The sequence below is a fragment of the Phoenix dactylifera genome, chromosome 2, assembly GCF_051530095.1.
Source record: "Phoenix dactylifera cultivar Ajwa chromosome 2, Ajwa_hap1_PhDact_Kaust_v1.1, whole genome shotgun sequence".
Classification (NCBI taxonomy): Eukaryota; Viridiplantae; Streptophyta; class Magnoliopsida; order Arecales; family Arecaceae; genus Phoenix; species Phoenix dactylifera.
Genome location: NC_143191.1, coordinates 51709747 through 51853925, shown reverse-complemented (window position 1 = coordinate 51853925; position 144179 = coordinate 51709747). Strand labels below are relative to the sequence as shown.

General features: G+C 38.4%; 11 protein-coding genes and 1 pseudogene across 24 annotated transcripts in view; 7 read left to right on the top strand and 5 right to left on the bottom strand.

Annotated features, from left to right (window-relative positions):
- The window catches only part of LOC103699306 (uncharacterized), a 10542-nt pseudogene extending 2417 nt beyond the window's left edge, over window positions 1–8125 (top strand). The window contains exons 3-9 of the transcript XR_015975804.2: window positions 524–667; window positions 990–1060; window positions 1181–1252; window positions 5693–5886; window positions 7282–7614; window positions 7723–7806; window positions 7895–8125. The product of XR_015975804.2 is annotated as an uncharacterized LOC103699306 (transcript). The remainder of the gene's footprint in view (window positions 1–523; window positions 668–989; window positions 1061–1180; window positions 1253–5692; window positions 5887–7281; window positions 7615–7722; window positions 7807–7894) is intronic.
- A 9391-nt stretch (window positions 8126–17516) lies between these two features.
- LOC103699147 (acyl-CoA-binding domain-containing protein 6-like) lies at window positions 17517–33003 on the top strand. Of its 5 annotated transcripts, none has more exons than XM_039121977.3 (7): window positions 17517–17916; window positions 18355–18425; window positions 23796–23859; window positions 23935–24006; window positions 28018–28221; window positions 28316–28393; window positions 28719–30363. In XM_039121977.3, exons 1-7 carry the CDS (start codon window positions 17755–17757, stop codon window positions 28815–28817), a joined length of 750 nt encoding a protein of 249 aa, XP_038977905.1. In that variant the 5' UTR covers window positions 17517–17754; the 3' UTR covers window positions 28818–30363. The 5 variants fall into 5 exon arrangements, with proteins under 5 accessions (XP_038977905.1, XP_088573008.1, XP_038977906.1 ...); XM_088716882.2 differs by lacking the exon at window positions 28719–30363 and adding an exon at window positions 32840–33003 and having other exon boundaries at window positions 17518–17916; XM_039121978.3 differs by lacking the exon at window positions 28719–30363 and adding an exon at window positions 28503–28660 and having other exon boundaries at window positions 17518–17916.
- Window positions 33004–33012: 9 nt separating this feature from the next.
- LOC148714903 (uncharacterized) lies at window positions 33013–34660 on the bottom strand. The gene has a single exon (XM_088716883.2). The coding sequence runs from the start codon at window positions 33921–33923 to the stop codon at window positions 33396–33398; it is 528 nt and encodes a 175-aa protein (XP_088573009.1). The 5' UTR covers window positions 33924–34660; the 3' UTR covers window positions 33013–33395.
- A 4551-nt stretch (window positions 34661–39211) lies between these two features.
- LOC148714902 (uncharacterized) lies at window positions 39212–39745 on the top strand. The gene has a single exon (XM_088714728.2). It carries the CDS (start codon window positions 39212–39214, stop codon window positions 39743–39745), a length of 534 nt encoding a protein of 177 aa, XP_088570854.2.
- A 9889-nt stretch (window positions 39746–49634) lies between these two features.
- On the bottom strand, window positions 49635–62585 carry LOC103699309 (uncharacterized). The gene is made up of 2 exons (XM_089929168.1): window positions 62448–62585; window positions 49635–50628 (listed from the first exon to the last, which is right to left on the bottom strand). Exon 2 carries the CDS (start codon window positions 50605–50607, stop codon window positions 50080–50082), a length of 528 nt encoding a protein of 175 aa, XP_089785294.1. The 5' UTR covers window positions 50608–50628; window positions 62448–62585; the 3' UTR covers window positions 49635–50079.
- On the top strand, window positions 56664–57197 carry LOC120108385 (uncharacterized). The gene has a single exon (XM_039121971.3). The coding sequence runs from the start codon at window positions 56664–56666 to the stop codon at window positions 57195–57197; it is 534 nt and encodes a 177-aa protein (XP_038977899.3).
- Window positions 62586–62659: 74 nt separating the features above from the next.
- LOC149768393 (zinc finger protein GAI-ASSOCIATED FACTOR 1-like) lies at window positions 62660–63235 on the top strand. The gene has a single exon (XM_089928411.1). The coding sequence runs from the start codon at window positions 62660–62662 to the stop codon at window positions 63233–63235; it is 576 nt and encodes a 191-aa protein (XP_089784537.1).
- Window positions 63236–68051: 4816 nt separating this feature from the next.
- On the bottom strand, window positions 68052–86457 carry LOC120108389 (uncharacterized). 2 transcript variants are annotated; one of them, XM_089929166.1, is made up of 2 exons: window positions 86189–86457; window positions 68052–68983 (listed from the first exon to the last, which is right to left on the bottom strand). In XM_089929166.1, the coding sequence occupies exon 2, from the start codon at window positions 68960–68962 to the stop codon at window positions 68435–68437; it is 528 nt and encodes a 175-aa protein (XP_089785292.1). In that variant the 5' UTR covers window positions 68963–68983; window positions 86189–86457; the 3' UTR covers window positions 68052–68434. The 2 variants fall into 2 exon arrangements, with proteins under 2 accessions (XP_089785292.1, XP_089785293.1); XM_089929167.1 differs by lacking the exon at window positions 86189–86457 and adding an exon at window positions 80783–81735.
- Window positions 74998–75531, top strand: LOC148714900 (uncharacterized). Its single transcript, XM_088714726.2, has one exon. The coding sequence runs from the start codon at window positions 74998–75000 to the stop codon at window positions 75529–75531; it is 534 nt and encodes a 177-aa protein (XP_088570852.2).
- Window positions 86458–88232: 1775 nt separating the features above from the next.
- On the bottom strand, window positions 88233–93858 carry LOC103724028 (protein indeterminate-domain 7-like). Its single transcript, XM_088716878.2, has 3 exons — window positions 92558–93858; window positions 91183–91579; window positions 88233–89342 (listed from the first exon to the last, which is right to left on the bottom strand). The coding sequence occupies exons 1-3, from the start codon at window positions 92739–92741 to the stop codon at window positions 88379–88381; spliced, it is 1545 nt and encodes a 514-aa protein (XP_088573004.2). The 5' UTR covers window positions 92742–93858; the 3' UTR covers window positions 88233–88378.
- Window positions 93859–99997: 6139 nt separating this feature from the next.
- Window positions 99998–117033, bottom strand: LOC103724027 (uncharacterized). 5 transcript variants are annotated; one of them, XR_016399548.1, is made up of 5 exons: window positions 116866–117031; window positions 116608–116714; window positions 109822–110770; window positions 101911–104016; window positions 99998–100761 (listed from the first exon to the last, which is right to left on the bottom strand). XR_016399548.1 is itself a non-coding variant. In XM_017846860.5 (4 exons), exons 3-4 carry the CDS (start codon window positions 110713–110715, stop codon window positions 102160–102162), a joined length of 2751 nt encoding a protein of 916 aa, XP_017702349.3. In that variant the 5' UTR covers window positions 110716–110770; window positions 116608–116714; window positions 116866–117033; the 3' UTR covers window positions 101474–102159. The 5 variants fall into 5 exon arrangements, 4 of the variants coding, with proteins under 4 accessions (XP_017702349.3, XP_017702350.3, XP_088573002.2 ...); XM_017846860.5 differs by lacking the exon at window positions 99998–100761 and having other exon boundaries at window positions 101474–104016; window positions 116866–117033; XM_017846861.5 differs by lacking the exon at window positions 99998–100761 and having other exon boundaries at window positions 101474–104016; window positions 116612–116714; window positions 116866–117033.
- Window positions 117034–122999: 5966 nt separating this feature from the next.
- SNF4 (sucrose nonfermenting-like protein) lies at window positions 123000–142591 on the top strand. 4 transcript variants are annotated; one of them, XM_008815147.6, is made up of 14 exons: window positions 123000–123215; window positions 123412–124062; window positions 129581–129668; window positions 130118–130303; window positions 133925–134059; window positions 134166–134225; window positions 135811–135900; window positions 136449–136583; window positions 137593–137737; window positions 137857–138030; window positions 140417–140480; window positions 140576–140645; window positions 142053–142170; window positions 142245–142591. In XM_008815147.6, the coding sequence occupies exons 2-14, from the start codon at window positions 123938–123940 to the stop codon at window positions 142334–142336; spliced, it is 1482 nt and encodes a 493-aa protein (XP_008813369.1). In that variant the 5' UTR covers window positions 123000–123215; window positions 123412–123937; the 3' UTR covers window positions 142337–142591. The 4 variants fall into 4 exon arrangements, with proteins under 4 accessions (XP_008813369.1, XP_008813368.1, XP_008813370.1 ...); XM_008815146.5 differs by having other exon boundaries at window positions 123022–123308; XM_008815148.5 differs by having other exon boundaries at window positions 123036–123308; window positions 133952–134059.
- The last annotated feature ends 1588 nt before the right edge of the window (window positions 142592–144179 follow it).

Here is a 144179-nt window from a genome sequence, read left to right as displayed (position 1 = left end):
TAGAAGTTTGCAAGGCAGGGGGAGGGTGCTTAAGTTATATAAAGAGACAAATTTCGTGGCTTTTCTCTAGTATAAGTATGAGTAGGTGAAAAAGAAGGTATAAAAGACATGACAGTCAACATAATTTGTTGTATTGGGCCATAAGAATGCAAGTATTTTCCTTTGAATGAGAATAAACTTCTCATTTATTTATGTCATGGCCCATGATGTCTTTTGTTCTTGTAAAATGCTTTTTAAGTATAAATTTCTAATATGAATAAATATTAAGAACGAATATGCATGTTCACCTTTACTCAATCTGCACTTCAACTGGTTATTCTTTTTTATTCTTTATGTTCATCCTTCTAACGAAAACTATCTTCTTCAGTTTACTTCTGTAACAACTCATGACTATATTCATGTACTATGGTTCTAAATATGGAAGAGTTTTTCAGAGTCTTTTGCGGTTCCTTAGTTGTTTATGATATATCTATAGCTTATGTAATAATATTGGATTTGTGAATTCTTTATATTACTTATACAGGGAGCTTTACAAAAACAACATTCAAGGGACAATCCCAGCTGAACTTGGTAATCTAAAGAGCCTGATTAGCTTGGACTTGTATAACAACAACATTTCAGGGATTATACCTCCAACACTGGGCAAACTGAAGGCTTTGGTATTCTTGTGAGTTCATGTTATCTTTTTTCCTTCCCATATTATACTTTTTCCTCAGAATAATTTACATGGATTATTCTCAACTGAATACAACCTGTTATTGGTGTTTTCTATATGGGCATCAATCACATCACATCACGTCATTCGGGTATCAAACTTTCAAACTATCATAACCAGTTGGATTCTGTTATAGATTCTCTGACAAAGTTACTATTTTATAAGTTGAGGGCAGAAAATAGTAGGGCAATATTAAGGCTGTTTTTTTCTCTTCTGAGTCCTTTTGGTCTTTGTATTCCTGTGTTATTGCTGATTTTATTGTTTGCTTATGCAGACGGCTCAATAACAACCATTAACCGGACCAATCCCAAGGGAACTTGTTGGAATTTCTAGTCTCAAAGTTATGTAAGTTTGGCAGTATCGGCTTTCACCTATCTTTGCATCAGTATGGACAAGATTTACTTATTATGAGTCAATTAAATGTAATTTTCTTGGTTTATGAAATGTACTTATTTGTGCTTTCAGAGATGTCTCAAAGAACAACCTTTGTGGGACCATTCCTACCTCTGGACCTTTTGAACACATCCCCTTGAACAAGTAATTCCCAATTTCCTTGACTTTATTTTGATTTCTGTCAAATTATTAGCATCCGCTATTCTGATCTTTAAAGTGTAGAATTCTTGGATATTAAATTTTCTGTGCTCATCCTTGCATCTTAATCTGCCTTGTCATAGTTATGTAGTAGAATTGATTGAGTTCGCTGCCAATAACTGGAGTTTGCAGCTACATAGAATTGCTCCTGGATAGATACGATATAATTGTAGAAGGTACATGAGATTCTTGTGTTTAAGAGGATGTAGCGTGCAAACAATCTGAACAGTTAATGATATCTGATGATATGATTAGATGTTTCATATTAACTAGAAAGAACTTGTTTGCATCTAGAGCTTCTGACATGCTTCCTAAGGCATAGAAATTCATCCTTCGATGCCTCATCAATTAATTAGGTTGCACTTCCATTTTTGCCAAACTTGTTCAGTATTATCAATTGTCTTGTTTTGCAGTTCTCGTGCATTGCTTATGAATATTTTCATTGTCAACAGTCTTTTCTTGGAAGGTTTACTGGAGGTTTTGCAGGATTGCGAGCTTTTAAAAAGTGTCTTAAGTATAGAGACATCTAGAGGGTCGTGGGGCCATAGGCCCTTAGCATATTTGATAGGACTTTTAGTGTTGGAGTGCATTTCGGATGTGTTATGGATGAGATGCATGAGATGAATATGTGATTGGGAACTCCCTTCTGAATCCTTCTTGCTACGAATTCAGAATTCTTATGAAAGAATTATGTAAGAGGATGCATTTGATAGCATTTGCAAGTTTTGCCTGGAGACTGAATTATTCCATAGGACGTCAGAAAATTGGACCATGTGCTTGATAAATTTATTGAGGTGATGGAGTTCTCCATTCCTTTGAAGTAAGATAAAATTTATTGTAGAATTCACTAATTATGATCTCGTATTCTTGTTACAATCTGGGTGATGCTACATATCAGAAAACTAACATGCTATCCTCTTATAGTATGTTTTCCTTAGTAAGAAAGAAGCTGAAATGACCATTATATTATAACATCATACATGTGATATTTGCCCTCCCCCCCCCCCCCCCCCCGCGCCCGGAAAGTTTGGGGTGAAATATTAAGGGCTCTTCTTCCATTACCATGTTTTTTTGTGTTTATTTTGTTAGGAAGAAGCTGAAAGTATGTACATGTTCTTCTGGTTTTGTGACTTAAGCAATAAGCAGTATCCAGGTTGTGAGTAACCTTTTGTGGAAATGTGGGTAAATAGAATAAAGTTATGGATTGAGAAGGTTTATTTAACAGGGGCTCTGGTTTTCTTTGAGTGATTGTATACTGTCATGGAAGTTGTATTATTAATTTTTATACTGTAGCATGGGAAAAAAGTGCGTTTCTTAAGTTCAGCATTAATTTGATCTTATTATGGCTTAAAACCTTTGAACTTTTATGGTTGTATCCATGGTGATAGCTTGATCATATGTAAGAAAGATCCTGGGAGAACTTGACAGTGGGGTGTCCAAATGGGTAGTAGGCCAGTATGGTGGTTGGAAGACCAGAGAAAGCTCAGAAGAAATTTGTGAAAACGAGTATAAAGATGCTAAAGTCGAGTAGCTTTTTTAGCAATAGATTTCAAAGAACCATCTGTAAAGACAACCCAAATTGATGGTATAGGCTTATTGGTTATCATCTTGATTTCTTGTGCTTATAAGTTGTCAGAGATGGTCACATAGGCTCAAAGTACAAAGGATTGTAAACGCTATACAAAACCTGCTAAGAGAGTTTTGAAAAGAGGCCACTTTGCTGAGCAATTACATGTTTTATTTTGTGAAAGTTATGAAGTTTGGTGAAGCTGGGAAGGATTGGAAAAAACTTGAAATTCTAGAAGAAATATAAAGAGCAGGCTTTAAAGAGGTAACATTTTACTGGGCAATTACATGAATTTTTCTATGGCAAAAAGGTTGTGGAATATGATGATCTGGGATTTCCTAGGTGGCAAAAGAAAGTGGTATTAGATCAATACTGACTCATAATGGCATTAGTCGTCATCTCATCCATAGGGAAGTTATGCTAGAGCTTAATATAATTTCAATTGAAAAATTATAGGATTTCTTTGGATAATATGTTTCTAAGGTAGTCAAATCAGGATGCTGATAATATAGTGGTTTCATGGAAGGAAGGAATTTTAAAAGAATTACTACTTCATGGGTGAAGATTTATGCCTGGCTCCTCCGAAAGTCCTATTTTGGAACCTGAACTGAAACAGATTCTATACATGATCTGCTTTAGAGATCATGGTATTACTCTTCTTTTTTGTTTTTGCTCTTCTTTTCTCTTTGTGATAATTTCATTGGTTCTTTTTTCGTGCTTCATTATCATATTTATCTTTTTCGTCATTAGCCATATTGCAGGGACTACTAATTAACTTAGTCTGCATGTTCCTGAAACTCTAAGCTATTTGTTACCTCTTTGTTTGTGTGAATTAGACATTAATTTGTTCTGTCTAGCATCATCAAGCTGTACTCTCAAAGTCCTCTACATTTTTATATTTTTGTTTTCTCATTCTTAGAGGACAGGCCTCGGAGCAATGGTAAGATTGCTCCATTATGACCTGAGTGTCATGGGTTTGAAATACGGAAACAGTCTCTCCACATATGAGCTTAACGTTGCACATATCTGACCCTCTCCATATCCTGTGGTGGCAGGAGCCTTGCATCCTGAGATGTTTTTTTTTTTATTTTTCTTTGTTTTTTCTCTCTTGGAAATGCTCTATAAATCTCCTATTCATCTTCTGATTTCACTGTATAACCACATTTACAATGAGCATGTTTTGAATGTTTACCATCACAAAAATTGTCTGCAACTCTTGACAAGTAGGAAGTACTGTTCTGAGTATTCACCTTTAAGCAGGTGCAAGTTTTGTTCTGTAATAGAATCTGAGCTCGACTGCAAAAATTAAGATTGCATAAACCTGCTGATAGTCTTGATTTTTGTTGTCTACAAAATGCAATAAATAGTTTTATGCACTTCAGTAATAGTAATAGTAATAGTAGTTTCACTCCTGCTAAAAAGTAGTTTTGGTAATGTGCTGATTAGTGTCTGTCTGCTGTCTTATCTTTATTTCTCTCATGATTTTGCCTTTTGTTCTGCAGCTTCGAGAATAATCCTCGGTTGGAAGTAGAGGTGATCACGGGCCTTCTGGCCCGCCCGGCCCGCCCAGCCCGGCCCGAAATTTTTCGGGCTTGGGCATTGAAAAAGAGCCCATTGGTCGGGCCTGGGCAGGAAAAACGGCCCGATCAAAAAAATCGGGCCGGGCCTGGAAACTTTTAAAAATGGCCCGGTTCAGCCCGGCCCGACTATAAAACAGTAAAATATAATATATTAAAAAAATTAAGAAACAAAACTAAAGCCCTAATTCCTAAACCCCCCCTCCCCCTTCCCTCGTTGAGACCCCCCCCTTTCCCTCACTGAGTGCCGCCGCCCCCCTTCCCTCGCCTGAGAGCCCCCCCCTCCCCCTTCCCTCGTTGAGACCCCCCCCCCCCCTTTCCCTCACTGAGTGCCGCCGCCCCCTTCCCTCGCCTGAGAGCCCCCCCCCCTCCCCCTTCCCTCGTTGAGACCCCCCCCTTTCCCTCACTGAGTGCCGCCGCCCCCCTTCCCTCGCCTGAGAGCCCCCCTTCCCTCGCGGAGAACCACCGCCCCCTGTAGCCGGTTTCCGCCGGTTTCCCTGTAGCCGCCGCCTCCTCTCGGTTTCCGCCGGTGTCGTCGCCGCCTCCTCCTCTCGGTGTCCTCCCCCGGACGGCAACCTCCGCGGCTCCGGTCACCGACTCACAGTCGCCGGTAAGATTTTTCTCCTCCTCCTCCTCTTCGAGCTCGATTCCGGATGAATTTTAGAAGCTCGGAAGTAAAGCCCCATATAGCTTCAAGCCCGGATGGAAGAGAGAGAGAGAAAGAGAGAGAGAGAGAGGTGGGGGGAGCGAGAGAGCTCAGAACTCGGAGGTGGGACTCTGGAGCTTCCCCATCGGGCCGGTTTTTTAGGTGGGGGGGAGAGGGAGGTGGCCACGAGTCTTCCCGTGGGTGGACCGGTGGAGACTGGAGAGAAAGAGGGAGGAGGGATTTGGTTGGCTTGATGCCTTGATGCCTTGATCTTTCATCCCGTGACCCAGTCGAAACTCTGAGGAAGAAAGATCGGGGGATTGGAGATGGACGAGGGATCTTTCATCCCTTCTCTTTTTCGGTTTTGGTCTTCGGACTCCTCCCCTCACATTGCTCCAGTTCCACTGTTCCAGGCTTCCAGCTATAGTTCTCCCTTGACCTGAGATGGGCTCCTGATTTTTTTTTTTTTTGCCGGTTGGATGGGGCTTTATTTTTATTATGATAAATGCTACTATCCCAATGGTTTGTTCATTGTTGATAGGATAATTCTTATGAACTAAATTTTTTGTATAATTAGTTGTATAATTTTTTGATAGGCTTATGTCAATGGCAAGCGAAAGTTCACCTATTCCTGTGGCGGATAATGAGCATGAGGATTGTTATGTCAAGGATGGTAAAGCAAAATCAAAGGTATGGATGCACATGGTCAAGCTTCCAACTGAAGATAAGGACATATTGAAAGCACAATGCAAGTATTGCAAGGAGATTTTTTCAGCTGCTTCTAAGAATGGTACGTCTCATATATGGCGCCACTTAAAAAGATGTTCTAAACGTTTTCATCATGACATAAGGAATTACACTATTTCAACTGAAACCACAACTTCTGGAAGCACATCTTTGCATTTGAAAAATCCCAAGTTTGATCAGGAAGAAGTTCGTAGAGCTATTTGTATGTTTATTGTTGCTGGTGCACATCCTTTTAGAACTTGTGAGGAACCTGGTTTTAAATATATGGTATCTGTTATGTGTCCTCAATACAAAACCATGAGTAGGCATACTATTAGGAGAGATGCATTGAAATATTACATGGATGAAATGAAGGTTGTGAAGGAGGAGTTAGCACAAGCACCGGGGAGAATCTGTTTGACTTCTGATAATTAGAAAAATGATTACACACAAGATGAATATATTTGCATCACAGCACATTGGATTGACAATAGTTGGAAGTTGCAAAAAAGAATAATTAGATTTGCAGCCTTAACCCCCCCTTTTGATGGGCTTTCTATTGCTGATGAGGTCGCTTTATGCTTGGCTCAATGGAAAATTGATAGTAAGGTTTTTACCTTGACATTGGATAATGCATCTTATAATAATACCATGGCTATTTCTCTCAAGATTCGTCTTCTTGCAAATAAATCTCTCTTGCATGGTGGTGATTTTTTTCAAATTCGTTGTTGCTGCCATATTATAAATCTTATTGTGCAAGCTGGTCTGAATCTCATTGATGGTGTTGTTTGTAAAATTAGAAATGTGGCCAAGCATTTGAAAAATTCAGTTCCAAAGAAGAAGAAGTTTTATGAAATTGCTGAACAAAGTTTTCATTTGAATACCAGAAAAAGATTGCGTTCTGATTGTTGTGTTAGATGGAATTCTACTTTTATAATGCTGGACCGTGCTATTTATTTCAAGGCAGTTTTAGATCACTGGGGACAGCGTGATAGAGAATTTGGAATCTTTGCACTTTCTGAAGAAGAGTGGAAAAAAATAGCTATTCTTTATAAGTTTTTGAAAGTGTTTTATGATGTGACTAATCAGTTTTCTGCTAGTAAGCATCCAACAGCAAATATTTATTTTAGGGGGGTGTGGGAGATTCATAGAAAATTGATAGAGCCCATATGATTTTATGGTTGATATGGTTAGAGAGATGCAAGTTAAATTTAACAAGTATTGGTCTGAGTATAGTTTGATCTTATCTTGTGCTACATTTTTGGATCCCGTTGCAAGTTAGAGTTAGTTGAATATTGTTATTCTAAACTTTATGGGGAGATTAGTGCAAGGGAGATGGTTCAGAATATTAAGAATACTTTGTATGATTTATTTGAGGAGTATATGCTGCGTTCAACTTCAGTCTTTTCTCCCAAGATTGGAACTTCTAGTGGCAGTGATGTTGGTAACCATGATGCAGATAGTTTTGAAGATTATGAATTATTTTTGAGTAAAAAACAAAAGCATGATCATGGGAAGTCACAATTAGATCTTTACTTGGAGGAGCAAAATCTTGGGCTGCACATCGATTTGGATATTCTAGCATATTGGAGAGATGCCTCAGGTCGTTTTCCCGAGCTTGCATCGATAGCTCGTGATATTTTGGCCATTTCCATATCAACGGTCCCTTCAGAGTCTGCCTTCAGTATGGGTAAAAAGTTGATAAATCCTTGGCGAAACTCACTTTCACCAAAGACAATTCAAGCTATTACATGTTATGAGGATTGGTTGCGAGCAAAGGGCTTCTCATTAGGTAATTCTTTAAATCTTTGCTTGTTCTTCTATTTTTTTCTTTAATATATATTTGAATAAAAACTAATTTTCTATTGTTTCATATTTATTTGTTTTTACATTTTTTTAGGACAATCGGGTGTCTTGGGAGCTAACATGGAAGAATCTAGTGAGGATGAAGATGACGAGGAAGAGATGGAAGAGGGATTACATGGTTTGGTCATTTAGATATTCTATTAATAACTCTAATAATTATTCATGTTCAATCAACAATTGCTAATGTTTCAATTTTGTGTTTGTAGGTTTTGAGAGTTAGAAGATGCAAGGATGTTCTACAATTTTCTATTATGGAAGTGGCTTCAAGAATTATGAACTTTTATGAACTTTTGAATGCACAAAGATGCATGTTTGTTATAATGTTAATGGGACAATGTAATTTGTATTTTGTCTAAGTTTGCAGTTTTTATTGTTAGGTTGTAATTTTCAGCTGGACAACACTATTGGCTTGAAGCTGCAAATTTTTTCTTTTTTAATGTTTGTAGATATATCCAAATTCCAAAGTTTGAAACCACCACCAACACTATCTATTTAAAATAGGCTAGTTATATCCTTAACATTAACCAATTAACCAATTTAGAGAGCCCATTAAGCTGTTGGGCCATTTTTGCCCATTTCTAGATTCCAAAAAAAAAAAATCGGGCCTGTCGGGTCGGGTCGGGCCTGTCGGGCCGGTCGGGTCGGGCCTGTCGGGCCGGGCCTGTCGGGCCGGTCGGGTCGGGCCTGTCGGGCCGGGCCTGGGACCAGATTTATAAGGTTGGGTCGGGCCTGGACAAAAATTTAAGCCCGACAGTCGGGCCGGGTCTGGACACAGCCATCGGGCCTAATTTCTGCTGTAGAGCCCGGCCCGAGCTCGGCCCGGCCCGGGTTCTCTACGCCTCGCCCCGTTTCGATCCCGGATTCGGGCGAGTCACCGAGCGCCAGGTCTTTTACAACCCCACGCAATGCTCGCGAAGAAAGAAAGCGAGAAACCCTCAAAGGTCGCACGGAGGGCTGGCAGAAACCCTCAAAGGTCGCACGGAGGAAAACGCCGGAGAAGGATGTGGCGTTGGCCGGAGCGGGTACAATCGGAGGGGGGGGCTGAGTCAATCGGAGCGGGCACCGAGCTGGGCGCCGAATCAAGCTCCAGGCCAGATGTGGGTGGGCTCAAACCGTTCTCGGGCCGGGTCGATGAGGGGCCCAAAAACAAACTTGCGGGGCGCGCGGGCGGACCGGGCCTCAGCCCACGGAAGCGGTCGAGGAGCCCTACTAAGTTTCCGGCACAGGGACCGGCTCGCTCCGCGGGGCTCTTTCCAGGTTCTACCGAGCCGATGAGGAGGCAGGTGGGGGGTAATCGCCGGAGGAGCAAGAGCTCCCCCCCGCCACTGTCGGCGACACGCGGTAGACCTCCCCGGGCGGAGCTGGTGTGCCGAGATGCCGGTCAACTACCGGTCACCGGGGGAGTGAAGGTTTTGGGCAAGGCGCGGCTGTTCCGGGTGGCATCGGCGGCGGCCTCCTTGTCGGAGTTGGGGGCTGCGGCGGCGGCGGCGTCGGAATTGAGCGGCGGATCGGTGGTGGAGGGGAATGGAACGGCTGGGGGGGCAGCAAGCGTCGGTGCCAGCCACTGTGTGCTCATCCCGTCTGAATCCCCTCAACCGATGAACAGTGTGACAGGCTATTTGGCACAGTGCCATAATGTTACAGCTATGGAGGGGGTTTCAAGGCGACCCGGGGATTCAATTACTGCTTTGGAGGAGGAAGGGCATCAGAGGAGGTCTGAGGTGGCTGGGGAGTCTGGAGCCACAGCGTGCCATTTGGCACAGGTCAACAGTGAAGCTCACAACATGGTTTTGGCCCAGATGATGAATGCTGTTAAGGGAGGACCTACAACTGAGGAGGTGAGCACAGGTGAGGTGATTTTGGAAGATTCTTGTAGGTGTGGTCCCGGGGAGCTAGGCCGCGCCAATTCACCTAGTGATTTATGAAGATTCTACTTTGGAATTGTCGTGGTGCGGGAAAACCTTCCTTTGCCCCGGCTTTTCGCAGGTTGGTGCTTCAGCACAACCCGAACATTTGTGTTTTATTGGAGACTCGGTTATCTGGCAGAAGTTTAGAGAAGGCAAGGAGGGCGGTGCCGAGGTCATGGGGTTTCTACGCAGTGGATTCTCAAGGTCTGTCAGGAGGTATCATTGTCACTTGGGCTCAGAATGATTATGGAATTGACATTTTCAATGTGTGTACTCAAGAGGTAATCTTGGTTATCTCGGAAGGCAACCGGAGGCCATGGGTCTTTGCAGCGGTGTATGCTAGCACAGACTATAGGGAGAGGAGAATTTTGTGGGAGGAGGCATCTCTATTGATCAGCCAGGGCCAACCGATGTTAGTAGCAGAGGACTTCAATTGCATTACCAACTCTCAGGAGAAGATGGGGGGTAAGGCCTTTACCTTTAAAAGGAAAGTCAAGGAATTTCGGGATTTCCTTGACTTGAATGGATTGGTTGACTTGGGCTACTCTGGCCCGAGGTTTACCTGGTGTAATAATCAACAGGGGCAGGCCCGAGTTTGGGAGAGACTGGATAGAGTTTGTGCGACGGCAGGATGGGTTCAGTGCTTTCCAGATTATCACGTTAGACACTTGCCGAGGATTGCATCGGACCATTGTCCATTACTAGTGAGTATGGATACATTTATTCCGGTTCGCCCCCCGTTTAGATTTGAGAAGCTTTGGCTCTGCTACCCTCGGTCGTGGGAGATGGTTAGGGAGGCGTGGAGTATGCCCGTCAGGGAAGATGCCATGTACCGTGTATCCCGGAGGTTGGAGTTGACCTCTAGACGGTTGAGGAGGTGGAACCGTGAGGAGGTGGGGAATATTTTCAGGAGGATTGAGGATTTGGAGGTCATATCCAGTTTACAGTCTCAGGAGGTGCAGAGTGGAGGCTTATCGGAGGGGGAGTTGGGGGAGCTCAGGTCACACTTGGCTCTACATGATTCGCTTTTTAGACAGCAGGAGATTTTTTGGAGACAGAAGTCAAGGGTTCAGTGGATTCAGGAAGGGGATCGGAACACCAGATTCTTTCATCAGTCTACAGTGATTAGGAGGCATCAGAATAGGATCAAAGCTATCAAGGGTGAGGATGGGCAGATGATGGAGGACCCGGACACGATACAGAGGATTTTGGAGAGTTTCTTCAGAGCTAGATGGACAGAGCAGACACGGGTTGGGAGTCTAGTGGATATCCCGAGGCCTCAGATCCAGGTGTCGGAGGAGGAGACTGCTGCATTGATCAGGCCGGTATCAGAGAGGGAGATCAGGGAGTCAATCTGGTCTCTTCAAGGGGATAAGGCTCCAGGGCCGGATGGTTTTCCTCCGGTGTTTTTCAGGAGGTATTGGTCGATTGTGGGACAGGAGGTGACAGAGGCTATTCAGCAGTTTTTTAGTACAGCTATGATGTCGAGGGATTGGCAGAGGACATTTATCACACTGATACCTAAACGACAGGATGCTACTGAGCCGGGGCATTTTCGGCCGATTAGTTTGTGCTCGACTTTGTACAAGGCTACGACGAAGATACTTGCAGTCAGATTGAGGGACATTCTTCCGAGGCTGATCAGTCTGGAGCATGGAGCTTTCTTGGATGGGCGGAGTATTACAGATAATGTGCTTATTGCCCAGGAGTTTATGTTTGATCTTCGTAGGGCCCCGATGAGGAGGAGCCTGATGGGGATTAAGCTTGACATGGAGCGGGCTTATGACAGGATGAGATGTGATTTTTTGCAGCAGTCTTTGCAGGGGTTTGGGTTTCCCGAGATTTGGATTAGTTGGGTGATGGGTTGTGTGCGGTGTCCCTCCTTCGCCATCCTGGTGAACGGCACTCCATCCCGCTTCTTTGAGTCTAGTCGAGGGTTGCCCTCTTTCTCCTTTGCTCTTCACGGTGTGCGCAGATGCGCTCTCCAGGCTTCTTAGACATGCTACATCCACACAGGAGTTAGAGGCCTATAGGCCGGCAGAGGGGGCAGTGTCGATCTCTCATATTCTTTTTGCTGATGATTGTTTATTGTTGGCTCGGTCGACTCCGCAGGCCGCGCAGGTCATCTGTAGGATTCTGCGTGTCTACTGTGCAGTGTCAGGGCAGTGTGTTAATTTGTCCAAATCAGCAATATGTTTCAGTCCGAAGACGAGAGTGGCAGCGAAGCATTCCATTCTGGAGATTTTGGGGGTGGGGGAGCAGGTGGGCATATTGACATACTTGGGGATTCCGATCTCAGGGCAGCGGCTTCGCAGTAGGGACCTTACCTTTTTGGAGCTTAGTATCAGACAGAGACTGGAGGGCTGGCAGAGACTCACACTGTCGACGATGGGGAGGATCACCTTGGTTCGGTCAGTTCTCTCGGCGATTCCGACTTACTTCCTCTCTAACTCTCTTATCCCTATGGAGGTCCTGAGGACTATTGAGCAGCTCTTTAGGGACTTCATCTGGGGGGAGTGGTGGCAGAGGCGGTATACACCTGGTTGCATGGGAGGTGGTGTGCCAGCCGACCAGGGTTGGAGGATTGGGATTGCAGTCCATGGTGGTGAGGCGGGAGGCGTTAGCGGCACGTCATGCAGCTAGATTCATGCTAGAGCCTGACTGTTTGTGGTCCTCATTGATGAGGGCCAAATATGGGGCCCTAGTTCCGGGGATACGGGCAGGACGGCACCATTCGCCGGTCTGGAGGGAGATGTGTGCCAGAGCCGTGCAGGTGCTTCCGGAGATTACATGGTCTATTGGGGATGGACGGTCGATCGATGTTCTGGCGGACAGATGGGTGACTGAGCAGCCGATCAGTCTTCTGCCAACTCTGGTGGACTCGGCGAGATTGGATTGATGCAGAGTCTGTGATTTATTTGACCATGCTGGGGGTCAGTGGAGGGAGGGGCTGGTTCGGGAGACTTTTGGAGAGCAGCTGGCAGAGGTGATTCTGGCTTTACCGGCTCTTTTGCGGGAGGAGTCAGATAGGCTAGTGTGGAGGCCGTCGGGACGGACGCGGGTCCGAGCTAGGGATCTTCTTCCCCTATTTAGGAGGGAGTCCGGATGGCAGATAGAGGGAGGATGGATTTGGAGGATGCGGGTTCACCCGCGTGTGGCTTTGTTCATCTGGAAGGTGGCATGGGGTTGCCTACCTTCCAGAAGCGTACTTGTTCGGCGAGGAGTACGGATCACGCAGTGGTGCATGGTGTGTACGGAGGTGGAGGAGACTATTGATCATGTTCTTGTGCAGTGCCCGAGGGCGAGAGAGATTTGGAGTAGATCGCCGGTTCCCTTGCCCCAGTCGGTGGAGTCGGCTCAGGCCTTGATTTCTTTATTGAGAGGATCTATGCGGAGCCCCAGCTCGTGGGAGGAGGGCATTCTTAGAGCATATCTGGCTTACCATATCTGGTTGGACAGGAATGCTGGCATTTTTGAGGGTCGGAGGATATCATCGAGGATGGTGGTTGATAGAGCTCTATTACAGTTTGGGGAGGTCATTGCAGCCTCTGCGGTAGGGGTGGCAATCGGGTCGGGTCGGGTCAAACGGGTCGGGTCACATGGTTGTCGGGTCAGAAAATCATAAACCTGAACCCGACCTGTTTAATAAACAGGTCAGAAATTACAACCTGAACCTGACCTGTTTATTAAACAGGTAACCCGACCCGACCCGTTTAACCTGTTTAATAAACAGGTAACCTGTTTACCCAACCCGACCTGTTTAACCTGTTTGCCCAACCCGACCCGTTTAACCTGTTTGCCCAACCCGACCCGTTTAACCTGTTTGCCCAACCCGACCCGTTTAACCTGTTTGTCCAACCCGCCCAACCCGACCCGTTTAACCTGTCCAACCCGACCCGTTTAACCTGCCCAACCAAACCTGTTTAACCTGTTTAATAAATAGGTCACCTCCTAGGCTCTTAGCCTTAGGCCTTAGCCCAACCCAACCTGACCCAACCTGTTTTATACATTAAGATTTAAGCATTTAAGCAGCACAAGAAAAAAAGAAGATAAATATAGAAAATATTACAAAAATTTTGTCCCAACATCATTGACATTAAAAAAGCATTTAATCTTTACAAAAAGCTAAACATAAGGAATACAAGTTATTTGTTCATTCATCTAATACCAGCAATATTCAAAAAGCATTTAATCTTTACAAAGACAAGGAATACAAGTCAAATCATCCAAATTTACATATGGAATAGCCCGAAAATTCTATCTGCTTGACATAGAACAAATGTCAATATACATAATCGCATCTGATGCTAGGAAAGCATGGTACTTTTTAACAAGCTTTTTGACCAACTTTTTGTTTTTGTTCATTTTTTTAGTGCTTCAACATTCATATAGTCAAGCCCTATTTTCTCTGCCTGCAGAAGACATAATCAAGCATTAGTATAATATTTTGTTGCTGCAAATTGCATCTCCCCTGTTCATTAAGCAAGGTCCAAGTTCCTTTTTGCATACCTTGTTGCAAGTCCCCTGTTAAAGTCTTGGCACACCTTTTTGCATTAAGCAAGGTCCAAGTTCCTCTGCCTCTCCAAAGCCAATAGAAGAACAACCAGGCCCTGAATTCAAATTCATTAGACTAGGCCAACACCAAAAAATAAAAGAGATAATAGGAAATGAGATACTATGTCAATTTTCAGATTCCAGCACAATTCTGAGTTTGGATGATTTGCACTTTTGCAGTTGCACGTGCCAGCAATTCAATGGCTAATATCATTAGATGGCAGTGAAGACAATACTCTCAGGGCAACAGCGCAAAACCACCGTGCAAGATAATATCAATAGGTGACTTTTCATCTTTGATAAACATGATGGTCCAAATATCAGTGATTTTTCATCTTTGATAAACATGTTGGTCTAACTAATCAGCATATCTATATTAGAAAACAAACCTTTGCTTCATCCATCTCAGTGCTAGCATCTTCTAGTCCATCCAGCATAGAAGAGTCTTTACTAACCAGTGAAACCTAAAGGACAGAAAAAGATAGACAAAAGTAAAACTAATAAACTATTATCAATAATTTACAATGAAAAATACAAAAAAAAAACTGAAAATGAACCAGAATTGGAGTTAACTGACCCTCCAAATCAAGAAGCCCTTTGGCAAATGCTGCTGCAGACATCTACCAGAAAATTGGTTTTGATAAGTACTATATATTTCTGAAACTTATGCATACAAGCATCAACATTTTTTACCTCCACAACATGCTGAGCATACAAGAGAGGTACTAACTCACCACACTGCAATGTCTGAAAAACTTACAATCTCTTCACTTCTGGTTTGGTACAGGTCAGATCTTCTACTTTCAAGGAATTCAGAAAACTTACCCCAAGAAGAGTTAGACTATTATTGAATAAAAATAAAAACAGCATTGCATAGAATCTAGCAAAAGAAACTACCAAATAGCTATAAATATCAAAGGAAACCACATTGGCTATAAGGTCCATAACTCCATAAGTCCAATGACAACAAAAAAATCAAAAAAGGAGTATCCATAGTCAAAGCAAAACTAAAAAAAGTCCCAAATTTATATTGAAAAATGTTCAGAAAAAAAAAGATGGATGGTTAAGATTCTGTTAAATCTGAGTGTCCTCCACTCAAATTTATATTGAAAAATGTGATGGCTCTGTTTTGTATTTCAATAAGAACGCTAAATTTTGTTTGTTAGAGGTCATCGCTAGCAAAGACATGTTGTGCTGAAATTCATGCTGATAAAATTGTCAGCATTGCATAATTATTACATTTTCATGGCATGCCTGGAAGGACACAGAAAGATCAACAGCAGCATAGTTCACAATGTTTGAGAACTGAACAATATAAGTATATTAAGGTGGATATGTGCAATAAAGACTGTAGGTATGCAATAAAAAAAAACCCTCATAAAGATTCATCCATTTCCAGCTGAACATTAATAATGATAAGAAGGCACTGGCCTGGCACATTTACTGGTTCTGATTCTATTATACAACTAACAACAAAGCATCAATACACTGCTGCTTAATCCAGATGACAGAAAAACAAAAGGCTTTCTCATCTATTACCTTCTTTGGATATGCCCTGAAACTCGGTCACAAGCTCCTGCAACAAAAGAGGAATGCATTGCTAAGCAACAAATTCCAATTAACTAAAATGATTGAAAATCACAACTACGCAATCACGCATACAACATAAATATTCTGCCACATGAAGTAAACCCCAAACCCTAACATCATATTATTGTCGAAAGCCCACAAAAAAGGAAAAAAAAATAGATATCAGCATCTAGGTTCTAGGAGAACCAATGCCGGAAGAACAAAAAAATAATACTGAAATCATCAACTTCACCTAGAAAATAAAACCATAAATTATACCGAAATGAATCGCTTATAAAGCCTGCATCGACCGATGACCTAGAACACAATAGAAAAGAGAACAACAAAAAAAAACTTAGAAATCGAAGAAATAAACAAAGGAAGGGATGAATCCGTATCAGATCTGAGAAGAAAATAGGAAAGATCAAGGGAAGAAAGAAGAAAAGATGGATCTTTCTTACCTCGGTAGAGCAGAGGATCCAACCTCGCACGCACGGAAGACTTCGAACGGAAGAGGGAGAGGGAAGGTGACGGGAGCCAAAAAAATCTTAAGACCCGTCGAGCCGCCGCGGTCGCCGTCGACGGGGAGGCCGAAGTTGTCGGCACGGGGGAGGAGAGGGCGAAGGTCCGGAGGAGAGGGCTTGGGAGGCGAAGAGTCCGGACTCCGGAGGAGAGCTGGAGAGGAGAGGGGAGACACTCGAGAGGGATGCTGAGGGGGGGAATAGAGCTCGGGCGGCGCCGGCGCACAAACCCTAAGTCCTCACTCCTCACCCTAACAACGGAGAAGTCTCAATTAAAAGATCCATCATCCATCTAAAGTCGCGGACGGTGGATGGGTGGAGCAGTGAAGCCAGTGCTGCAGTGGACGGCTGGTGGCCCTTGCGTTGAGATTGGGCCGAGCGGGGAGTTGGGCCGAGGCAAAGAAAATGGGCTGAGGCGGGGAGTTGGGTCAGCCCTAGGCTTTGTGGATTGTGGCCCTTATCTATCAGCCCAATAGTTAAACGGGTTACACGGGTTAAACGGGTCAGACATCTAAAACCTGTATCCGACCCAATTAATAAACAGGTTAAACGGGTCAACCTGTTTACGACCCGAACCCGTTTAGGCCAAACCCAAACCTGTTTATGGCGGGTCGAACACGGGTCGGGTTGGCGGGTCGGGTCATATTTTGCCACCCCTACTCTGCGGTATTCACTAGTGAGATGGCTAGGGACATCTGGGGCACTTCACCCGCTTTTACAGCGCCCAGGTTCGCCCTCGTCTCTTGGGTGCCCCCACCCCCTGGTCATCTCAAAGTGAATTTCGATGGGAGCATGATGATGGATGGTGGATTTGGAGGGGTTGGATTTGTGATCAGGGATTCCTGGGGTAGGATGGTGGCAGCAGGGGGGCAGCGCACGACGGGTCTTTCAGTTGTTGGGGCTGAGCTTCGAGCTGCATGGGAGGGTTTGTCTTTTGCGAAGAGAGTCCTTGGTGCCGAGTGGGTGCTATTGGAGGGGGATTCCTCTGTGGTGGTTGATTGGATCCGAGGTGTGGATAGATATGGGGATGGTCATCCCCTCATTAGAGAGATTCGGAGACTGGCTCAGGAGTTCGGTGGCTTCCAGGTAGCCCACGTATATCGGGAGGCGAACAGGGCAGCAGACTGGGTCGCCTCCTTCGTCGCACGACACTCTGGAGAGTTCCTTTGGACATCTGTAGGAGATATTTCTTCAGATCTGTACTCTTTACTTTATCGTGATCTGGCAGGATGTACTCACTTTAGAGCTATATAATTTGCCGTTTTGACCAAAAAAAAAAAAGAAGAAAGAAAGCGAGAAGAAGAGCTCCAGATCTAAAGAAAAAGGAAAGAGGGCGAGAGCGAGATAAGATAGAAGAAGATCCCGCGATCTCAAGAAAAGGAGTAGAGGGCGAGAGAGGCCTTCGCTCGACGTCTGGCTCTATAAATACGTGTTCTCGGTTTCGGTTTTTTTCTTCTCGGCCTCGTGGCGTCGTACGAGATCTTGCCGCCGGCTCTCGATCTCCTCGTCGGAGGGATGGCGATGGCGAGGGGGAGCTCCGGCCCTGCGTACCCCGAGAGGTTCTACGCCGCCGCCGCCTACGCCGGATTTGGCGGATCCTCCAACTCCTCCTCCATTGGTGCGATCTCCAAGTTCCGGAATGATGTTGCTCTCTTGCTCTACGCGCTCTACCAGCAAGTAAGAGAGCGGATTCTTACCCATTTTTCTGGGATTTTTTTCGTTGATCTGGGGGTCTTTTTTGAGAGTTTGATGTTTTCTAGGTTTCGATTTGTTCGTGGGGTTGAGATCTGTGTATAGTTTTATTTATCCGCGTCTATAATTTTGTTTTTCGATTTTTCGGTATATATATATATATATATATATATATGTTGAATATCGTTTTCGTATTGGAATGGTGGTAGATCTGGGAAGGGGGGGGGGGTCGTCCGTGGATCAGTCTTGCAATATTGAGTGAATCGAGGGGCTATTGGAAATGAGATAGATACGCTGATGTTTCTTTTTGTTTTTTGTCTCATTTCGATCTGTGATGTTTGAGGTGAAGTGCATGTGATTGTACAATTAGCTTCAAAAATGTTATAGTTTATGATCAACCATTGCGTTTTTTCTTGGTTGCAGGCAACAGTAGGGCCTTGCAATATTCCAAAACCCAGGGCATGGAATCCTGTGGAGAACAGCAAATGGATGAGGTTGGTGTCATTCAATGGCCGTTTCTGCCAGACCTGATAGGAAGTAAAAGTTGTCATGCTAGCATTCTGTTTGAATTTTGAAGAAAAATGGAAGACTTGACAAAAATTATCAACCTCATCAACTTGGGGAAAATCTAAAGCTACGGTCGTTGGGGATGTAATATATACTCGTCACTGTCTAGAAATGCTACTTGAACTAGTTGAACGTTTGATTCTACCTACCGAAGAAGCATGAAATTCCTCTCATTTCTTATGTTATGCTAGGATTAGGGGAGATTAGGGCCTTTTCTTCTACTTTCTTTATGGATATTTGCCCATGTTCTCTTTGATGCTACAATTGCTTTTGCCAAATTAAACATGCTACATAGCAGATAAAGGCTAAAACTATTTGAAAAAAAATCATGAAAATGCCAAAATCACGATGATTAATCAAGCATTATTTAAAGAGTGATAACTACAATTTGACGTATTTAAGGAATCTTTATCAAGATGAAGTATGTTCGGTTATTAGTTTTGTTAGATGAGATGGCTTTTGAAAAACAAGGAGGTAAAAAAAAAAGAGAGCAATTATGGACACAGTGAATTTTGAGGTGTCTGTTATTAGGTCATATATAAAATGACAAACTGTGATACTTTTAGTGGGCGAGAGAGATGTTTGGGACATTACGCCTCTGCTTAAGGCCTAAAGCTTTCACCTTATTGACCACTACAGAAAGGATCTTATATTTAGATAACATCTAGCCGAGAGTGAACAATGTGGATGGCATTTATTGTTAGTGTGAGGACAAAAATGTGGCAATCTCTTTATCTTCTTCACTATGATATGATGCATAAGTTGTTTTTGGCTGTATGTACGGTACTTTAAGTTGGCAACATGTGCAGTAACAGCCTTCTTAGTTGCAATATAAATGTGTTACAATTAGAAATATTCATACTACAAACAACAAAATCGTCTGTTGCCTGTTTTGTATGTTCTCGGGGGGGAGTACGTGAAAATTAATAGAAAAGAGTGTCTAATGGATGCAAGTTGTGGGGCATTATTATAACTACTGTTTTTTGTAGTTGATCGATGTAAACTTTCAGTTGCAACCCCATTTGATTGAACATTTTCTAGTGTTTTCAATCTCTTATCCATTTGCTACATCGCTTTTTTACATTGGGTGCCAACTATTTGTCAATTAACTTTGTAGTTATGAGGTGACTATCCACTTTGATTTCTTGTGTTTTATGATCTTTCTTAATAATACAATTCAAATGTCTACTAAACCTTAAAATTATTTTTTATTAGTGTAGCAAAAGAAGAAATATACATTTTTAAAGGTTTTGGTAGAAAAACCGATTTTATAATAAAAATATTTTTGTGTATCTAGACAAAGAAATTTATAATTAAGGCAGGCTATAGTGAAGAATCAAGATGAATGGTGTAGGCGATTGTCTAGATTGATCAAGATCAAGTCATAAATATTGGAATGGCAGAATGATTAAGATCATAATTTGCATGGATTGAAATAAGCCATTCTTTTAATGAAATTCTTCCAAAATTTTAATGTCAAATTTGGAAGGGTGAGCTAATAGTGAAGTTGATGGAGGAGCAAAGAGCAATGAAGCACAAAGAAAAGAGTCTATCGCCACCACAAGGCTATATATAGCGTGTTTGATGAAAACAAACATCATCTGGTTATTAAAAGGTGTTTGTACACTACCTTGAATATATAAGCTCAATTATCCTTCTAGGTAGGATATTTTTATGATGCAAAGAATTAGATTTTGACAATTGATTGCAAGAATATAAAAATTAGTCTCTTGTACACTGGAGCATTTGTTAGGCTGGGTCATAGTCCATCATCAACTAACGAGAGGTCTTTCCAATCTAACTTCGGGCCTAAGATTTAAAGCTTAAGCTTGGCTTGAGCTCGACCTAACCCCACTTGGCTAAACCTCCACCCTCCATCACCTCCCCCCTAGCCTCATCCACCCCTTTTCTCCTCTTTAGGCCTAATCCCCTCACTAATCCCGTGCCTAATCCAAGCCCTCAAGTTCGTACCTAGTCATATTTTAGATTGCGAGAAGTACTTTAATAGAACATAGAGAGGAGAATCCCTAATCCTCATAGAGGTTCCTCTATGTTGTCATCTCTAGAGGATTCACAATCCCAATTACTCTTTTCTAAAGCTGGTTTAAGGAGATACTTTTCAAGGATGAGAGAGAGGCATGCCAAGAGGTCCAAGATTGCTAATCAGCATGCAGCTGTGGCATTCCAGCTGCAAGTTGACTAGAAAGAGGAGAGGAGGTACTAAAGAAGAGAGAAGTGAGAGGGTTAAAGGGATTTGGTGTAGATAACTTGTCTCTCCTTGATTAGTTGCGTTCAAGAAGTGGAGTCATAGTATTGATAAAGTTTATGTACCAATTTTATAAAATACTATGTAAAATTAGGGGTGGCAATTGGGTCGTGTCGAACCAAATATGAGTCGGGTTGGATCTAGGTTAGGTCAAAAATTTGTAAACTTGAACCCCTCAACAGGTCAAAAATCCAAACCCACACTTGATCATTTTATTAAATTGGTAACTTAACTTGATCTATAATGGGTTGAATCAAGTGAAACGAGTTAAGCATTGTCACCCCTGCATAAAATGCATGGTCAGGTTGGGTCAAGCTAGACCTTTTCATTGTTGATTGAGAACTGCTTGGCTCAAGTCTTGATGACACCTAGAGATTCGATGTTAGGTGAGCTGATTGGGCCGAAATCGCTTCTCTGTGTTTATCCAAAGATTTAAATCTTGAGATATGGTATCATATGACTCCTTAGTCATTATATTATGTAGTATAGTGTCTATTGTACTGATTCATTTCACCAGCTAGTGCCAAAACAAAAAAGGGTGTAAAAATACATTAGAGCTTGGTACCGAGTAGATTTGGGCTTGTAAGAGGTCTGTATAGGTTGGTACGGGTCAACGTACCCATGATTCAATCACGATGGGATCCTAAATATAAACTTCTAGCTGATAGGGTACCAAACAATATGGGCCAATATTTGTCTCAAGGATGACCAAACCATCCTGAACCGTTTGGTTCGGTGCATACAGAACTGAACTAGTTGGTTATCGAGATTGAACAAGCTTTTGGTTCGTTTTGAGTTTGGGCTTTATATAACCCTCTTGCTTGTCTCTCACTAGGGCTATGGTTTCGTTGTTGTCACGACATCAACGTGAATAATGGTGCTGATAGACTAGTACGTGTCCTCTTTCAATCTTTCTCTCGCCCTCTCCATTCTCCCTCTATTGCTCACCTCTCTCCTCTCTCTCTTGCCCTCTCCATTCGAGGAAGCCCTTTGCTCTCTCTCTCTCTCTCTCTCACTCGCATCTCGCTAGGGCTGGGGATTCGTCGTTGCCATCACCGCCAACGATGACGATGACAGACCAATACACATCCCTCTTTACTCTCTCAATCTCTGTCTCGCCCTACCCATTCTCTCTTTTTCATCTTTCTTGTTTTCCTCTCTCTCCTCTCTCTCTCATCCTCTCCGTTCAAGAAGCCCTCCGCTCTTTCTTGCTTGCCTCCCTTTCCTTCTCCCTCTCCCCTCTCCCTATCCCTCCCCTAGTTCCGGCACATCTTGGGGTGGTACATTACTTAGTGGTACCATACCGAACCAATTGCCGATCGGCAAGATGCACGATTTGGCAAACCCTGATTTGAATCCTATAGCCAGCGTGGTGCTGAGTAGCAAAGGACTTGTAAGAGGTCTATATAGGCTGGTATGGTCAATTTAACCATGATTCAATCTTGATGGGGTGGCCGGGATGGTACAGAGCAATATGTATCCTACTGCCAGCCCAAATGGGCTAGGCATGTTCGATAGCATGGGTTAGGCCAAGTTTGCTAAGGTGTAGTCTCTCTACAAACTCAAAAATTTTTGTGTTTACTTTTGAGAAGTTGAGTACCATGACATGATTGCTAATTTTATGCATTTGAGGCTTTCTAATAAAATTTATAATTCTAAAAGCTAATAATCATATAAATCATATGAAGTAGACCTTCCATTTGAGTAATCCCACGATCTGTATATGAACACTTATCTAGATAATGTGACTCTCTCTAGACCTATTCCAAGGATGAAATTTACATTGGGCATTTGATCTGGATTATAAGATGCTATGATCTCAATTGTGGGTTGTAAGATTTTGACCACACTGATTTGAGAAAGTGGACCTAGTAAGAGTGACATTGAAATATGGTTTCACGTCCATGACTGAGCCTTAAAGTATGGAATCAAACAGGTTTTGATACTCTTTAAATACTTATGATGCTTAGAGTTAGAGTTGTGATCTAGGTGACTTAAGGTATTGCCAGCTGATGTTCTCCAGAAGTTTATTGTTGGAGAATCTTGTCAATATTTGATTTCAAAACAATGTTTTGGACCTTTGGTTGCTGCTTGCTTGGCTGAAAAGAGAGGCTCTCTAGTTTTTCTCCTTGTGAACTGATATTCAAAGTATGATCACATTCACTATTTTGAGCCGATCTGTGGTGGTCTCTGGCCTGCCAACTTGTTGTACATGAAATAAATTACTCATTTATCTGCTTCATAGTGCCTACTTTTGGGTGCAATTTAGTCTTCTTCAAATTTCTTGTTCTTAGTCAACTGAATTTCAGAGTATTGTGACCTTTGACTTGACACTGAGAGTATTATCTTTAGTCCTGATTCTCTGTTGAAATCAATAAGCTCTTGGAGAATGTTTGGTGGTCTTTATTTTTGTGAAGGTATATATTTTGGGCATGATGGAACATGTGGTGGTCCATTCTTGAATCTTAGGGCTATGATTAGCAAGAGCATCACACAACAATATGGCTAATGGGTTCAAATTATGCCATTTGATCAGTGGAAGAGAATTTTTCTTACTATTACTATTTTTTATATTATAAAATTCTTTCTGTTACAATGCCTCTGCGTTCATTGATTCTGAAGAGTCTCTGGTTAAAATAGACTATTTAAAGATTAGCTATCTAGAAATTTGGTGTTCTATCAGGCACTTAATCAAAGTTTTCCACATCCTGTTTCATGATTCCTTTTTTTGCAAAAAACCATGAGAATTACTCTATTGTTCGGTTGCATAAGATAGATTGTTTGGCATGATCTTTTTCACCTTATTGAACCATGTTCAACAATTTTGGATGAATATTTCGAATGAGTATGTACATATGAAGGTTCAGTTTAATTAATTTAATAGGAAACTGTTTTCTGATGATATGATCATATAGTCGAATTTTAATTACATTTTGCAGCATGAACTGCTATCTCTCTTCCCTCTCCCTCCTCTCCCTCTCATCTTTTGATTATATGGAGTATTTAAAACTGATTTTATTCATCTTTTCAGTTGGCATGGGCTCGGAAACATGTCTTCAGCAGAGGCAATGCGTCTTTTTGTGAAAATTTTGGAGGTACATTTGGAGACTTAATATTGTTGAAAATGTATATATGGGTCAAATAACTGTTCACTGTAACATCCTTGACAGGAGGAGGATCCTGCTTGGTATTCAAAGGTCCCTGAATTTACTGTGGAGCCTATTGTAGATGTTGAGATGCATGTAAGTATACTGAGGCTGAAACTAATTTGGCTAGGTCATAGTTTGTTTGTTATGTTAGTAGGAGGTCTTTGTTTGTTCATTCTTAGTTTCATTGAATTACCTTTTTTTTTTCTCTCCCCTAGAAAAACTGAAGTTGTCATCTTTTTTGGCTGCCAGATGGAAAGAGGATTGGTTAATATACCTTCTTTTATGTGCTAATAAATTAAAATGCATATCGAATAAGGAAATCAAAAAATTGATTATGATTGAACAGAATCTGGTTGCAGTAGTTATTCATTTATTCAATAAGATGTGCTCTTCATAAAAGCTATTTTATACATCTTCATATCTTTAAATTTTTTTTTTCCTTGAATTCATGATTTCTGGAAACTGTTCAGTGAATTTCTCTTTTTTTTTTTGTTTTTTGATCAATGGTTCAGTACTTACTCTGTTCTTTTAGCCTGTTAACCTAGGGATCTCAATATTTTAACCAACATATATGTTATTGTTTAGCATTCCTACTGGCGGTGGTATCAATCCCTTTTCTTGTAAAAATGTATGAGCTAAGTTTTTGTTTTCCATGAACCAGTTATTGCAGCCCTTTGGATGGCAAATATTCTTTAACTATGTGAACATGTCTCTCCTAGTATCGTTTAGGCAAGTGCTAGAGTAGCAATGCCAACTCTGCATGGTTGTAAATAACCCATATATTATTGATAAAAGCACATGAAGTAACATAAATGAAACTGACAGACAGGTTCTATTGAAGATAGTCCATGCATTATTTCATACAGAAGATCGGAGGGATGATAGGGTGATAATGATGGAAACACACATGCTGTAATTTACTAATATATAATAAAACTCTGGGTTGTACTACTATGTTGAACCTCCATCTTTCTCAAACTCAAGTTGCAGTATATCCTTTATGGGAAAATTATAGCGCAAGAATGGTAGCATATTAATAGAAGTATAAGGAGACTAGATAAAAAGTGGCCAAGGTACTTTTTTTTGAAAAGGATAAGCTTGAAATATGATGCTTGAGGTCACAATTGCTGTCAATACAAACAATTAATTATTAAAAGCTTGAAATATCCAGAACCACCAATAAGGTAGGAGAATATGGAACCTTAGATGGTACTGGGAGGGGCTGCATCTAAAAAATGTGGTGATAATAGAAGGTGACATGATATGAAGATATGCTATAATTTAAAGTAATGCAGTCAAGACTTTAAACATCCCTCGGACACTGGACAAATGATCAAATTACCTTCAAAAAAGCTAATAAATGACAGTTGGATACTACAGGTTGCAAGCTGAGGTAATTGGCAAAGTAGATTGGTAAGAAGTACAGGTTGATGCTATATGGAATGGGTACTTGAAGGAAGCAAATCTAGAATGGTAATTTGCATGCAAACAATGTAGATGAGATGAACCTCCGATATGGCCACCACATACTTTAAATCAGGACCTGAACCAAAGGCTGGGTGTTTTGCTTAACTGGGGTTGGGCATTGATGCTTGTCTTATATATTCTTGTTCTGGGTCAAGCTAGGAATTGAGCAGCCTTCAAGTTCAATAAGGAAGTCAGAAGAACTCAATCAAGTGGGGAAAGTCATTTAATCTAAGATTTGAGGGTGGAAATCAATCAAAGCCATCTAAGGCAGATACCGGTGTTTGCTCCGTGCCTTTTCAAAGTCTTGTTTCTGAGCTATGATCTATTGAGTCTGCTGAGCCAAGATCTGACCTGCTAAGCTAGGCCTTTGCTCTATCTATTTCTTCTTACTCCCTTATGAGTTCTTCTCCTTATGAGCTAACCTACTTGCACCCCTTATTTAAATACATGATGTTGCTTGCCCACTTCATCTCTCAATCACCATAGGTGGAATATGATTATAAGGACATACTTTTGCAATGATGAAACATACTTGGAGCCCACCAAGATATCGGCCATTAGCACGGGAGAAGCTTGAGGCTGATCTTCAAGCTCCACTGGTATCATAGACAATGAATATAGATTTTTGGCATGGATCCTTTTAGCGCATGTTTGATGAGTGACAAATAATAATGCTTAAGATCTTAAGTATCTCTTGTTCGTGAGCCATAATCAGTGGAGCAAGGTCTTCATATCTGAAAACTTGAAAGAATAGCAGTGGCACCATGTAAAAGTAATGAGATGTCTTGAAACAAGAGTAACTTGAATGTTTAGTGAAAATGCTAAATAGTGGACTCATCAAGACATCTAATGATGCACCAAGGAAAGGCCAAGACATAACTAAAGAATCACATTTGGATCAAGGACATGTAGCAGATAGTAAACTTCATCTGTTGGACCATGGTAAGGATCATTACAGTCATGTACTGAAATTTGAAACATGAATTAAAAGGATGTGGCTTTCCTTGGATGGTGGATTGATGGGATAATGCTATTTTGTTGATAATGTCACATGCATAGAGCACAATCCACAAGATCTCCTCATGCCATGACTGTAGCCCTACTAATTCTTGTTGGAGTGGCTGTAACGAGAAGCAGAAGAAGCAGAACAGGTGGACAGTGCCCTCTTGTTTCCACAAAATTTATAATATAGGAATTTTGACATGGTGATGTGGAATAAGTTGGAATATTATAATGAATGCTGTAGACAGGTTAACGAGTTTAAGGAAGCCTGATTCGATGGCAAAGATTTACTGACTAATTGGAAGACAGAGTGTCTCTTAGCTGGATAGTGGGTCCATGTTAGTCCTGAAGGCTAGATGATGATGACTAAAATTAACAAAGCCCTCGAACTTTAGTTTGGACTTTGGATGGTACCTCCTCTTGCCCTCTAAGCAAGAGGTTGAGGGTTTGATTCCAGGTGGCAACACCCCCTTTTTGACCCCCGGTTAGTAAATTTCTTGTTCTGCGGGCAGTGGCTTGGTCTATCTAGGGGCCTAGCCTGCAGCCTGGGGGGGGCAGGGCAGGTATAGGGAAGTTGGTGGGGATTAGCCCGACCTGGTCTCACAAAAAAAAGCCACTCTTAAGTAATGTTATCAAACTTGTAGATAGTCAAAGAATTTCAGTACACGCTAAAATATTCAGTTCAACGAAAGAGCATACAAGCTAGCAGTATAGTTTATCTACATATACATAGAACATAGTGAGTGTCCAAATAAGTTCATGTATTAGTAACTTAAGGAAGAAGTGAAGATGTTGGCATTAAGTGAAAGGGAGTACAAGCATGGTATGCTATACCGGTCGGTACCGGACGTACCATATCTGTACCGATGGGTATCGGTATCAGTATGCCAATGTCGGTACGTCTGGCGTACCGCATACCGTACCGTACCAACACTCAGTACGCCTATACTAGTGCGGCACTGGTACGGGGTTCGGTACCGGTACGACAAACCTTGAGTACAATTAAATTCAAGCAGGGTTTGTGCAACTTGAAGGGTACCAAATCAGCTTTAAACTCTCTAAGATCAGGAGCTTAAGGAAAGAGCAATTGACTAACGGGATGAATTGATGGGATTTGAGGCCAACAAACACCAAAATGAGGCTCAGATGGATGCGAAATAATGCTAAGACCAATTATCCACCATTTTGCTCTGTAATATTACAGGGTTTAATTGGGTCTATGTTGTGTTGATTGATCCAGGCACAATCAATGATATTTTGAACCTTGCTATGCACTGCCCTGAACCTTATCATAATTCGGTTTTTCTTTATATCAATCTTTCTCCTGATGTCAATAGCTGAAATATTATGGGAATGGCTGCTAGATGCAGACAAGAATTCTGCTAGTAAGCACGCACAAGTTGTTGGTGGGACTTAAATGGCAATTCTTGCATGCATTTTGCAAGCATTACTTTATATTCAGTGACCTGTATTAATATAGGGCTGGCTCAATGGCACAAGAATATTCTTGCCAAGTAAAACTCTCCCTTAACTATCAAATATCCACTTATGGTTAATTATACTGTTTGTTCTCTTAAATTATAATGCATATATTGATTAAGCCCTCATTGTTATTCTGTTTTCGTTTTCTTGCAGAAGCCAAAGGTGGAGCCAGCAACTCAGTCGGCCATCCCTAATGGAAATTCTTTTCCAGAGCCTAAAACTATTTCGCCAGAAAATGGAAGTGTGCTGGAGACTCAGGATAAGGATGTCGTAATGGAGGGTCTTGGTTCAATCAGTATTTATGATCAATGGATTGCACCTTCAATATCTGGGCAACGCCCAAAGCCCCGCTACGTGGTCCTGTACTCATTATCTGATTTGATGTTTATTTATAGGACAGAGTTATTCTTCTGTTGTTAAATACTAAATAGTATCTGCCATCTGTGCACAGCATGGGGCAGCTGTGGTGCAAGACAAGATGTATGTTTTTGGTGGAAATCACAACGGTCGTTACCTTAATGACCTTCAGGTATGTCTATCAGTGATAATAACCTTATAATTTTACTTAGAACGAAGTAACATGTGTTTAGGATTGGTTAAGTGCTTCTGAATGGCAAAATATCTTTTGGAGGTTGCAGGCTGATGATAATTAAGCTCCACACAGTATAGGTTATTTGTGATATCTTTGCAAATTTCTTTTGGAAATTCCTTGTATTGATTACCAGAGATCAATTTTTAGAAAGTGATGATTGTAAAATTTTACTTTCCCACAATGCAGTGTTCTTTTTTCTGATCAGTATCATCTAAACTGATTTATTCTAAGAGGCCTTCCTTATATCTTGTTTAAATGAAAGGTTCTAGATTTGAAAAGTTTGACATGGTCAATAAGACCCTTGACTAATTTTGTGCTCGTTAGATTGTCCAATATGCAAAGTTTAGGGATATATGGGTGATTAATTTTATTTTTTAGGGATCTGTATATAAATATGATACATCAGTGTTTATGTACAAATTCACTTTAAGTAAGACGGGAAGTGGGCCCGGGTCAGTCCGACTTCGGGTCGGGCTATGGGCTATGCCCAAGAAATTGGGATCAGATTCAGGTTCAAAATTAGGGCCCGAATATATTTCGGGCCGGCTCCGGTAGTTGTGTTGGCTTGTTTGAGTCTGCAAATCGAGCCCGGACAGGCCCGGATCCGGCCCGATATCTGGGCCGATGTTTGGCCCGGAAAATTGAGGTAAGTGGTCTGATCAGACCAACTGATGCAGGGGTCGAAATCCTGACCGCTGGTTCGCCGGGCTCTTCTTCTCTCGAAGAGCCCCGATCCTAATCAAAATCAACAGTCAAACCCTTCAACCAACAGAAAAAGAAATCATCGATCAGCGGCTAGGGTTCTCGACTTCTCGTCTCTCCGCCTCCACCGCCTCTTCGATCCCTGAACCTCGTCGCTCATCGCCGGTCGGCGGTCCAAGCCGAAGGCGAGCCTCCTATCGTCGGCCGACTGTGGTTCCATTGAGGTATCATGTTCTCTCTCCCCTCTCTCCCCTCTCTCTTTCATCTTCGTTCTCGTTTGGGCCTATTGCTCCATCACCGTGATGTCTAATGGCCGAATTCGGTTTCATCACCGTGGTTGGCCTAGCCCGGCCAGCCTCCCGTTCTCGCTGTAGGGGCTGAACTCCTCTTCCACCGCCAGCGCCGTCGCCGCCACCGCCTCCTTGAGCGGCATCGGTGGCCGCATCACATTCGTCTTGCTGCCGCCGGACTTCCTAGCCCGCCGCTGCTCCGCCTTCTTCCCAGTGCCGCTCCGGTACTTGAGCCGGACCCGAGCGGGCTGGTTTTCGACGGTGGGGTTGGCGGTGGCGGATGCTGGAAGTTCGGCAGGGGAGGCGGCGGCGGAGGAGACTTGCTCGGTCGTGGGATCGTCGGCTAGCGCATGAGGGGGCGAGGGGAAGAATTATCCTATCAACAATGAACAAACCATCCCTTCATTACTTGGAAGTTGGGATAGTAGCATTTATCATAATAAAAATAAAGCCCCATCCAACCGGCAAAAAAAAAAAGAAAATCAGGAGCCCATCTCAGGTCAAGGGAGAACTATAGCTGGAAGCCTGGAACAGTGGAACTGAAGCAATGTGAGGGGAGGAGTCCGAAGACCAAAACCGAAAAAGAGAAGGGATGAACAGTGGATCTTTCTTCCTCAGAGTTTCGACTGGGTCACGGGATGAACAGTGGATCTTTCTTCCTCAGAGTTTCTTCCTCAGAGTTTCGACTGGGTCCACCCACGGGAAGACTCGTAGCCACCTCCCTCTCCCCCCCCACCTAAAAAACCGGCCCGATGGGGAAGCTCCAGAGTCCCACCTCCGAGTTCTGAGCTCTCTCGCTCCCCCCACCTCTCTCTCTCTTTCTCTCTCTCTCTTCCATCCGGGCTTGAAGCTATATGGGGCTTTACTTCCGAGCTTGGGCAAAATTCATCCGGAATCGAGCTCGAAGAGGAGGAGGAGGAGGAGAGATCTTACCGGCGACTGTGAGTCGGTGACCGGAGCCGCGGAGGTTGCCGTCCGGGGGAGAAGGACACCGAGAGGAGGCGGCGGCGACGACACCGGCGGAAACCGAGAGGCGGCGGCGGCTACAGGGAAACCGGCGGAAACCGGCTACAGGGGGCGGTGGTTCTCCGCGAGGGAAGGGGGGCGGCGGCACTCAGTGAGGGAAGGGGGGGTTTTAGGAATTAGGGCTTTAGTTTTGTTTCTTAATGTTTTTTAATATATTATATTTTACTGTTTTATATTCGGGCCGGGCTGAACCGGGCCATTTTTAAAAGTTTCCAAGCCCGGCCCGAATTTTTTGATCGGGCCGTTTTTCCTGCCCAGGCCCGACCAATGGGCTCTTTTTCAATGCCCAAGCCCGAAAAATTTCGGGCCGGGCTGGGCGGGCCGGGCGGGCCAGAAGGCCCGTGATCACCTCTAGTAGAGGGGGAGCGTCTACCCAACGCGTGGCGCTTCGTGGGGTCACCTGTTTTCGTTATGTTGTTTCTGAGGAGCATCTGCCTCATGTTAGAAACTCAATGAAATGCCAAAAACATCAATATCTATATTTATTTTATTTAATAAATATATAAATATAAATATTTATTAGATCTAAAAATTTATATTTATATTTATTTTAAATAGATACATATACAAATTAGATACTAAAAATATGGATACAAATATGAATATAAATCAGATAATTAAACTTGTGACAAGGCAATCAAAAATATTATTAAGTGGATGGTAAATTAAGTTAATAACATATTAACGTTGTTATATATAATTTTTAAAAGTTCATTGATATTATATAAAACTAAATAAGGATATTTGAAAATGGATCGGACAATTGGCTATCTATATTTATATCTATTTTTTATATTTAAATTTTTATCCATATTTGGATAGTTTCGAATACAAAAATAGATCCGAATGGACATTATCCAATTTACTTTCACTATATTTGGAAGAACGGACGATCTGGGCTAGTGATAAAGCATGGCACACTAAATGATGAATTTAGTATGAATCTCAAGATGAAGTAAACGGCAACCAAAAGATCTCAAATGCATTTTATTGCATTGCTCTCGATCTATTTAGGTGTGTGTTGACTGCATGAGTTAAAGCATTTGAAGTCTGATTACTTTAAATAGAAGTTTATGCACTTGGTTTTGTATAAGCATAAATGTCTTACCATTTGTAAAGCAAGTGTCCCTGTGATCATCTGTGCTATTTTGATTTTTGATAATGTTTAACCATCCCTATAATTACATGAGAAATTCCTATCTCAGATTCTCATCTTAGGAAGGCAACAAGAGTCCAGTTCTCAGGAAATTGGTATACTGTGTTGAGAAGTCTCATTGCAGAGGGTCAAAGAAAGAAATAGAAATTAAGAATTTGGTTGCTTCTCTTGCCACTCTCATGTGCATTGCATGTACTTAATGGTATATTTTGCATGCAACTTCAACTTTAAAAGGAAAACGATGTTGCAGCCCTACCTAGGATCTGGACAGTTATAGCTTTAGTTTGTAGCAGGTGAGAAGATTTTGAGACACTTGTTTCCTGTTGCATCCAAATATAGCTAGAGTTGTTTTAATTGAAAATTGCCATTCTAGCTCCATGCATACCGACTTTCATAGCATTTTCAATTATCATCAACAATACATATCAGAAGATGAACATTGATTGATTTTTCACAAAATCAGTGCAGCTATGCTAGTTTTCAAAGCTAGAGCCATCTAGTTAATTGTTTTTTTAATAATATCAAGTTAATTATTAGAATAGAATTTTGTTACCATTAACATTTCACTGTATAACCTTAAAACAGAATAAGTGGTTTCATGCTTGACCTGCTTTTCCTGTCAGTTGAACTGGATTGAGTCCAAAGTTTAGGCACTAAAATCAAGTCAAATCTAGGTTGGTGACTGCTGTCCAAGTCCAATTGAGCTTACATAGATTAGTTCATAAAAATGAACTTGCATGGAAATGATTAGCACAAAGAGTACTTGAAATCAATCCATAAAAGAGCTGGTCCAAGCTAGGTAACACACACACACCAAAAAAAAAAGGAACCAACTCAAATCATGAAAAACAATATGAGAGCTTAGTACCTAATGTGCAACCTGTTTAGCAGAACCATGCAATGAGTGGCAACCAAACTAGCAAAAGCAAAGTTGCTGGGATGAGAACAGTCCATGGTAACACCACAAGCTCATACTCTACTATGAGAACGATGAAATCATGACATGTTGATGTATCTTCCTGGGATGTTTACCAACATGAATGCCTTTTTTGTAATCACTAACTTGCGTTATTTGTAATCAAAGGCATAACAACATAATCATTTATCTAGATATTTCTGTTAGAAAATGTTGGCACTCCTTTCCTTTTCCAGATCAAATGCACAAGCAACCGAGCTTTGCAGCTGAGCTTTTTTTGCTTTTTTGTTCAGAACTGGTAGCTGAGGTTTGGCTTCTGAATATATGGACAGCAGACAGAGAGAGCGGATATTGCTTGGCACTGAACAAGTGGAAAATATTTCATAATTTGCCAAAAGAGCATCTAGAGATAAGAGGGAAAATAGAGATTACGACACCTTTCTTTAGAAGGCTTGCAGAGTACCCAAATAAAATTATATCTGTTACTCTATCATTTACCGATTTTTAATTAATGTTCTTGAGGAAACCCTAAAGAGGATACAAGAAGCAACAGAAGAGAAGGTGGATAAATACAGGCCTTAACAAAAGCCAGCTCAGAAACATCTTTGGAACTGACAGTGCTAGACTTTGTCGCAAGTTGGTCGTCGCACAAAACTACTGTCCCACTCCCCAAATGAATCGGTCCGGATCTTGAAGCTTGAATCCACGGTACTTAAAAATACAACAAGAACTTATAGCAGCAAGTATAAGTACATCAACTGTCAAATTTGAGTAGGAACCGTTCCTAGTCAAAACTTTGAGATCCCATTTGCGGACACCACAAACAACTGAAGGCAGCACACAAAAAACTCAACGGCTCGCATCTATAAGAAGACGGATTTTAAGCGAACAAGAACCACAGGGTAGAAGTACTGAGGATGGTGACAGTTCAGCAGATGTCTGTATTTCTACTCCATTTTCATGCAATGAGATGCCCATCTCCCCAAGCTCCAATGACGTGATCAAGAAATAATCACCACACCTGCACTGATGGAAGAACTCTTGAACATCACCTAGAGTCTCCATTGCCATGTCCCCCAATTTGACTTCATCATCCACAACCTCCACAACCTGCCTGGAAGCTTGCAGCTCCCTATCATAGTTTGCTCTGGACTTGGAATCAGAAAGAACTTCCCATGCCTTCTGCACATCGAGGAAATTTTCTTCTTGTTTGGGTCGAAGATCCGATTCATCTAGTGTCCCATGCAATTTATCAGGATGAGAACTAAGGACAGCAGCCCTGTAACCCACTCGGATTTCATCATAGCTCGCATCCTCCCTCACTGACAAAACATCATAGTGTGTCCTTTGGATCGAATTTTTGTCAATAAAAAGCATGGTAGAAGCTTAATCTTCAACCTTTCACAGGATATAGAAAAAAAAATGATGAGACAAAGAAGCGTAAATAATGAACTTCCACAGATGAAAAAACTGCAGTAGAGGAGCAAGAAGTTCACTTTGTTTTGGTGGGTACTTGATATCATGTTATATTAATGATAGTACCTCATTTTCATGCTTGCAAACCAACATACTTCCAACAATACGATACGACATGATATTATACAGGATTCATGTAGCATTCCATCAAGATGGCAAAATCACACAAGAAAGATAAAAGAAGGTAGCTCTAGAACTGGATAAACGAATAAGCATAGGGAAAGAATTTGTTGGTAACTAGCAAGCATTAAATTATAAGAGAAGAGTATGCCAACATGGGATTATGTTTCACCATCGCGCTTTACCTTTATTATGGTGCTCTGGAAATACAAGAAGTTCCCGATATAAAGTCTTGTTTTCTTTTTATTATTCTTTTTTTTTATTAGGCTATGGAAATTTAAAATCTTGTGCTTGACAGCTCGCTAGATGAAATTAAATTGCATAAGCAACAATACAGGAAGAGTATAAGAAAAATAAAATGAAAACTAATTGATAAGGGAATAGCTGGGCCAAAAAAAGGGATATGTCAAGAAGCAAGTGGTAATGAGTTTCTGGGAAATTCCAAAAAGCCCTAAAAGCACGTGATTTGCATATTTTTACTTTTTTTTCTACTTTTGCTTGCATGGCAAATAGATTTTGAGCATCACAATGAGTCGGAGTGGATTGGTGGCATCAGTGTGGATGACAAAAGACTTAACTTTGGGCTTGGGCCTGCATGATTAATAAACCAAGGTTTTCAGCTTGGCCAAGATCAAGTTTCTGTTTGGTAGAAGTAGAATGCTGAGAAGTGGTTGGTACATAGTTTTCTTTAATTAAAAACAATGAAGCCTTAGGTTGAGAAAGCTAAGGACATGACTAGGGTCCTACTGGAATAGTTCACTGGATACTAGGTAATAAGGAAAATGCATGTCAAGATTTGTTATAAGATATCACAAAAGGAGAGGTAATTGCATAGAACAATGATTTATAGGTGGAAGTGTAAGCTCATGCAATTAAACTGCTGAAAGGGTAATGTGCAAGCCTGAAGACATAAGGTGTAAGCTTCACACATTTTTTCTTTTTATCCAAGAGTAGTGTACTGCACAAAATTATGTGAAATAAAGTATGGTGAAAGGGTACGAGTGTTATGTTTGGAACATGCCATCATCTTTAACTTTTGTAAATATCTCATATTTCATTAACCAAAATGCACAAGCCAAAGCACATATAACAAAGGTGGCTTCTTGTTTCAATATCTCCATGTTTGGCATTTGTTTAGAGTTTAAATTTTTCACAGTGACATATGATGTATCATACCACACCCAAAGTTTGGTACATGAGTATAAACACAATGAAATCAAAAGATATGTGAATGACTTTCTCACATGCATGCCTTCTATAAAAGGATTAGACTAAGGTGCATGTCATGTCACATGTGTCACACATGAACCAGCTTGCGATGCTTATGCCTCCCTGCTATAGCCTCATCGAAGAGATTAAATGTTTTTTACAAGGAAAATCTAATCTGCACGCCTTTAAAGAGGTGTAAAGTAAGAAGAAAAGCATGCATCACACATTGAACACCCAGGCGATGCATATAGATCCCCTATTTAACATATAGTTTCATCCATGAGACTTAAGGCATTTGTCAAGAGGTGAGCGCGAGTCTTTTCAAAATGATGATTGAAGTCATGAGGCAATGTTAGAATATCATATGGCATGCAAGGCCAAGAATATTAATGTGAGAGGTTAGGAAGGATTTTAGGATTAGATTTTTTGAGAGACTACCCATGTATAACTTTCACCAAACTTTCATTCATAAAAATCATGCATAACTTTCACCAAAACTTCATTCATAAAAATATTAAATTCTCACTTATGGACCATATGAGTGAGGAAGTGAGGTGACTATGAGATCATGTTTTATAAGATATCTTTGGGGAGAAACAGGAGGAAATGACATTCTATCCAAGCTTATAGTAATTTAGATGGAAAACAACTTCAAGCACTGGTGGTTCCTAACATGCAGGCACAACTTAATCAAAGAAAAGAAACTAACATATGTTGGACCAATTTGAAAGGAAACCTGTACTATAACGGCATTATAATGATTTGAAATGTTTTATCCTGCCGAAGCATATAGGATGTATCTAACCATATTTAGTCAAAGAATCAGACCAAATACCCAACAAATTTATTGTCAAAAAAAGAAGTAAAAATTACAATTATAACAGCTTTTTAAATAGAGAAGCCTGTCAAACCAATTCATTGGTTAATAAATCTTTCACCATTCCCAGAGAGATAAAGTGATCTCGCAAAAAGGATCCCCAAAAAAAGAAAAAGAACCTCTGATATAATAAGCTTATCATTGCATAAGTGGCTTCAAATGGGCTTAGAAACCCAAACAAAACCTAAACTCTACAAAAATTCAGCATCTTGATCTATAATTTTATACTTAATCCAATAATCAATACACAAAGTGACTTTCTTGGAATTTGGCAATATTAAAATGATTTCCACCGGCAACACCTACAAGCACACCACCCATTAACATAGAACATGACGAACAACCACAAACCTACTACCTTATACTAGACCTTACTGAACTCAAAACAACCCAACTTTCGGTATAATTCTCAACAAAAAACCAATTTAGTTTGACTATGAGATTCTCTAATCTCCCTTCCCACCTAGGCTTGTCAATCTTAGTGGCTCGTCCCAACAAGAAGCAGTTATCCTTCATATGATTCTACAACTTGCTCAATAGAGACAAGGAAAAATACTTAAGAGTTGAAGCCAAAACCAACTAAAGGCTTATTTGAACTTCTACCACAGGTTAAAAAATTGGGAGCCTCCACTGTAAGCATACGTCTCCATGTAGGAGACTTAAGATGGCCCACATGCCACATCTAGTTTTTAAATTATTATAATTATGTAATAGTATTATTTTATTCAAAAAATCATATCTGGGAGTTGAGATTTTAACGTAACTGCTTGTAACCACTCAATCAGATCATGTTAATGTTGAGGGCTAGTTAACGTTGAGTGGGTATTCCCACTTCCTTGATGGAAGGAAAGTGGGTGAGATATTCAGGTGGATATGGGTCTTGGCCTGTCTATAAAATTGCCTGTGATTATCCATCAGGTCACATACTTATGAGAAATAGACTAGGCTGAAAACTCTATCCTTTACTCTCCATATAGACAGTGAGGGTTGTGAGGTTTACTGGGATTTTATCCAACTAATCTCTTGGTTCTCTAATTGGCTTAAACAACTATGGCTGGAGGTCAGTCCGTATTATATGTGATTATCTTTTCTTCCGTATGTAGTGTTATTATTTCTCCCAAATTTCTTTCATTATTGGTATCAGAGCCTGCTTCTATGCTATGTTGTTTAGTCAAAGGGTGGATAAAATTTGAAAGTACCTGCAAGCGTTTATCAATTGTTGGATAGGGTGATAGAATCAAACAATTTTTACTTCTTGCAATCTATTAAACAAAGGCATCTGTGATTTCTATTATGGCCCAGCATGTTTATCCTTCTAATAGAAATTTGTGGTCTTGTTATCTGAGAGCTAGCTTATAAAAATTATCACTGATTTGCCTCCGTTTACTGTGTTTCATTTGATATGACTTGCAAGTTTATTGACACCTATATTCTTTTACATGTAATGATAGAGTTGTAGTACTTTAAATTAGTTATCAACTCTATCTTTAAATTGAGATAAACTTATGATATTAGCCAGTGTCATGATTTATCGGTGAATACCGTGAATTTTGAGTTTGATTGCACTTTACCGTGATTATCTATTCATGTATTAGAGAGGTGTATTTCAGCTTGCATCAAATACACATATTCATGATTATCTATTCTTCTATTTATGATTATCTGTTCAATTTGAATTTTGTTGTGTTAAAGAAATCTGGTTTTAGGCGAAGTCCTTGAGGGCTAACATTCTGGTGATATCAAAACTTTAGAGAAGCAAAGTTCAAATACAACATCGACTTGTTTTAGAAATATTAGTTGGATAGATGTTGCAATACTAAGACATTTATCAATTTCCATATGCCTATAAGCTTGTCAACATGTTTAATAAATTAAAGGCTTCGAATTTGAAATTGACTATGCTGGAATGATATCTGAAGATTATATGTGAGAGTCATTATCACATATCAACACATAGTCTATTGGCACTTGAATTTTAAGAAGCTAAATATGATGTGGACTCCAATACATGATGAATTTCACGGCAACTATTATTGCATGTATGTGTTGATAGCAGCATTAAGTTCATTTTGAAGTCTGCAATATAAATATTTGTACACACCGATTACTTATCTGCTTGCTTGGTGTGTTGGTGCTATGCGTAGTTCAAAGTGCCGAATTCATTGCATTATGTTTAAGAGAAATAAATGTAGATGAGATTGACATTTGCTCTTATTTTGCGGACGTGTGCATTTTATATCTCCATGCTTATGTGGCTTCACTTTGCTAGATTTTTAGTGTGCCTTTGGTACTGTGTGCAAAAGGGTTATACAAATATCCTATAGGACTATTGTCATAGTCTTGCTCATATTCTGTTGCACACGCCATGATAAACTATGCACTTCGGATTATTTGAGATGTATGGTTTTATTGTGCATCAACATATTTTAAATGACTGCATAAGCATAAAAGATTTTTGAAATATTGGATAAGGCCATATTAAGGACATGAACATCATTGTGTATTAAGACTAGCCACAGCATCTTATGACACCTAGATGTTGCATGATATTTACACTAATGGCAATCCATATTGCAATTAAGTCATAGTAAGTGGTTACTTGGCCCCATAGGGAGGTGATCATTTGGGTGATTTAATTGGAATAAGATAGTGGTTTAAATATTAAGAAAGGGAATACTAAATACCCACAGGTGTAGCATTCCTTTTTTTTAAAAGTACTTAAAAAAAAAACCATTAGTCTTATTATAAAAGCTATATGCAAATCTAATGCATTTTGCAGCCTCTACCCATAGGAAGGTTTAGATTTTGCTATTGAATTTGACATTGGTTGATTCAAATTACAGTTATTGTTTCAAAGCATTAATTTTATTCTTGGTTATTGCAGTTGCTGCTAATTCTTTTTTGAACAATGACTCTCATATTCCAACCTTGAATAGTGAAAAATTTTCGGACTGGAAAGACAATCCTTTTGACATTAGGGTGTATGGACCTTGATTTAGCACTCCGTGTGGATGAGCTAGCTGTGCCCACGGAATCAAGTCCCGTTGTGGAAAGGATGGGCTATGAGCGATGGGAGCGATCCAATCGTTTAAGCCTAATGCTCATCAAGGCATATGTTAGCAAGAGCATTAGAGGCTCTATTCCACAGTGTGATAAGATAAAGGACTACATAAAGGCCATTGAAGAGCAATTTGTTAGTTCTGACAAGGCATTGGCTAACACCCTTCTGAACAAGTTGTCAATGATGAAACATCCCAAATCTAGGAGTGTGCGTGAGCACATAATGGAGATGAGGGACATTGCAGCCCAACTCAAGTCCCTAGAGATTGAGATTTCAGAGTCTTTTCTTGTTCATTTCATGCTCAACTATCTCCCTGCAGAATATGGACCATTTAAAATATCATACAACACACATAAGGAAAAATGGTCCGTTAATGAACTTCTGACTATGTGTGTGCAAGAAGAGGAGAGGTTGAAGCATGAATATCTAGAGAGTGCTAATTTTCTCACTCATTAAAGGGGGCAAGGAAAGAAAGGCAAAGGTGCTGATACTAAGCAATGGAAGAAGAATGGGAAAGCGTCATTCAAGCGATGTGGCCATAAGGATGCATGCTTCTTCTGCAAGAAAAAGGGGCACCAAAAGAAAGATTGTCTGAAATACAAGCAATGGCTTGAAAAAAAAGGTAGTCTCAATGCTCTTGTGTGTTATGAATCTAATTTCATTAGCGCGCATCATAATACATGGTGGATTGATTCAGGAACCACAATTCATGTTGTCAATATCATGCAGGGCTTTCTCAACCTAAGGAAGCCGATGGGAAGTGAACAAGGCATCTATTCAGGAAATGGGATGTGTTCGCACGTCGAGGCTGTGGGGACTTTTAGACTTATTTTAGAAAATGGCTATGTTTTGGACCTTGTAAATATTTTTTATGTTCCTTCATTTTCTAGAAATTTGGTCTCTGTATCTAGGTTGGCACTATTTGGTTATGAATTTAATTTTATTGGCTCAAACTCCTTTTATCTAAAAATTCTTTTGCCATAGGGTTTGGCACTTTAGTTAATGGTTTGTATAAATTGAACTTAGATCCTGCCTATGAGCAAAGTCTCCTAAACATGCATGATGTTGGTACTAAACGTACCATTGTTGATGAGTCATCCTCTACATTGTAGCATCGGAGATTAGGTCATATCTCCATAGAGAGAATGAAAAGGTTGGTTAATGATGGAGTACTCAAGGCTCTAGACTTTTCTGACTTTGGTACTTGTGTGGATTGCATAAAGGGAAAGCAAACCAACAAGCCCAGTAAAGGTGCCAAGAGGAATAATGAAGTACTTAGGATCATACACACTGACATTTGTGGTCCATTCAGTACCCTTTGTCTAAATGGTCAGAAATATTTTATCTCATTCATTGATGACCATACATGCTATATATATCTCTACCTTCTGTTTGATAAAGCTGAAGCACTAGATGCTTTTAAAACATATAAGAAGGAAGTAGAGAAACAGTTAGAAAGAAAAATTAAGATTATCAGATCAGATAGGGGTGGTGAATATTATGGACGATACACAGAGTCAGGGCAAAGACTGGGTCCATTCGTAGATTTGCTTAGAGAAGAGGGTATCATTGCCCAATATACTATGCCGAGATCACCTCACCAAAATGGTGTTGCTGAAAGGCGAAACCGTACCCTCATGGATATGGTAAGAAGTATGTTGAGAAACAATGATCTTCCTTTGCTTTTGTGGAGTGAGGCCTTAAAAACTGCAGTGTATGTCTTAAACAGAGTTCTATCTAAAGCGGTTCCCAAAACGCCGTTTGAGCTATGGAAAGGGTGGAAACCAAGTTTGAGACATTTGCACATATGGGGTTGTCCAGTTGAGGTCAAGATATATAACCCACATTTAAAGAAATTGGACCCCAGAACAATCAGTGGATATTTCATTGGCTATGCAGAAAAATCTAAGGGCTATAAATTTTATTGTCCCTCCCACACACCTAGAATTGTTGAAGCCAGAAATGCAAAGTTCATTGAAAATGTTGACACTAGTGGGAGTACCATTCCTCGAAAGATGGAGTGGGAGGAAGCACGGAATCAAGATACTATATCCATGGACAAAAGTAAGTTGGTTATCTTCCAAGAAAATCAACTTGATTTTTTGGAGGAACAACCACCACCACCACCTCTACCTCAAAAGGAACAAGTCAACATAGAGCCTGAAGTTCAACACCCACTTGGTATGGGTGAGACTGAAGGTCTGAGGAGATCTTCAAGGGTAAGAAGATCTGCCATTTCTGGTGACTACCTTGTGTACCTAATGGAGTCTGACTTTGATGTTGGACCCAAGGATGGTCCCATCTCATTTTCACAAGCCATGAGTAGGGAAGATTCAAAGGTTTGGTATGATGCCATGAAGGCAGAAATGGACTCTGTGGCTAAAAACCAAGTCTGGGATATTGTTGAGTTATCTTAGGGAAATAAAGCTGTAAGCCGCAAATGGGTCTACAAAACTAAGAAAGACTCAAATGGTAACACTGAAAGATATAAAGCCAGACTGGTAGCTAAGAGTTTTACACATAAAGAAGGCATTGATTACCATAACACTTTCTCCCCAGTTTCTAAGAAAGACTAATTCAGAATAATCATGGCACTAGTAGCTCATTTTGATTTAGAGCTACATCAGATGGATGTGAAAACAGCTTTTCTGAATGGAGATCTTGAAGAAGAGGTATACATGAAACAACCAAAAGGATTTTGTTCTGATCAAGGTAATCATTTGGTTTGCAAGTTAAAGAAGTCTATATATGGACTAAAGCAAGCATCCCGACAGTGGTATTTAAAATTTCATGATGTTATCACTTCATATGGGCTTACAGAGACCATCGTGGATAATTGCATATACCTCAAGATTAGTGGGAGCAAGTTTATTTTCTCAGTTCTGTATGTTGACGATATCCTGCTTGCAACCAATGATTGGGCATTGTTGCATGATACTAAAGAGTTTCTTTCTAAGAACTTTGAAATGAAGGATATGGATGAAGCTTCTTATGTCATTGGCATAGAGATTCATAGAGATTGGTCTCAAAAGACATTAGGATTGTCTTATAAAGCCTACATTGAAAGAGTTCTGAAGAAATTCAAAATGAATGAATGCAAACCGAATGCAGCGCCCATACTGAGAGGTGATAAATTCAGTGTAAGTCAATGTCCAAAAAATGCCTTGGAAAAGAAAGAGATGGAAAGCATTCCTTATGCATCAGCAGCTGGCAGTTTGATGCATGCACAAGTCCGTACAAGACCTGACATAGCATTTGCTGTGGGAATACTAGGCAGATATCAAAGTAATCTAAGAATGGATCATTGGAAGGCTGCCAAAAAGGTTATGAGATATCTACAAGGAACCAAGAATCGCATGCTCACTTACAAGCATGTAGACAATCTAGAAGTGGTTGGATATTTAGATTCAAATTTTGCTGGATGTCAAGATTCTAGAAAATTCACTTCAAGATATGTCTTTATGCTAGCTGGAGGTGCTATATCATGGAAGAGCGCCAAACAGACAATAGTTGCATCATCTACCATGGAGGAAGAGTTTATAGCGTGCTTTGAAATAATTTCACAGGCGAAATGGTTACGGAATTTATCACAAGGCTTCAAGTTGTGAATTCAATATCAAAGCCATTGAGGATTTACTGTGACAACTCGACAGCAGTTTTCTTCTCAAAGAATAACAAAAGTGGAAGCCGAAGCAAATATATTGACATAAAGTATCTAGCTGTCAGAAAAAAAGTAAAGAAACAAGAAGTGGCCATTGAGCATATAAGTACAGACTTAATGATTGCAGATCCTATGACAAAAGGACTCCAAATAAATGTGTATACACAACATGTAGAGAGCATGGGATTACTTGGATCATTTGATGCTTAATTTCTTGTTTTCGTCTTACTTGCTTATTGTCAATAAAAGTAATTTTATTTGTGCACATATAATTTTGCTCTTAATATTGTCCATTGGGACATTTGGACCCCGAGTGACTTATTGGAAGTCATTCATAAAGAATTACCACATTAAAATCTTATTTAGAGTGAATAAAACATTGTAATACTTGGAAGGAAATGTTTACTAAGTGGAGACATAATCGCCATGATTCATGTGTTTTATCTTTCTAATTAAGAATAAATTTTGAGCAGTTTGTAATTGGTGGCCATATTCAGTTTTTGAATTTCTCAACCCATACAGTCTTTTAGATGTGCCATGAGAGCCAAGTGGGAGAATGTAAGCATACGTCTCCATGTAGGAGACTTAAGGTGGCCCACATGCCACATCTAGTTTTTAAATTATTATAATTATGTAATATATTATTTTATTCAAAAAATCATATCTGGGAGTTGAGATTTTAATGTAACTGCTTGTAACCACTCAATCAGATCATGTTAACGTTGAGGGCTAGTTAACGTTGAGTGGGTATCTCCACTTCCTTGATGGAAGGAAAGTGGGTGAGATATTCATGTGGATATGGGTTTTGGCCTATCTATAAAATTGCCTGTGATTATCCATCAGGTCACATACTTATGGGAAATAGACTAGGCTGAAAACTCTATCCTTTACTCTCCATATAGACAGTGAGGGTTGTGAGGTTTGCTGGGATTTTATCCAACTAATCTCTTGGTTCTCTAATCGGCTTAAACAACTATGGCTGGAGGTTAGTCCGTATTATATGTGATTATCTTTTCTTCCGTATGTAGTGTTATTATTTCTCCCAAATTTCTTTCATCCACATCTTGGGCAACAGCAAGTCAGAGCTAGTTACATGACAATAAAATGCCTAAATCCTTAAACCAAGAATTTAATTGAACTAACAATTATATAGAAAAGTTCCCATAAGAGAATTTGTTTTTCATTAGGATAAAATTCTTGTTAGATGGAAAAGCTTTCTTGAATTATAAAATTATGTCTTTGGTTGCCAACCAGCTACCCCAGAAAACCAACATCTTGTCTCCACAATCATGAGTTTCAGTTTCTCCAGTGATGTGAAACTTTCTGCTTTACTCATCAAAATTATGTTATAGTTTCCAAATCAGAGAAGTCTGATAAGAAAATATATTGTTTTTAACATCATCTTCCTCTCAGAAAGACACAAAAGTGCCCCTCTAGTACCAGTATATAACAAATACATAAAAGAGAAAAGCACTGGCAGACTCTACTAAAGCATCATAACAATGAGAGAAACGCTTTGTTGTAGTTTCTAAACCAAATTTCTATACAAATAATGGAAGCCATATATAGTGTTGGACATGAAAATATTCCGTATCGCTTAGGATCAAGCAGGAAGGGATAGATAAAATACATCTAGGAGCTAAATCTTATGAAAATATTGCTTTGTTAAAGTCTAACAGTAACAGGTTGAGGCTAGCTCTAGTTCATATAAATTAAAAGCTCACAACTCCCAGCGTATTACCGATCCAAATCCTATCTTAACAAACGGAGCACAAAGGTGAAACAATAGGTAATGCCTTATATACATGCACTTGGGCCGATACCTTGCATGTATAATTAAAACTGATAAATTTTTCCAAACAGAAAGGTCCAACTCATTCTGGAGATCCAAAATCAAATGTATAACAAAGACAAACAGCATCAGATATATACTGCAGTAAAATCATTCTGAATTCTTCATTGGAACAAAACAACAAACAATTGCATGGCATGAAAGAGATCCAAGTATTAGGCAGCATATTAGCATTCAACAGATTATATTGCACCTTGAAAAGAGCATAAAGGGGGCGAACTGGATAAAGTAGGAGACGAAAAGCGGCGTTAATCGGAGGCGGTGACGACCAAAGGGGCTACTCCAGTCGGTGGTAAAGTCGCGGGAGGTGGAGCGCCGCCGGAATGCAGAGAGAGAACGGAGTCGATGGGGACGGGGGTTGTCTGAAGGCGGAGACGGGCAGCCTGAGGTCGATTACCGCCGGAGATGAGAGAGTACGAGAGGAGAATGAGATGCGGAAGAGAGGAGAGAAAGGGCGAAACAGCCGCCTCGGAGGGACCATCCCAGCGGGTCCCGTACAAAACCCAGAGGCCTAGGTTTTGTACGGGACCCGCTGGGATGGTCCCTCCGAGGCGGCTGTTTCGCCCTTTCTCTCCTCTCTTCCGCATCTCATTCTCCTCTCGTACTCTCTCATCTCCGGCGGTAATCGACCTCAGGCTGCCCGTCTCCGCCTTCAGACAACCCCCGTCCCCATCGACTCCGTTCTCTCTCTGCATTCCGGCGGCGCTCCACGTCCCGCGACTTTACCACCGGCTGGAGTAGCCCCTTTGGTCGTCACCGCCTCCGATTAACGCCGCTTTTCGTCTCCTACTTTATCCAGTTCGCCCCCTTTATGCTCTTTTCAAGGTGCAATATAATCTGTTGAATGCTAATATGCTGCCTAATACTTGGATCTCTTTCATGCCATGCAATTGTTTGTTGTTTTGTTCCAATGAAGAATTCAGAATGATTTTACTGCAGTATATATCTGATGCTGTTTGTCTTTGTTATACATTTGATTTTGGATCTCCAGAATGAGTTGGACCTTTCTGTTTGGAAAAATTTATCAGTTTTAATTATACATGCAAGGTATCGGCCCAAGTGCATGTATATAAGGCATTACCTATTGTTTCACCTTTGTGCTCCGTTTGTTAAGATAGGATTTGGATCGGTAATACGCTGGGAGTTGTGAGCTTTTAATTTATATGAACTAGAGCTATCATGTTCTCTCTCCCCTCTCTCCCCTCTCTCCCCTCTCTCTTTCATCTTCGTTCTCGTTTGGGCCTATTGCTCTTTTTCTATTGCTCCATCACCGTGATGTCTAATGGCCGACTTCGGTTTCATCACCGTGGTTGGCCTAGCCCGGCCAGCCTCCCGTTCTCGCTGTAGGGGCTGAACTCCTCTTCCACCGCCAGCGCCGTTGCCGCCACCGCCTCCTTGAGCGGCATCGGTGGCCGCATCACATTCGTCTTGCTGCCGCCGGACTTCCTAGCCCGCCGCTGCTCCGCCTTCTTCCCAGTGCCGCTCCGGTACTTGAGCCGGACCCGAGCGGGCTGGTTCTCGACGGTGGGGTTGGCGGTGGCGGATGCTGGAAGTTCGGCAGGGGAGGCGGCGGCGGAGGAGACTTGCTCGGTCGTGGGATCGTCGGCTAGCGCATGAGGGGGCGAGGGGAAGAATTATCCTATCAACAATGAACAAACCATCCCTTCATTACTTGGAAGTTGGGATAGTAGCATTTATCATAATAAAAATAAAGCCCCATCCAACCGGCAAAAAAAAAAAGAAAATCAGGAGCCCATCTCAGGTCAAGGGAGAACTATAGCTGGAAGCCTGGAACAATGGAACTGGAGCAATGTGAGGGGAGGAGTCCGAAGACCAAAATCGAAAAAGAGAAGGGATGAACAGTGGATCTTCCTCAGAGTTTCGACTGGGTCACGGGATGAACAGTGGATCTTTCTTCCTCAGAGTTTCGACTGGGTCCACCCACGGGAAGACTCGTAGCCACCTCCCTCTCCCCCCCCCACCTAAAAAACCGGCCCGATGGGGAAGCTCCAGAGTCCCACCTCCGAGTTCTGAGCTCTCTCGCTCCCCCCACCTCTCTCTCTCTCTTTCTCTCTCTCTCTTCCATCCGGGCTTGAAGCTATATGGGGCTTTACTTCCGAGCTTGGGCAAAATTCATCCGGAATCGAGCTCGAAGAGGAGGAGGAGGAGAGATCTTACCGGCGACTGTGAGTCGGTGACCGGAGCCGCGGAGGTTGCCGTCCGGGGGAGAAGGACACCGAGAGGAGGCGGCGGCGACGACACCGGCGGAAATCGAGAGGAGGCGGCGGCGACGACACCGGCGGAAACCGAGAGGAGGCAGCGGCTACAGGGAAACCGGCGGAAACCGGCTACAGGGGGCGGTGGTTCTCCGCGAGGGAAGGGGGGGCTCTCAGGCGAGGGAAGGGGGGCGGCGGCACTCAGTGAGGGAAAGGGGGGGGTCTCAACGAGGGAAGGGGGAGGGGGGGTTTAGGAATTAGGGCTTTAGTTTTGTTTCTTAATGTTTTTTAATATATTATATTTTACTGTTTTATAGTCGGGCCGGGCTGAACCGGGCCATTTTTAAAAGTTTCCAGGCCCGGCCCGATTTTTTTGATCGGGCCGTTTTTCCTGCCCAGGCCCGACCAATGGGCTCTTTTTCAATGCCCAAGCCCGAAAAATTTCGGGCCGGGCTGGGCGGGCCGGGCAGGCCAGAAGGCCCGTGATCACCTCTAGTAGAGGGGGAGCGTCTACCCAACGCGTGGCGCTTCGTGGGGTCACCTGTTTTCGTTATGTTGTTTCTGAGGAGCATCTGCCTCATGTTAGAAACTCAATGAAATGCCAAAAACATCAATATCTATATTTATTTTATTTAATAAATATATAAATATAAATATTTATTAGATCTAAAAATTTATATTTATATTTATTTTAAATAGATACATATACAAATTAGATACTAAAAATATGGATACAAATATGAATATAAATCAGATAATTAAACTTGTGACAAGGCAATCAAAAATATTATTAAGTGGATGGTAAATTAAGTTAATAACATATTAACGTTGTTATATTTAATTTTTAAAAGTTCATTGATATTATATAAAACTAAATAAGGATATTTGAAAATAGATCGGACAATTGGCTATCTATATTTATATCTATTTTTTATATTTAAATTTTTATCCATATTTGGATAGTTTCGAATACAAAAATAGATCCGAATGGACATTATCCAATTTACTTTCACTATATTTGGAAGAACGGACGATCTGGGCTAGTGATAAAGCATGGCACACTAAATGATGAATTTAGCATGAATCTCAAGATGAAGTAAACGGCAACCAAAAGATCTCAAATGCATTTTATTGCATTGCTCTCGATCTATTTAGGTGTGTGTTGACTGCATGAGTTAAAGCATTTGAAGTCTGATTACTTTAAATAGAAGTTTATGCACTTGGTTTTGTATAAGCATAAATGTCTTACCATTTGTAAAGCAAGTGTCCCTGTGATCATCTGTGCTATTTTGATTTTTGATGATGTTTAGCCATCCCTATAATTACATGAGAAATTCCTATCTCAGATTCTCATCTTAGGAAGGCAACAAGAGTCCAGTTCTCAGGAAATTGGTATACTGTGTTGAGAAGTCTCATTGCAGAGGGTCAAAGAAAGAAATAGAAATTAAGAATTTGGTTGCTCCTCTTGCCACTCTCATGTGCATTGCATGTACTTAATGGTATATTTTGCATGCAACTTCAACTTTAAAAGGAAAACGATGTTGCAGCCCTACCTAGGATCTGGACAGTTATAGCTTTAGTTTGTAGCAGGTGAGAAGATTTTGAGACACTTGTTTCCTGTTGCATCCAAATATAGCTAGAGTTGTTTTAATTGAAAATTGCCATTCTAGCTCCATGCATACCGACTTTCATAGCATTTTCAATTATCATCAACAATACATATCAGAAGATGAACATTGATTGATTTTTCACAAAATCAGTGCAGCTATGCTAGTTTTCAAAGCTAGAGCCATCTAGTTAATTGTTTTTTTAATAATATCAAGTTAATTATTAGAATAGAATTTTGTTACCATTAACATTTCACTGTATAACCTTAAAACAGAATAAGTGGTTTCATGCTTGACCTGCTTTTCCTGTCAGTTGAACTGGATTGAGTCCAAAGTTTAGGCACTAAAATCAAGTCAAATCTAGGTTGGTGACTGCTGTCCAAGTCCAATTGAGCTTACATAGATTAGTTCATAAAAATGAACTTGCATGGAAATGATTAGCACAAAGAGTACTTGAAATCAATCCATAAAAGAGCTGGTCCAAGCTAGGTAACACACACACACCAAAAAAAAAGGAACCAACTCAAATCATGAAAAACAATATGAGAGCTTAGTACCTAATGTGCAACCTGTTTAGCAGAACCATGCAATGAGTGGCAACCAAACTAGCAAAAGCAAAGTTGCTGGGATGAGAACAGTCCATGGTAACACCACAAGCTCATACTCTACTATGAGAACGATGAAATCATGACATGTTGATGTATCTTCCTGGGATGTTTACCAACATGAATGCCTTTTTTGTAATCACTAACTTGCGTTATTTGTAATCAAAGGCATAACAACATAATCATTTATCTAGATATTTCTGTTAGAAAATGTTGGCACTCCTTTCCTTTTCCAGATCAAATGCACAAGCAACCGAGCTTTGCAGCTGAGCTTTTTTTGCTTTTTTGTTCAGAACTGGTAGCTGAGGTTTGGCTTCTGAATATATGGACAGCAGACAGAGAAAGCGGATATTGCTTGGCACTGAACAAGTGGAAAATATTTCATAATTTGCCAAAAGAGCATCTAGAGATAAGAGGGAAAATAGAGATTATGACACCTTTCTTTAGAAGGCTTGCAGCGTACCCAAATAAAATTATATCTGTTACTCTATCATTTACCGATTTTTAATTAATGTTCTCGAGGAAACCCTAAAGAGGATACAAGAAGCAACAGAAGAGAAGGTGGATAAATACAGGCCTTAACAAAAGCCAGCTCAGAAACATCTTTGGAACTGACAGTGCTAGACTTTGTCGCAAGTTGGTCGTCGCACAAAACTACTGTCCCACTCCCCAAATGAATCGGTCCGGATCTTGAAGCTTGAATCCACGGTACTTAAAAATACAACAAGAACTTATAGCAGCAAGTATAAGTACATCAACTGTCAAATTTGAGTAGGAACCGTTCCTAGTCAAAACTTTGAGATCCCATTTGCGGACACCACAAACAACTGAAGGCAGCACACAAAAAACTCAACGGCTCGCATCTATAAGAAGACGGATTTTAAGCGAACAAGAACCACAGGGTAGAAGTACTGAGGATGGTGACAGTTCAGCAGATGTCTGTATTTCTACTCCATTTTCATGCAATGAGATGCCCATCTCCCCAAGCTCCAATGACGTGATCAAGAAATAATCACCACACCTGCACTGATGGAAGAACTCTTGAACATCACCTAGAGTCTCCATTGCCATGTCCCCCAATTTGACTTCATCATCCACAACCTCCACAACCTGCCTGGAAGCTTGCAGCTCCCTATCATAGTTTGCTCTGGACTTGGAATCAGAAAGAACTTCCCATGCCTTCTGCACATCGAGGAAATTTTCTTCTTGTTTGGGTCGAAGATCCGATTCATCTAGTGTCCCATGCAATTTATCAGGATGAGAACTAAGGACAGCAGCCCTGTAACCCACTCGGATTTCATCATAGCTCGCATCCTCCCTCACTGACAAAACATCATAGTGTGTCCTTTGGATCGAATTTTTGTCAATAAAAAGCATGGTAGAAGCTTATTCTTCAACCTTTCACAGGATATAGAAAAAAAAATGATGAGACAAAGAAGCGTAAATAATGAACTTCCACAGATGAAAAAACTGCAGTAGAGGAGCAAGAAGTTCACTTTGTTTTGGTGGGTACTTGATATCATGTTATATTAATGATAGTACCTCATTTTCATGCTTGCAAACCAACATACTTCCAACAATACGATACGACATGATATTATACAGGATTCATGTAGCATTCCATCAAGATGGCAAAATCACACAAGAAAGATAAAAGAAGGTAGCTCTAGAACTGGATAAACGAATAAGCATAGGGAAAGAATTTGTTGGTAACTAGCAAGCATTAAATTATAAGAGAAGAGTATGCCAACATGGGATTATGTTTCACCATCACTCTTTACCTTTATTATGGTGCTCTGGAAATACAAGAAGTTCCCGATATAAAGTCTTGTTTTCTTTTTTATTATTCTTTTTTTTTATTAGGCTATGGAAATTTAAAATCTTGTGCTTGACAGCTCGCTAGATGAAATTAAATTGCATAAGCAACAATACAGGAAGAGTATAAGAAAAATAAAATGAAAACTAATTGATAAGGGAATAGCTGGGCCAAAAAAAGGGATATGTCAAGAAGCAAGTGGTAATGAGTTTCTGGGAAATTCCAAAAAGCCCTAAAAGCACGTGATTTGCATATTTTTATTTTTTTTTCTACTTTTGCTTGCATGGCAAATAGATTTTGAGCATCACAATGAGTCGGAGTGGATTGGTGGCATCAGTGTGGATGACAAAAGACTTAACTTTGGGCTTGGGCCTGCATGATTAATAAACCAAGGTTTTCAGCTTGGCCAAGATCTTTGTTTGTAACAGTGTCAAGCACCTGCCCCAGTATGACATATATGAAAATCTCAGCTGATATAAATTGGCAAACCCGAGATATTGGCCAGTACAGTATTCATATCAACCAATATTTTTCATTCTTTATTTCTTAAATAAGTTTTTTTTAAAATAACAAATCTCAAAATTATTGCTCGGATGGTTGAGTCTCGGATTAAATATATCAACCAGAATATAGACATCTTGGTCCTAAAATATCGGCCAAGATCTCGAAAAATATCCGTTCCCTAAGAATTTCCCCACCTATCAATATTGACTGAGATAAACTGAGATATCGGATCCTCAGCCTTTATCACTCATTGAGATAATTGATATCTTGGTATATAAGAACCTTGTGACAAACTAGCAATCAAATACTTCGAGTCGCCTTGGTTGGACTTAATTTCCCATGGTCGAGACCAAGGTTCCCCGTACCGGTACCGAACCCCGTACCGGTACCGAACCCCGTATCGGTGCCGCACTAGCATAAGCGTACCGAGTGTTGGTACGGTACGGTACGCGGTACGTCAGGCGTACCGACACTGGCGTACCGATACCGGTATCGGTACGCTTATGCTAGTGCGGCACCGGTACGGGGTTCGGTACCGGTACGGCGAACCTTGGTCGAGACTATGTGGTGGAGAAATTAGATAAGAAGGGAGGAAAAGTTGGATGATTTTCTTTGGAGAGACAATTCCCAACTTAGACCTAAAGTATGTTCATGATCAAGTTTCTGTTTGGTAGAAGTAGAATGCTGAGAAGTGGTTGGTACATAGTTTTCTTTAATTAAAAACAATGAAGCCTTAGGTTGAGAAAGCTAAGGACATGACTAGGGTCCTACTGGAATAGTTCACTGGATACTAGGTAATAAGGAAAATGCATGTCAAGATTTGTTATAAGATATCACAAAAGGAGAGGTAATTGCATAGAACAATGATTTATAGGTGGAAGTGTAAGCTCATGCAATTAAACTGCTGAAAGGGTAATGTGCAAGCCTGAAGACATAAGGTGTAAGCTTCACACATTTTTTCTTTTTATCCAAGAGTAGTGTACTGCACAAAATTATGTGAAATAAAGTATGGTGAAAGGGTACGAGTGTTATGCTTGGAACATGCCATCATCTTTAACTTTTGTAAATATCTCATATTTCATTAACCAAAATGCACAAGCCAAAGCACATATAACAAAGGTGGCTTCTTGTTTCAATATCTCCATGTTTGGCATTTGTTTAGAGTTTAAATTTTTCACAGTGACATATGATGTATCATACCACACCCAAAGTTTGGTACATGAGTATAAACACAATGAAATCAAAAGATATGTGAATGACTTTCTCACATGCATGCCTTCTATAAAAGGATTAGACTAAGGTGCATGTCATGTCACATGTGTCACACATGAACCAGCTTGCGATGCTTATGCCTCCCTGCTATAGCCTCATCGAAGAGATTAAATGTTTTTTACAAGGAAAATCTAATCTGCATGCCTTTAAAGAGGTGTAAAGTAAGAAGAAAAGCATGCATCACACATTGAACACCCAGGCGATGCATATAGATCCCCTATTTAACATATAGTTTCATCCATGAGACTTAAGGCATTTGTCAAGAGGTGAGCGCGAGTCTTTTCAAAATGATGATTGAAGTCATGAGGCAATGTTAGAATATCATATGGCATGCAAGGCCAAGAATATTAATGTGAGAGGTTAGGAAGGATTTTAGGATTAGATTTTTTGAGAGACTACCCATGTATAACTTTCACCAAACTTTCATTCATAAAAATCATGCATAACTTTCACCAAAACTTCATTCATAAAAATATTAAATTCTCACTTATGGACCATATGAGTGAGGAAGTGAGGTGACTATGAGATCATGTTTTATAAGATATCTTTGGGGAGAAACAGGAGGAAATGACATTCTATCCAAGCTTATAGTAATTTAGATGGAAAACAACTTCAAGCACTGGTGGTTCCTAACATGCAGGCACAACTTAATCAAAGAAAAGAAACTAACATATGTTGGACCAATTTGAAAGGAAACCTGTACTATAACGGCATTATAATGATTTGAAATGTTTTATCCTGCCGAAGCATATAGGATGTATCTAACCATATTTAGTCAAAGAATCAGACCAAATACCCAACAAATTTATTGTCAAAAAAAGAAGTAAAAATTACAATTATAACAGCTTTTTAAATAGAGAAGCCTGTCAAACCAATTCATTGGTTAATAAATCTTTCACCATTCCCAGAGAGATAAAGTGATCTCGCAAAAAGGATCACCAAAAAAAGAAAAAGAACCTCTGATATAACAAGCTTATCATTGCATAAGTGGCTTCAAATGGACTTAGAAACCCAAACAAAACCTAAACTCTACAAAAATTCAGCATCTTGATCTATAATTTTATACTTAATCCAATAATCAATACACAAAGTGACTTTCTTGGAATTTGGCAATATTAAAATGATTTCCACCGGCAACACCTACAAGCACACCACCCATTAACATAGAACATGACGAACAACCACAAACCTACTACCTTATACTAGACCTTACTGAACTCAAAACAACCCAGCTTTCGGTATAATTCTCAACAAAAAACCAATTTAGTTTGACTATGAGATTCTCTAATCTCCCTTCCCACCTAGGCTTGTCAATCTTAGTGGCTCGTCCCAACAAGAAGCAGTTATCCTTCATATGATTCTACAACTTGCTCAATAGAGACAAGGAAAAATACTTAAGAGTTGAAGCCAAAACCAACTAAAGGCTTTTTTGAACTTCTACCACAGGTTAAAAAATTGGGAGCCTCCACTGTAAGCATACGTCTCCATGTAGGAGACTTAAGATGGCCCACATGCCACATCTAGTTTTTAAATTATTATAATTATGTAATAGTATTATTTTATTCAAAAAATCATATCTGGGAGTTGAGATTTTAACGTAACTGCTTATAACCACTCAATCAGATCATGTTAATGTTGAGGGCTAGTTAACGTTGAGTGGGTATTCCCACTTCCTTGATGGAAGGAAAGTGGGTGAGATATTCAGGTGGATATGGGTCTTGGCCTGTCTATAAAATTGCCTGTGATTATCCATCAGGTCACATACTTATGAGAAATAGACTAGGCTGAAAACTCTATCCTTTACTCTCCATATAGACAGTGAGGGTTGTGAGGTTTGCTGGGATTTTATCCAACTAATCTCTTGGTTCTCTAATTGGCTTAAACAACTATGGCTGGAGGTCAGTCCGTATTATATGTGATTATCTTTTCTTCCGTATGTAGTGTTATTATTTCTCCCAAATTTCTTTCATTATTGGTATCAGAGCCTGCTTCTATGCTATGTTGTTTAGTCAAAGGGTGGATAAAATTTGAAAGTACCTGCAAGCGTTTATCAATTGTTGGCAAGCGTTTATCAATTGTTGGATAGGGTGATAGAATCAAACAATTTTTACTTCTTGCAATCTATTAAACAAAGGCATCTGTGATTTCTATTATGGCCCAGCATGTTTATCCTTCTAATAGAAATTTGTGGTCTTGTTATCTGAGAGCTAGCTTATAAAAATTATCACTGATTTGCCTCTGTTTACTGTGTTTCATTTGATATGACTTGCAAGTTTATTGACACCTATATTCTTTTACATGTAATGATAGAGTTGTAGTACTTTAAATTAGTTATCAACTCTATCTTTAAATTGAGATAAACTTATGATATTAGCCAGTGTCATGATTTATCGGTGAATACCGTGAATTTTGAGTTTGATTGCACTTTACCGTGATTATCTATTCATGTATTAGAGAGGTGTATTTCAGCTTGCATCAAATACACATATTCATGATTATCTATTCTTCTATTTATGATTATCTGTTCAATTTGAATTTTGTTGTGTTAAAGAAATCTGGTTTTAGGCGAAGTCCTTGAGGGCTAACATTCTGGTGATATCAAAACTTTAGAGAAGCAAAGTTCAAATACAACATCGACTTGTTTTAGAAATATTAGTTGGATAGATGTTGCAATACTAAGACATTTATCAATTTCCATATGCCTATAAGCTTGTCAACATGTTTAATAAATTAAAGGCTTCGAATTTGAAATTGACTATGCTGGAATGATATCTGAAGATTATATGTGAGAGTCATTATCACATATCAACACATAGTCTATTGGCACTTGAATTTTAAGAAGCTAAATATGATGTGGACTCCAATACATGATGAATTTCACGGCAACTATTATTGCATGTATGTGTTGATAGCAGCATTAAGTTCATTTTGAAGTCTGCAATATAAATATTTGTACACACCGATTACTTATCTGCTTGCTTGGTGTGTTGGTGCTATGCGTAGTTCAAAGTGCCGAATTCATTGCATTATGTTTAAGAGAAATAAATGTAGATGAGATTGACATTTGCTCTTATTTTGCGGACGTGTGCATTTTATATCTCCATGCTTATGTGGCTTCACTTTGCTAGATTTTTAGTGTGCCTTTGGTACTGTGTGCAAAAGGGTTATACAAATATCCTATAGGACTATTGTCATAGTCTTGCTCATATTCTGTTGCACACGCCATGATAAACTATGCACTTCGGATTATTTGAGATGTATGGTTTTATTGTGCATCAACATATTTTAAATGACTGCATAAGCATAAAAGATTTTTGAAATATTGGATAAGGCCATATTAAGGACATGAACATCATTGTGTATTAAGACTAGCCACAGCATCTTATGACACCTAGATGTTGCATGATATTTACACTAATGGCAATCCATATTGCAATTAAGTCATAGTAAGTGGTTACTTGGCCCCATAGGGAGGTGATCATTTGGGTGATTTAATTGGAATAAGATAGTGGTTTAAATATTAAGAAAGGGAATACTAAATACCCACAGGTGTAGCATTCCTTTTTTTTAAAAGTACTTAAAAAAAAACCATTAGTCTTATTATAAAAGCTATACGCAAATCTAATGCATTTTGCAGCCTCTACCCATAGGAAGGTTTAGATTTTGCTATTGAATTTGACATTGGTTGATTCAAATTACAGTTATTGTTTCAAAGCATTACTTTTATTCTTGGTTATTGCAGTTGCTGCTAATTCTTTTTTGAACAATGACTCTCATATTCCAACCTTGAATAGTGAAAAATTTTCGGACTGGAAAGACAATCCTTTTGACATTAGGGTGTATGGACCTTGATTTAGCACTCAGTGTGGATGAGCCAGCTGTGCCCACGGAATCAAGTCCCGCTGTGGAAAGGATGGGCTATGAGCGATGGGAGCGATCCAATCGTTTAAGCCTAATGCTCATCAAGGCATATGTTAGCAAGAGCATTAGAGGCTCTATTCCACAGTGTGATAAGGTAAAGGACTACATAAAGGCCATTGAAGAGCAATTTGTTAGTTCTGACAAGGCATTGGCTAACACCCTTCTGAACAAGTTGTCAATGATGAAACATCCCAAATCTAGGAGTGTGCGTGAGCACATAATGGAGATGAGGGACATTGCAGCCCAACTCAAGTCCCTAGAGATTGAGATTTCAGAGTCTTTTCTTGTTCATTTCATGCTCAACTCTCTCCCTGCAGAATATGGACCATTTAAAATATCATACAACACACATAAGGAAAAATGGTCCGTTAATGAACTTCTGACTATGTGTGTGCAAGAAGAGGAGAGGTTGAAGCATGAAAATCTAGAGAGTGCTAATTTTGTCACTCATTAAAGGGGGCAAGGAAAGAAAGTCAAAGGTGCTGATACTAAGCAATGGAAGAAGAATGGGAAAGCGTCATTCAAGCGATGTGGCCATAAGGATGCATGCTTCTTCTGCAAGAAAAAGGGGCACCAAAAGAAAGATTGTCTGAAATACAAGCAATGGCTTGAAAAAAAAGGTAGTCTCAATGCTCTTGTGTGTTATGAATCTAATTTCATTAGCGCTCATCATAATACATGGTGGATTGATTCAGGAACCACAATTCATGTTGTCAATATCATGCAGGGCTTTCTCAACCTAAGGAAGCCGATGGGAAGTGAACAAGGCATCTATTCAGGAAATGGGATGTGTTCGCACGTCGAGGCTGTGGGGACTTTTAGACTTATTTTAGAAAATCGCTATGTTTTGGACCTTGTATATATTTTTTATGTTCCTTCATTTTCTAGAAATTTGGTCTCTGTATCTAGGTTGGCACTATTTGGTTATGAATTTAATTTTATTGGCTCAAACTCCTTTTATCTAAAAATTCTTTTGCCATAGGGTTTGGGACTTTAGTTAATGGTTTGTATAAATTGAACTTAGATCCTGCCTATGAGCAAAGTCTCCTAAACATGCATGATGTTGGTACTAAACGTACCATTGTTGATGAGTCATCCTCTACATTGTGGCATCGGAGATTAGGTCATATCTCCATAGAGAGAATGAAAAGGTTGGTTAATGATGGAGTACTCAAGGCTCTAGACTTTTTTGACTTTGGTACTTGTGTGGATTGCATAAAGGGAAAGCAAACCAACAAGACCAGTAAAGGTGCCAAGAGGAATAATGAAGTACTTAGGATCATACACACTGACATTTGTGGTCCATTCAGTACCCTTTGTCTAAATGGTCAGAAATATTTTATCTCATTCATTGATGACCATACATGCTATATATATCTCTACCTTCTGTTTGATAAAGCTGAAGCACTAGATGCTTTTAAAACATATAAGAAGGAAGTAGAGAAACAGTTAGAAAGAAAAATTAAGATTATCAGATCAGATAGGGGTGGTGAATATTATGGACGATACACAGAGTCAGGGCAAAGACTGGGTCCATTCGTAGATTTTCTTAAAGAAGAGGGTATCATTGCCCAATATACTATGCCGAGATCACCTCACCAAAATGGTGTTGCTGAAAGGCGAAACCGTACCCTCATGGATATGGTAAGAAGTATGTTGAGAAACAATGATCTTCCTTTGCTTTTGTGGAGTGAGGCCTTAAAAACTGCAGTGTATGTCTTAAACAGAGTTCCATCTAAAGCGGTTCCGAAAACGCCGTTTGAGCTATGGAAAGGGTGGAAACCAAGTTTGAGACATTTGCACATATGGGGTTGTCCAGTTGAGGTCAAGATATATAACCCACATTTAAAGAAATTAGACCCCAGAACAGTCAGTGGATATTTCATTGGCTATGCAGAAAAATCTAAGGGCTATAAATTTTATTGTCCCTCACACACACCTAGAATTGTTGAAGCCAGAAATGCAAAGTTCATTGAAAATGTTGACACTAGTGGGAGTACCATTCCTCGAAAGATGGAGTGGGAGGAAGCACGGAATCAAGATACTATATCCATGGACAAAAGTAAGTTGGTTATCTTCCAAGAAAATCAACTTGATTTTTTGGAGGAACAACCACCACCACCACCTCTACCTCAAAAGGAACAAGTCAACATAGAGCCTGAAGTTCAACACCCACTTGGTATGGGTGAGACTGAAGGTCTGAGGAGATCTTCAAGGGTAAGAAGATCTGCCATTTCTGGTGACTACCTTGTGTACCTAATGGAGTCTGACTTTGATGTTGGACCCAAGGATGATCCCATCTCATTTTCACAAGCCATGAGTAGGGAAGATTCAAAGGTTTGGTATGATGCCATGAAGGCAGAAATGGACTCTATGGCTAAAAACCAAGTCTGGGATATTGTTGAGTTACCTTAGGGAAATAAAGCTGTAAGCCGCAAATGGGTCTACAAAACTAAGAAAGACTCAAATGGTAACACTGAAAGATATAAAGCCAGACTGGTAGCTAAGAGTTTTACACATAAAGAAGGCATTGATTACCATAACACTTTCTCCCCAGTTTCTAAGAAAGACTAATTCAGAATAATCATGGCACTAGTAGCTCATTTTGATTTAGAGCTACATCAGATGGATGTGAAAACAGCTTTTCTGAATGGAGATCTTGAAGAAGAGGTATACATGAAACAACCAAAAGGATTTTGTTCTGATCAAGGTAATCATTTGGTTTGCAAGTTAAAGAAGTCTATATATGGACTAAAGCAAGCATCCCGACAGTGGTATTTAAAATTTCATGATGTTATCACTTCATATGGGCTTACAGAGAACATCGTGGATAATTGCATATACCTCAAGATTAGTGGGAGCAAGTTTATTTTCTCAGTTCTGTATGTTGACGATATCCTGCTTGCAACCAATGATTGGGCATTGTTGCATGATACTAAAGAGTTTCTTTCTAAGAACTTTGAAATGAAGGATATGGATGAAGCTTCTTATGTCATTGGCATAGAGATTCATAGAGATTGGTCTCAAAAGACATTAGGATTGTCTTATAAAGCCTACATTGATAGAGTTCTGAAGAAATTCAAAATGAATGAATGCAAACCGAATGCAGCGCCCATACTGAGAGGTGATAAATTCAGTGTAAGTCAATGTCCAAAAAATGCCTTGGAAAAGAAAGAGATGGAAAGCATTCCTTATGCATCAGCAGCTGGCAGTTTGATGCATGCACAAGTCCGTACAAGACCTGACATAGCATTTGCTGTGGGAATACTAGGCAGATATCAAAGTAATCTAAGAATGGATCATTGGAAGGCTGCCAAAAAGGTTATGAGATATCTACAAGGAACCAAGAATCGCATGCTCACTTACAAGCATGTAGACAATCTAGAAGTGGTTGGATATTCAGATTCAAATTTTGCTGGATGTCAAGATTCTAGAAAATCCACTTCAAGATATGTCTTTATGCTAGCTGGAGGTGCTATATCATGGAAGAGCGCCAAACAGACAATAGTTGCATCGTCTACCATGGAGGAAGAGTTTATAGCGTGCTTTGAAACAATTTCACAGGCGAAATGGTTACGGAATTTATCACAAGGCTTCAAGTTGTGAATTCAATATCAAAGCCATTGAGGATTTACTGTGACAACTCGACAGCGGTTTTCTTCTCAAAGAATAACAAAAGTGGAAGCCGAAGCAAATATATTGACATAAAGTATCTAGCTGTCAGAAAAAAAGTAAAGAAACAAGAAGTGGCCATTGAGCATATAAGTACAGACTTAATGATTGCAGATCCTATGACAAAAGGACTCCAAATAAATGTGTATACACAACATGTAGAGAGCATGGGATTACTTGGATCATTTGATGCTTAATTTCTTGTTTTCGTCTTACTTGCTTATTGTCAATAAAAGTAATTTTATTTGTGCACATATAATTTTGCTCTTAATATTGTCAATTGGGACATTTGGACCCCGAGTGACTTATTGGAAGTCATTCATAAAGAATTACCACATTAAAATCTTATTTAGAGTGAATAAAACATTGTAATACTTGGAAGGAAATGTTTACTAAGTGGAGACATAATCGCCATGATTCATGTGTTTTATCTTTCTAATTAAGAATAAATTTTGAGCAGTTTGTAATTGGTGGCCATATTCAGTTTTTGAATTTCTCAACCCATACAGTCTTTTAGATGTGCCATGAGAGCCAAGTGGGAGAATGTAAGCATACGTCTCCATGTAGGAGACTTAAGATGGCCCACATGCCACATCTAGTTTTTAAATTATTATAATTATGTAATATATTATTTTATTCAAAAAATCATATCTGGGAGTTGAGATTTTAATGTAATTGCTTGTAACCACTCAATCAGATCATGTTAACGTTGAGGGCTAGTTAACGTTGAGTGGGTATCTCCACTTCCTTGATGGAAGGAAAGTGGGTGAGATATTCATGTGGATATGGATTTTGGCCTATCTATAAAATTGCCTGTGATTATCCATCAGGTCACATACTTATGGGAAATAGACTAGGCTGAAAACTCTATCCTTTACTCTCCATATAGACAGTAAGGGTTGTGAGGTTTGCTGGGATTTTATCCAACTAATCTCTTGGTTCTCTAATCGGCTTAAACAACTATGGCTGGAGGTTAGTCCGTATTATATGTGATTATCTTTTCTTCCGTATGTAGTGTTATTATTTCTCCCAAATTTCTTTCATCCACATCTTGGGCAACAGCAAGTCAGAGCTAGTTACATGACAATAAAATGCCTAAATCCTTAAACCAAGAATTTAATTGAACTAACAATTATATAGAAAAGTTCCCATAAGAGAATTTGTTTTTCATTAGGATAAAATTCTTGTTAGATGGAAAAGCTTTCTTGAATTATAAAATTATGTCTTTGGTTGCCAACCAGCTACCCCAGAAAACCAACATCTTGTCTCCACAATCATGAGTTTCAGTTTCTCCAGTGATGTGAAACTTTCTGCTTTACTCATCAAAATTATGTTATAGTTTCCAAGTCAGAGAAGTCTGATCAGAAAATATATTGTTTTTAACATCATCTTCCTCTCAGAAAGACACAAAAGTGCCCCTCTAGTACCAGTATATAACAAATACATAAAAGAGAAAAGCACTGGCAGACTCTACTAAAGCATCATAACAATGAGAGAAACGCTTTGTTGTAGTTTCTAAACCAAATTTCTATACAAATAATGGAAGCCATATATAGTGTTGGACATGAAAATATTCCGTATCGCTTAGGATCAAGCAGGAAGGGATAGATAAAATACATCTAGGAGCTAAATCTTATGAAAATATTGCTTTGTTAAAGTCTAACAGTAACAGGTTGAGGCTAGCTCTAGTTCATATAAATTAAAAGCTCACAACTCCCAGCGTATTACCGATCCAAATCCTATCTTAACAAACGGAGCACAAAGGTGAAACAATAGGTAATGCCTTATATACATGCACTTGGGCCGATACCTTGCATGTATAATTAAAACTGATAACTTTTTCCAAACAGAAAGGTCCAACTCATTCTGGAGACCCAAAATCAAATGTATAACAAAGACAAACAGCATCAGATATATACTGCAGTAAAATCATTCTGAATTCTTCATTGGAACAAAACAACAAACAATTGCATGGCATGAAAGAGATCCAAGTATTAGGCAGCATATTAGCATTCAACAGATTATATTGCACCTTGAAAAGAGCATAAAGGGGGCGAACTGGATAAAGTAGGAGACGAAAAGCGGCGTTAATCGGAGGCGGTGGCGACCAAAGGGGCTTCTCCAGCCGGTGGTAAAGTCGCGGGAGGTGGAGCGCCGCCGGAATGCAGAGAGAGAACGGAGTCGATGGGGACGGGGGTTGTTTGAAGGCGGAGACGGGCAGCCTGAGGTCGATTACCGCCGGAGATGAGAGAGTACGAGAGGAGAATGAGATGCGGAAGAGAGGAGAGAAAGGGCGAAACAGCCGCCTCGGAGGGACCATCCCAGCGGGTCCCGTACAAACCTAGGCCATTGGTTAATCTTTATCCAGACCCTACAGCAGAAGTGATTGCTCTATCGCCAGCAACCTTATTGGCAAAAAACCGCTTTCTGTGCGAGATATGCAACAAGGGCTTCCAGAGGGACCAAAACCTCCAATTGCACCGCAGAGGCCACAACCTCCCATGGAAGTTAAGGCAGCGGACAAGCACGGAGGTTCGCAAGAAGGTGTACGTTTGCCCTGAGACCACATGCGTGCACCACAACCCGAGCCGAGCTCTGGGGGATCTCACCGGGATCAAGAAGCACTTCTGCCGTAAGCACGGGGAGAAGAAGTGGAAGTGTGACAAGTGCTCAAAGAAGTATGCAGTGCTGTCTGACTGGAAGGCCCATGTCAAGATCTGTGGCACCAGGGAGTACAAGTGTGACTGTGGTACCATCTTCTCCAGGTTCACTTCTTCTGCTGAGCTTATACTAGATTCAACTTCTAATGTCCACAATTAAAATTTAGGAGTATTGCCATAACTAGATGCTCTATGATAAGCTGTTGCAACCTTATAACATTATAGTGGATCAATAGTTGGCAAAAACAATTCATGAATCTTAAAAGCACTATAGAAAAATCAGACATTGCCGACGCTTTTTAAGGTATATACTGATGCGAAAAAGCATCGGTAGTTTTATTCCCAATGCTTTCTAAAGCGTCGGTTATGCTACCATCGAAAACAAACTTTACGACGCTTTTTGAAAGCGTCGGTAATTATAAAATATGCCGATGCTTATAAGTATCGCTAATCGCTGATGCTTTTCTAAAATAGTGTAATAACGGTATATGTAATAGCTTGTAAGAACAAATTAAGTATTATACCAAAAAATAGTGTAATAGATATCATTCATATGTGTAACACAGGCAATAGGTTGTGTTATTCGCCCAATCGGCCTAGGTTTTGTACGGGACCCGCTGGGATGGTCCCTCCGAGGCGGCTGTTTCGCCCTTTCTCTCCTCTCTTCCGCATCTCATTCTCCTCTCGTACTCTCTCATCTCCGGCGGTAATCGACCTCAGGCTGCCCGTCTCCACCTTCAGACAACCCCCGTCCCCATCGACTCCGTTCTCTCTCTGCATTCCGGCGGCGCTCCACCTCCGGCGACTTTACCACCGGCTGGAGTAGCCCCTTTGGTCGTCACCGCCTCCGATTAACGCCGCTTTTCGTCTCCTACTTTATCCAGTTCGCCCCCTTTATGCTCTTTTCAAGGTGCAATATAATCTGTTGAATGCTAATATGCTGCCTAATACTTGGATCTCTTTCATGCCATGCAATTAATTGTTTGTTGTTTTGTTCCAATGAAGAATTCAGAATGATTTTACTGCAGTATATATCTGATGCTGTTTGTCTTTGTTATACATTTGATTTTGGGTCTCCAGAATGAGTTGGACCTTTCTGTTTGGAAAAAGTTATCAGTTTTAATTATACATGCAAGGTATCGGCCCAAGTGCATGTATATAAGGCATTACCTATTGTTTCACCTTTGTGCTCCGTTTGTTAAGATAGGATTTGGATCGGTAATACGCTGGGAGTTGTGAGCTTTTAATTTATATGAACTAGAGCTATCATGTTCTCTCTCCCCTCTCTCCCCTCTCTCTTTCATCTTCGTTCTCGTTTGGGCCTATTGCTCTTTTTCTATTGCTCCATCACCGTGATGTCTAATGGCCGACTTCGGTTTCATCACCGTGGTTGGCCTAGCCCGGCCAGCCTCCCGTTCTCGCTGTAGGGGCTGAACTCCTCTTCCACCGCCAGCGCCGTCGCCGCCACCGCCTCCTTGAGCGGCATCGGTGGCCGCATCACATTCGTCTTGCTGCCGCCGGACTTCCTAGCCCGCCGCTGCTCCGCCTTCTTCCCAGTGCCGCTCCGGTACTTGAGTCGGACCCGAGCGGGCTGGTTCTCGACGGTGGGGTTGGCGGTGGCGGATGCTGGAAGTTCGGCAGGGGAGGCGGCGGCGGAGGAGACTTGCTCGGTCGTGGGATCGTCGGCTAGCGCATGAGGGGGCGAGGGGAAGAATTATCCTATCAACAATGAACAAACCATCCCTTCATTACTTGGAAGTTGGGATAGTAGCATTTATCATAATAAAAATAAAGCCCCATCCAACCGGCAAAAAAAAAAAGAAAATCAGGAGCCCATCTCAGGTCAAGGGAGAACTATAGCTGGAAGCCTGGAACAGTGGAACTGGAGCAATGTGAGGGGAGGAGTCCGAAGACCAAAACCGAAAAAGAGAAGGGATGAACAGTGGATCTTTCTTCCTCAGAGTTTCGACTGGGTCACGGGATGAACAGTGGATCTTTCTTCCTCAGAGTTTCGACTGGGTCCACCCACGGGAAGACTCGTAGCCACCTCCCTCTCCCCCCCCACCTAAAAAACCGGCCCGATGGGGAAGCTCCAGAGTCCCACCTCCGAGTTCTGAGCTCTCTCGCTCCCCCCACCTCTCTCTCTCTCTTTCTCTCTCTCTCTTCCATCCGGGCTTGAAGCTATATGGGGCTTTACTTCCGAGCTTGGGCAAAATTCATCCGGAATCGAGCTCGAAGAGGAGGAGGAGGAGGAGAGATCTTACCGGCGACTGTGAGTCGGTGACCGGAGCCGCGGAGGTTGCCGTCCGGGGGAGAAGGACACCGAGAGGAGGCGGCGGCGACGACACCGGCGGAAACCGAGAGGAGGCGGCGGCGACGACACCGGCGGAAACCGAGAGGAGGCGGCGGCTACAGGGAAACCGGCGGAAACCGGCTACAGGGGGCGGTGGTTCTCCGCGAGGGAAGGGGGGGCTCTCAGGCGAGGGAAGGGGGGCGGCGGCACTCAGTGAGGGAAGGGGGGGGGTCTCAACGAGGGAAGGGGGAGGGGGGGTTTAGGAATTAGGGCTTTAGTTTTTTTTCTTAATGTTTTTTAATATATTATATTTTACTATTTTATAGTCGGGCCGGACTGAACCGGGCCATTTTTAAAAATTTCCAGGCCCAGCCCGATTTTTTTGATCGGGCCGTTTTTCCTGCCCAGGCCCGACCAATGGGCTCTTTTTCAATGCCCAAGCCTGAAAAATTTTGGGCCGGGCTGGGCGGGCCGGGCGGGCCAGAAGGCCCGTGATCACCTCTAGTAGAGGGGGAGCGTCTACCCAACGCGTGGCGCTTCGTGGGGTCACCTGTTTTCGTTATGTTGTTTCTGAGGAGCATCTGCCTCATGTTAGAAACTCAATGAAATGCCAAAAACATCAATATCTATATTTATTTTATTTAATAAATATATAAATATAAATATTTATTAGATCTAAAAATTTATATTTATATCTATTTTAAATAGATACATATACAAATTAGATACTAAAAATATGGATACAAATATGAATATAAATCAGATAATTAAACTTGTGACAAGGCAATCAAAAATATTATTAAGTGGATGGTAAATTAAGTTAATAACATATTAACGTTGTTATATATAATTTTTAAAAGTTCATTGATATTATATAAAACTAAATAAGGATATTTGAAAATGGATCGGACAATTGGCTATCTATATTTATATCTATTTTTTATATTTAAATTTTTATCCATATTTGGATAGTTTCGAATACAAAAATAGATCCGAATGGACATTATCCAATCTACTTTCACTATATTTGGAAGAACGGACGATCTGCGCTAGTGATAAAGCATGGCACACTAAATGATGAATTTAGCATGAATCTCAAGATGAAGTAAACGGCAACCAAAAGATCTCAAATGCATTTTATTGCATTGCTCTCGATCTATTTAGGTGTGTGTTGACTGCATGAGTTAAAGCATTTGAAGTCTGATTACTTTAAATAGAAGTTTATGCACTTGGTTTTGTATAAGCATAAATGTCTTACCATTTGTAAAGCAAGTGTCCCTGTGATCATCTGTGCTATTTTGATTTTTGATAATGTTTAACCATCCCTATAATTACATGAGAAATTCCTATCTCAGATTCTCATCTTAGGAAGGCAACAAGAGTCCAGTTCTCAGGAAATTGGTATACTGTGTTGAGAAGTCTCATTGCAGAGGGTCAAAGAAAGAAATAGAAATTAAGAATTTGGTTGCTCCTCTTGCCACTCTCATGTGCATTGCATGTACTTAATGGTATATTTTGCATGCAACTTCAACTTTAAAAGGAAAACGATGTTGCAGCCCTACCTAGGATCTGGACAGTTATAGCTTTAGTTTGTAGCAGGTGAGAAGATTTTGAGACACTTGTTTCCTGTTGCATCCAAATATAGCTAGAGTTGTTTTAATTGAAAATTGCCATTCTAGCTCCATGCATACCGACTTTCATAGCATTTTCAATTATCATCAACAATACATATCAGAAGATGAACATTGATTGATTTTTCACAAAATCAGTGCAGCTATGCTAGTTTTCAAAGCTAGAGCCATCTAGTTAATTGTTTTTTTAATAAGATCAAGTTAATTATTAGAATAGAATTTTGTTACCATTAACATTTCACTGTATAACCTTAAAACAGAATAAGTGGTTTCATGCTTGACCTGCTTTTCCTGTCAGTTGAACTGGATTGAGTCCAAAGTTTAGGCACTAAAATCAAGTCAAATCTAGGTTGGTGACTGCTGTCCAAGTCCAATTGAGCTTACATAGATTAGTTCATAAAAATGAACTTGCATGGAAATAATTAGCACAAAGAGTACTTGAAATCAATCCATAAAAGAGCTGGTCCAAGCTAGGTAACACACACCAAAAAAAAAGGAACCAACTCAAATCATGAAAAACAATATGAGAGCTTAGTACCTAATGTGCAACCTGTTTAGCAGAACCATGCAATGAGTGGCAACCAAACTAGCAAAAGCAAAGTTGCTGGGATGAGAACAGTCCATGGTAACACCACAAGCCCATACTCTACTATGAGAACGATGAAATCATGACATGTTGATGTATCTTCCTGGGATGTTTACCAACATGAATGCCTTTTTTGTAATCACTAACTTGCGTTATTTGTAATCAAAGGCATAACAACATAATCATTTATCTAGATATTTCTGTTAGAAAATGTTGGCACTCCTTTCCTTTTCCAGATCAAATGCACAAGCAACCGAGCTTTGCAGCTGAGCTTTTTTTGCTTTTTTGTTCAGAACTGGTAGCTGAGGTTTGGCTTCTGAATATATGGACAGCAGACAGAGAAAGCGGATATTGCTTGGCACTGAACAAGTGGAAAATATTTCATAATTTGCCAAAAGAGCATCTAGAGATAAGAGGGAAAATAGAGATTATGACACCTCTCTTTAGAAGGCTTGCAGCGTACCCAAATAAAATTATATCTGTTACTCTATCATTTACCGATTTTTAATTAATGTTCTTGAGGAAACCCTAAAGAGGATACAAGAAGCAACAGAAGAGAAGGTGGATAAATACAGGCCTTAACAAAAGCCAGCTCAGAAACATCTTTGGAACTGACAGTGCTAGACTTTGTCGCAAGTTGGTCGTCGCACAAAACTACTGTCCCACTCCCCAAATGAATCGGTCCGGATCTTGAAGCTTGAATCCACGGTACTTAAAAATACAACAAGAACTTATAGCAGCAAGTATAAGTACATCAACTGTCAAATTTGAGTAGGAACCGTTCCTAGTCAAAACTTTGAGATCCCATTTGCGGACACCACAAACAACTGAAGGCAGCACACAAAAAACTCAACGGCTCGCATCTATAAGAAGACGGATTTTAAGCGAACAAGAACCACAGGGTAGAAGTACTGAGGATGGTGACAGTTCAGCAGATGTCTGTATTTCTACTCCATTTTCATGCAATGAGATGCCCATCTCCCCAAGCTCCAATGACGTGATCAAGAAATAATCACCACACCTGCACTGATGGAAGAACTCTTGAACATCACCTAGAGTCTCCATTGCCATGTCCCCCAATTTGACTTCATCATCCACAACCTCCACAACCTGCCTGGAAGCTTGCAGCTCCCTATCATAGTTTGCTCTGGACTTGGAATCAGAAAGAACTTCCCATGCCTTCTGCACATTGAGGAAATTTTCTTCTTGTTTGGGTCGAAGATCCGATTCATCTAGTGTCCCATGCAATTTATCAGGATGAGAACTAAGGACAGCAGCCCTGTAACCCACTCGGATTTCATCATAGCTCGCATCCTCCCTCACTGACAAAACATCATAGTGTGTCCTTTGGATCGAATTTTTGTCAATAAAAAGCATGGTAGAAGCTTATTCTTCAACCTTTCACAGGATATAGAAAAAAAAATGATGAGACAAAGAAGCGTAAATAATGAACTTCCACAGATGAAAAAACTGCAGTAGAGGAGCAAGAAGTTCACTTTGTTTTGGTGGGTACTTGATATCATGTTATATTAATGATAGTACCTCATTTTCATGCTTGCAAACCAACATACTTCCAACAATACGATACGACATGATATTATACAGGATTCATGTAGCATTCCATCAAGATGGCAAAATCACACAAGAAAGATAAAAGAAGGTAGCTCTAGAACTGGATAAACGAATAAGCATAGGGAAAGAATTTGTTGGTAACTAGCAAGCATTAAATTATAAGAGAAGAGTATGCCAACATGGGATTATGTTTCACCATCACTCTTTACCTTTATTATGGTGCTCTGAAAATACAAGAAGTTCCCGATATAAAGTCTTGTTTTCTTTTTATTATTCTTTTTTTTTATTAGGCTATGGAAATTTAAAATCTTGTGCTTGACAGCTCGCTAGATGAAATTAAATTGCATAAGCAACAATACAGGAAGAGTATAAGAAAAATAAAATGAAAACTAATTGATAAGGGAATAGCTGGGCCAAAAAAAGGGATATGTCAAGAAGCAAGTGGTAATGAGTTTCTGGGAAATTCCAAAAAGCCCTAAAAGCACGTGATTTGCATATTTTTATTTTTTTTTCTACTTTTGCTTGCATGGCAAATAGATTTTGAGCATCACAATGAGTCGGAGTGGATTGGTGGCATCGGTGTGGATGACAAAAGACTTAACTTTGGGCTTGGGCCTGCATGATTAATAAACCAAGGTTTTCAGCTTGGCCAAGATCTTTGTTTGTAACAGTGTCAAGCACCTGCCCCAGTATGACATATATGAAAATCTCAGCTGATATAAATTGGCAAACCCGAGATATTGGCCAGTACAGTATTCATATCAACCAATATTTTTCATTCTTTATTTCTTAAATAAGTTTTTTTTAAAATAACAAATCTCAAAATTATTGCTCGGATGGTTGAATCTCGGATTAAATATATCAACCAGAATATAGACATCTTGGTCCTAAAATATCGGCCAAGATCTCGAAAAATATCCGTTCCCTAAGAATTTCCCCACCTATCAATATTGACTGAGATAAACCGAGATATCGGATCCTCAGCCTTTATCACTCATTGAGATAATTGATATCTTGGTATTTAAGAACCTTGTGACAAACTAGCAATCAAATACTTCGAGTCGCCTTGGTTGGACTTAATTTTCCATGGTCGAGACCAAGGTTCGCCGTACTGGTACCGAACCCCGTACCGGTACCGAACCCCATACCGGTGCCGCACTAGCATAAGCGTACCGAGTGTTGGTACGGTACGGTACGCGGTACGTCAGGCGTACCGACACTGGCGTACCGATACCGGTATCGGTACGCTTATGCTAGTGCGGCACCGGTACGGGGTTCGGTACCGGTACGGCGAACCTTGGTCGAGACTATGTGGTGGAGAAATTAGATAAGAAGGGAGGAAAAGTTGGATGATTTTCTTTGGAGAGACAATTCCCAACTTAGACCTAAAGTATGTTCATGATCAAGTTTCTGTTTGGTAGAAATAGAATGCTGAGAAGTGGTTGGTACATAGTTTTCTTTAATTAAAAACAATGAAGCCTTAGGTTGAGAAAGCTAAGGACATGACTAGGGTCCTACTGGAATAGTTCACTGGATACTAGGTAATAAGGAAAATGCACGTCAAGATTTGTTATAAGATATCACAAAAGGAGAGGTAATTGCATAGAACAATGATTTATAGGTGGAAGTATAAGCTCATGCAATTAAACTGCTGAAAGGGTAATGTGCAAGCCTGAAGACATAAGGTGTAAGCTTCACACATTTTTTCTTTTTATCCAAGAGTAGTGTACTGCACAAAATTATGTGAAATAAAGTATGGTGAAAGGGTACGAGTGTTATGTTTGGAACATGCCATCATCTTTAACTTTTGTAAATATCTCATATTTCATTAACCAAAATGCACAAGCCAAAGCACATATAACAAAGGTGGCTTCTTGTTTCAATATCTCCATGTTTGGCATTTGTTTAGAGTTCAAATTTTTCACAGTGACATATGATGTATCATACCACACCCAAAGTTTGGTACATGAGTATAAACACAATGAAATCAAAAGATATGTGAATGACTTTCTCACATGCATGCCTTCTATAAAAGGATTAGACTAAGGTGCATGTCATGTCACATGTGTCACACATGAACCAGCTTGCGATGCTTATGCCTCCCTGCTATAGCCTCATCGAAGAGATTAAATGTTTTTTACAAGGAAAATCTAATCTGCACGCCCTTAAAGAGGCGTAAAGTAAGAAGAAAAGCATGCATCACACATTGAACACCCAGGCGATGCATATAGATCCCCTATTTAACATATAGTTTCATCCATGAGACTTAAGGCATTTGTCAAGAGGTGAGCGCGAGTCTTTTCAAAATGATGATTGAAGTCATGAGGCAATGTTAGAATATCATATGGCATGCAAGGCCAAGAATATTAATGTGAGAGGTTAGGAAGGATTTTAGGATTAGATTTTTTGAGAGACTACCCATGTATAACTTTCACCAAACTTTCATTCATAAAAATCATGCATAACTTTCACCAAAACTTCATTCATAAAAATATTAAATTCTCACTTATGGACCATATGAGTGAGGAAGTGAGGTGACTATGAGATCATGTTTTATAAGATATCTTTGGGGAGAAACAGGAGGAAATGACATTCTATCCAAGCTTATAGTAATTTAGATGGAAAACAACTTCAAGCACTGGTGGTTCCTAACATGCAGGCACAACTTAATCAAAGAAAAGAAACTAACATATGTTGGACCAATTTGAAAGGAAACCTGTACTATAACGGCATTATAATGATTTGAAATGTTTTATCCTGCCGAAGCATATAGGATGTATCTAACCATATTTAGTCAAAGAATCAGACCAAATACCCAACAAATTTATTGTCAAAAAAAGAAGTAAAAATTACAATTATAACAGCTTTTTAAATAGAGAAGCCTGTCAAACCAATTCATTGGTTAATAAATCTTTCACCATTCCCAGAGAGATAAAGTGATCTCGCAAAAAGGATCACCAAAAAAAGAAAAAGAACCTCTGATATAACAAGCTTATCATTGCATAAGTGGCTTCAAATGGACTTAGAAACCCAAACAAAACCTAAACTCTACAAAAATTCAGCATCTTGATCTATAATTTTATACTTAATCCAATAATCAATACACAAAGTGACTTTCTTGGAATTTGGCAATATTAAAATGATTTCCACCGGCAACACCTACAAGCACACCACCCATTAACATAGAACATGACGAACAACCACAAACCTACTACCTTATACTAGACCTTACTGAACTCAAAACAACCCAGCTTTCGGTATAATTCTCAACAAAAAACCAATTTAGTTTGACTATGAGATTCTCTAATCTCCCTTCCCACCTAGGCTTGTCAATCTTAGTGGCTCGTCCCAACAAGAAGCAGTTATCCTTCATATGATTCTACAACTTGCTCAATAGAGACAAGGAAAAATACTTAAGAGTTGAAGCCAAAACCAACTAAAGGCTTATTTGAACTTCTACCACAGGTTAAAAAATTGGGAGCCTCCACTGTAAGCATACGTCTCCATGTAGGAGACTTAAGATGGCCCACATGCCACATCTAGTTTTTAAATTATTATAATTATGTAATAGTATTATTTTATTCAAAAAATCATATCTGGGAGTTGAGATTTTAACGTAACTGCTTGTAACCACTCAATCAGATCATGTTAATGTTGAGGGCTAGTTAACGTTGAGTGGGTATTCCCACTTCCTTGATGGAAGGAAAGTGGGTGAGATATTCAGGTGGATATGGGTCTTGGCCTGTCTATAAAATTGCCTGTGATTATCCATCAGGTCACATACTTATGAGAAATAGACTAGGCTGAAAACTCTATCCTTTACTCTCCATATAGACAGTGAGGGTTGTGAGGTTTGCTGGGATTTTATCCAACTAATCTCTTGGTTCTCTAATTGGCTTAAACAACTATGGCGGGAGGTCAGTCCGTATTATATGTGATTATCTTTTCTTCCGTATGTAGTGTTATTATTTCTCCCAAATTTCTTTCATTATTGGTATCAGAGCCTGCTTCTATGCTATGTTGTTTAGTCAAAGGGTGGATAAAATTTGAAAGTACCTGCAAGCGTTTATCAATTGTTGGATAGGGTGATAGAATCAAACAATTTTTACTTCTTGCAATCTATTAAACAAAGGCATCTGTGATTTCTATTATGGCCCAGCATGTTTATCCTTCTAATAGAAATTTGTGGTCTTGTTATCTGAGAGCTAGCTTATAAAAATTATCACTGATTTGCCTCCGTTTACTGTGTTTCATTTGATATGACTTGCAAGTTTATTGACACCTATATTCTTTTACATGTAATGATAGAGTTGTAGTACTTTAAATTAGTTATCAACTCTATCTTTAAATTGAGATAAACTTATGATATTAGCCAGTGTCATGATTTATCGGTGAATACCGTGAATTTTGAGTTTGATTGCACTTTACCGTGATTATCTATTCATGTATTAGAGAGGTGTATTTCAGCTTGCATCAAATACACATATTCATGATTATCTATTCTTCTATTTATGATTATCTGTTCAATTTGAATTTTGCTGTGTTAAAGAAATCTGGTTTTAGGCGAAGTCCTTGAGGGCTAACATTCTGGTGATATCAAAACTTTAGAGAAGCAAAGTTCAAATACAACATCGACTTGTTTTAGAAATATTAGTTGGATAGATGTTGCAATACTAAGACATTTATCAATTTCCATATGCCTATAAGCTTGTCAACATGTTTAATAAATTAAAGGCTTCGAATTTGAAATTGACTATGCTAGAATGATATCTGAAGATTATATGTGAGAGTCATTATCACATATCAACACATAGTCTATTGGCACTTGAATTTTAAGAAGCTAAATATGATGTGGACTCCAATACATGATGAATTTCACGGCAACTATTATTGCATGTATGTGTTGATAGCAGCATTAAGTTCATTTTGAAGTCTGCAATATAAATATTTGTACACACCGATTACTTATCTGCTTGCTTGGTGTGTTGGTGCTATGCGTAGTTCAAAGTGCCGAATTCATTGCATTATGTTTAAGAGAAATAAATGTAGATGAGATTGACATTTGCTCTTATTTTGCGGACGTGTGCATTTTATATCTCCATGCTTATGTGGCTTCACTTTGCTAGATTTTTAGTGTGCCTTCGGTACTGTGTGCAAAAGGGTTATACAAATATCCTATAGGACTATTGTCATAGTCTTGCTCATATTCTGTTGCACACGCCATGATAAACTATGCACTTCGGATTATTTGAGATGTATGGTTTTATTGCGCATCAACATATTTTAAATGACTGCATAAGCATAAAAGATTTTTGAAATATTGGATAAGGCCATATTAAGGACATGAACATCATTGTGTATTAAGACTAGCCACAGCATCTTATGACACCTAGATGTTGCATGATATTTACACTAATGGCAATCCATATTGCAATTAAGTCATAGTAAGTGGTTACTTGGCCCCATAGGGAGGTGATCATTTGGGTGATTTAATTGGAATAAGATAGTGGCTTAAATATTAAGAAAGGGAATACTAAATACCCACAGGTGTAGCATTCCTTTTTTTTAAAAGTACTTAAAAAAAAAACCATTAGTCTTATTATAAAAGCTATACGCAAATCTAATGCATTTTGCAGCCTCTACCCATAGGAAGGTTTAGATTTTGCTATTGAATTTGACATTGGTTGATTCAAATTACAGTTATTGTTTCAAAGCATTAATTTTATTCTTGGTTATTGCAGTTGCTGCTAATTCTTTTTTGAACAATGACTCTCATATTCCAACCTTGAATAGTGAAAAATTTTCGGACTCGAAAGACAATCCTTTTGACATTAGGGTGTATGGACCTTGATTTAGCACTCCGTGTGGATGAGCCAGCTGTGCCCACGGAATCAAGTCCCGCTGTGGAAAGGATGGGCTATGAGCGATGGGAGCGATCCAATCGTTTAAGCCTAATGCTCATCAAGGCATATGTTAGCAAGAGCATTAGAGGCTCTATTCCACAGTGTGATAAGGTAAAGGACTACATAAAGGCCATTGAAGAGCAATTTGTTAGTTCTGACAAGGCATTGGCTAACACCCTTCTGAACAAGTTGTCAATGATGAAACATCCCAAATCTAGGAGTGTGCGTGAGCACATAATGGAGATGAGGGACATTGCAGCCCAACTCAAGTCCCTAGAGATTGAGATTTCAGAGTCTTTTCTTGTTCATTTCATGCTCAACTCTCTCCCTGCAGAATATGGACCATTTAAAATATCATACAACACACATAAGGAAAAATGGTCCGTTAATGAACTTCTGACTATGTGTGTGCAAGAAGAGGAGAGGTTGAAGCATGAATATCTAGAGAGTGCTAATTTTGTCACTCATTAAAGGGGGCAAGGAAAGAAAGGCAAAGGTGCTGATACTAAGCAATGGAAGAAGAATGGGAAAGCGTCATTCAAGCGATGTGGCCATAAGGATGCATGCTTCTTCTGCAAGAAAAAGGGGCACCAAAAGAAAGATTGTCTGAAATACAAGCAATGGCTTGAAAAAAAAGGTAGTCTCAATGCTCTTGTGTGTTATGAATCTAATTTCATTAGCGCGCATCATAATACATGGTGGATTGATTCAGGAACCACAATTCATGTTGTCAATATCATGCAGGGCTTTCTCAACCTAAGGAAGCCGATGGGAAGTGAACAAGGCATCTATTCAGGAAATGGGATGTGTTCGCACGTCGAGGCTGTGGGGACTTTTAGACTTATTTTAGAAAATGGCTATGTTTTGGACCTTGTAAATATTTTTTATGTTCCTTCATTTTCTAGAAATTTGGCCTCTGTATCTAGGTTGGCACTATTTGGTTATGAATTTAATTTTATTGGCTCAAACTCCTTTTATCTAAAAATTCTTTTGCCATAGGGTTTGGGACTTTAGTTAATGGTTTGTATAAATTGAACTTAGATCCTGCCTATGAGCAAAGTCTCCTAAACATGCATGATGTTGGTACTAAACGTACCATTGTTGATGAGTCATCCTCTACATTGTGGCATCGGAGATTAGGTCATATCTCCAAAGAGAGAATGAAAAGGTTGGTTAATGATGGAGTACTCAAGGCTCTAGACTTTTCTGACTTTGGTACTTGTGTGGATTGCATAAAGGGAAAGCAAACCAACAAGACCAGTAAAGGTGCCAAGAGGAATAATGAAGTACTTAGGATCATACACACTGACATTTGTGGTCCATTCAGTACCCTTTGTCTAAATGGTCAGAAATATTTTATCTCATTCATTGATGACCATACATGCTATATATATCTCTACCTTCTGTTTGATAAAGCTGAAGCACTAGATGCTTTTAAAACATATAAGAAGGAAGTAGAGAAACAGTTAGAAAGAAAAATTAAGATTATCAGATCAGATAGGGGTGGTGAATATTATGGACGATACACAGAGTCAGGGCAAAGACTGGGTCCATTCGTAGATTTGCTTAGAGAAGAGGGTATCATTGCCCAATATACTATGCCGAGATCACCTCACCAAAATGGTGTTGCTAAAAGGAGAAACCGTACCCTCATGGATATGGTAAGAAGTATGTTGAGAAACAATGATCTTCCTTTGCTTTTGTGGAGTGAGGCCTTAAAAACTGCAGTGTATGTCTCAAAAACAGAGTTCCATCTAAAGCGGTTCCCAAAACGCCGTTTGAGCTATGGAAAGGGTGGAAACCAAGTTTGAGACATTTGCACATATGGGGTTGTCCAGTTGAGGTCAAGATATATAACCCACATTTAAAGAAATTGGACCCCAGAACAGTCAGTGGATATTTCATTGGCTATGCAGAAAAATCTAAGGGCTATAAATTTTATTGTCCCTCACACACACCTAGAATTGTTGAAGCCAGAAATGCAAAGTTCATTGAAAATGTTGACACTAGTGGGAGTACCATTACTCGAAAGATGGAGTGGGAGGAAGCACGGAATCAAGATACTATATCCATGGACAAAAGTAAGTTGGTTATCTTCCAAGAAAATCAACTTGATTTTTTGGAGGAACAACCACCACCACCACCTCTACCTCAAAAGGAACAAGTCAACATAGAGCCTGAAGTTCAACACCCACTTGGTATGGGTGAGACTGAAGGTATGAGGAGATCTTCAAGGGTAAGAAGATCTGCCATTTCTGGTGACTACCTTGTGTACCTAATGGAGTCTGACTTTGATGTTGGACCCAAGGATGATCCCATCTCATTTTCACAAGCCATGAGTAGGGAAGATTCAAAGGTTTGGTATGATGCCATGAAGGCAGAAATGGACTCTATGGCTAAAAACCAAGTCTGGGATATTGTTGAGTTACCTTAGGGAAATAAAGCTGTAAGCCGCAAATGGGTCTACAAAACTAAGAAAGACTCAAATGGTAACACTGAAAGATATAAAGCCAGACTGGTAGCCAAGAGTTTTACACATAAAGAAGGCATTGATTACCATAACACTTTCTCCCCAGTTTCTAAGAAAGACTAATTCAGAATAATCATGGCACTAGTAGCTCATTTTGATTTAGAGCTACATCAGATGGATGTGAAAACAGCTTTTCTGAATGGAGATCTTGAAGAAGAGGTATACATGAAACAACCAAAAGGATTTTGTTCTGATCAAGGTAATCATTTGGTTTGCAAGTTAAAGAAGTCTATATATGGACTAAAGCAAGCATCCCGACAGTGGTATTTAAAATTTCATGATGTTATCACTTCATATGGCTTTACAGAGAACATCGTGGATAATTGCATATACCTCAAGATTAGTGGGAGCAAGTTTATTTTCTCAGTTCTGTATGTTGACGATATCTTGCTTGCAACCAATGATTGGGCATTGTTGCATGATACTAAAGAGTTTCTTTCTAAGAACTTTGAAATGAAGGATATGGATGAAGCTTCTTATGTCATTGGCATAGAGATTCACAGAGACAGGTCTCAAAAGACATTAGGATTGTCTTATAAAGCCTACATTGAAAGAGTTCTGAAGAAATTCAAAATGAATGAATGCAAACCGAATGCAGCGCCCATACTGAGAGGTGATAAATTCAGTGTAAGTCAATGTCCAAAAAATGCCTTGGAAAAGAAAGAGACGGAAAGCATTCCTTATGCATCAGCAGCTGGCAGTTTGATGCATGCACAAGTCCGTACAAGACCTGACATAGCATTTGCTGTGGGAATACTAGGCAGATATCAAAGTAATCTAAGAATGGATCATTGGAAGGCTGCCAAAAAGGTTATGAGATATCTACAAGGAACCAAGAATCGCATGCTCACTTACAAGCATGTAGACAATCTAGAAGTGGTTGGATATTCAGATTCAAATTTTGCTGGATGTCAAGATTCTAGAAAATCCACTTCAAGATATGTCTTTATGCTAGCTGGAGGTGCTATATCGTGGAAGAGCGCCAAACAGACAATAGTTGCATCGTCTACCATGGAGGAAGAGTTTATAGCGTGCTTTGAAACAATTTCACAGGCGAAATGGTTACGGAATTTATCACAAGGCTTCAAGTTGTGGATTCAATATCAAAGCCATTGAGGATTTACTGTGACAACTCGACAGCGGTTTTCTTCTCAAAGAATAACAAAAGTGGAAGCCGAAGCAAATATATTGACATAAAGTATCTAGCTGTCAGAAAAAGAGTAAAGAAACAAGAAGTGGCCATTGAGCATATAAGTACAGACTTAATGATTGCAGATCCTATGACAAAAGGACTCTAAATAAATGTGTATACACAACATGTAGAGAGCATGGGATTACTTGGATCATTTGATGCTTAATTTCTTGTTTTCGTCTTACTTGCTTATTGTCAATAAAAGTAATTTTATTTGTGCACATATAATTTTGCTCTTAATATTGTCCATTGGGACATTTGGACCCCGAGTGACTTATTGGAAGTCATTCATAAAGAATTACCACATTAAAATCTTATTTAGAGTGAATAAAACATTGTAATACATGGAAGGAAATGTTTACTAAGTGGAGACATAATCGCCATGATTCATGTGTTTTATCTTTCTAATTAAGAATAAATTTTGAGCAGTTTGTAATTGGTGGCCATATTCAGTTTTTGAATTTCTCAACCCATACAGTCTTTTAGATGTGCCATGAGAGCCAAGTGGGAGAATGTAAGCATACGTCTCCATGTAGGAGACTTAAGGTGGCCCACATGCCACATCTAGTTTTTAAATTATTATAATTATGTAATATATTATTTTATTCAAAAAATCATATCTGGGAGTTGAGATTTTAATGTAACTGCTTGTAACCACTCAATCAGATCATGTTAACGTTGAGGGCTAGTTAACGTTGAGTGGGTATCTCCACTTCCTTGATGGAAGGAAAGTGGGTGAGATATTCATGTGGATATGGGTTTTGGCCTATCTATAAAATTGCCTGTGATTATCCATCAGGTCACATACTTATGGGAAATAGACTAGGCTGAAAACTCTATCCTTTACTCTCCATATAGACAGTGAGGGTTGTGAGGTTTGCTGGGATTTTATCCAACTAATCTCTTGGTTCTCTAATTGGCTTAAACAACTATGGCTGGAGGTTAGTCCGTATTATATGTGATTATCTTTTCTTCCGTATGTAGTGTTATTATTTCTCCCAAATTTCTTTCATCCACATCTTAGGCAACAGCAAGTCAGAGCTAGTTACATGACAATAAAATGCCTAAATCCTTAAACCAAGAATTTAATTGAACTAACAATTATATAGAAAAGTTTCCATAAGAGAATTTGTTTTTCATTAGGATAAAATTCTTGTTAGATGGAAAAGCTTTCTTGAATTATAAAATTATGTCTTTGGTTGCCAACCAGCTACCCCAGAAAACCAACATCTTGTCTCCACAATCATGAGTTTCAGTTTCTCCAGTGATGTGAAACTTTCTGCTTTACTCATCAAAATTATGTTATAGTTTCCAAGTCAGAGAAGTCTGATCAGAAAATATATTGTTTTTAACATCATCTTCCTCTCAGAAAGACACAAAAATGCCCCTCTAGTACCAGTATATAACAAATACATAAAAGAGAAAAGCACTGGCAGACTCTACTAAAGCATCATAACAATGAGAGAAACGCTTCGTTGTAGTTTCTAAACCAAATTTCTATACAAATAATGGAAGCCATATATAGTGTTGGACATGAAAATATTCCGTATCGCTTAGGATCAAGCAGGAAGGGATAGATAAAATACATCTAGGAGCTAAATCTTTTGAAAATATTGCTTTGTTAAAGTCTAACAGTAACAGGTTGAGGCTAGCTCTAGTTCATATAAATTAAAAGCTCACAATTCCCAGCGTATTACCGATCCAAATCCTATCTTAACAAACGGAGCACAAAGGTGAAACAATAGGTAATGCCTTATATACATGCACTTGGGCCGATACCTTGCATGTATAATTAAAACTGATAACTTTTTCCAAACAGAAAGGTCCAACTCATTCTGGAGACCCAAAATCAAATGTATAACAAAGACAAACAGCATCAGATATATAATGCAGTAAAATCATTCTGAATTCTTCATTGGAACAAAACAACAAACAATTGCATGGCATGAAAGAGATACAAGTATTAGGCAGCATATAGCATTCAACAGATTATATTGCACCTTGAAAAGAGCATAAAGGGGGCGAACTGGATAAAGTAGGAGACGAAAAGCGGCGTTAATCGGAGGCGGTGACGACCAAAGGGGCTACTCCAGCCGGTGGTACAGTCGCGGGAGGTGGAGCGCCGCCGGAATGCAGAGAGAGAACGGAGTCGATGGGGACGGGGGTTGTCTGAAGGCGGAGACGGGCAGCCTGAGGTCGATTACCGCCGGAGATGAGAGAGAACGAGAGGAGAATGAGATGCGGAAGAGAGGAGAGAAAGGGCGAAACAGCCGTCTCAGAGGGACCATCCCAGCGGGTCCCGTACAAAACCTAGGCCGATTGGGTCAGGATTAGGTATTCCCGGGCTCGCGTGCCCCGTTAAAATGGGCTTGGGCCAGCCCGAAGCCCACCGGGATAAGCCAACTTCGGGAAAAAAAAATTGAGACGGTTCGGATTTAATTACACAGCCAATTTATTTTTCGGACCGATCAGATTAGGACCGGACCAAGCCTGAGCCTAGATAAAGCCCAATTTAGGCCCGTTGCAGAGGGACCCTTAATACGGCCGAGAGCGAGAGAAGAAGAGAAAGAGAGTACCTAAAAGCCAAAAGCATCAATAAATCTTATAACAGAGCTCCAGGCTCTAGCCCGAGATCGTGGAGATCAGAAGGATGGCACAATGCTGTAACTATGGTCCACCATGAGCGGCCGCGGTCGAGGCGGAGTAGACACAATCGACCTCCACTTCGATCTCCGTTCGCTTAGCAAATCGCCCCTTCCGCAATCTCCGTTTGATAAGCATATTACTAAAGAGCTTTTAGTGATTACTTGATGACTAGATGGGAAAAAAGAATTTTTAATAGTCGGAAATGGTAATAAAGGATGTTGTGGAGTGTTTTATCTAAGTACATGTACTATTAAAATTCTTAATATAGAAACTATTATTTTAATATTTAATCTAAATAATATAACAATAAATTTTATATTTATTATAAAAATATAACAATATTTTTATATAGTTATAATATAATAATATGCTACTATTGTAATGAAATTAGTATATAATTATATAATAATAATATAATAAAATTAATATAATATATGATATTGTACTATCCTAAAGTGATAGTAAAGTGTTGTTAATCTATAACTTAATTTTGTAATTTAGTCTAAATAATATAATAAATAGTGTATTTATTTTTGAGGCAACAACCAAGTAATAAATAATTTCATAGTTTTTAACTTTAGTGGTAACATAAATATTTGACTTTATTTACCCAAATACAAAATGCCAATAGAATTTTTCATATATCCACAAGGCAACATAAATATTCACAAATATTTTTAAGCATCCATGTTATATGCATAATATCCTATAAACATATCAACAACTCATAAGAAGAATAATAATAAGATTGTGCAAAACATTTAACTCCTAGTTATTTAATATTTGCATTTGTTCAGCTCTCCTTTCTTCCTATGGTTTATCTATCTAAACAATCAAATGAAAGTAGATCCTCCTCACCATTAAAAGGCTAAATTCAAAATTCTTAATTGTATGATTATGGCAATAAAAAATACCAGTTTAAATAATAATGAAAATGAAAATTATTTTAAATTGAATTTTTAAAATTGTCGTTGTCTTGATTTAAATCCGAATCTCTCGGGTGAGCTTCTATATGAAAAATAGCTTTTCAATGCATCTCAAGTAGAGCTAAGCTCCAAATTGCAGCTTTTCTAGCGGACTTTTTTTAATTATTAGATGAACTAAAATATTTATCAAACTATCTCAAAATCATACAAAATATGTTTAGCTCTCCAAATGGTACATTTTGACCCGTCAAGTAGCGTTTTTTTACCCTCCAAAAGCAATTCCGAATGAGGCTCTTTCTCTTAGGGCATATTTAGTTTATGACTGGAGTGAGAATCGAAATAGATTAGAATGGAATTGGAATGGCCATATCCTCCCGCATGTTTAGTTCGTGACCGGAATCGGAATGGAATTTAAATATTAGAAAAGAGTAGGGATTGAGTTTTGGAGGATTATGATATTTTCATTCTCCCCAAAATCAAAATGGGAACAAAGCTCTTCTCAACCAAATAATTGGAATGGGAGTTACTCGTTTCCATTACTATTTAAGAGTCCAACTTCCTAAAATTGGAAAGGAAATGAAACTCCTTTAAACCAAATGTCTAGAACAGGAGTTACTCATTTTCATTCTTATTTCATAGTTCAGCTATCCCCAACCAAATATGTCCTCAATCCCATTAAGAGAAGGGAATAGTCCGGTTCAAGTGTTGCCAGGCCGCCCCCCACCCCTACCCCTCCCACAGCCTTGTCTATATCCGTGGCATGAGAAATGAGGGTAGCCAGCTCCTTTTTCTCTTTATAAAAAAGGGGCTGGTCCACTAACGACCCCCTTCCTTAGCCCAAGTCGCGCAACAAGGCCGCCTCATGGCCATAAAGCCCAAATCGTTTAATTCCTCGGAAAAGCATCATATATAGAGCCCAAAGAACTGCAATAACCTCGGACTCGTATCACATACTCAGCCCAAGGCTCGTCTCTCACCATCCAATAAGCCCAAAGGACCCCTCCCCTGGCACAAACAGACTCCTCCTCCATCAGCTCTCTACAATTTCATCATGCAATGGCAATAGATCCAGACCTAAATAGGTGCTCCTATTCTTGAACAAGTCATCAAGGATTTATTTAGTTCGCAAAAAAAAAAGATGTATGGTCAGTAGAAAAATAATAATAAAAAAACTCTTGTTTGGTTAGAGTTTTCAAACAAGAGAGATGGAAAAGTAATATTTTCATGAGAATAAGATTCCATGTTTCACGAAAAAGAAAAATTCATGAGAAATATGAGAGCTACTTTCTTACTAGTTGAGAATTGAGATTTTTTCTTTCTTTTCAAAACTATCTTTAAACCATCAAAATCTATGCATAAGGTCTTTTTCTTTATTAAGAGTATAATAGATATTTTACATAAATGTACTATTTTTTTATGGTCAACCAAACATGCTAAACTATTTTTTCAGGTATCATATTTCTAGAAATCAACTTTTTTTAAAAAAAATATTCTAGTAAGAAAAATTATTTCACTACCAGAAAACACGCATATAGTGACGGCGATTTCCGTCACTATACCGTGTTTCCGGTTACTAATACGGAATTTGTGACCGGAGCTCCCGTCACTGAATTGGTTACAAAAACACGCGTCACTAAATTCTCAGTGACGGCAGCGATTCCCGTCACTAAACTCCGTGACAGAACCGCCGTCACAAAGCCGTTACAAATCCAAAAATTAAATATTTAAAAAATTATGTATTTTCCGTCACTAACCAGTCCCTGAGTTAGTGACGAAGATAACTTGGTCACTGATTTGTCACAGAATTCGGTCACAAGTTTGGTCACTGATCTGTGACAACCTTCAGTGACAGATTTAGTCGTCACAGATATGGTCACAAATTTTGTCACTAAATTTGTCATTAATCCCGTCACTAACCTAGTGACAAGATTACCGTCACTAATTTGTCACAACTCACTGAGCAAAATCAATTTTTAGTAACCAAAATTCTGTCACTAAGTTTATGGCTGCTCGTCACAATACTTGGTAAACAATTCAGTAACCAAATTTGGTCACTAATCACATTCTAATAACCTGGTACATTTGGTACATTGATTGGCTCATAATAATAATAATAATAATAATAGTAATAATAATAATAATAATAATATCAGTAATATCAAAGACATTCAACATTACGCAAAAGTCATTTAACATGTCATTCAAAATAGGCATCAACATGTCCTAAATCCATCAAAATCAAAATCCAAAAGTATGTCATAGAGATCAACAGAGATTTCATTCCTCCTACGAATGCAAAGATCTATCATCTAAGGCAAAAGCAATCACAATGAAGCATGATCAGCAGAACCAGAATCACCATTACTCCCCTGATCTGCATGCCTGGGTCCAAAGCCAATCTCTTCTCTCATCTTTTGAAGAACTTCGTCTTGCCATTTTTTCTTTTCGTGCTCAAGAATACCTAGAAGGTCTTCACGCGTATACAACTCTGGAGCTTGACTTGTAGAGGTGGAAGAGGATAATGATTGCCCAATAATTCCAGTAAGATCCTCCAGGAGACTAAAGCCATAGACATGGCCATGAGTTGGGACACCAGTTGCCTCAAACCACAAGTCAAACCATGTTGAATACCCCAGTGTAAACCCCTTTCTCAATAGATGAACATTGATCGTATCACGGTCAAGAAATTTCTGGTTGTCACATCTTATACAAGGGCATCTAATCTTATCCCCACTACAATACTCTAACTGAGTAAATGCAAACTCAAGGAACCCTTTAACTCCATCACAGAACTCAGCTCTTATGTAACCATTTTCACAAAGTCGGTGGTACATCCAATTACGATCAAATGGCATAGTTCCTCTAAAAATCAAATGACAATCAAGAAGAAAGTGAACCTAACAAAGATAGACAATAAGCCTCTTCAGCAAAGATGATATAAAATGATATAAAAATAGAGTACACTATTTCAGCAAAGATGTGCATGAACCTAACAAAGATAGACAATAAACCTCTTCAGTTTAATATAATTCTTAAATGAAAGCATAGAAAGGTAATCACTCTAAAAGAAGGGCCCATAAAACTGATTAGATAATTGAGATAATGCGGCAATACTGTTTACCATGTCAAGCAAGAGCACAATAGGAAAAGGTTATCCCATGGAAGCTAAAGAAAAGAATTTGGCCGGAAAGGGACCTCTCTACGAGAGAAAGTAGGGGCATTATGAGAATTTCACACCATCTAATTAATAAAAGTCCCATCCCACCATTTCCCCTTCGAGCGAGTACCGAAGCAGCACCTGCAACATCACAGCACAGCAGCCATTCAACCCCCTCCCTCCTTTTCTCTTGCAGCCAACCAAATCCCTCCTCTATCTTTCTTCCCCAAAACAAAACTACTGTCCCCAACTTCCCAAATTGCCTCTCGGCAGGCCAGGAAACTCTCCACCTCCCTTCCATCAAGGGGGAAGACTCGTAGCCAGCTCATGTTCCCATTTTATATGGGGCCTTTGCTTTCCTTTGGTCACAGACAGAAAAGAGGCAAGGAACCTCTCTCCCTCCCTCCCTCTCCTTCGCCTCTCTCTCCCTCTCTCTCTCCCCCCTCTCTCTCCCTCTCCCCCTCTCTCTCCCTCCCTCTCTCCCTCGTTGGATTACCTTGTCGCGTGCTCGGATCAAAGCATCCAAGAAAACCAGAAAAGAAAGGAATGATGCTCAGATCTAGGGCATTAAAAGAAATCTCCTATTGTGCTGGACGAAGCAAAAGCCGGTGAAGAAACGAAATAGGAATAGATTTAAACCTATACGGAGATATCAAACAGATAAAAAAAAAACTTACAGAGATTGGAAGACGAGAAGAGGCGATCTTGGCTTCGGACGGCAGCGGGGAGGAAGAGCGGGGAATATCAGGAAGCGGTGATCTTTCTTTCCTTGGATCGGAAAATATTAAGAAGCGGTGATCTTTCCTTGGAGCGGGGAATATTAGGGCACAGGGCAGTGGGTTTTATTTTTTTTTCTGGAGGCAAAAAGAAAAAGAAGCGGTGATCTTTCCTTGGAGCGGTGATCTTTCCTTGGAGTTGGGTTTTCTTTCTTCTTCTTCTTCTTCTTCTTCTTCTTTCTTTTTTTTCTTTTTTTTTTCTTTTTCTTTTTTTTTTTTTTTTTTTGAAGGCAAAAGAGTTTTTCCAACCAGACCATCCCTTGGTTCGGGATATAGGGACGATGTGTGGGGTTGGGGTGGCCATCCAGGCCAAACATGTATTCAGAGAAGCTAATGGGGCAGCCGACTGGGTGGCTGCCTTCGCGGCTCATCATTCAGGGTATCCTTTTTGGATGGGGGAGGGGGAGCTGCCACTGGCTCTTCGTGAGTTAGTCTTTTTTTACTTTATTGGGTGTATTCACACACGTACTGTATGAAAACCCGTTTTTAGCACAAAAAAAAAAGGGTTTTCCCAACTGGGATTTGGGCTATTGAAAAGATTTGGGCGGGGCAGTGGGTTTGATTTTGGATTCCCTCTTTTTACTCTTTTTTTTAATTATAATTATTCAAAAATAATATTTTTTAATATTTTAGAATTAAAAATTAAATTTGGTGACGGAAATTTCTGTCAATAATCCGTCACTGTCAAAAATAATTTTTTAAAAATTTATAAACACTTGGGTTACGATTTTTGTGACGGCTAAATTTGTCACTGTTTGGTTGTAATTTTGGTTATCAGTTTTGTGACAGATACCCCGTCACTACGGTGGTCACTAAATTTTGGCGTCCATCCTATCCGCATATTCTGTAACCGGTCTGTCACTAATCTGTCACTAAGTTCATACCACGGTGACCAAATTTTTGTCTGTCACTAATCCGTCATAAATAGTGACTGATAACGGGCCGTCACTAGTTTTCCGTCACAATACGCTTGTTTTCTGGTAGTATTTCATGCGAACCAAACGAGTCACAAATGTACAGCATAAGCGACTATATTAGTATGTCAAGTTCGAAATTAAGATTAAAAGACAATAAGTGTACGATGGGCACTTAATCAAACTCATCATCCCATTCTACCCTTCCACATATGGCTGTAAGTCACTTAGGAAAACGATATTGCAGCATAACCCTTAAAAGTAGGAAAGCTGTGAGATGTAGATGTTTGTAATTGTCTACCTCCACTATGTCCAATATCTACGTTAAGGAAATAATATAACATGGTCAAACCATAGCCAAACACGCATCCATCGAGGTTAGGGATCTACAAACATGGAGAAATTATTTTCCAGAAACATTTTGCAAATTTGTATGATCAAACCCAATTTCTTTGAACTTGTTATTCTCTCTTTCGGAAGGCGGATTCCTTGTTGAGCATCTAAGGCATTTTAGTGCCGGTTTATACACCCTATGAGTCACAATAAATGGACTCGTATCTAGATCTATATAACCTGGCCATCAAAGTGACTTAGCTACATTAGTTTGCATGAACCCCTCAAGGAAAATTCAGAAACTATTTCTGAATCTTCATAGCGTGGGGTTCACTAGATGTGTTCACATACTAGAAAATCAGTGTATTCAAGTAACAAGAAGTATCAGTTCTCCTTCAATTGACCCATTAGAGGAAGTTACTTAAATTGTTCCTTTGGATCTTAGATATGTAATATCAAATAGACATCACACGTTATTATTGTGTTTAATTAATGTCTCAAAGTGTATCTAATACAAAATTGGCTTGTTAGGGCACTATTATCGTGAGAATATATTATTGTGTTTAGTATTATGAAATTCTATTTAAAAAAAATCCTTTTTTAACATGGAATGCTGTATGCTTTTGTTTAACCCTTTAAAAATAATAACTTTTCATGGACTTTTACCCAGGTCTCGAAATTTTTTCTGATCCAAAAAATTCAAGAGCCAAGCTTGCTTTGGAGCCTTTTATATTGGAACTTGGATTCTAATGCAAAATGTTCCTGCCAATTCCACCCACCTACACACACACACACACAGAGTGAGAGAGAGAGAGAGAGTAGCTAGGATCCTTCTCAACATTATTTATCCACTCAAAACGTCCCACACGACTTTCTCCATAGAAGCTCCTTGCCCATTGCTCAGCTGCTGCTGCTGCTGAAATGGGTGCAGCCCCAGCAACCTCTTCCGACCAACTCCTCCAAACTCCATCCCTTGGTGCTGCTGCTGCTGCTCATGTAATCCCATCGCCGCCACCGACCTCGCTCCGCTGACCCCCAAGAAATCCAAAGTCGTCACATCCCCAGTTCCCCCGCCTCCATATCTCACCCCTGACCTCCCACTCCCTCCCTGCATCAAACTACCACCACCACCACTTGCATGCTCTAAAGCCTTCAAAAGCCCATGGCTGTGACCACCGCCACCTACAAACACTCCAGCATTCGAGGGCAACACCCCAGCTGCATCACTCACCGCCGAGCCTCCGCCCATTCCAATGTCGAAGAATTGATTTGCAAACGCTCCTCCATTGACTCCCATCTCGTGTGCTTGCACCCAGTGTCGATCGGGCCCGGCCATCCCCGAGACGAAGCCCCTCTGCGTGGCACCAGCGCTGCCGCCGGCGGCCGTCGCACCCACCTGTGCCGCCTTCTGGAGCAATGCGGTCGCCGACATGTGGGCCGACGCAATGGCCGGCCGGCCTGTCTTGGCGTCGTCACTGAGCCCGTTGTAACCTGAGGGGAAGGTCCCGGAGCTGAAGAGGGTGGCGGCAGTGGGTGACGAGAGCATGGTTCCAGCCATGGTATGGGAACGCAGTGAAGTGGGCATGAGGTCGTAGGCGAAGCCCTTGAGGGGGTTCTTGATGTCATGGTTATCGAAGTCGGAGACTCCAACGGGCAAGCTGCCAATGCTGGTGCCAATGGGCATCATGAGCTCAGGGGGTTGAGCTTGGAGGTTGGGGCTCATGGTGGGCATCACGCCATTCTTGGCCTTGGTGTTCTCTTCGGCTAGAGCATCACAGAAGGCTCTGTGCGTGATGAAGCTGTCTTTCCTGTGGATAAGAGAAAGTTTCAGTATTATGTTAATTTGATACCAAAAATTTTACTTCATGATGCTCTTATTGAAAGCAAGAATTCGGTCAATGCGCGAGGTATGTGTTCTAAAAAAGATATTTAGTTGTCTTGAGCACAGCGAGTCTGAGACTCTTTAAGAGTGATTTATGATCTTTGGACTAGGGTTTGAAACTTTTGCCTTCCCCTAGCTACTAGCTTGTAGTATGACTACACCACACAGTAGTGAAGCACTTTTTTCTAAGTGAGGATACTCAACTTAAGGGACAAAACTTTGACTTCCATAGATTTTATTAGCAGCCCCTCTTCTTTTAATGTTCTTCAGACAGACCTGCAACCAAAAAGAATATTGTTTCCGCCCCCTCCAAACACCATGGCTTTTGATCCCTAGAATTTTATGTCACTTGAGTGCAAGTTCAAGTTCCTTAAAACTCGAATATTATCAACTTTATAGATTGGTTTAATTGCATGTCACTTGCTTTGTTTTACGATGAAGCTGCTCCATATAAAGTAGCACTCAAGGGGTGAAAATATGATATTCTAATTAAGTAAGAAAATGCAAGGAAAGATGCTGTTGTGAAGTAGTCCTAATTTAGTTTCAAAATTCAAGGGTATTATTATATGTTAAATAATAAGCCGAACAAAAGGATAGGAAATTTTTAATGCAACCCAAGGGCATATATATATAAATAAGTTAAATTTGGTCTCTAATTAATTAATTAATTTCTAGTTTCACTGGCCAGTACACGTCACAAGTCTAACAGGATGTGACTACAAGCTATAGTCAAGCTAAATTTTGTCATGTGAGCCCACCACAACCTCAATAATCCGATGCCGGCCCGGTAGGTTCATCTACTATTTTGTTTAGTTAGATGTAATCAACTAGCTACTTTAAGAGTAGTACACCCCTTGCAAGAGAATTGTCGGTCCTGATGGAAATATCTTTGATGAAATCACAGTGTGTTTCCAATTTCCAAGAGATAAAAAAGTTTAAGGCTACTGGATCCATCTTCAGACCTCATATTGCGTTATATAACAAGCTCAAACACCACATTCCTCGTTTGTAATAAGCATGTGTTTAGAAAAGCAAACGGGATGCGGACTTGGTAGTTTCATATGTGGCCAGTCGCTCTAGAGACATCCTATAGGTTGGTGAGGGGGAATTGCCTAAAATGCTTCGAAACTTGTTATTTTCTGACCATATTGGATATATCCGTACTCGAATGGTATGAATCAACCGCGTTAGCGAAAAACAAAAAAAACACCACAGAGCTTCAGAAAGAACCCTCCGTATTTTGATCTTCAACATCTAAAATATATACTACCCATTTATCAAACTTAATTTTGTATTCACATCATGGTTGCAAATAGTGTACGACAATCTCTATATGAAGCAAAACACTAATAGCCTCTAATGCCCTAAACATATACCACAACCTATTGCCTGAGTTACATATACGAATGATATCTATTACACTATTTTTTGGTATGATACCCTAACAAAGTTAATTTGTTCTTACAAGCTATTATATATACCGTCATTACACCGTTTTTAAAAAAACATCAGCGATTACCGATACTTATAAGCGTCGGCATATTTTGTAATTACCGACGCTTTCAAAAAGCATAAGCATCGGTAATGTCTGATTTTTCTCTAGTGCTTTTAAGATTCATGAATTGTTTTTGCCAACTATTGATCCACTATAATGTTATAAGGTTGCAACAGCTTATCATAGAGCATCTAGTTATGGCAATACTCCTAAATTTTAATTGTGGACATTAGAAGTTGAATCTAGTATAAGCTCAGCAGAAGAAGTGAACCTGGAGAAGATGGTACCACAGTCACACTTGTACTCCCTGGTGCCACAGATCTTGACATGGGCCTTCCAGTCAGACAGCACTGCATACTTCTTTGGGCACTTGTCACACTTCCACTTCTTCTCCCCGTGCTTTCGGCAGAAGTGCTTCTTGATCCCGGTGAGATCCCCCAGAGCTCGGCTCGGGTTGTGGTGCACGCATGTGGTCTCAGGGCAAACGTACACCTTCTTGCGAACCTCCGTGCTTGTCCGCTGCCTTAACTTCCATGGGAGGTTGTGGCCTCTGCGGTGCAATTGGAGGTTTTGGTCCCTCTGGAAGCCCTTGTTGCATATCTCGCACAGAAAGCGGTTTTTTGCCAATAAGGTTGCTGGCGATAGAGCAATCACTTCTGCTGTAGGGTCTGGATAAAGATTAACCAATGGCAATTGTTACCTTGACAACAAAAATTACTTCAGTGGTTACGCAATCATCTGATCTTCTTTTTCTTTCTTTCTTTCTTTTTTCTTTGAGAAGAGAGTTATCTAATCTTGATTTGAGGAGGTTAATTACTATAGAAAACCTGTTCACCGGAAGGTTTTCTCCAGAAATTATTAAACATGAGAATTGTCTACTGAAGGATTATTATTGATTGGAAAAACTAAGCATGACTACTTTGGTGTATTAAAATTCAATATGGATCTGTATTTTTACGTCATATTGTTTGCATATTTGTTATAGTGTTATAAGAGTTAATAGTTTTAAATAATGAAATTACTAGTATTTGTATTTAAAGTTAAGTATATTCAAACCAAACCAGATTAACATGTAGCTAGCTCTTCCCTGGAGCTTATGACTCTCAGAAGGTATATTGAAATCCAATTGTTTCCTACTTTAAGTATCACAGGGAGAGGGGAAAAAACTTAACAGCAGTCAGATTCAGTGATCAGAAAATGTCAAGAAAGGCTCCTTTTTTTTTTTTTAGCACAGACAGAATTGAATAGCTGATCCATTGACTGCAGTAAGAGTCTTCCAAACACAAGCTGCTTCATTTCCTTAAATAGATGGATGAGGCTAGCTGATTATTACTAGCTCTCAGAGTTTTAGTTATTTGTGTACACAGCAAGTGAAGTTCACAGTTATTTGAATACTGATTACCAACTACTGTTATTGAAATACTATTCATCAACCATCAAAAAAGCTTGTTACTACTCTTTTATTTGATTTGAGCCTTTTAAAAAAAACATGGAGAAGCAAACAAACAAGTCTCTCACCAATAATTGAACTTTCCAACCACCCAAAAACCAAACCTCATGTTCTCATTATCATCATCATCTGTTTCTGTTGTTAAGTGAGTTTCAACTTAAAGGTTAATTTTTTTATAAAAAATCCATATATATACCTGGTGTCCCGGGGTGGTTCCGTTTCTTCTTGACCAGCGGCGACGGTGCTGGCTGAGAGCCATTGCCATTGGTTGTGGCAGTGATGGTTCCATGCAATGGAAGCTGCTGCTGGCTCTGCTGGACTTCCTCTCCTGTGTGGTTCTCAGATGAAAAGCTCCCACCATCGCCTGTTATATTTGACATTTGGTTGCTGCAAACTTCACTTCAATCTCTCCTTTCTTCTCTCTTTTGCTTGCTTTCTTGTATGCCTTTTGCTCCCTTGCCTTCTTTCTCCTTTAGATCTCTCTTTCTTTTCCTACTTGTTGGTAGTGATGTTGGATTAATGGTGATGATATGGTAGGGGGAGAAGAACGGGGGAGGCTATGGGGTGGTGGCTTGCTTCTTTTATGGTAGGAGGGGAGAGCATTGGTGGAATAAAATAATATAATTCATCATATTTTTAAATTTATTTTTTATTATTTTAATTAAGAGCAGTGACTCTGTGTTCTCGGGATCAACAAAGACAGAAGGCAGAGAATTCTCCTTCAAATCTGCGGTGGAAGAATTCTGCTGGCAATTCTTGCTTCAACAATGGAACCGGGTCTCCTGTCCTCTCCCCTCACCTCACCTCCCCTTATTTTATTAGAAGCATGAATTTATTTGGAATAAGTTTTTTATCATAGCCTTTCTTTTTATTAAATGATTGTCATTAACTTAGTGCTGAGTCAAGCCGGCCTACTAAAACTCGGTCGAGTCTTTGAGTCAACTTGCAAGTTAACCCGCACATTAATTTATGACCCTAACCATCCAAGATTTGAACTCAGAACCCTTGGGATAAGCCTTATTTACATTAATTCATAAAAAATTAATATTCAATTATATGATTGTAGTCCTTTCCTTAAAATATTTAATGAAATGAAACACTTCGTTTGCAAAAGTTAGCAAATAATGGAAGTCATTTGATTATGATAAAAAAATTTATAAGTTTTTGGAGTTAAATAACCAACTAATCTTATTGCTGAAGTTAATGGAGCAAGGATTTGACATAGTAGCGGATGATCAATTAGCAAACTGAGAAGCTAGTGAGGATCGAGCAAGATCAAACTCGACCAAATGGATATAGACTAAGCCTGACTGTTTCGACTCGATTACATCCTTAGTGTAATAGTTTACTTTGTCTCATGCAACCAAGCTGAACTAATTGAACTGTAAGTTATTTTTTATTTAATTTATTAATTATTTGTAATTGAGTTAAAATTTGAGTATGACTAAGCTGATATAGTTTGCGGTAAACCACTTTGGAGAATGATATACTTGTAATCCCAACAGATAAACAAACTCATGCCTTTTACTTACCTTGGTTGGGGGGAGGAAGAAAGCTCATCAATCCTTGCATAGTTCTAGGGAGCACAATGACAAATTTGTTACCTTGCAACACTAGGTTGAAATCTTAAAACACCTTAACAAGATCATTAATCATCCATATTTCAGGCTGAGGCTGCTTGTATTTCTATTGTAATGTTGGGCTTTCAACCATTAAAAATGATATGCCATGTAATAAGTATGAGTTATCATATTGAAATTACCACTTGTCCCAACAAGCCTATTTATATATTTTATATTTTTTTATACTTCTTCTCACATATGGACCGGACTTTTTTTTTAATGGATGAGCTCAACATGTAAAACTTTTAATAATGGAGTTAAAGAGTATGGAGATAGAATTCAAACTCAGGATCTCTACTTTGATACCATGTTAAAATCATCATTTATCTTAAAAGCTTAAATTGATAAGATGAAGAAGGTTTATTTATATATTTTATATTTTATTGCATATCATAGAGGAATGAACAAATGCATAAAAAAATAATCTTACAGACATTTGTGCACAATTGCAAATCACAAGTTGTATGTGAGGGTTTATGTGACCTTTCATGTTCCCAGGACTTGCTAATCTCTCCCCTATTGATGATGGCATCCCTCCACCAACAAGGGGGTGAGCTCACCTTCAGATTAACGTACGCCTTAACCTCCCCAAATCACTGTACGGACGTGTCTATGATTGATACCCATGGTCCAGTGGTGACACACCACGTGTACTTATAAAAGCGTTTATCATAAGAGTTATCACCGACCACAAGGAAGCCAATTAGTTACTTGTTAGAGGAAACTGGAAAGAGGATAATTTAATATCTTTATTTATCATATCAGATTTGCTTTTTTGGCTCGGAAAAGGTTCTTTGCATTATTAGATGTAGATTATGTTTTATATATTTAAAAAAATGTTTTTTAAATAACAAAAAAAAATTATAGGGCATCTCTTTATATTTAGGCCAATTTTATTTGAACTTTGAAAATTTTCAAATAGATTACTCAAATATACAAAATATTCCAAACTAGTCTTATCCTTAGTCATATAGTAAAATAAATTATATTAGGACCAAAGTGTCCTTCATATCATAAAAGGATCTCATTGTACAGCAGTGTAAGAACTCACATTTCTTCATATAAATCCACTATAGGATCATCCAACATACGTATCTCATAATGCTCCAAACTTCTTTATTCATGCATCCGCTCAAATCCCAAAGCAATAACTACATGACCAAGATCATCCATCCACCTTCACATATCTCAAAATGACTAGTAAATAAATTAGATTGTTCATCCACTCACACAAATCTCAAAGCGCCCGCATGAATGATCCAACTTACTCATCCTTCTACCCATATCTCAAAATGATCGGTGGATGATCATGATTATTTATCAATCTGAATAAATCTCAAAGTAACCGTAGAAGATCTGGACATTCATCTACTACACAGATCTTAAAGTAACCACAAACGGTCTAAATATCCATCCACCCATACAAATCTCAAAAAAATTGCGGATGATCCAGATATTCATCTGCCTGCATAGATCTCAAAGCAGCCAAGGCGGATGAATAGATTGATAATCGGTGGTTGCTTTGAAACCTGTGTATGCTGATGAATATCTAAATCATCCACAATTGCTTTGAGGTCTATGCAGGAGGATGAATAATTCTAATAATCCACCAATCACTTTGAGATCAGTGCAGAAGGATAAATAATCTAGATCGTCTATGTGATCGCTTTGAGATTTGTGCGGGCATGTTGATAATCTAGATCATTCACTGGTTGCTTTGAGATCTATGCTAGAGATGAATAAAAGAAGTTTAGAGTACTTCGAGATTCATGCGATCGATGATCCAAATATTCATCCGCCTGCATAGATCTTAAAGCCACCACATGAATGATCTAAATATTCATTCTTTTGGACAGATCTCAAAATGATTATATGGATGATCTGGATTATTCATCCATCAATACAAATTTTAAGATTGGAATAGATTGAAAAAGGAAAAGGGCATTTTCATTAATCGAAATGGCAGACTTAACGCCGTCTAATAGGACGGTCCGTAAACTCAAGGTTTCATTTGAAATTTTTTAATGATGAAGGGTGTTTTCGAGATTGATTCAAAATTGGGAGGGTGCTCCTGTAATTTTACTTAAAAAATTAGATGGGTTAAAGTTTCAAAACTTAGATGGTATACTATATATTAACAGATTAAATTAGAGGAATATTACATTTTTGCTCGAAATCATTAAAAAATTTTAAACTGCCAGCCTGGCAGCAACCTCGCGACGAAGGCCGGCAGGCGGCAGTCCCATTTTCTTCTTCCCTCTCCACTCGTTTCTCGCTTGCCGGTGCGACCACAAGAGTCCATGAAAACTAGAGATTTTATACATAAAAAAATGGCAAAAGAGAGGAAGGGCTGCAGGGGCTATCTTAGTTTTATTATAATCTTCAGATCTTTAAGCAAGTCTTAGGGTTGGAGGAAAGCGATTTTAGAATGACGTGCCTTGTGTGGTCGATAATGTCGTGGTCTCTGTCCATATTATGTAATGCATAGACTAAGAAAGTTACAAGGAAGAGATAGATGTTGACCTATAGTACGAATCCCTTCTTATTCTAAGGCCAAATCCCTTTCCATGCTCTCATCTATGCCTCCCATCCTCATCCACCCCCCTTCCCCTCTCTTTCTCTCTCTCTCTTTCTCATAACAGTGCATTCTTTTAAGAAAATGGCCGTGTATGAACGTGTAAGTATTTTATAGTGAAGTTTGAAGCAATCACACCCCCATGCTTCCATCCATGTGTCCCCCATTCTAAACATGTTGACCAATAAATATCACTGATCTTGAATGGGCTAAAATCCATTGCCATAGTTTTATTTGATCATCTTGGTAGTTGGACGGAGAGAGAGAAAATGTTTTATTAAAGAGCTTTTTGCATGAATACCTATCTAAAAATCAAATTTTTCTGAATATTCTTTTAAAGTTATATTTATTTTTGTATCCTCATAAAACATTGTTTTTACACAAATATCCTAATACAACGATTCTTCTAATACTTATAATAAAAACCATATTTATTTTAATTAAAAATAAAATAAAATTTTAAAATTAATTTCTTGTCCTCCATCGTGATCGCCTTATAAATAGTTTTTTTTGCATATCTATCTATTAAGAATATTTTAGTTATTTTAATTTAAAATCGTTAATTTTTTATCAGCGTTAGATGGTGTGGGTACATGTGTAAAAATAAGGATACAAAAAGGATAGAATAGCAAAACAAGTATTTTACGATGATATATATGCAAAATTCGATATTTAGGAGGGTATTCATGCAAAAAAAAACTCTTTAATAAATGATGATTTATATAAAAAAATTAGGTACCTATTGGCCATAAAGAACTTAGATAGAATGGAAGAGAAGTTTCCACATGCAGCTTATCAAGTGTCAAAGGAGGGTCCCTTAGCTGGGGACAACATTAATTTAAATCCCCTAATTCCCTCTAGATTCTACAAATCTAAGGAGTCCATAACATCTTTGGCCCCTTGTCGGCCATGGCCTTGGAATCAAACTATCTTCTGCATTGCAACTGGAAAACGCGGCATATGAAGTCAAGTAATATAATCTTAATTTTAATAAGATCTTTTCTGGAAACACATTCAACGTGTAACAATATAACTAGCTCATTCTTACATGCATGAAATGACACCAAAAATTGGAGTCATCATCACCTTACTCATCAAATAGTACTAAACTACGTCATTCGTATTGACTAGAAATTAATAAAATTTAGGCAGGAAACACACATACCATACTATGAAAAAGGCAAACCATGTCTCATTTTTTATACTTCTCAATCTAGACAAGTACTTGGTGATTTGAGCAAGATAACCTTTCATTCACCGAAAGTAGTCGCCCATTTTAGCAAAAAAAAAAAAAAGTAGTCGCCCAAAGATTACGCTCTCCATTCTTCACCCATATATTGCATATTAAAATATCTGATATCTAGTTTTTAAATGATAAATTTGTTGCTTGAGAATTAAAAATGGGGAGAAAAGCCAATCAATTGACAAGGACATTATCAGAAAATGACATCAAATTGTTTGGATCTAGGTGTTGCCGAGAGGAATTTGTCATCTTGATGTCGGACCCATGAAACCTACATCTTCAAATAGGGTTTCTTTGGAGGTGAAGTTTGGTATACTTAACGCAATTGTGAAGAAAATTTGAGGCCTGAGGGTTTCCCTAAGGGCCCTAGTGTTTGGAGGGAAGGTTTGGATTCGAACAATGATGTTGATGTTGGCAATAAGTCCCCCACAAATAGAACTTTTGTGTAAACCAACACTAGAGAAACAATCTACAAGACTTTCCTAGTTGATACACTGATTTGATTCAGGGGACAATGAATAAACTCAATTCGGGTTTTAATCAACAACAAACTAAGATTCATTTAGCTGAAGCCTTTATCTTTTTAATAAACGAATTGACTAACAAACTTCAAATTTATGCGCGACGATATAACTATTAATTTCATATCCACTCTCAAACTCTTAAGATCTACATAAATAATTGGGTGGGGATTTGGTAGACTATGTGGCTTGCAATCTGTCAAATCTCTGAATTAACAGATTTTGATGTCAATAATTAACATATTTGGATTCGACAGATATAATCTTCTAGATCGAGGTAGGTAATTAAGCCCATCAGACCAGCAGATCAGCTCAGGATAGTTTGGATTAGATTGCGCTAACCAAAACTGCACCTCATACCCCTCCCTAACTCAGTTTTTGATGCAATATAATACAGGATGGGTTGCCTTGGGTTAATGAATCAATAAACATTATAACAATTATAATGTTTATTATATGATTCATTGACTCCAATATTGTACTAAAGAAATAGAAGGCAGGGTTGGTTGCCTCTGGAGCCTCTAACCATGTTTATAACTTAGGTAGGTTAAGTATTAATCCAAACCGACCTTCATCGAAGATGATCGAAATCACAGCTGCCCAAAATTGTCCGGTTTATACAAATTGGCAAGGGAAAGTTGACCTAAAGTCACCCCCCATGTAGCTGAGTAGACCAGGGTTCTATGGATCCTATGAACCAGGGAAGAAAATTAAAACCAGGAAGAATGATGGCTAATATAAAGAAAGTCTCGCCCTAGGAAATAACATGGTTAGAGTCTACAAATCAACATTTTTTTTGCTGTACTCCAACAAGTAGACCACTCAAAATTTCCCCTAAACTTTGTGGATCCCAAGATCTCTGCTACATGATCTTTTGTCAACCCCCTCGATTTCCGATATCACCTATGGGTTAATTTAACTGGACTCAGGTCTCAGGGTAAGCAAGTTCTGATTAAGTAATAGCATACCTAACCACGTTATAAGTGTGATAAATTGTTAGTTTATATATCATGGCCCACGCAGGGGACACGTTAGGTGTCCATTTACACTAAATAACCTTAATTTGAGACAGAGGATGTTTTCTAATTTGGTCTAATATGACTGGTTTAAGCGTGGCCTAACTGGTGGGCAAGTTAAATCACAGGCTAACAGTCTTAAGCTCTGCTATGAGATCCCATAATTGTGTTAAGTGTCTAAATCAAAGCACAAAGATGGCTTCAGTTTCAGCAGAGTGGACTGGGTTGAGGTTTAAGCCAAGACCAACACACCAACAAACGATTGAATTTGACCAAACTTGATAATTCTAAATCTGAACATAAAAATTCAACTTAATAATTACTTCGTTTGAGTCGTGCTAGGTTGGGTCGGGTAGAATCCATTCACTCATGGCGTGGAACTAGGTTGGAGATAAACTAGAATAATGGATTAGGTTTGGCTTATGTCAGGTTTAATGAGTGTAAACCTATCATGTATAAGTTAGCATAACTAGATCGAAGCGTCGAGCTATTTTGGCTTAACCCAACAAGATTACTCAATTTGGAACACAAACACACACACACACACACTAGGATTCCGAATTTCTACTTAGATTCAGTTAGGTCTTCGCTGGACGATAGAGTCCGATATCAATAATCCGAGCCATTGGACATAACTACTACATCTAAAATACTTACATACTAAAAATTATATGATTTGAAGATCTCTAACCTATATATGTATGCATATATACAAACGCGTATACATGCATATGTTTGTACGTACGTATATATATACATTCATAAATTTATGTATACATACATATGTACGCACATTTGTATATAGCTACGTATGTTTCTACCTGCATATTTATATAGGCACGTGCACACATCTATATTTATACCTACATAAAGGCCTACATACCTTTTCGTACAACTGTCAAAAAAATTTATCAGCTTGGCAAGTCATTGCCTTTGTGACCCAAAAAAAAAGGAAACATTGGCAAGCATTTTAAAAATTATATATCTTCATTTTTGTTCATAATTCCAAAGCTATCATATGGTGAAATTAAAAGATCAAAATGATCATAATTATATGTTAATAACATATTACCAGACTTATCTCAAATTTTCTTGTGCTAGAGGTTATTGCGAAAAGAAAGAAAATATAGGAAGAATATCTAAATATTTTGGGAAGCCTAGTTACTACAGTCTCTGTCTTGGGGCATTAACAATCAAGAAAAAAGCTACCGTCAAAGAAATTCTGGAAACTGCATAAAAATTTCTGCGGGAAGATAAATTTTATATTGGCACAAATCAACGTGATGTTCACTGAAATCATTTATTTTTAAGATGAACTGAGAATATTTTCAGTGAAGATGAGAAAAAAGTGTTTTATATTTGATCTGAATCAAGACTTCCGCCTATTAAAGATTTCTTTTATTGGCTCAACAATCATGCAATCCTGCAAAATGAAATAAACAAAAAATATTCATCAATTAATATATTCAAACCCAATAATTTGAACATTATTTTAAATGTACTGATATGTGTTATATCTTACATCATTCGATGTTCTACATTTTCATAACTCTTCCCTTTTCTAAATATACAACACCATGCATGATGATTTTGTTTAGCTGCTGGCTAAAAACCTGTTACAGAATCAGAAAGTACTAGAACTCCTTCAAGTTAATGGCACATCTCGAGAGTGCCACAAACAACTCTTATGAGCTGTTTTAAGTTTGTCCTTATTTAGTTCTGTAATCACATGAACATGGCATCAAATGAAAACATAGACATCAAATCAGGAAGAAAGAACTGATCTATAGAATGAAATTGACCTGTAATGTAGTCGACAGTGGTTGCAAGTAGCCTAATATTTATTAAAGACCACATACAGAAACTATTAGTGTTTCTTGATGTCAACAAGCTTGCCGGAATAAACATAATAGTGCATGAAAATAAACCTACTTAATGTAGATTTTGTCATTTTGGTCAGAAAAGAGAAGCATCCTATAAATTGAGAAACAGGAATAGTAAAGAGTTATTCATAAACCTGAGATATATAGCACACAAGGGAGCCTTTGACCAATCCCACCATGCACTGATCAAAGGCAAGATGTAAAAGAAAGAGAATCAACCCCTTTAAGTTTGGAGGCTTCAACATACACAAATATGAAGATTTAGCCCCCCTGCTGAAAGGAGGTGATCCAGCTCTGGTAATATAATCGAGTCATCCAGATAAGAATGTTGCCACCTTACGTTAACTAAATATTCGTACATGGTTGAATATAAATGCAATTGCTAACTTATAAAGTAGAGCATATTCCCATAAAATTTCTGCAGTCATATAATCAATTTAAGTCAACAAGTTGATAAGTTTCTTCAGATTTGTGGTCAGAGCCCTTCTCAGGGAGCTTGCTTTCACAGTGGTGCATGAGTTTCCTCAAAAAGGTTGCCACTATTGCTTTGCAATTTATTTGATCAAGACTCATGATCATGAACAGATGAATTTCACTTTTAAGTTAGCTGACAGGAAGCTGAAGAATCTGTCAAGTGAACAGATGAACTGTTTGATAATCAGTGGTCCTTTTTAAATTGAAAGACTTACTCAAATGATGATCTGAAGACCTTAGGAACAGTGAATCTGCTGAGACACCAGATTACTTCAAAACTGCAGTTATGAACAGAATATCCTTGTAACCTCACCAATGACTTGCCGTATAACATCAGAACGGCAGGTCCAAGAGGCATTCCATGATGTATAACAAGAGCCTTGAGACTTTCAAGCAAGCGGTGGACCATTCTAACAACACCTCCCCCCGCCACCCCCTCAACCTCCACCACGACATTTATGGACTCAAAGTATGCCAAGTAACTCCCGAGTCTCTTTCCTCTCAGGCTGAATAAAGGTCCTCCTGAAAATGCTTGCGTGGCTTTTGTGAATGTCATACTCTTGACCATTACCATCATTAGAGGCTGTAATGTTAGGGGTAATGGTATCGGGATAAGGAGCAGAGCGAGGAGCTCCAACAGATTTTTGCGCATGGCGTGACAATCTGGATGCCAAATTACTTGATGCAGAGGCCTTTGTACCCCTCCCCTTGCGCTTTGTGCTAAGGAATCCACAAGCAAGAGCTTCTAGTGCTTTTGTAGTAGGTGGTCGGTTTCTAGTGCTCTGCCTTCGGGAGCTCAAGGTAGGATCCTGCTTGCTAGACTTGTTGTTAATCTCCAGTGTGGAGGAATCATCACCCTGCTGCCTTTCTTCTAGCGGCAATGAAGATTCCTTTGGATTTGAATCCCCCTGGCCGCATGTAACCTCTGCTCGGCAGGCCTCAGTTTCAAAATATGGAGGGAAATGAGGGAGGTTAAGGTCGATGAAAGTTCGTGGTTGAGGATCTTCCAGAAAGATGCCTGCCATGCTAACAGCACCAGAACCAGCACGGTTTCTGCCGCAGATGCACTCACTGCTATCCTCTGGGCCAGCAGGTATCTTCCCCTGACATATGCCAGTCTCAGCATGGTTGCTTTCACCTGCATCATGTGATTTCAGTTGACAATGATCCTCCTCCTTTGACCGATGGCTTTTTAGAAAACCGTCAAGGCCAAAACCGGTTTCTACATGGTCACAGGAAGTTGACTTCTGTCGCTTTGAAGCAGGGGCTATATAGCTTCTTTGGCTAGATTTTACCCTGCGATTGTACTGACACTTTATATCCTTCACTGGATTCTTATCACTAAATGGAACATGGTACTGTTCATTGATATCATGTCCATCTGCTGAAATTTTTAGCTCCGAGACAGTAAACAAACAATCCGATAGGTCAGACAGCATACCCCTTTCAAAGTTGCACCTTCCATTCCCCGAATTCTTGTCATTAGAGATGCCTTGATTGGAACCCCCTTGATCATTAGATGATGTATCAGATGAATCTGGCTGCTCCACTGAGCTATTACCATATGTTTCTCCTGTCTGATTAATAGGACCATAGCTACAAACAGCATCCACAGGTAAGCTCCGCAGTTCTCGAACCTTGGATTGTGTCTCACCTTCAATAAGACTGGTATCCACAACAGTGAATTTCATAAGTTCCGAATTAATACCTGGAAGTCTTGGATGCAGATACCGTTGACGCTGATGATCAAACATACAAGTTTGGTCCAATTTGGTGTTTACATCCCATTGAAATTTGTCTTCAGTGCTGTCACTTCCTTTAGCTCCTTCAGCCTCTAGCTCAAGAAGCCTTGGGTCTGCTACAACTTTATTCAAGACATCAGTGACAGAATCAAAATAGTGGTTTCCCTTCACAAGTTTTCTCCTTGAGAACATGTTGATACCAGGGACGAGAAATACCAAAGCATTTTTGGAACCAACAGAACTATGACCCCTGGGCTGCTCAGAGTGCCACCCTCTTGCAAGTAAACGGGGCCAAACAGCTTCCCAGAAAATGTCATTGGACCTTGCTTTGCTTAGCCTGAAACCTCCTGTTAGAAACTTGATGATGTCTTCATTTGTAAGAGATGAGAAAGCTTTGCCAATTGGTAGGATAGGGTTAACTGGATTTGCTCTAACTGGATCTGATACAAATCCAGTCAGGTCATGCTTTCCCTTACCAATTCCTATAGCTTCTACAAGAACTTCCATACCAACCAAGGCCTTTAAATTTAAGACAAATTCCTCCAAAGAAACCCTTCCCTCACTGAAGGTCTTGATAACCTGCCAGAGGAAATACAGTAATTGAACAGGAGGGACATTGTTATAATAAAAAAGAAAATAATCCAATCATATACATCAGCTCAGGATAGCCACACAAATAGCAAACCTTAACTCATCACTGAATATTGGATTTTTGGAACCAGGCACAACTTGCCCTAGTCTAAGTAAGGCAGCTTTTAACTATATGCTAACCTTTGTGACTACTGAAGTGCTGGTTAAAGCAACTTAAGGGAAGAGAAGGGTTTACCATGTTACCTGGAAGAGCATTTAGCAGGAAGGAATCCTACTTTGTTGGTTATGCAGTTTGAAGTCACAAGAAAAGGCAAGGAAGATGCTACTCATTTCATGAAAAACCAAGGGTAAAGTACAACAAGATGCAGTGCAGAAGCTTTCACAGCAGACGCCAAATAAAAACTTGAAACTCATCCTAAATAGAAGCAAGAATTGAGTTCTGTTGAAAAAGGAAAGCTCATACTGCCTCCACTTAACTCAAAAAGCTTTTCGGTTGTGTATAGCAAGGTTTTGCATCTTGATACCATGCCCCATACAAGTACCTTACTGGTATGGTGCGGTATGCCACTGTACCAACTACCAACACACAGCAAAAGTGCTATGGAACAACACCGATACCATGTTTTAGTACGGTGTGCTACCAGTAAGAAACCTACTGCTATGGTACAATATGTCTGGCCTGGACTGGTATGGTCCAGTGGATAAAACCTTGTTGATAGTGCCCAGCAGCTGTGCAAGCACAGGTAGATTCAGCATATAAAATATAACAAAGGGTCTTGACACACCTTTACATAGTGAATGATAAAAAAATTATATTAGATTACTGGGTAGATTTTTTTTATAAAAAAAAACTTTTGTAAAACATTATCTTGCATAGGATATTCTAATGCATATTGAAGCCAAGCATAAAGATATCCAATTCACTACATGATACATAGGCTGTTAGCCATTTAAAGTATTCATCAACCTTTTCTAAACAAAACAAGGATAGGGGAAAGAAAAAGAAAGAAGGATAGACAGGAATAAATTTTCTCCCATGGCGTTCGAAGTTTTGAACACTCCCAGAGGGGACAGCAATCAGCAAGTGAAGTTTTGAACACTCCCAGAGGAGACAGCAATCAGCAAGTGATTTCTTCAAGATACAGTACAAGAAAACATGTCTCTTAATCCTTATCAGGCAGTGTATGCTGGAAATCTGACTGAGAGTTGTATAGAGCTAACTATGAATGAGAAACATCTAAATGAGTACTAAGATAAAAGAACCAAAGAAAAGAAGTATGTTATTTGTGTTCAAACTCCTGTTCAATAATTGGAAGCAACTTATAAGTAAGAATTTGAGAAAGATATTTCCTAAGGCTTTAATTTAATATTCCTTAGTCTCCACCAAAACATGCTACTTTGAGCTTGTGTCCTGTTGCACTATGCCAAAGAGAAGTTTTGTGTACCCTACTCCTTCGTGCTTAATTACAATAACATTGGCTTCAATAATAGGCTTAAAAAAATACAGGAAAACAGGAAATTGAGGAGAAGATTATATACTAAAAATCAAAAGACATCACCAAGTTAAAATAGCCAGAAATAAACTCAATTACTACATTCTGAAGGAAGAATAAGATATGGCATACTGAAGACACCTCACTCTAATGAGAAAGGGGACATTCATTCAGGCAAAACACACAGAAAGCATCACATGACTAACAAAGGAAAAACAAGGTCCAAACCAGTATGCCTTTCCTAGCATCCATTTCACTAGATATTCCCCAACACCAGTGTCCAGTAACCAGTTCATGTGTTTCATTAAAACCTCCTGAGCTACAAATACATCCTATAGTCTCAAGAGATAAACCAGTCCCAAATGGGGATCATCAACTTTTTGGTCATTAAATATGTATGAGAAATCCCCTTTCGTAACAGATACAAACAAACACTTATCTTTTAGGTTTCCTGAAAGACTGCAACTTGTAGGTTTACTACATTGTTATGCCTTTCCGAGCAAAGTCTATTACAAGGTTTACTTTATAAATAATTGATGATAAACTTTTCCCAAGACAAAGGATTGACCCAATAATTCAGGTATTGTTTGTTCATCATGTCTAGAAAATCAAATTCCTTTGTAAAGCATGACATCTGTAAGTGGTTTTGGTGAGATAACTTATTAATCTTTGATTGAACAAAGAGACTCATGTTGATCCCAAGAATTTATTTTTGACAGATTTGCTTTGGGTCCTTCACAAGGCACAAGTGCTTGTTCTGTAAAATTATTATCACTACCAAGTGCTTCAATCCAAAATCCTGGTCTGCTAGCATGTATGTTGTCTACTTTTTTAGAAAGTTTAACTTCTTTTAGAATAAAAGTTTGAAGTTCATTTCATCTCACAGCTCACAGTGAAGCACTTAGGGACTGTTTGCTTGTGAAGTTTTTCTAAAATGGGATTGTTGACTAACAAATTGACCCCAAAAGCTTAAGCTAATAGAAAAAGGGTCAATAATGTATATCAGGCTTAACACCTCCTTTCGCATGCATCCTGGATTATGCACATGGAAGAACAACGATGACTAAAATGAGACAAGACTATAATCGGAATAATTAAATAAATAATTAGCATGTAGGGGATTGGAAGTTGTGACCTCCAGCAAAGCTGAAATCTGATACAATGTTGACTTTCCAATTGACCCTAAGGGGGCATTTGGTATGGGGTGATCGTCAAGGGTGATGTGGGTGGAGGTGATGAGATCACCGTGTTTGGTTGCATCACGGTGATCCTACGTGGCGGTGATCTTAAATAACCTCCACTCCTCAAATCACCCTCCAACTCGGTGACAGGATACCCGTCCTTGAGGTCGGAAATCCAACATCACCCCAAGGCAGTGATCCTGGGTTGAAAGTTAAAGACAAAAATACCCCTCAAGTTAGCAGAAAAATTGATATATCACTATACCATCAATATATTATGTCAATATATATATATTATGTTGATATTATATATTATATTAATGATATATATTATATTATAATATATTACTAATCATATTATTATCCCATTATTATTGAAGGATAATTTTAAATTCTAGTAGAAATATATTATTATTTTTTATATTTATATAATGAAAATATTTAATATATTACTATATTACTTCTATTTACCTTACTTTTCTAATCAAAATAATTATTACTATTAAAAAAATCTGTTATAAGTATAAATAAAAATATTAATTCTATAATGAAAAATAACATATTTTTATAAGATTAATAATTTATAGGAGTAATAAATATATTTTTATAGAATATATTAATAATTAATATATTGATAAATATATTAATATTTTATTATAATATATTTTATATGATTAATAAATATATGATAAGGACTATTAAAAGTAGAATATGTGACAAAATTATGGAGTTATTATAGGAATTAGTATATTGACTTACATTTTTAATTCATGAGAATTAAAAATACATAAAAAAATCCATCTAAGATATATCAAGGGTATTTGTGGTATTATATAGTCAGTGATCTTGGATCCCCATACCATACCAAATAAGTTACTCATGGATATCCGGGGATTTTTAATCACTGAACCATGGCCTACCAAACACATTGATCTTAGATTACCGAGGATCAAATCACCCCAGCATTCGGATCACCGAGGATCTTAGATCACCGTGGTGATCCTGTTAGGGTTACCAAACGCCCCCTAAGAGCTTAAGATTATACGGAAAGAGTGTACAATGTATATCGAGCTTAACAAGGATTAACAAATTTTACAATAACTTTCATGTCGATGCTGTCTTCTTTATTTTTTTGCTTTGATGAATCACATATTGGAAAAACCAACTATTACAAGGCCATAAAACCTACAAAATGATTTTTAATGGAAAAAAGGCCCCCACCCTGTATCTTTATGAAACTTGTAATAAAGCAATCAGTGTCCCCAACCCTGTATCTTTATGAAACTTGTATGCAATCAGTGTTTGTAATTATTTGTTTTAGTAATATATACTTTGAGACTCATGGAAGAGGTAGGCAGGCTTCCAAACACGCACACAGGTCTGAAATGAAAATTTCTTGATAATAGAATAAACATGATACCAATTATTCTGAATTGACGCATTCCAGGTAGCTAATATCAAAGGGATTTATGCAGTAATGGTGAAATTTTTAATTGAAGCAAAACATGTAATATATAGCTGTTAGTGCATTGGGGAATAAAGAAAGTAAACAAGGCCCAGGAACGTTTGAACCAATTAGTCACTTCAGGAAACTTCTTCCTGCCAATGCTTCAAGCAACCATGATAAAATATGTAGAGCCCATATCATTGACCATGGAGTAGGAAGAGCAGGAAAGAGAAGTGCATTTATTTTGTCTTTTTGCTACTATATACAGGAAAGGGTGAAAGATAATTCTTTTCTATTCTCTTTTCTGTTTTCTTTTTATTTTTGAAGTAAAGATGGTGCCCCATTTATTTTAAACATTCTTCTGTTCTTTTCTTTTATCTATCATATACCTAGTGATAAATAAAGAAACAATGGAAATAGTCATGTTGAAAAATAAAAAAAAAGAGGCATTTCTTCCCTCTTTCTATGCTATTATCAGTTGTCAGATAAAGTGCCAAAATTTGGCAACACAGATATTTTTTGTTGTACACTTTAACTTTACAAAGTAATAGAAACCAAATATATTGAACCAAAGTAAGCAAGCTCCTAGTTACATGCTTCAACATATGAGCATACACTTTGTAGTTTGTATGGAATATTGGCGTGCAAATTAAACAAAGTTTAATTTGACATCTTGCATAAAAATGAAATGAAATTCAGATTTATAAAAGAAACTCAGATCTGCATTAAATTTCAGACCTAACCTACTAGTCAACCAAGTATTCTAGATGAGGTCTACAACATTTCATCTGGTTTACATGTTAGAATGTGAAACAAGGTAGCTGGTTATGTTGAACATTATTCCCTTAATTAAAGGCTTGAGACCCAGATGAGTTTTATTTTGGCAGCAATCAAATTCACCATATCCCCCCATCAGGTACCATCCAAAAATATGCATATATTCTGCCAATCTTAGTGACAAAATTCTCCAAATTATTGGAAAGATGCTCCACTTATTTTCAGAACAGGAAGAAAAGCAATATTTTTACCAAGTATTGGCTATTTTTACAGATATTTTTTTACGTGAATACTTGATGAATTATTTTTTGGGTTTGTGGAAGTCTATATCAGACTATATGTTTAACTTCAATACTTCCATCTCCTGAATATCTTCAAAATTACAAAATCTTACCCATGGTAAAACAACTACGAATCTGAAAGTTATGACTGAAACCATAGATTGGACTGCATATGACTCAAAGTTGATGCCCCTCTGAACTATGAAAAAACATACCATAGCCAGCCTAGAAGTATTTAGTTGCAAAGGTCCCATTTATTGTTGAGTCTAATCATTTGTTTTCCAAGGATTGATCTGTTTTCCCACCTTCTATAAACTAATATGAAACAGTATAAATGTCCCTTCCATCTCTTACTCATTTACTTCACTTGAAACTACTGTAAGGCATTTAGTTGTTTCACCACACCCACCTAGACACTGTTACTTTTCAGTTATGTGTGTATAATCAACAAAGTAAACTGAATTTCAAGCAAAACTGAATGTCAAATATCAAGCCTTTTTATTGCTAACAAAGGAATAAACTAGGCTCAAATTTTTAACAATTGTCAAAATTATCTGAAAGATGTCACAAGTAGTAGTCTAACAAACAGCAATGCATGTTAAGTAATTAAATACCTCCAGCAAATTATGTTGAACTTCCACAGATATGACTGGCACCAAACGTGATAATAGTTCTTGCTGTCTCCAGCCTGTAAAAATTCGCTGCCCGTATATATATCGCCTGCTTCTCATCTTTCGGCACTCTGACCATCTGCGGTATGCGTCAGACCTATAAAATTTCCCATAATAGAATGATAATATCTCGCCCATACTTCTGCTCTCCATAAATTTTGTCACCTGAACAAGATTTTTCCCGAAAATGTAGAGACCAAGGAGAAAACTCTGCACTTCAGCATCAGTCCAAGAGATAAATGGTAAATCAGGCACTGGATTGCAACCTTCACCAGTCCACCGTAAACCAAAATACATCTGATTATATGGGTTCATGTCTTCCTGGCTTGTGGATCTAAAAAGTTCTTTACCATGTTCTAAGGAGTTATTTGGATGTTCAGGTTTTGCACCTTGAGAAAATGTACTGCAACTGTTTGAACAGTAAGGTGGAAATCCACTTGTTACGCTGCATTTGGGATTAATTCCACTATCAACTTTACATATCAAGTCCCCTGGCCCAGCTCTTTTACTACAACTTGTGGTGCCAGGATAATCTTGCTGCTCATGTTTGATATTACCACCTCCATAATTAACCCACATAATTGGGATGGGTAAACTGTTTTGACTGGAATAGTCTACACCAAGTATGTCATCACCTTTTATTGGCCTATCTTGCAGCTGATCATGTTCAAATTCTGTGATCAGGGATGGAATTCGAACCTGATATTGATCTCCTAAACGAGGAAGAACTAGTGGATCTCCTGTAGAAGTTATTTGATCATTGCATATCTCTGCAGTACACTCTTTATTGCAAATTAGTAACTCTTCATTGTGAATAAGTTTAACAGAGTCCATCATCCAAAATGTCAGTCAGGAAGCATAAGGTCTCCGCACACTTTGGCAAATTTGGAAGCTGTTTTACAATGACACATCAACTATAAAGTTAAACCAACTATTTTTCTCCAAAAACCATGATCACCAAAAAAAATACAGTCTGAATACCATGCAATAAAATTTGGAAGGGCTGATTCAAAATCAAATGGTAATGCCACCAAATCAACCAAAATAATGGTCATTAAACTACTATGATAAACTAACAATACAAGCTCATAGGATGCATTGAAACTTTAACTGACAAAATTAAGCTGCTGGAGTCATTCAACTTCTTCAATGAGTAGATTTTTGCCAAATATTCCATTTAGGAGGAATAATATTTAATATAAATCCGGTCTATTTTCATGCATAAATATATGATATACTTCGGTATCTGGGTCCATTTAGAATTTAATCAGATCGCAGTTCATAAAAACAGAAGGCCAGGGCATTCAACATCAAGATATAGAGATGTGCCTATAGGAAAATGGCCAAAGGCCTTCAATATTCAGTTCACCTTAATGATCTTAGGAATTCTCAAATGATAGCACAAACAGATTGACAGCTTTACTATCTGGATGTGACTATATAAGATACAAAAGCAACCCAACAAAAGATAGTCAGCAGAGGAAGACGAAAGTTTAAAGGTATGTACTAGATCAACAATCTCTTTGAAGTTACAAACTCTAAGCATATTACCCAATTAATTTGCACTTGGAAGAAACAAATACTCTCTATCTTACAGATAAATGATGAAAAAAGCAGTGTACCTGAACAGCCAATAAGCAAAGCAGCATTCTTAAATAAAGTAGTGCACAACAAGCTACCAAGTATTATGACAGCAGCCTTACTGATGAACATGGGGTGCAACCAAGTCTTAAGGCAGCACAAAAGGTGAAGGCCACATGCATGCTAAACATGCTCCTAAAGAATATTATGTAAAACCATTGAAAAGTTTTGTGAAGGCTTTGTTTCACATTTCATGTTTTCGCATGCTATATAGCCTACATTACCTCAAGCAACAAAGGGTAAATGTCATATTTAAAGAGATGGTTTTGTTGAAAAGAGATAGGAGTAGGGTTTTATAATCAGTCATAAGATTGACTGCGTTAACCCAAAGACAGTTGATATTGACCATAAACAAGATAAAAAAGCAGACAATTTTGACAGGATGGAAGTCAACCACCGGAAAAAATAGGCTCAAATTATGAAATTAGATTTACCAATTCTAAGGCATTATGTAAGGAAAATGTTGATGAACAGGTAATAGGAACAAATTACAATGCAGGATGGACAAAGCCAAACATTCACATAAACATAGAACAACTAGATTTATTCATATAGTTGCATAATGCATTACTTGGGAGTGTATATGCATTACTTGGGGTATAGGTATTATAGAATATGTGAGACTTAATTCTTCCTACAACAGAAAATATATGTTTTGGCCAACAACTAAAAACCAAGAATTCTTTAAAGTGTATATGTTGTCCTGCAAGAGAGCTTGGAAATCAACTCGGAAACCCTTCGGGTTTCTAATCTTCGGCTTCGGGAAAAGAAACCCTTCGGGTTTCTTATCCCTCGTCCCTTATAACACTCCTACGTGAAAGTGGTAACTCCGTTACCTCTTTCACTCCTCTAGAACACAGAATTTCAGAATTCCGTGTTCCGTTTCGATATCTTAAGGAAGAAAGTAGGATATTCCCACATGTTTCCATGGCACAGTTTTGCATCCCTCTCTCTTGCTCGCTCATTTGTTGTATGAGTATGACTCAAGAGGAAGATGCAGGCATGCATTGTCATCAAAGCACAATAACAGTTAAGTATGTTGATGAAAACAAGTCACTGATAAAATCATCCACAAAATAGATCCTAAAAAACTAAATTAATGTGCCTTTAAGCATCCAAGTAAAAGATAGTGTCTTAAAATGTGGTGCATGAGGCCGCATATGCATATGCGGTGCCTTAACCATACCGCATTGTCTATATGCAGTTACTATGTGCGGTCATACCATATATAGGCTGAAAAAACAGTCCATTTAGCACTATGCAGCCACATATGTGGCTCAATTAGCATAGTATGACAGCTGATGTTTCCCACTTAGTATTTGAGGCCAAGTATATGGCACACTCCTATATGGGCCTATGCAGATGGAACATGTTCAAACTGATTATTATATTTGGTATAGTTTATTTATTTTATATAATTTAAAACTTCTAACCCTATATGCACCCACAAATGCAGCCCACATACCGCATGTCCGGTATGCGGCCCCTTAACCGCCCCATACTATGGCCATCTTTTAAAGCACTAGCAAAAGAACAATGAAAAAGATGATTACAATCTTAGAAGACCCATAGGTACCAAGTCGCGTGCAAACTCTTAATAGTTTATGATCCTAATGGGCATTTTATGGGCCAATGAAACCTTTCAAGTATATCTCAAGGAGAGGATTAGCAACACAAACAATCTAAAGGGAATAAACCAAACAATACATTCCCAAAACTAGAATTAGATATAAAACCATGTTACACCCTATACCTAAAACATTCCTTAAACTAGACATCCTTCATGCGTACCCCTCTAAATACCCTAACTCCAACATCTAACCAATCGCCAAACCTACCGAGACACCAAACTAGCAAGCAGTTAATATGCTTCAAGTGTTATTTGTCTATTACACCACAAACCCCCACTAGAATTGACCCAGAACAAATAATTTTGTTTCCTTCAAATATCTCACATCAAGGGCTGAATATTGGTAGAACTACCTGTATACTTCCCTTGTTAGTATCGTATGGTTCAGTGCAGCATGGTACCATACTGACATATGGTATGTGTCTTCGTGCCGGCACAGCAAAAGAGAAGTGAAGTAACATATATCACTATGGTACTGATACAGATGCTTTACCAATACAATCCAGTACAGCCAGTATACACTGATACTTGAATCCCGGTCTTGTCATACCACATAACTGATTTGGAAGAAAACCACAATTCAAAATGAGATCCTATCATATCTGTATCAAAGGAGATTGAGCATAGACCACTCCAACAAAGATTCCCATTATCATAACTTCATCCTTCCAAGTATCACCAGAACTATTGAAATTTAAGACATCTTTATTTTCACCTGATTTGGATTTAACTTTCTTGATCACACGCTTCATTATTTCTTACTACATTCATATCCTTCGCCTAAGCAATCTCTTGTCATGTATTCCATCTAAAGGAGTCAACAATCAACATAACTCGTCTTCTCGTAAGCTGTTATCAAACTTAGATTTGTTCCTACAAGAAATAGAATTAAATCATAAGACTTATAGATATCCATGTTACTAACATTGAACCTTCCAAGTTCCAACCAATGGAGGTGACTCTGATAGACCAGTATTTGTGTCACTACCACGGTAACTAAAATGAATTGGCAGTTGCATATTGACTAGAAAAATGCAGAACTTGTCCATATTTCTGTCAGTTTCATCTTGACCAAAACTAAACAAACTCAAGTAGTTAATAAGGGAAAATGTACATACGTATTTGCACACAAAGAAGTTGAAAATGTCAAAGCCAAATAAAGAATTACATACAGCTAGCTGGTAGTAGCACATGAAACTGCAGCACTGTAAATGCCCTGCAACGCCTATACTTGCAACCAAAATGTGCACCATAGCCTAGATAGGCATCGAATTAAGTAAAGAAGACTGACTGCGTCCTTCTACAGAAAAAGTTATTCATGTGTCAGAAAAGAAGGCAATCTCTACCCCCAACCTTTTGGCTAAGTTGCAGTCTAGAACTCTAACTAGCAACAAACTTGTTCGCGTTAACAAGGATTTTTTCTATATAACAGTATTGTAGGAGTTATACTCAACTTTAATAGCCTCAACTCATCTGACTAGACTTCCCATTGCTGCTGTAGTGTACCTTAGAGACAACTCCAGCCTAGCACCTCCATTAGTGCACTACTAACATAACCATTAGCTTCCAAAGTATATTTTCTGACTTTCTTGCTATTAACAAAGATGTTTCATCTTCAAGTATCATAAGCTCAAGATATCTCAACATATCACCTCTGCCATGATGAAAAAAAATAGCTTCTTCTATCTGAGAGCCTCAAGTACAATGTAGCAACTTTATAGAGGAATAAGCCCACTTGCCTATGAGTTGGAACTCTGTTTTGTGATTCCATAATCACAAAAATTTATGCTAAACTATTGATGAAAAACAATATTTATGCACTATGGTAGATCTGCAATTAGATCCTATGCAACATAAAACATTGAAAATTGAGGTTAAAGCTAATATATCGATGATCCACGGTCAAGATTTTGGTGCTACAAACAGTTATATAGGAGTTCCCTGAAGATGGTTAAGCTACTAAGTGCTTACAGATTAAAACCTCATTGACATTTCAAATGATAAGGAATGATTCTCACAGAACTAATAGGCTTTTAAGATATCAAGTGTGTTCCTTTTTCACAATAGATAGTCCAGAAAATAATGTTCCATACATTTGATCAGATTCAAGGATAACCATCAACTGCTGAGTAGATCATAATCCCTCATGACAGAACGTTTAACATCCACTAGAGGCGTGATAGTAAGCATTGAAAGTAGTGGTGGCAATATGAAAATAGGAATATAAAGATCACACTCTAAAGATGATATTTTATGAAGTATGAACAGTCAGGTATCTCAGATAGGACTGGGACCATTTGACTTGTTGCTTATAGTAAACACATGAATGAAAGCTACTCAAATATTTTGAGATTAAAATTGTTGCTAATGATTATCTCCCAAGGTTAAAGAATGTTCGTGCATGAGACCTTAGAGGTCAAAAAAAAAAATAGTAAATTAAATTTCCAAAATAAGGTAAGTTAAAACAACATAATAAGATCTGCTATTCAAATGTTTTTAAAAAATGTTATAAATCATCATTAATCCAAAAAATTGAAAAAGGCTACAGATCACAAGGATCCAGAAAATGTACTTGTTATAAACATGAAATTAACTCAGATCAATGAAAAAATGAACTTATGAATTCAGGATCTGAAAATTAGAAAAACAGAAATGACATAATAAGAGAATTAGAATTTTCATGAAACCAAAACCAGGTATTTCATCTATATTATAAACCCTATATATCATAGGGAAAGTAGTCGCTGGCAATAGTCTTATGAAGATCAAAGTCTAACAGACTTCATGCAAGTGATCGCCAAGCTGAATGAAAATCCAAGTATTACCAAACTTGGAAAAGAAAAGGCAATCAGGTTAGATCCATATTCAAACAAAAAGCAGCTGCTGATGGAGATTAACATTAACCAAAGAGAGAGGCTACTAATCACAAAGAACCCGGACAAAACCCGTCCATTCCCATTAGATATCCCTTATATTAACAAGAAACTAGTTCCCTTCGATGATAAAATGATCATAAGTTGAGGGCCTCTCAATCAGCAAAATGAAACAACGCAAGCAAGGGCACCAGAATTCTCATAAATTCATATCATCGCAAACAATCCTTGATGATCACCAGAATACCTATACTACGAGCAAAGATATATATATCGACCAAACTGCAACCATCAAGAACAACGCACCAATAACGCGAGACAAGAAATCCAAAAACCAGCAATCGATTCACCCAAAAGAACCACAGCATCAAGGAAAAAATTCAATCCACAAGAACACATGAAACAACATAGAATCTACATTTGATACAAACAACACTAAAGATCCTTGTTAAGATCTACTAAATCTAACACATAACCACAAAGTAAACTGTGACAGCAGCACTTACAGAGAACTAACAGCATATAGATGACAAGATATTCGATTGCTAAAAGAACAAGAAAAGAGATGGAGGAGAGAGAGAATACCTACGTGAATGGGTATCAATCTTCCATCGTTACGCCAAGAGTGAAATCGATGGCTGTAACTTTTCAGACGAGAAAGAGCCGAACTCGAGCATAGCTTTTAACGAAAACTTCACGAAAAAAAAATGGTACATATAAGTGAAGGCAAAAGGCCAAACTCTTGTACATATATACACACACATTTATATATTTTGTAATAATAATATATAAAAAATTAAAAATAATCATTTCTAAAGACAGAAAGCGAGAGGGAGTTTTTACCTCGGTTTATATAGCGATGGTTTCTCTCCTTCCGTCCTTCGTGCCCTCAGAAGTCGGGAATTCTTGGGAACGATTAGAAGGAGATAAGAGATAAAGATAAAGAAAGAGAGCGAAAAGTAGAAAAATTAAAAATAAACATAAAGAAAATAAAGAAGAAAACAAAGAAAAAGGAAAGAAAGGTCATTAAAAAGAAAATTATTATTATTATATGAATGTTTTAGAGAGAGAGAGAGAGAGAGGGGAGGGCTTTTAAGGAGGGAGGAGTGAATGACGGTACGGAAGAGATCCGCTATGAGGCTGCTTGCAAATAAAACCTTAGTGATTGCACCACTATGTGACACGTAACACGCTAATTTGATCCCACTTTTTTATAATTTGCGTGTCAAACGATTAGGGAAACGATTGAGTTATAAGTTCTCACCGATCCGCTGCATGAGTTCTCTCCGATCTCATCAAAAATAAGGCGGAAATATAAGTTAAATTACTAAAATACCATTCACCTCTTTAGCAAGTGTGGAAAACGGGACGAAGCCTGTGAGGCTGATACATGGAAGAAGTCTCGTGGAGAAGTCGGCGCATGTGATGAGACGAGACTAGGAAACTCGTTTGACGTTGACCGTCGGGTCTCGGTCAAATAAACCGACTGGTAGTTTGATCCGGACCGTTGGATCAATGTTGACGCCGATGTCCATGTGCTGATGGCAGAGGACAATACAGCAGAAGTCAGTGTACGAACCCACCTTTGTAAAGCCGGCACGTAGTTTATTAGCCATTGGATGGATTTTGAAATCTATGGGCACTTAAGAGCTACAATTCAAGGACACCACCTGGCGTCCACGCAGCGGGCGGCAAAAATTTGGCGTGATAGAGGTGTGAAATCTCTATACACGTGGTTTCAGTGTATAGCCGCCATACACGGTGATACTAATCTATTATTCTCTTATTCATTTTTACCGTCAAAATATCCTCCAGTTAACTCAAAAAAATATCTCAAAATATTGACCATAAATGTTCATCCTTCTACAGTAAGATATTAATACTTTTAATAAGATCATTGTGTTGAATTATTTTCCATATATATTAAATGATTCTCGAGTAGTGAGGAAATCTTGAGCGAATCCTATTCAAGGTTCTACCGAATTTTCATGTTTATCAAATAATTTTATTTTGATATAAGTATATTTAAACAAATTCAAAACTTAGCCATTCTTGTACATTGAAAAATATAATAACTTAGTTCTTTCGTATCTTTAGCCTTCGTGCAACAGTTATATTATCCGACCTTTTCAAATTTCATAGTGGTGAGAGTCTTGTGCACTGGAATACCTTTTAGAATTTTTATATTTCTATTTCTTATATTATTATTTATTTGGTAACATGAATTTTACTTCCTCACTACCTAATAAAATTAATGTTTTTTAAACAAAAATAATGTACCACCAAATAAAATAAAATGATATTTCCATAAAATAATTGATAATTTTAAATTGAATTACTCTAACAATTAAAACTTTGAAATAAAAATGTTGATAGATCTTGAATGGTCTAATTGGCTTGTGATTGGCAATACATAAATGAGTGAAATGATCAAAACAAAAAAGAAAGATAAAATAAAACTAATGTCCTGTCTTACTTAATGTTTCAAAAAAGAAAGGATTTTATATAAATTAGTTTCTGAAATATTTCATATTTGAATGTTAATTCCTATCCTTACATATTTATATAAAAATCATTTTATTTTTTTTATTTGTACAAATCAGTCCTTTAGCTAGTTTTCATTAACCAAATGTTAATTAATGGCTAGAGAGTTTGCTTTTTCTCCCTTGTTTGCCCTCATCTCTACTTCACCCTCTCCCTTGGGGACCAATGCTAGGAGGACATAACTTGAGACTCGATTAAGTGTACATACTAAAAGTAAAAATATTTAACATATATGAGATTAATGATGTTAAGTATAAACAGATTATTTTGTTATCATCCTGTTAACTTAACTTGATGGATGTGTGAACAATAAATTACAAGTTTCCAAGTCTTAAAATATAAATATATAACATAATAAGGATTAATATATAAATATGATAGAATTTAAGGACCAATTTGTAAAAATCTAATCGATTTTTGCTACTATTTATTTAAGAGATATTGATAGTTTGAACAAAAAAATGGCTTTTCTGTTTGAAAAAGTGACAAATAATATTTAGGATATAGCTTTTTCTTAATTATTATGGCCATTACCTAGTTATGTATCCAACGATCTAGATTCTAGGGAGGGGCTAACTAGGACAGCCTTGACCTTTGGCACTTTTTTTTTTACATTAAATGGTTTTTTCAAGACTCTATGCTATTGTTGTACTTGTCAACCGAAGCTTTTATCATTGTGCTAAGCAGTAACCTTATATATCAACCTTTTTATGGTGGCAAAAATTACCGCAACTAAGAGGGCTCGCCAAATTCCACCTTGTTTTGGTCAGCTTGGGTCGACAATATTTGTCAAATATATATGGGTCAAACATTCTGACCTGAACTTTAAATGAATCATGTATAGCTTACAGCTTTGATCCAATCAGTGACATAAAATGTATAGTTCTATTTGGATCAAAACCATATAAGTTGGCTTATGTTGTCATCTTGGATAAAAATTTTCTTCATTGATATTTTTTTTAGCAACATTTGTTTAAATCCTTATGGACAAGAACCAGTAAGGATTGGATTTGACATATCAAGTTAGATCCATCGAGAATTGAATCTTGCAAAATAGATTCGATAAGGGTCAAATGAATGGCTAGGATCAAGGAACCCACCCATGGGTAGGTATGAGTCAAGAAGTATTGTCATAACATGGGGTTGAGTTCAGTATATCTCAAGATTTGATATGTTGTTATCCTTATCTAAACCATTAGCACCATATCTCCTCATCAAGTTGAGTCCCTTAATTGTGCTTATTGCAACTTGGGATGGTTTATACTATCTTGTGTTTGTATTTAATTGCATAAGGTTTTGGTCAATGCAACTCTTCCATAACCATCTCATAGATCCCATGAAGATAATATGAAGTAACATCTTTCCTTGCTCTTGTAAGTTTTTGCATGAGTTTTTTTGTTCTTTTTTAATAAAAGGGCTTGTAGGAAATCCCCAACTTTAAAGTAAAGGAGGGATTGATTCCAAATCATTTGGTCCATGTGCTAGGGATTTTACTAGCTTGATAAGTTGACACATTGGATTTAGACGCTTTTATTGATTGACTTATATCTATTAAAGATTATCTTGATTGATATAAGCTTATCAACCCATGAAGCATGTCATCAAAACAAGCTCAAAAACCAAGCTAACAGTTAGAGGAAGATTGTCAAATATTATGCTTGTGCTTATGATGAACCTATTAACATCTAAGATGCTATGCACAAGAAGCTAAAAGAGAAGTACATACTTGCAAATATCGCAATCAAATTTATAGGAGGTTTATACAACTTAACTTGGGAAATATAACAATTGTTGAATACATTGAGCAGTTTAATTAATTAATTACAAGTTATGGGATTATTTATTATGATGAACACCATACATCAAGATCCCAGCATGGCCTACGAGTTAACAAAAAAGTTGAGCTAGCATTGCATCACTTAGAGACTTTTGATGAGGCCTTTCATCAAGCTCTGCAATCAGATAAAGCTATTGGCCCATTGGCTAGCCGTCTAGCTCTTGGAGCCAAAGGGTCGGATTGGTCATCTCAGTCCAATTGCTTGCTCCATACAGAATAAAAAAAATAAAAAGATACAAAGCAGTACTCTCTATGAAAGAAATGGAACAAGTTCGATGTTTCATATGTCACAAGTATGGTTACTTTACAAACAGATGCCCTACCAGTGGCTCGAACTATTGTATTTGGAGGAACTTATCTATAAGTCACCTGATGAAACCCATGGAAAATTTTGCTAAACCTATAGCATATATTGATCAACTAGCCTATGATGAAGAAGTAGAAGTGCTTGCCTTAATGGACTTTTAATGGCTTTCCCCTCTCCTCCCCCTCTCTCTCTCTTTTATGGTTTCTTAGCCAAGAACTCTAAAACAATGAGCCATCATCTTTACCATCACCTGCGCTTACTAACTAGCACCTATATGGACTCCAAAATATAGTTTTAGTATAAAAGTAATATGCTAAGAAATCCAATTAATTTGAAATTTATGATATAGTATATTCAATTTTTCTATGATTTTTAGAATTTTTCTGAATTTCAAATTCGTACTCTTCTAAATGAATATATTTTTTTTGCCAAAAAAATAATATCTGAAGAATACTTTTTTCAAGGAAAAATATTTTTTCCTTTCATGTTTTTTTTTCTCGTGATTTAGTTATTTCGGATTTGGTTGGTTCACAAATATAACATATTTAAATAACTTTATTGGTTGGTTTTCATGTTTTTTTTTTTTTTTTTTGATGGCTTATCAACTAAGAACTCTAATATGGTGAGTCATCATCCTCACACTGCCAGCTAGATAACACCTATATGAACCTGTATTTCCCTAAAAAAAATATTTTTTGATTGAAAATAATATAACAACATTACTTTTCTAAAATAAAAATAATTTTTAATAGGAACATAATATATTATGATATGGCATATTAGATTTTTCCATTATTTTTTAAGAATTTGTGCTAATCTAAAAGAAAATAATTTTGAATTCATATGTCTGTAAAAGGAAAATATGTTTTAATAAAAAATAATATCCTAAGAATACTTTCTTAAAAGGGAAATAATTTTTCTATATGATGATTTAGTTATAACATGCTTGGTTGGTTTTCAGATAATGACATATTTAGATATCTTTTGATTTTTTTTGATTTTTCTAGATATTTCAAAACAATTTCTATGAATTTTCTTCTAATTCTTTGTGGAAAATAATTTTTAATATAAACAAAATATGTTAAGAATAATTTTCTAAAAGAAAAATAAATTTCAATAGGAACATAATATGTTAAGAAGAGTTGAGCTAATTGTAAATTTATGATATGTTATATTCAATTTTTCTATAATTTGTTTAGATTCGTACTTCTTTAAAAGGAAAATAATTTTTAGAAAATAAGTTTATATTCTTACTTTTCTAAAAGAAAAATATTTTTTAGTGAGAAAATAATATCTTAAGAGTACTTTCTTAAAACAAAATAATATTTCCTTTCCTACATGCTAATTGAATTATAAAAGAATTATTTGGTTCACAAATATAATATATTTAGATAATTCTGATATATTTAGAAACTTTGATTTTATATTTTTTTAATATTTTAGAGGATTTTTCTATTTTTTTCTATTTTTCTTGAATTTTGGAGAGGGGTTAAGTTTTTTCTTGATCATCCAGTAGATGGCTTTAATATATTTAGATAAGTTTTAGTTTTTTTTTTTTTGATATGTCAGATAAATTTTCTATAAATTGTCTTCTATTTTTCTTAAATTTTGAGGAGAGTCAAATTTTCTCCTGTCCATCTATTTAATAGATGTAAAGATTTGAGTATCTAAAATAACAACATAATTAAACGCATCAAACAAGTTTCTTTTTTTTGTCTTCTTTATTTAAAACCTATCTAAAAGATTAAAAATATTAAATCTATGATTGAGTAAGAAATAATGAATTGCAGTATACTTTGATATAACCTAATTCCTTCAACATGATATACCGTCGCCACGGGCATACAACATAAATATAAATTGCTAATAATAGATTATATTCAAAAATAAGAATTATACGGATATAGTATAGAATTTCGTAGTGCGGAAGCCAAAAATCTAATTATGCATGTAAATTTTCTTAAAGTATAGAACCTAGCAGGCTGTTTGCTCCTTTTTTTTTTTTTTTTTTTTGAATGATAAAAGGCTGGTTGCTCCTTTAACATGACCCTAAATCCCAAACAAAATCTAATTATATAAATTTTAATTACACATACCAGTTGGGCCGTGAATGGGCCGGGCTAGCCGGGTTCATGGAAAGGGGCCCATGTGCCCGGGAATCTCGGTCAGCTACGTCCGGTCACCTGCCCGGGAGCTCATATCCGCGGGGCCCACAGAGAAAACGGTACATCCACCGTACGATTCGATATCCGCGGCACTGATCTCCTCGCCGCGACCGCTGTTCCCTGTACTGCCCGTTTCCATCAACGAAAGAAAAAAAAACCCACAGAAAGAGCCGGGAATATTGTTTCGTTGGAATTTTTCTTTTTATTATTCTCTCTTTCTCTCTCCTCCCCAACCTCTTTTAATTCTCCCTTTTCGTCTGGATTCCAATCTCTTCATCTCTGTCGTTCTCGTTTCCTTTGGATTTTCGAGCTCGTATCCGTGAGGAACGAAGAATATGCAGTAAGATTTCTCTTCTTGCCCTCTTCCCTAGGGTTAGGGTTCTGGATTTGGTCTCTGACGGCTCCCGGAATCTCCTGTACTGCCAGAAATTAGGTTTCTGAGATTCTTCTCCTTGTTCTTTTCCTTCGCTCTGGGTTGAACTTTCTTTTGATTGTTTGTTTTCTTGTTTTGGGATTGATTGGGGCGCGAATTGCAGGGTCTGCTGACGGGGATTTTGGATTAGCGTTGGTTTGGGATCTGAGGAGGGGTGAGGACGTGGAAATTTGAAGATCTGGAGGTGGTGATTCTGGTGGGATTGTAGAATTTGAGATTTCTTTTCTTGTAAACTGGTCGGAGGAGTGAGATTTTAGTGGAAAAAATCTTTTTGACCGGAGCTTGTGGTGATTTCATGCTTCGTTGGGCCGTTTACCATCTCCTGGCTCGGAACGTGTGATCACTGAGGGGTCCTCTGCGTATGCTGTGGAGGATCCCGTTGCAGGAAGAAGCTTAAATTAAGGTTAGGGTTTCTTTTTTTCTTTTTTGTTGGTGTTGTGTTCTTGGTGCAGTGGGACATGCTCTCCTCTTCCCACGACTTCCATGAGATTTTGTGGCGAAGGGAAATATTGAAGGTCGTTATTTAAGTGAAGGCTAGAGATTGCACTCTTGGGTTGGAGTTGGAAGTAACCTAAGAAAGTTATTAGGAATCTTTTTTGGGGTAGTTCTCTGGAAGGATTTGAAGAAAAATGTTTTCTTCGGGGATGGATCCACCGCAAGAGCCCAGTGGACTTGCAGGTATTACGCTAGTTCCGACACGGTTTGTGTGGCCGTATGGTGGGAAAAGGGTTTTCCTAACTGGGTCTTTCACAAGGTATATTCTGTAGTTTCTTTTTCTTTAACTACATTTTCCTTTATCCATGTTTTATTCCTTTATCCATGACACTGCTCTTTGTTTTGTTTTACATATTTCAGCTACTGTTTTCATTTAATGGTTGTTGGTTGTCTTCCCTCTTATCATGTGTATCTTATGTGTATCTTTCAGTTGCATATTGCTGTAGCTTTAATTTAGGTAAGAGTCATGCTTTAAAAATGTGATACCATTTCTACGTGCATTTTCTGAAATCACTTGAAAGTTGTTATGAGGTGAATGTTATAATGTGAAATAATACTAAGCTAGAACTTAACTACTGTACATGTACACGACAAACAACTGATTAACATAAGAGACGTGCATTTTTAATGCTCTCTCACTAATAAAACCACAATATACGAGAAAACCTATAATAAACATCTCCGGGAGGTACTGCAACTATTATCCATCTTTTGCATATGCAATTCAAAAAATTTGTTCATTCGTCAAGTGTCTGACCAGAGGCTTGATATTGATGATTGATAGACATATGAATTGCAGGCAACTATTTGAATAGGCTGCATAAGGAAATTTATGATTCGCTGACATTCATAATTCATTGCTTTGATGGGACAACCATCGTAGTTCCAGTAGTAGCATTTGTCTCACTCCTCCAGGGGCAAATTGATCATAAACATTAGTAGATTTTTTTTTCAGCTAAAAGAATTTTCTACTCCATGGAATGTGGGTCGTTCTTGAAGCTCCTATCTCGATTAAATTGTTTAAAGATGGACGACATTTTCATAATCTTATGCTGACTTTAGGTGCCTATTTTAACTTCCATGGCCTCCAAAGATATATTGGTTATTACATCTGTATTATGGATAAGTTGTTCATAGCTATTAATGCATTCTCTCTCCCTCCCCCCCTCTCCCCATGAGCTGTGCACCTATAGTTTTATCACAAGTTGTCATTAGCTTTTGTTAGTTCTCGAGAAAGCATATTCAATTCAGATGTATGAACTCTTATACCTTTAAGGGAAAACAAAGCATCCAAAACTTTCCATTAATTTCTAAATTGCCCATTACTCATAAGTTTCTTTAATCTCTCTCGCCCTTCTTATTCTGCCTCTCTATTGCCATGGACCCATTGACGCCACCATTGCCAACAAGAATGGTGGCATCGTCATCAACCTCAGATGGATTATCTAGTTTGCGGCCTGCCCTATTTTCAATGTTGTCAAGGCCACATACCCCCTTGTTGATCTTGTTGTCGACAAAGACCACATCAGTGTGAGTGGTGTTCCCTTGTTTCATGGCTTTTTATCTTCCTCCGATGCGCACTCAACCTCCATCACTGTTAGAGGCAGTAATTTACTCCATCTCATTGGGTTTCGATCCGGCCCGACTTCAATGGGACATGTTTTCACCCGACTTGATCATATATAAGCCTTGATGATTATGATGGTAATGGAGAAGAAAGTATTTTGATTGATCATGAGAAAGATTAATCATATGAAAGGCTATAACATACATGCTTAGTTGCTTGATTATGATGATAATGGAGAAGAAAATTTTGGCTTGATCATGAGAAAGATCAATCATGTGAAAGGCTACAACATACATGTTTAGTTGTTAGTTTTTTATTTAGTTGATTGATTTTCTTAATTTAAGGGATGTTATACTTTGTAAAGGATAATATTTCTGTTTGTTGTTTCTATTATTGTTAAAATTTGGTTTCTTATTTTTTATGTCTTCAATTCTTACTTTGTTTAATGTTATGTGAAGTACTAAGATTTACTTTTATATTCTTTTTTATTTGTTTGATTTGTATGCAAAATAATGATTTTTGCAGCTTTACTCGCCCTAGCCTGTCCCAGCTTGCACTATCTAAGTCTACTTGCCCACCCCACCTTGAGGCAGGGATGGGGCAGGTAATAGCACGTGGTTCTCAATTATGGGGCGGGTATGGGTAATGGTTTATTCAATCCATGACTGCCCCATTGCCATCCCTAATTACTGTTGATGTTGTTGCCACCTCCAATCTTGCCTTGTTGGTTGCCCTCTCCAAACTCACCATCATCTTTGCCCTCTTGAACTTCTTCAATGCTGCCGACAACATTGTTGTCTTCAAACTTCCCACTGTCCCTGTCCTCTCCAAACAATATTTACGAGAAATGGATTTCGCACTTCCATGATAGTTTTCCAAGAAATTGAATCTGGAAACAGATTTGGTGTGTTGGTATACATACTCCAAAGTGCGTATCAAGTGTCCAAGGAAACGTTGTGAGAATAACACAGAGGAAAAATCACCAGAACTAGGACTCTGAGTGGATAAGGAGTTTAAATAATTTCTTTGATGGATGTGATAAAATCACTCTTATTATGGTATGCCATGTCTTTTTTTGTCTTTTTCTTATATAAGAATGAAATATAGCAAATAGAAAAATTGAAAAGAGTGGTTTCTATGTATTAAGTTCGTTGTTACTATTAAATCACCCCATGTTTGAGAAGCTAATGAGAATTCAATGAAAACAAGTTCATTTAGTGATTTTTCTTGAGAACTTTTATATTTTTTGCACTAGAATGTGGTATGTGCGATGCACATCTTATTTTTATTTAAGAATAAAATTTATATAAATAAACAATAAATAAATGCTAAAAGTTTTTTGATTTCTAGAAGAAGGACTTGAATCTTTGATCTTGTGGGTAAAAATGTAAAGTAGGGGAGGGGGAGGAAATGTGTTATATAGGAAATGGTTATAGGAAATAGTGCAATGAGGAAACACAAATGGTCAAACATGCCTCATACACGGATACATCGTAGGAGTTCATGTTATATAGTAGTATAGGTATATTTTTAATTTTTCCTGTTTAAGAATTTTGTTTCATATTTCCTAAATTGGGAATTTCTTAATCATTAGCTTTTTGCCACTCAATTAATGTTTCTCGCAATAATTTCCTCTCATGGTAACTATGTGCCTAACTCCCCATTGCTGTCGCCTAATCCTTTTGAAAGTCGCCACTACCATCAACCACATTGCTGATTTCCAACCCCTACAGACAGCTGCCTTCATCAATTTTTCTATCACCACGAACCATGCTTTTGTCTCCAACTTTGTCATCATCACCATTCTCTTCGCCATTACCACTATCCTTCTTTCCGAATATGCCACCACTGATTTTGGCTTAGGGTGGGAAGGACCAAGGCAAGAGATATTATAAGAAAAAAATATTTATATGTGTACATTTACGCATACATAAATATAGATATACAAAAAGAGAGAGTTAAGGATGGGTAGTTTATGAATGGTAAGAAAAAGCTAGGTATCCTTTCTTTGGGATATAATAGTGAAATAGACTTTTGTCCTAGAAGGATAAGACTATGCTCTAGCATTATCATTTCTTGTATATGCAGGGCACCAAATAGCTAGACTTATTGAGACAAAAAATTTAAAATAAAATGGGGTAGGTAATTGATAGAGAACTGCACTGGGTTCTCCTTTTTTGTTAGGGTCAGCTACTACTGCATATCTTGCATGGCATGTGGTGTATATTATTCTCACATTAGACAAGCTAATTAATGTTAGCAGGTAATTTTTAACTTTAGAACTTAATTTCATAGGCATGAGAAGAATTTTATAGGCCTCAATGTCTTTGATCCTCTTGTCGTGAAAGTAGATGTCATTGTAGGACAAGTCGAGGAGCTTCACCTTTCTCTTTGCATACTCTTCTACATATGCTGCCAGCTTCTCTAGCTCCATCGTGCACAAGGTTGTGATACACCTGCATGCATGACCAGCCAAACATCAAAACTTCATCCATGAAGGTGTGATAAAGATTTTAATCGAGGTTCGAAAAACTGACCGTATTGTGGTAGGATACTCTTTGAACTGAGGTGTATCGAGCATGTGCTATGCTATACCAAAGTATTTCAAACCTTGGTTGAATCATGAGTAGACATGGGGGTGACCATGCTATCTATTGTACCGAAACATGATCAATACAGCACCATATTGTGGTACTCCAAACCTTGTTTTTAACAAAGGCAATGGACAATCCTACACTTCTAATCCTCTCTTTGTCTATATATATAATATCTCGTATTTTCTTGCACCAATTCTCTCATCCATCCCCTCCAACCTCCTCCATGATTGTTTCTTATGTCTCTGGCTTTCCTGAAACAACCAAAGTCCTTAAAATCATTAGTTTTTCTTTCAATAAAAATTAAGGTTTGCTGTACCGGTCGGTACCATACCGTACCAAGCGTACCATACTGGTACAGAACTATATGTTGTACCGTATGATATCGTTACTTGGCACACTGAGCTGTACCATACTGAACCACGTACTGATACTGTAATAGGATAGTACCGATATGGGGTCTGAACTAAAATTGCGAGCCTTGATAAGAACAATAATTGTTGCTTATCCAAAACAATATATGTTTTTAAAAATAAAATTGTAACTATAGTAGTGGGTGTTGCTATGGTTAAAATGAAAAATAATGAAGAATAGTAAAGAAGCAACAACAACATCTCATTATTTACTAAAGTATATGTTCTTTTTTTTTTTTGAGTAATCTAAGGCCGATAATTTTAAGTATTTCTACAATTAGAATGAACATTTGACTGATTTTTTTAGTAAGGTAGAAAATGAAAATGTCAAAAATAGCAGTGTTTCCCAATGACCAAATATACTGCCATCACCATTCAAGCCAAATATCTACCTAAAGCAAGACTATATTCTTAAAAATAAGTTTTAGTAAACAGTATATGAATTATATTTAGCAATGATCTAGGTTTAACATAAGAATGCCTGTCCTGAGGTTTTGGCATTACAACAAGTCAACAACTTTGAAGGCCTCCCATTACATTATTTCATACAAATAGCAGACTCTTAAAGATTGTTGTTTAGCTGTCATAAGTCTGTACCAGCAATTATTGATGGAAATGACAGTGATCATTTGTCAGTTTCACTATTCATCTATATAAAATAATTGTCAACTTTAAATCTTCTTGGCTGGAACGAATGTTTATATTTGGTAATTGATTTGTTGTCAGATGAGACGATTAACTTTCTCTTATGTTCATAATTTTCTTTACAACTCGTAATAATAGTTGTTAATGAGTTATGGCTCAGCTCTTAGATGGAACCTGCCTAATGGCACGTGCTTTGCATGCACATTAATGACCTAGTCTTTGTTAGTGAGAAGGTGGCCATCTCATGATTGATACAAACATTCAGCCAATGAGACAATGCCCACTTATCTTGCTAGTAACTGAGATGCTTTAATGCTATTATGCTTAGATGGAACCTGCCTAATGGCACGTGCTTTGCATGCACATTAATGACCTAGTCTTTGTTAGTGAGAAGGTGTCCATCTCATGATTGATACAAGCATTCAGCCAAGGAGACAATGCCCGCTTATCTTGCTAGTAACTAAGATGGTTTAATGCTATTACGGCACTTCCTAGGTTGGTTGCTTCTGTATTAGTATTAATTTTTATCTGATAATTCTGTTCGAATGTATGCCTCAGGTGGTCTGAACATTTACCAATGTCCCCAGTAGAGGGCTGTCCTACGGTATTTCAGGCTATTTGCAGTTTGACACCTGGTTTGCATGAGGTAATCCTACAATTCATTTCCATTATTATTGTTGTTGTTTGTTACTGTTGTGAACGTGTGATTATCATTATCAATAGTAAATAACGTTTCTTTCCCTAGAATTACTCCATTTTTGAGTTTTATATCACAAATAATAGACTTGTCTTGAGCTGTGTAACTTGGGCTGATTATTTGCTCGATATCCTAGTTTTATTCTTGGTTGTTTATGTAGGCAACCCTAGTAATTCTGTTGTAGCATTCATGTAGACTATGCACACATCCTCTCTGTAAATATTTGAACCACATTGTTGTTAGGTACAAATTCAGGGCCCATATTCTTATAAGCATTTATAGTATTTGCATATAATATTTCTGTGCAATTCATGTTTTTGCTGCTCATTCTGCAATAAATAGTATTGTGCTATCTATAATATCAGAATCTAATTTTCACTATATTCTGTGACATGAAGTACAAATTCTATGTTGATGGAGAATGGCGGCATGATGAAAGGCAACCTTGTGCGACAGGGAGCTATGGGATAGTGAACACTTTGTTCTTGACCAGGGCGCCTGATCCTGTACCTGCAATATTGAGCCCAGGAACACCTGGCAGCAGAATGAACATGGATGTAGACAATGAGGCCTTTCAGCATGTGGTAAGGACACAGTAATTTTTGCTTATGGTTATACACACACAAGTAAAACTTGTATGACGAAAGAAAGGCTTGTTGCAAGATTACAGCCTAGGTCTTGTTGTAAGATTACAGCCTAGGTCTGGTTGCAGCACAAAGAATACTTAGATTGCAAGAGGATCTGACATATTTCTTTTGTCTTCTTCTTTGTTTAATCTAAACTGCAGTGCACCAAATATTTTTTATGTAAAATATCAGAATCTAGTGATATTTAACTTTTAAGGTATGTACTGACAGGGAAACCAGCAAGGGAGTGGGAGAGGGAGAAGGAGAGAGAGGAAAAGAGAGGGAGGGAGTGGGAGAGGGAGGTGAATAGAGAGAGGGAGAGGGAGAGGGAGAGGGAGAGAGGGCGGCGAAACAAGATAGGGGCTCTGCCCCTGTTCCGGCAACGCGGAGGAGAGAGAGCTTCGAAAGCCCTCTCTCCCCCCTCCCTCTGCCTCTCTCGCGCTCTGTTAGCCTCTCCCCGCTCTTCCTCATCCTCCCTCCCTCTCTCTTTTTTTCCTCTCTTTTCTTCTCCCTCTCCCCCTCCCTTGCTGGTTTCTCGATCTAAAGGCCGGAACGGTCCTGGCTAGCCTCCGGTATGGCTTGGTATGCCCCAAACGGGGTGGTTCAGGACGGTACCTCCAACCTTGGTTGAATCCATGCAGTGAGATTACCTTTTGGTCAATAGATGGCAGCCAGCTTTATGATCTTTTAATCTTTTTGGAACCCTAGCATATTATTAGAAGCAAATCAAGAACTTCTATGCTATGAAGAAGTGAGTTACCGGGGCATATTGGGGGACAAATAGGAAAATCCACAAACCCACACATCAATTTAAAGGGAAAGCCCAAGATTCTGAACACCATGGACTCAACAACAAGAAATCAAGCAAAACCATGACTCAGTGATAGGAATCAGGGATTTCCCTTGGCACAAAAACCAGAAAATCAATGAACCATAAATGAACAAAGGGAAAACCCTACACCTTGAATACCATGGTTTCAAACAAGAGGAATCAAGCAAATCCATGGTTGGGTGGCCTGAATCAAGGGATTTCCCTTCGAATAAGGCATAAACCCTATCATCAATGGGAAAGGAAAACCCTAAATTCCATAATCGATGGTATCAAACGCAAGAAATCCAACATATCTGAGGCTCGGTGAGAGGAGTCAAAGGATTTCTCTGAGCACATAGAGGACATAAAGCCATAAGAAAAAAATCCTAGTATCAACAGGAAGGGAAAACCACAGATCCACAAATCCATGGACCTTCTTACCATGATTTGGAGAAAAATCACAAGACCAAGATGGACGGAAGTTACAAACAAAGGTTGAGCTGGGGCAAAAATGATGCTGGTTACCCTACAGCCCATCACCATCTACTGGAGCTGGACTGGATGATGGAGGACAATAATGCAGTCGAGCTTGAAGAAGGTGCAGCAAGGCAGATGATTGGGACTGACAAGGACCAATCTCCACTGGAGAGGGGCAAAGTGAACCATAGAGGAGCCCCCGGGGGGGTGGGGGGCGGAGCCGGGGGGCTGGGGAGTTGTGATGAGGTCGGAGACATGCAATCTGGGCCTAGAGAGGGTGGAACTACTCTGGAGGGTTGTAGGGGTCCTCTAGGGCTTGAAGGCGGTGATGGTAGTGGAGTAGAGAGTAAAGTGAGGGGAGAGTGGGGGAAAAGTGGGAGTGGCCTCATTGCGCCTCACACCTGTTGTGAAAGTAATTCTGGAACCTAATGGGGCCACAACCACTTTTGATCCTTTTTAGTTATTTCACCCAAAGTCACTTCTAAGCCCAAAATGACTTTAAATTTTCATTTTCGCAACCAAACATGTGAAAGTGACCAAATGCCACTTTCTGGAAGTGACTTTGGCCACTTTTAGGGCAGCCTAGCATGCACTTAAAAAGTAGCTTTTTGTGGCATATATTTAGGTTAATTCTTGCTCGCAGAATGGTTATAGTTTGAGCATCAGGTGATTACTATGTAGGTAATTTATATTTCTGTGTTTTCATTATAAGAGTTTGTAAATTATGTTAGTCTAAACCATATCCACATACCTAAATTTGAATTTGTAGTAGTTTGATTTTAACATCTTTTTGACAATATATGTTCCATAACAATGTTATCTTGCCAACCGTTTCTTTTCTCTCTGCATGTATCTGTATATTACTTGACTAGTGATAAAATCGCTTTGAACGGGTGCCTTGTGAGTAAAGGCAATTTTGAAAATCTTGGAAAACTAGTTCTAATGCATCTCTCTCTGGCACTATCTCCAACCTATTTATGACAACTTTAATCTATCCAAGTTGCTCGTAACATTTGATGTTCTTCCTCTATGCTTGGAAAAATAATATGAATTAGCTATTTATTCAATTTGGCCTGGCTGTCATTATAGTCCAAAAATTCATTGAATCCTTATTTATAATCCCTGTTGCCCAAAACCAGCAAATGATTTATGTGTGGTTCATTTACATATAGTCCTCCCAAGCGAATCGTTTATGTTGCTCATCAGTAGTCAATTTTCACCTAAATGAAACATTCCATTTTGAAATGTGAAACTTTTTGCCAATAAGTACTAGCTTTTGAGATTTTGGATGATTTTGTCTTGAACACATGGGTTTAAATAGGGGCACTTGGACATGACTTTACTTGTATTAAACTGCAGACAGTCATCACATGCACAAGAGTGTGTTTCTTCTTTGGGCCATTTATTGGATTCAAGATGATAAGAAATGTTTTGACGTTTCAACTCTGTCTTGGTTTAGGACATGCTTGGAGAGTTAATTTTAGGTCTATCCGCTAAAGTATTCTTGATTTCATTGTGTGATAATATTCCATTTCTACCCTTATTGTCCCATCTATTTGTGTCTTATGGAATTCTCCTTTGATTACTTTTGACTTCTCAACCATCCCGGTGGAAATTATGAAGATAATGAAATGAACTCTAGCTAGCTAGAATTGAGTAATGGCATTTTAAGCATCAAAAGGCAATCATTTTACTGTTCTACCTAGAATTCACGTATTAGATGCTTGCCATCGCAGGATCCTAATACTAATTTTTTGTTGTGTATCCAGTTGTAAGACAAAGCCCCTTGTGCTTAGTAAAAATAAATTTCCTCAACATGTAGCCTAAATAGTTCACCATGTTTCTAAAGCAAAAAAAGGCAATCCAGGAGTACAGTTAGTCGTAAGATAAAACATTTGTTGCTATATACAATAAAATAGAGTCTATTACCCAAGGAAAAAAAGAGAAATGATATACTTAAAAGATATACACAAAGAAAAAAATACAATAAAGTAAGCTAAAGTTTTTATTACTAATAGCCATGAAAATATGGGGCCCTATCAATTGATTCTTTTTGAATGGGAAAGTCAAAATTTTCGTTGATTTCATTTTTCAGTAAATACTCATTGTCGGAGGGAACCCAATGTATTCCTTGAATCTGTTTAACCTTTTTTTTTCTATTCATGGTAAAAACTTTTCTGCTTAACTGGAGTAGAAGTTTTGTTAAAGATATATAATGGTTGATTATGGTGCACTTGATGTTACTGGATGTTTCCTCTCTGTAGCATTTTCATGTTTGCTGTACCAAGCAGGTGACATTGTCAGATGGTGCCCTGCAGGAGGCAACTCATAGGATTTCAGAGACTGATATACAGATTTCGCGCCATCGCATTTCTTTATTCTTGTCTACGCATACTGCTTATGATTTGCTTCCGGAGTCAGGCAAGGTATGGATGCTTTACCTTTTCTAAGTAGCCTGAACAATTATTGGAGAATATATTTTTGTTCTGGTGGCATTTTTTCCACTGACTAAACATGAATGTATAATTTTAGGTCATTGCTCTTGATGTTAATTTGCCTGTGAAGCAAGCTTTTCATATCCTCTATGAACAGGTATTTTCACTCCAAAAGTTTTCGGTACCATATTTTTTTTCCTTCTTGAAAGGTTGGCAATCTGTGTCAGCTTCCTTACATGCCCCGTCTCTTTGCTTATGATCGCTGTGGGGTTTTGAAAGGGAAGAGTTCTGGCAAGGCTGATTCTAGGATAGAGTAAAATTTGAAGTCTGTGATGGTTTCCACACTTCCAATTGAATGGAACATACCTTGATCTGCATGATGCAATGATCTGTTGATTGACTTGATTCAACTTCTACTGAACATATGAACACATTTCTCGACTGTTGCTATTCGGTGGGCGTTCATTTTATGACCTGGGGTATCACCAGAGAATGAGAAGTTTTGAAACAAACTATACCTGTTTTGGCCTTCTTATATATCAGCAAAGTTGACATGTCATGATTTTCTATGAGCCCGTAGATGATGTTTCATGCTTCTTGTATACATAATTACTTCCATCCATCATGAACAACTTTTTCATATCCCCAATTTTTCCAAAGCATGGTTCCATGTTGATGGTGTGACAGTGTTTGTTAACTTTGAGGTTTTTATGTTTCTAGAGATCCATTTTGAAGCCAAAGTTGTCAAAGACCCAAGGCATACTAAGGCAACAGGGTCTCTTGGAGCCTAGGCATAATGGGCAATGCAAAGTGTGCGCCTTGACAAAGTGAGGTGCAAAAATATCAATATCAATATCAATAATAGTGAATACACGATTCTAAACACATTTAACAATGAATTACCATTTGATGAAACAAATACAAATAAACGAAGCATTAGACATGGCATGTCAAATATCAAAACTTCAGACAATAATCACGATATGAAAACAACGATGATGGTACTACTAACAAGTGTAAACCACTGAACTACATAAAAATATAAACCACGAGAAAGTTCAAGTGATCAGAGATCAATTTTCTAAACTCAAAAGTCAAAACATGAAAGCAAACATGTAAATCCGATTGTCCGAGACTCCAAGATGCAAATGCAAAGAGACTAAGGTATTGATCATGAAATGTGATCTTAAACTATAAGGCATCATAAAAGTCCTACTCCCTAAAAATCATCCAAATCAACAAGAAGTGCAACATCGGCTTCATCTTCATCTGTAGCTAAAGAAGAAGAGAAGGAGCAACAGCAGCAACAACTAAAGAAGAAGAAGAATAAGAATAAGAGGAGAAGAACCCTTGGTTGAACCTAATCCACCTTTCTCTTGATTCTGCATTCATATCTTTTCTCTTCTTTTGGCCATAAGTCCCCAAATTTTGATATAATTAAAGGCTGAGATTTAAAAGTGATCGGACGGGCTTTTGTTCAAGGCGCTAAAAAAAGGCCTGCTTTTGTAGCATCTAAGCGAAGGGGCCTTGCCTTGGGGTAGGTGAGGTGCAGGAGCTGGGCTTTGCATGCACCTTGTTCCTAGGCACGCCTTTGACAATAATCTTTGATGTCAAGCGAGATTCCTTTAATTCTCTAACTAGAAATCTGAAATTATATATATGCATTTTTCTTTCCCTTTCAAGCCAGTATTTATATGTTGATTATTGGTTATATTTTTTTTCTGAAATAAAGATATTTTCAGGGAATTCCTGTGGCTCCTCTGTGGGACTTCTACCGGGGTCAATTTGTTGGCGTACTCAGTGCATTGGATTTCATATTAATTCTAAGAGAGGTTTGTATGCAACAGTTTGCCAACTTTATATGTTCACATCATATACCCAGTATATTCTGAATGTGCATGAATGGAGTAGGTCTGGAATACTGGTGTCCTTTTCTTGTTAATTGTGTTTAACATGTGACATCGAGGAGGTTGTTTAGTCCGTGAGAGAGATCGTACTTTTACCTAGCAATTTACTGGTTAGCAGATGATGCTTGCCCTCTTGATGAAGGCATCAAATTTGTATCTTATGTTTGGCTACAGATGAACAAATCATGGAGTTGGTGGTTACTAGTTAGATGGGTTTAAATTGCAAATGTGGGAATAGTTCTCCTTTCTTTTATTAAGTAGTTTTACATTCTAACCCTGGATTTGTTCTCATTGGATGAACATTTGCTTCCCTAAAGGGGAAATATATTGTTCAATTACAATTGAAGCAATGCCCAGTTTATACTGTACAGTTTGTTTGAACAAACAGACAAAGCAAGTTTTTGTTTTTTTTATTGTTTGTTTCTTCTTTCCTATTCTGTACCTAGTGTGCGTTAATGTGTTGCTGATTGCAGCTTGGAAGTCATGGTTCAAATCTAACAGAGGAAGAGCTAGAAACTCATACAATATCTGCTTGGAAAGAGGGAAAACAACTACTTGATAGGCAAATGGATGGACATGCGAGACCATGTGAACGGCATCTGATACATGTATTTTTTTACACGCTTCTTACTTAATGTGGTTCTGCCTCTTTAGCTTCTCGATTTTTAATTAATATTGTTGCATTGCAATTTGATGTGCATGTTAAGGAGGTAAACAAATTTGGGTAACATAATGGTACAAGTGGACCCTTGATAGCCCAACTAGCATATGGAGATTGAATTTTTTTTTTTTAAATTTATAAAATCAAAAGAGAGAATATATGTTTGATCAAAAATTCATGGTCATGGGGGAAAATCAAACTTGAGACAGCTTGGATTTGACTTTAGAATCTTCCATGCAGGAGGAAGAAGGGAGAAATTAAATAAATTGTAACTTAATCAAATCATTTTGGTATCTTGGTGGATGACCTTAGCTTACATTTTTTTTTTTATTGCTGTAATGACTTGAAGAAACATGGAGTTACTCTGTTGAAATATGAATAAAACTTTAAAGAACCACTTGTGATACATTTTGAATGAAGGGATTAGATTATCCTCCACATAGATTTGTTGCCCATTCCGCTGTAAAATTCTTCATTGGGGTCTCTTTTTAGGTCTGAAAAACATTCAGATATATACCCTTTTTCAGTCAAAAAAGGCGATAGACTCGTGAATCTGAACTAGATTGTTTAGATGAGGTATACATAAAATAACAATGAAGTATACATAAAATAACTTCTGGGAGAAACTGTAGGACAACAGTAGCTGAAATAATTAGTGGCATTATTTCTGAAAAATTAAACTCATATACATGTACGATGAGGAGGATCCTTGTTCTTGTGCAGAATACCATGTTCCAAAACTATGAATCTTTTGTCAGTGTAACATGTGAATTAGGATGATTCATAGTGCTGTTTCCTGCATTTTTTTTCCTTTTTCCTCTGAATGTTTCATTTTGCTGCTAGTGAATATCTACTTTGGATTTTTGATTTTATTAGTATCTTAGTTTGTTGCCATTGTCATTATATATGGTAAAATGCCATTTTGAAAACTTATCAGGGAGGTTTGGCATGTGTAGGCTGGTCCTTACGACTCCTTGAAAGATGTAGCGTTAAAGATTTTGCAAAATGAAGTAGCTACCGTTCCAATCATCCATTCATCATCACAGGATGGATCATTTCCACAATTGTTGCATCTGGCTTCTCTTTCTGGAATTCTAAAATGTAAGCTGTGTACTTTACTTTCCCATGGTCATGACCACTTGGCATTCCTGCAACACTATTTTACTATATATATTTTTAGCCATTTGAGTGTGCTTAGTAGTTCACTTTTACATTTCCAGGCATCTGCAGGCACTTTAAATACTCTTCTAGTTCTTTGCCTGTTCTACAACTACCAGTTTGCACAATTCCCTTGGGTACGTGGGTTCCAAAAATTGGCGATCCAAATGGCCGTCCACTAGAAATGTTGAGACCGAATGCATCGCTAAGCTCTGCCCTCTCTTTGTTGGTTAAAGGTGGACTCACAGTTCCTTACCTACTGCTTGTTGTAAACTTATATTAGGATCCAGTATTGCAATAGATTATGGGTTCCGTCTGTTTTATTTGTGTAATTTTGTGCTTGGATATAATTATGCTTTTGTATGTTTGCAGTATTATTACCAATTGCAGCGAAAAGAAATTTCATGACCTGTTGACATTATACATGTTATTATGCTGAGATGGATTGTAGGTTCTATTTGGTTCTATCATGGCATCTTTGACCTTCAATCTGTTTGTGTTTCTCATGGTTTGAAGTAATATTTGCTGAAAATTTTTTGTCATGTCCATTGCATCGTAAACCTACGTGATCATAACTCAATTTTGCCCTCTCTACGACCTTTTTAGTGTCGAATGCTCAATTATAATTCTAATCTTAAATTCTTTTTATGTGTGAAATATTATAAGTTTTTGTAAAATATTATCAGACAGTTGCGAGATTGTAATGAGAACTATTCACTTCTTACTGTTGCTTTTACCTTTTCTTTTTGTGTGTGTCTTTGTGTGTCCTAGATACAAGTTTATTTTTTCGAAGTAGATGCATAAGAAAAGAGGATATACTCATTTCTTGACTTGTTTAGGATTAGTTTTGGGGGATGAGATGAAAAGAGCATCAGTGGCCCCGCTTTTCTGTAGCATCAAATTTAGCAGGGTTATCACCAGGCATGCTCAAGACTCGTAAGGGTCGCTTATCCGACAAAATATCCAGGCCGGCCTATTGTTCTCTACCCCTTCTTGGTTCATTGTATTTTGTGTTTGATTTTTAGAGATGCAGACGTTAATCCCAGATTCAAGTCTTATTCTTGATTCTATAGTTTTCGGTTGCTTTCAATGAGGCATGGGGTTGATGTGGATCTTACTTACTACATCCCATGACACGTGCACTAAATGATTCTGCAAGCCAGCATATTGTATTGGGTCCTAGTGTGTTGATATCATCACCATGTTTTTGTGCCGAGATCTCTTCCTATGACAACAAATTTATGGACAAACCACAAATGGTTGGACCTGATTTGTTGCTCAATTCTAAAGAAAATTATGGCCTCATGATTTGGTTGTTTTTTTTATAATTTAGGTAGGGTTGAATTCTCAAGCCATAAATTTTACTTTTCTAACGAATATGGAGATCTAGATCCACCATACTTGAAGGAAAAAAAGGGAATATTTTATATCATTCTTCTCCAGTCGCTTGCAGATGACATTTCTGCTAATATATGGGCTACGGTGACTTATATTTTGAGGGAATATAAACCATGTATAAGATAACAACATCACCTATTACGAAATAAAGCCAAATAGATATTTATGTCCTTAATTCTGTCACGACACCTTTAAACCATTAAACTTGCTCCAAAATTGTCAGTGAGTAGCTTCTAATACATTCAAAAGATGTGTTTGTCCTAGTCATTTAACCATCATTTGCTAGGACACTGATACAGCTTGATCTCAAACTGACCATTTTAACGTTTAACAATCATTAGATATGGAAAAGGAATATAAATTTAAGTTCTAAACCTAAGCCTCTGTTTGTTGAGAAAGTTTGTTTTTGAGGGATTTCTTTTGCATTATTTGATGCTAAAAAGAAAATTCAGTAAGAATAAAAATTTAAGTTCTAAACCTAAGGCTCTGTTTGTTGAGAAAGTGAAAGGAGAGAAAGTTTGTTTTTGAGGGATTTCTTTTCCATTATTTGATGCTAAAAAGAAAATTCAGTAAGAAAATAAATGCCAAAATTTTCTCTACCAAACCTTTTATAGTTTTCATTCTCGAAAAGTATTAAGTGACACGAAAATGACAAGTAGGCAGATATGATAATATCTTATCCACTTTTCCACAATTTTCTATGCAATTTTATTACTTCAACAAAACATGAGAAAATACCTAATTTTTTTTCCTGCATTTTATCTTCTTCCACTAATTTCTCTTTTTTTTAAAATTTCATTCTTATGGAAACCAAGCAGACCTTAATGTTTCATTTGGCCCTAGACTAAAGTCAGAGGCTAAAGTGAGTAGTAGTTAGCATGTTGGGCTTTGCGCTGTGCTGGATAGTTGCTATTGACAGCTCCTAGATGGAGTGATGATGACAAAGGAATGGAGCTTTTTATTATGTTATCCCTTCTTGATTAATGAAGATATTATCTTTTCACTACTGGGTAAATGCATATTTTTCTGCAACTATGTTGATTGATTTTGATATTACATATTTAATTGAAGCATGTAGAGATTCTCTCTCTTTATGCTTCCAAGAAGCAATTGAGAATTTAATGATGCATATATTAATTGGCTTTAGTATTTTGTGCTTTCTGTGAAATTAATCAATTCTTCTATGAAGTGTCTTACGCCTGTTCTTGTATCAATTGCCTTCAGCCCGAGTTAGTTCAATACCTATAGTTGATGACAATGACTCATTGCTGGACACATATTCGAGAAGGTATGTTATATTTCCGTCTTTTTATATGCTTTAAACTGATTCAGATGTTCCTTATATGTGGTTTCTAAGTAAGGTTCTGTTGCTTCGGTCTATAGTGACATCACGGCTTTGGCTAAAGACAGAGCTTATGCATATATTCGCCTTGAAGAAATGAGTGTTCATCAGGTAAAAGTAAAGCTCTCTTTGTATTAACTCTATGAAGATGCATACAGGGCATTAGTTGCTTGAAGGGCATTTTTTTATACGATCTAATTTTGTGGACAGCACATTTTCATTAAATGTCCATACATGCTTGCATGTGGATTTTGTTAGGATACGGGTGAAATTTAAACCAGAATATAGAGGAAGCTTAGGAGAATATAGAATGAAAAAATAATCCATGGAATACGAATTTAGTGGGAATATCTGTGGAAAGAAGTCAGGAGTGGCTCAAAACATCCTTGATCTATATTGTTCAGAAAATTGGAAGATGGCTGAAAACATTGTAGAGTGGGTTTCATGAAGGGATTTTGCTTGGAAAATTGAAACTGTGATTGCCACAGACAGGTGAAATTTGAAAGCTGATTGTGTAAGACTGCAAAATCAGGCTGCAGTGTTGTCTTGGAGCTGTGGATGCTTGTGGAAAACAAAGTGCTGGAACATCAGCATAAACTACATTTCCTTACGATGGCTATTTATTTTTGGCTTGGTATTCTATGGATAAGCTTGTATCAGGCAGGGTAAACTACCTCAGAACATATCTAGCCATCAAATATGCCGAGGTATTATAGTCAGATATTTCAGTGGTTAATTATTGGTAGTGGCCTCTAGATATATCTAATCACTCAATGATATTTTTGTTGTCAAGGCTATTTTGGGCATAGATATCCTCATCACTTAAGTAGGACAGTCTGGAGACTGCATCTTTCATTCTGTTGGGTGCTGTAACTAGTATTGTCAGGAAAGAGATTATTCCAGGGAGCTCAGAAGTTGCTCTGGAAGAGGATAAAGTTATCAGATAAAAAAATCATTCATGTTGAAAACCTTACAATGTCCACTTAGGAGATAAAGATTATAGATATGACATGATACAGGTTTATTGATATGACAATTTTGATAGCTTAGTATTCTATGCATCTGAGACATGACAACAAAGAAATTGTTATTACAGCAATATTGCTCACACACCAACATAACATGGACATCCATGCACCATTTGGTCTTCATTCTCAGCTTGTACTATATAAAGCAATCTTCATAGAATAACATAAACATCAGATGTCTGATACATATCATGTCTCTTAAGGTTAACAGTCAACAGAAGGAAAAAAAAACTGCCCTCATCCCTGGCACGTCCGAGATGTTTCCTGTATCCGAAGCCTTTTTTGTTTTTATTCTAATTTTTTAGAAGGATATAGAATAAGTCTCTGACATGTATCCTTGATGTATCTGATGCTTCAGTATCTGATGTGGATTGAGTATGGCCACAGCATGTGATTTGGAGCATGCTGCATATTCTAGTGAATTTCATCTCAGTTACTTGGTACCTGTCTTCTTTTTTCTTGAGACCATCTTATGCTCTGCTAAATTTAGGCACTGCAACTTGGGCAAGATGCAAATTCTCCATACGGAATTTTCAATGGGCAGAGATGCCAGATGTGTCTCCGCTCCGATCCTCTGCAGAAAGTGATGGAGCGATTGGCAAATCCTGGTAATGATCAGTTCTCATACTAGTTTTCTTATTTGAGGTATCATGTGTTAGTTCCACATATTACTTGATTTCAGGAGTGCGGCGTGTCGTTATTGTCGAGGCTGGAAGCAAGCGTGTTGAAGGCATAATTTCATTAAGTGATGTATTCAGGTTTCTGCTGGGTTAGCCTGAAGCATCAACACCTGCTTGTATGCAATTTAGGCTACTGGCAGAACCGTTTCACTTTTTCTGTGAACAGGTTGTCAGCCTACCTTCTTTGGCTGAAGGTGTCATATGTGATGTTTTTCATCAATAGCCTGTTCTTTTCTAAGATCGAATGCCCACCAGGGGTATGTAAATTTTAGGATTTTTTTTCTTTTTAATTCTTTTTGTCCCATTTAATACCCTGATCTCCTGATTGTTATTATTGAGATTGTCCTGACATGTGGTGCCATGGTTTCGAAGGGTTTTTCGTGTTCTATCAGAGCATGAACCTCTTAGTACATTGCAAGCCAAAGCCACCAACAGATAGGCATAAATAGAAAAGAATTGAAGGGATGCTAGGAAATTTGGTTTTAGCCCTGCGAGAGATGATGCTGGTTTCATCCGACGCCATTATTTGTGGTGGGGCAGGATGTGAGCCTCAATACAATCCTGTAGGAGAGGATTTGAAAATAAAATTATTTATTCATTCTGGATTTGGAACAAATATTTTTAACTGCATGTGGACAAGTGCTGAAACAGGTTTAAAACCAAGATACGTAAAATTGGCTATGCATGTAAAGTAATATTTGTGATTGAATTGCTTGCAGATTGCAGTTTTTATTCTTTATTTTTTATTCTTGAATAGTTTTTAGATTGAATGGATGTCTTCTGCATGCTATGATGGGCAGGAAACAGCTTCTAAAATAGTTCTCTTTAAGTAAGGTGTCTATGCAGCCCGTTTAGGTTGGAACGAAAGATCGCTAGGTGTAGCAACTGATAAAAAGTCTTCTTTTGAGAAAATAAAAATTTAATGTTTGGCGGTATTGGTGGGTAGGTATGAGGTCATCTAGCGTAAGCATGCATCCGTATCTGGAAAAATATTCTCTGAAGCTGTCTTTACGTTCTTTGTTCGCGTTCAAATAAAAAACATTCATTCTATGTTCTTTTATGCTAGAATCCATGGTTTGCCACCGGCAATGACAAAAAAAATTTAACTTTTGGATGCATCAGGAATCCTTGCCGGTCCGTTCAAAGTAAAATTTATAGAATTGTGCTCGGAGTAGGGCATAAATGGTTCAACAAAAATTGAGATGATTAAATCTAATTATATTTGGCAAGAGTTTGGCTAGAGTTGGCATGCCGACTGATGACAGTGGATGAGGACTTTTCATCAGGATTGATCGAGAATTATGAAGAGAAGTATTTTATTGATCTATCATCTCTAGAGAGAATAGAGAGAGAGAGTACACTCTGGGTTTAATCGGGGTCTGGGTTTGATTGTCAATGGCACGAGTTAATCTAGATCAATCATATGACTTGATGAGGGTCTATGCTAAATTACGGAGTACCTTTGGATCTTTGGTGCATCAACCTCCACTCTAAAGTAGACTATTTGCGTTGTATTTAATTACCTTCTTTCCTAACCTCTTGCTTTTTTTGTTCTTCTCAAAACTTGTACATAATTATCTTCTATAATAAATAGAGGGAAGCTGCTCACTTCCGCGATTTTCTTTTCTACAGAAATTAAAAAGATAAAAACTTTAGGAGGGCACCGCGGAACGTATGTATGATGGCCTAGGTCCGGTGGCAGACTGGGACGTAGCAGAAGCGGGTGGCGGTGATCGTGTCCGTAAATAATGGCACATGTCATGTCCCCCACCCAAAATTCATGCTACGAGAGCCCGAAGAGCCGCCGCATATTGATAAGGATCGACCCTATAAGCATACAAGGCATTCTTCTTATCAATTAACCCGGTATAATTTGAAAAATAACATATTGTGTGCACATTAGTAGTGTTTATCGGAAATAGCCAACTATTATACTT

What these genes read in the sequence shown, in the direction of transcription:
- LOC103699147 (XM_039121977.3), top strand. Translation starts at nt 17,755, where the DNA reads ATGGCGATGGCGAGGGGGAGCTCCGGCCCTGCGTACCCCGAGAGGTTC. An exon ending in TCTACGCGCTCTACCAGCAA is followed by an intron (nt 17,917 to 18,354) that starts GTAAGAGAGCGG and finishes TCTTGGTTGCAG; the next exon opens with GCAACAGTAGGGCCTTGCAA. An exon ending in GAGAACAGCAAATGGATGAG is followed by an intron (nt 18,426 to 23,795) that starts GTTGGTGTCATT and finishes TCATCTTTTCAG; the next exon opens with TTGGCATGGGCTCGGAAACA.
- LOC148714903 (XM_088716883.2), bottom strand. Translation starts at nt 33,923, where the DNA reads ATGCTTTTTATTGACAAAAATTCGATCCAAAGGACACACTATGATGTT.
- LOC148714902 (XM_088714728.2), top strand. Translation starts at nt 39,212, where the DNA reads ATGGACCTTGATTTAGCACTCCGTGTGGATGAGCTAGCTGTGCCCACG.
- LOC103699309 (XM_089929168.1), bottom strand. Translation starts at nt 50,607, where the DNA reads ATGCTTTTTATTGACAAAAATTCGATCCAAAGGACACACTATGATGTT.
- LOC120108385 (XM_039121971.3), top strand. Translation starts at nt 56,664, where the DNA reads ATGGACCTTGATTTAGCACTCAGTGTGGATGAGCCAGCTGTGCCCACG.
- LOC149768393 (XM_089928411.1), top strand. Translation starts at nt 62,660, where the DNA reads ATGAGAGAGTACGAGAGGAGAATGAGATGCGGAAGAGAGGAGAGAAAG.
- LOC120108389 (XM_089929166.1), bottom strand. Translation starts at nt 68,962, where the DNA reads ATGCTTTTTATTGACAAAAATTCGATCCAAAGGACACACTATGATGTT.
- LOC148714900 (XM_088714726.2), top strand. Translation starts at nt 74,998, where the DNA reads ATGGACCTTGATTTAGCACTCCGTGTGGATGAGCCAGCTGTGCCCACG.
- LOC103724028 (XM_088716878.2), bottom strand. Translation starts at nt 92,741, where the DNA reads ATGTCAAATATAACAGGCGATGGTGGGAGCTTTTCATCTGAGAACCAC. An exon ending in GAACCACCCCGGGACACCAG is followed by an intron (nt 91,580 to 92,557) that starts GTATATATATGG and finishes ATCTTTATCCAG; the next exon opens with ACCCTACAGCAGAAGTGATT. An exon ending in TGTGGTACCATCTTCTCCAG is followed by an intron (nt 89,343 to 91,182) that starts GTTCACTTCTTC and finishes TCTTATCCACAG; the next exon opens with GAAAGACAGCTTCATCACGC.
- LOC103724027 (XM_017846860.5), bottom strand. Translation starts at nt 110,715, where the DNA reads ATGATGGACTCTGTTAAACTTATTCACAATGAAGAGTTACTAATTTGC. An exon ending in TTCAACATAATTTGCTGGAG is followed by an intron (nt 104,017 to 109,821) that starts GTATTTAATTAC and finishes TTCCTCTGGCAG; the next exon opens with GTTATCAAGACCTTCAGTGA.
- SNF4 (XM_008815147.6), top strand. Translation starts at nt 123,938, where the DNA reads ATGTTTTCTTCGGGGATGGATCCACCGCAAGAGCCCAGTGGACTTGCA. An exon ending in CTAACTGGGTCTTTCACAAG is followed by an intron (nt 124,063 to 129,580) that starts GTATATTCTGTA and finishes TGTATGCCTCAG; the next exon opens with GTGGTCTGAACATTTACCAA. An exon ending in GGAGCGATTGGCAAATCCTG is followed by an intron (nt 142,171 to 142,244) that starts GTAATGATCAGT and finishes ACTTGATTTCAG; the next exon opens with GAGTGCGGCGTGTCGTTATT.